This window comes from Octopus sinensis, linkage group LG16, assembly GCF_006345805.1.
Source record: "Octopus sinensis linkage group LG16, ASM634580v1, whole genome shotgun sequence".
Lineage (NCBI taxonomy): Eukaryota > Metazoa > Mollusca > Cephalopoda > Octopoda > Octopodidae > Octopus > Octopus sinensis.
In genome coordinates, this window is record NC_043012.1 from 55,474,821 (window position 1) to 55,618,999 (window position 144,179).

The 144,179-nt window shown below is 38.2% G+C and overlaps 2 protein-coding genes across 2 annotated transcripts; one reads left to right on the plus strand and one right to left on the minus strand.

Moving 5' to 3' along the window:
* Positions 1 to 18,501: 18,501 nt before the first annotated feature.
* On the minus strand, positions 18,502 to 71,820 carry LOC115220330. The gene is made up of 12 exons (XM_029790430.2): positions 71,367 to 71,820; positions 61,566 to 61,786; positions 55,964 to 57,807; positions 53,582 to 53,648; positions 51,330 to 51,498; positions 49,511 to 49,637; positions 41,781 to 41,974; positions 32,907 to 33,170; positions 31,457 to 31,534; positions 28,529 to 28,759; positions 25,086 to 25,302; positions 18,502 to 19,268 (listed from the first exon to the last, which is right to left on the minus strand). Exons 2-12 carry the CDS (start codon positions 61,768 to 61,770, stop codon positions 18,510 to 18,512), a joined length of 4,155 nt encoding a protein of 1,384 aa, XP_029646290.1. The 5' UTR covers positions 61,771 to 61,786; positions 71,367 to 71,820; the 3' UTR covers positions 18,502 to 18,509.
* A 16,032-nt stretch (positions 71,821 to 87,852) lies between these two features.
* Positions 87,853 to 127,684, plus strand: LOC115220332 (pseudouridylate synthase 7 homolog). Its single transcript, XM_029790431.2, is given in 19 exon segments — positions 87,853 to 88,009; positions 95,164 to 95,253; positions 97,440 to 97,630; positions 99,768 to 99,855; positions 101,663 to 101,761; positions 102,677 to 102,806; positions 104,509 to 104,623; positions 105,557 to 105,634; positions 107,100 to 107,165; positions 109,016 to 109,078; positions 110,891 to 111,016; positions 113,866 to 113,927; positions 117,245 to 117,402; positions 118,563 to 118,659; positions 118,662 to 118,700; positions 121,161 to 121,286; positions 121,564 to 121,633; positions 124,761 to 124,912; positions 127,423 to 127,684. Coding segments are annotated over 18 exon segments (1,917 nt in total). The 5' UTR covers positions 87,853 to 88,009; the 3' UTR covers positions 127,590 to 127,684.
* The last annotated feature ends 16,495 nt before the right edge of the window (positions 127,685 to 144,179 follow it).

The window sequence follows — 144,179 nt, forward strand, 5'->3', positions numbered from 1 at the left end:
TTATGTATCTATATGTATGTATGTGTGCGTATGTGTGTGCGTGCGTATATATATGTGTGTTATGTATGTCTATATATATAGGTATGTATTTGTGTGTGTGTGTGTGTGTAACCACATGTGAATCCCTGCTGACGTTCTGGGATTCAGAAGCAAACACGGTCAATTACGGATAGTGGTCAAAGGGAGACAATCCCTTATTGACAAATAGTAAGGATGTCTTTTCTTCCTCCATTTTCTAGAGAGGTGATTTGCTGGAGAGGCTATAGGCAAACGGGTTTTGGGTCTGAATAAACGCTGTAAACTTAAGCACTTTATGGACGCGAAACACTGAGTAACTCCATACACCGGACATATCTATCTTTATATATATATATACAGTCATATATATAATTCAACATGTGCAACTGTTAACCCGTAACTCTCTTTTTTTCTTTTTTCACCCCACCCCACCCCCACCGCCATTTGTTTTCTATCGTCATTCCTTTCTGTAGAAGAGCGTAAGCTCAAAATGTCAATGATTCTTCCACTTTTCCAGAGTGTCGAACTAATAGACTAAACCATGCGTAGGCTCGAAACGGCAACGTCGAGCGTTAAACTAATACACCTGCCTGTTGTTCCCTCACCTGCCTTCCATTTTCTTTTCTATAAATTTTAACTATACAATATACATACATACATACATACTATATACATACATACATACATACATACATATATATATATATATAATATATATATATATATATATATATATATATATAACGGGAAGCTTTATGAAAATAAACAAAAGACGAAGGCAGGTGGAATACAACAAAACAATTGTATTAGTATGGCGCTCAGGAAATATAAATAAAAGAAGTCTTTTACGTTTCGAGCCTACGCTCTTCAACAGAAAGATACACAGAGAAGAAACACAGAAAGAAGGAGAGAAAAAATGCGTGCAGAGGCTAGCGAATCAACATGGCGATCTGATTTCGGCCAGAAGTCAATACACACATGTGTGTGTATTGATTTCCTTTTTTTTTTTTTGAACCAATGAAATCATAAGGTGAAAGGAAAGGGTTAATATGGCGGCTACAAATGAGTTGTTTCCGTTGTTGTTAGTTACATTTTGCTAGTTGTAGCAATAATCCCGGTGGATGTTCCATTCTCGGCAGTGATGAATGCGTTCAATGAATGAGTGGGCGGCAAAACAAAGCTAACAGAAGTCGACAAGAGAATTAACATAAGGAAATATATATTACATGGTTTACAATAGAAAGCTTCTGTTAGTATTTCTCTCCCTCTCTCTCTCTCTCTTCTTGATATATATACATATGCATATATACAAACATACATTTGTATATATAGATAGATAGATAGATAGATAGATAGATAGATAGATAGATAGATAGATAGATAGATAGATACATATATGTATATGTATATATATGTGTGTGTATGTATATATATATATATATATACGCATGTATACATATGCATCTGTTTATATATGTGTATATATTATATATATATAAATATTATATATATATATATATATATATATATATATATACACGCATGTGTACACATGCATTTCTTTATATATGTGTGTGTGTGTATATATATATACACACACACGCATGTATACATATGCATTTGTTTATATGTGTGTGCATATATATTTATATATGTATGTATATATATATATATATATATACACGCATGTATACATATGCATTTGTTTATGTGTGTGTGTGTGTGTATATATATATATATATATATATATATATATATATGCAGACATATATATATGTATGTATATATGTTTGCATGGACATACATTTACGTATGTATCTATTCATCTATTTATCCGTATATGCGTGTGTATAGATATGTGTATCTATCTATCTATCTATTAATCTATATGTGTGTGTGTGTGTGTGTGTGTGTGTACACACATATAGAGATATACATGTAATTATGTATACACACACACATGCACACACACACACATGCACACACACACACACACACACACACAGTATGTGGGTGAGAGATTTTGTTCAGTCTGCAATTAAACTAAACGGTATATAAAGTCTCCGGTTAATATAAAGGACGCCATACAATGGACCTTGTTGAGTATTGAAAGATATTTGTTACAATTATACCAAACGTAGCAGAACGGTTGTTTTGTTTCGATGAACGTTATGCTCTTTTACCAGAGAACACGGACGGTTTCTAAGCAATGAGAGTAAATAGCAGAGATATAAATCAGCATAGAACCAGATTCGATACAGTCAAATCAAACATTATTTCATTTGGCTGTATCGAAGCTTGTTCAAAGCTAGTGACGTATGCTGCTGTTGTAGTTTTTTTATTATCTGCTCTCAGATACTAACCTTATTCACTCTTGAATATCCGTTGTTGAAAACGGTTGTTGATACAATAGTGATAACACAGACACACACATACTAGAATCATCTGGCGAGACGGACGAGACCAATGCGCCTACGGAAGTTTAAGTCGTATGGAGCTGAATTAAACTTATTAAAGATATATGTAACTCTTACCAAATTTGTTGAGTGCTATATATATATATATTTATATAATAGAAATATGTTACAAAAAGAAAATAGAAGCTACACGTGGAAATGTAAGGGGAAGTAAGAAGAAAAATAAGCGAAAATGCACATTGGAAATCAAAAATAGTAAAGGTTTTTTTATAAAAAGTAACGATAGATATATACAATTGGAGGAACTGAGGTAGGAATAAAAGTAATAAAAGTGATTAAGAGATTCAAAAGCATACCGGTTTCGTGAATTTTCTAATCATTGCTTTGAATGCACACTGATATATATATATATATATATATATATATATATACAAAGAGCAATAAAGATTCAAGTTAATTTAAAAAAATTTACTTGAATATGGTACCTAACTTAGATGCACCAAAAAAAACTATACTGATTTAACAATACAGTAATGTGGGGTGATTATAAGCGAGAAAGAAGCAACAAGAATGGATAGGTTTTTAGTACGATCGTTTCATACAAGGACAGGTTTTATTAAAAGTTGCAAAGATTACAGCATATAAACGAGCCCCGTACTCATCAGCTAAAATACATGTAAGTTCTCTAGACATCCTAGTGTTTGAGGCTATACTCATGAAGTAATGTAGATAATTAAACAGATTTCTAAAGTTCATTAAAGTTCTTTAAAGATGATGTATAGTCTTATCACAGAATTTTTAAAAAAGTTTTGATAGCATCACAGAGAAGGTGACCTAATCCATATGAATTTCCATAGATATGATGAGGGATTATATACTCACAGAAGACAAAAGACAAATTTATCCATTGTTATTGTTATATAATCCCTCATCATATCTATGGAAATTCATATGGATTAGGTCACCTTCTCTGTGATGCTATCAAAACTTTTTTAAAAATTCTGTGATAAGACTATACATCATCTTTAAAGAACTTTAATGAACTTTAGAAATCTGTTTAATTATCTACATTACTTCATGAGTATAGCCTCAAACACTAGGATGTCTAGAGAACTTACATGTATTTTAGCTGATGAGTACGGGGCTCGTTTATATGCTGTAATCTTTGCAACTTTTAATAAAACCTGTCCTTGTATGAAACGATCGTACTAAAAACCTATCCATTCTTGTTGCTTCTTTCTCGCGTATATATATATATATATATATATATATAAAGTTAATCCAAACAAGAAAACACAGAAAAAAAGAGAAAAAAAAACACAGCAACGCAGGACGTGGAACAATTAAAGTATTATTGACGCTCAGGAAAGAAGGGAAGGAGGGTTTAACGTTTCGAGCGGAGCTCTTCGTCGGAAACAAGGAGAAGGAAAGATCCCAAGAAGGGAAGACAGAGGAAAAAATATTTGAGCTGGTGGTGCTCAAGAGATCACATGTTGAAAGAACAGAAGTTGAGAGGTAGTCGATATATATAACTACACACGTGCTGTTGGCAATTTCTTTTACTTCTTTGAACTTTTCCCTTTCTCCTCTCCGACGAAGAAGTATGCTCGAAACGTCAAATTCTCTCCTTGTGCACGTCCGCTTGTCCGTAAATTTTATTATTCGTTTATTTGAATTGATTGTTTATTTAAATTGACTAGATAGATAGATAGATAGATAGATAGATAGATAGATAGATAGATAGACAGACAGACAGACAGACAGACAGACAGACAGACAGACAGATAGATAGATAGATAGATAGATAGATAGATAGATAGATAGATAGATAGATAGATAGATAGATAGATAGATATCGTCAGTAAAGCACACTAAGTTATAGAGTGTAAGGTAATTAGATAAAGATAGTTATGGTCGGTGTATTGCCACGAGGTCTTTTCTTTCTCCACTTTTAAGAGAAGTTATAAGCTGCCGGCCATTAGGTTCCGACGAGATGCTGTAAGGCTAGGCGCTTTATGGATGCGAAACCCGGGGTAACTCCATAGATATATATAACTAGCAGTATCGCCCGGCGTTGCTCGGATTTGTAAGGGAAATAACTATATAAGCATTTTTAGAGAGTTACTTCCCTTATAGATGCCAATTCGGGCTTTCTTAGCTATTTCTGTTTTGGTGTCTTCAAGCCATGAAGTCGTTGTTCTAAAAGAACGCTGGTCTCCTTGACAACGCTTTACGACGTTGATTTCCTTACACTCCCTTCCCCACAGCTTCACGAGGGAGGGAAGAAGGGGGAGAACACAGGTGCAGGTGTGACCATGGACGCCAACTCCTCTGCCATCGACACACGAAAAAATATGCATTAAAATGGAATAAAAAATTATGTTAAATTATTTTTAAAATCGTAGACTCATCGTAGACGCGCGCTAATACGCAGACGGGCTCGATATGAATCACGACTATAAGATACCCGAATTTGGTTAAACTGCACCGCAAAATGTGGGAGTAGTTAAGAATCTAAATCGAAGGGGACAGACAATCACACAACTACAGTTTTATATATATAGATAGCCCACATACTTAGACGTGATCTGTCGCCTCGGTTCTCAAGTCTTTATCAAATGTAAACATATCGACAAATTGCATTTGTTAAGCAGAAGAACACCACACTCTCAGGATTAAGCATGCAATCTCACAAACTTGGACCCTCTCCCTGTTGAATTAATTTACATCCAGTATAATAATTCTGATTCGAACAGGCCAAAGGGACGCAACTCTTAATTTTCTTTTTTCATATTCCAGTTTTTTTTTTGTTGTTTTTTTTTTACTTTCCTCTTGTCCTTTCTTCTGTTTCCTCAAAGGCCTACATCCTTTCTCCTTTTTTTCTCAGAAAAGACCGGCCATATTGTATATTTGAATTTAAAAGATTGTTTGGAAACACAAGCACGCTATACAAGCTTTACGGATTATCGTATTTTCACAACATGAAGCTTATAGTAGCGCGCGTGCGCGCACGAGTATGCGTGTGTATGTTTGCACGTGTGTATGCATACATGCGTGAAAGTAAGTGTGTGCTTGTGTCTTTGTTGCCTCTACTGTTTGACAACTGGTATTGGTTTGTTTATACACACACATATATATATACTTTATTTAAAAGTACATATATATATATATATATATAATATATATATATATATATATATAACGTAAAGTATACTAGCCATCTCAATATGGTTAACCACTAAGGGGGGGGGGGGGTTACTGTAGCTTTTAGCCCCAGGAGATCAAGTAACACCCACCTTTAATGGTTAGCCATATTGAGATGGCTAGTATACTTTACGTTGTCGAGCAGTTACTGTTTACATCTCGTTCAGAGATTTATTATTGCTATATATATATTTATTTAAAAGCAGCAGAAATATAACAAAACTGCCCGACGAACGGGAACGTGAAACTCTGAGTAACAGCTTTTGATATATTTCTGCTGCTTTTAAACAAAGCATATTAATCTACCTCTGGTATTTGAGTACTCTTTTTTCCACCTTGTTTCACATTTATGTGCTTACTCCGGTTTATATATATATATATATATATATATATATATCATAATATCATAGAGTGAACTGTTAGAGATGATATGTCATTATTCAGAGTTTCATACTCGGAACCGCTAAAAGTATCATGAAACGAATACGAACTCAACTTCTTACTTGAACATTAACATCATATATAACTTGTTATTTCCTCACTATGTCCAGTAATGCATTATGGGATCGGAAATATAATAAGGGTCATAATCATTACATGTATTGCTGGGATCTATTTTCCTTCGACTAGTTAAACATAAAACATATAAGACTTCTAGGATTTATATAATTTACCAAAGAAGAAGGCTGTTAAATGATATTATTGGTGTTTGTCAATATGGAAAGTTTATGAGTGGAAATAATTAAGGTGGCTATGACTGTATTGATATATGTTATTGTGAATTACAGATAGGAAATGACGTTATAAAACGCCAGACCCCATAGATATCAGGAGTATCCCATTGTGAGTTAAAACTGAGGAGGAAAATAGAAACAGTTGATTGCTCCTGCTAAATAGTTATGGGAAATGGTGTAATCTCCTTATGCTTCAGTAAGTATTTATTGAAGTGGTGACATTTAGTGAAGAGTTCTGATCTGACATTTAAGTAAGAGAGCTCGAAACTTTTTTGTAGCTTTTTGTATGGTCTGTATCTGATGAAAATCTTCCACTTCATATCACGTGTATTAATGTTCTTCTAAATACCAGATATTATCAGATAGTTTTGTTGCGATCTTCGTTTCTATATTTCTGAAGGAAGAAGTATCATTGTTTGGTTTTACTTTCCACCATACTTACATCTTTTCATACAAGTAGTGGTGATTTCTTCCGCATTCATTATCATTTCAGCATTGCATACCTAATTAAGTGGGAACGCATTTATTTCTACATTTGCCATTAGCTTCTATTAATTTAGCTAGTGTGTTTGTTAATCTTTAATTGACGGTACAGCTATAACACAGCTTAATGCTATTGCTGTTCAATAATTTTCTGTATCGATAGTTGATGCAATATTTATTAAGAGTAGGAAGATTTGAGCAATGTTAAACTTAACATTCAAAAAGGTAGGGAAGTGTGAACGAGATAATATTGCGGCACTGCCTCATACTGCTTGGCAGAGATTTAGGATCATACACGAGCTTATCATTAAATGTGCTAGCATCTAGTGCTTTATTGTAGTAGAGAACTGCATTGTGGAAATCATTTTCGACAGTTCGTAAAGTGGCTGTGTGGTAAGTAGCTTGCTTACCAACCACATGGTTCTGGGTTCAATCCCACTGCGTGACAACTTGGGCAAGTGTCTTTTACTATAGCCTCGGGCCGACCAAAGCCTTGTGAGTGGATTTGGTAGATGGAAACTGAAAGAAGCCCGTCGTATATATGTACATGTTTGTGTGTGTGTGTTTGTGTGTCTGTGTTTGCCCCCCCCCCAACATCGCTTGACAACTGATGCTGGTGTGTTTACGTCCCCGTAACTTAGCGGTTTGGCAAAGGAGACCGATAGAATAAGTACTAGGCTAACAAAGAATAAGTCCTGGGGTCGATTTGCTCGACTAAAGGCGGTGCTCCAGCATGGCCGCAGTCACATGACTGAAACTAGTAAAAGAGTAAAAGAGTAAAGAGTATATAATTAATTAGATTTTTTTTAATTATGAAAGAATGACAGGAATCTATATTAATAATATGTCATTAGGTTTGACACATAGTTTGTGAATAATTCGTTTTCTTTTTTTTTTTTTTTCAACGATTGAACTCTAAATATAAAAATTATAACAGCATGTATTGGACTAAACGTTGGATTAAAAGGCTGCTCGTGAGACAAATTTATAACTCATATACCATTATCGGACACAATGAGAAAATAACATTCCATATAAGTCGTTGATGTTCAAGTAAACGGTTAAGTTTTCGTTCGTCTGATATAGTTTGTATTTGTCTGTGGTTCGCTTGCTAGTAAAGTCTAGGAAATTTAAATATGTAAGTTACTGGTGATAGTTATATTTTGATGAGATTTTTGAAGCAGTTAATATGGTACTTTCTGGGTGTGTCTAATGTACGTCAAATGACACACATTAGATACAAAAGGTCAATAAATACTTGCCATTACATTTTTAATCAACCAAATATGAACCATTTTGTTGCACAATGCGTGTCCATCTTTCTTTTAACTTGAAAATACCCTCTTCCCAGAATCGAGGTGGTTTCATGGCAAAGAATTCATCAAGGTATCTTTTTAAGTCATCCAAGGAATTGAAATTTTTACCATTAAGACTATTCTGCAGAGACCTGAATGAGTGGAAATCCGACAGAGCAATATCTGGTGAATATGGAGGGTGAGGTAACACATCCCAGCCGAGCTGCAGCAATTTTTGCCTGGTTCCCAAAGCATCAAGTACCGAAAATGGACTTTCTTATCTTCCATTTTAAAGGGTTACAGAATTAACACAGGTTATAGAAACATAAACCTTCTTCCACGAAAAGATAGATTAAACTGTGCTCTAAATAGAGGTGTAGTCAAATCCTATTTTATCGACTCAACCATGTTCTAAAATAAGTCGAAAGATAAGCTACACGAACTTTACGGACAACCAATAGTATATTGAACACAGATTTGTCTGACTGAAGATACAATGAAAAGAAATGAAAGCATCTAGATCGGATAATACTTTTTGTTATCCGTGCAATAAACCTTTCATGTTTTCCTGTAATGGAAATTTAGTGAGTATGTACATTCACTCACTAAATTAATCAAATTCAGTCCAACTTCAAGACAGTTATCGTGAAAGTTTGTTAAGATATCTATTCCTCGCGTTCTACCTATAAGAGTACCCAAAGCCAGTAACTCTTCGTAGCAAATAAAATCTTCTGTTATGGTCCAAATGAAGTATAAAACCTGCGCTGAGTCAGTAGTATCAGTTGATTCATCGAAAGCGGTGGAATGATATATATTACCTTTTGAAGTATTGTGTGAAGTTGTTCTATTGTGTTGAGGGCTAATTCATGCTGCCGGTCAGTTATGGTTCTCCTAAAAAAAGGAAGTTGCTTGTACTTTGAAACTTTATCGGGGTTTAAGCATCCTACAACTTCGACAACGTATTCTTTTACGATTTCCACATCGCTGAATGGCTTCTTTTTCCCCGAGTATATAAACCACTCCATAAGTTGCTTCAGTGACATTGTTTCCGTGTCTTACCTCTGCTTGAAATAACTGTCTTTGCTTTCGCTTTTCATCTTTTAATTTCGCACCCCTCTTTCTAATTTGAAACATTTGTGGTTCTTATGAGTGGCATAATGCTGATGTACATTGCATTTCTTCAATGTTGATATTGCAATTGTAATGAATGGCTCCTTAGTACATCACACGGTCAATACAATAAATATAAAAAGGGTAATACAAAAATGTGCCAGAGGGGAAAGTGAGACACATAACCGAGTAGAATGTTTAAGAAAAGATTTATTGATATGTTAACAAGTGTGTCTGTGTCTGCATCATGTATACAGAATAATAGACAGGCCGTCATGAGAACAAAGTGTATGTTGTATAGGCATGGATGTATGTGTGTGCGTTACGTACTTGAGAAGTTAGACTAATGTCCATAGTCACAAGAATGAGAAATACCAGTTCGGTGATTGAAATACTGTATCAAGAGGTTGCGGCCATGATGCTGAGCCGGTTGCAGTACATGTCATACGGGAAGTTGTTGCTGTAATGCTGCTGCCTGGGTCACTTGGTACAGGAGTTCTCACAGGTTGTATATTTGCTGTTGATCCATGGTGAAGTAATTCTCGAACAGTGCAGTATTGAGACCTGTGCGAGCTGCTTGTTGAGCTGTGTACGTAGAGATGATGTTGACTACGTTAAGAAGATGAAGGTGGCGACGAAGACGGAGGTCGCCGTAATGCTGTTGGACGGGTGTCGTCGTCTGACGTTGTCGCTGGAACTGGCTGTGTTTTGTGTGGTCGATGGCTAGACCTTAAAAGGTCTGAAACCAAAGACTCGAGACGAAAAGAAACTGGGTTTTTATAAGGAGCTATAGATTCAAAACTGCGTTGAGAACGTGATTTATTTAGGGGCACCGATTAGTTATACGCAGCGAATTGGCGCGACAGAGTAAGAGACAAATTGCGCCAATACCAACCAATCAGAGTAATGGACGCAACGGGGTCCAAATAGAGGTCAAAGGCTAGCTGCACATATATATATATAATAAAAGGGAAAGAGGAATTTCACTCTAGTGTTCGCTAGACAATAATGCAAAGCAAACAAATAATCTTATCTTCAGCAGAGAAAAAACAATATTGCAGTCCCCAATCCTCATTAAAACCTGTTTTCTTCCTTCAGCGTTTTCTTGGTCTTCTTTCACACGATGGACTGTGAAGCTGACAAAATAAGAATAATAAAATATATATATATACACGAGTACGGTCAGGCTGTGTAACTACTCTCAAATTCCACTTCAAATGGAAAGTCACGTGCACCGTTGTCACAAGTCCATAATCATTAGCGTACTTGATCGCCACAGGCTCTCATTAACCAGTATCGGGAGCCAATCAGGTGAGAAAGTTAACGTACATTCTGGAGTTAGATTAGAACTGAATAATAATAATATAATAATGAAATTATTGTATACAGTGCTCAGGTGCACCACAACTTGTCAGAAAGTGCATATAAAGTACATGCAGTAATGTAGAAATGTCTGGAAAGCGAACAATGTATGAGTCAGATACACGCTTGTGTGTGTATGGAGGGGAGAAAATCAAGTGTAGTGTTGGCGAATCTCAGGAAGCATGGAAGTTTTGAAGGATGCAGTGCTCCGACAACTAACAACCGATGCCGGCAGTTTGTTCCATGCTTCAGCAACTCTCAGCGTGAAAAAATGAGTGTAGCAGATGTCGAAATAGCCCTTATGGCTTACAATATTTTTAAAGTGGTGGTCAGTTGGAAAGGATTATTTCATTGAATTTTCTTTTACTCTTTGGTATTTTAAATATATTCATTTTAAGATTGGAATAAAAATGATAAAGGACGAACAAAAACATGAATAAAAATGAGATTTATTCTGACAGATTTGGATTCATTCAAAAGGCCACGCGTAATGGCCTAGAAGGCCGTTGGTTCCCCACTCCAGCCATAAACCCATCTTTCATCGTCAGTGATGATGGTTTTCATGAAGTCTGGGTCATGGTTTACACAGTCTAGCATGTCCTGAGCGATTTCCATTTGGAATTGCTTCTGCAGCTTCGCCTTGGGGACGAATTTCGCTGACACCCTTCGCATACACAAATCTTCCGTTAAAATGGAATGCACCGATCTTGTGCTTATTCCCACTTTGTGAGCAATTTCCTGGATTGTTACACATTGGTCTTCCATGACTATTCGCCAAACCTTCTCAATTGGCTCTTCGTTGTGGATGGCCTGCGTCAGCGTGTCTTGTTCTCCACTGAGGTGCGGCCGTGTCTGAAACGGTTCTACCACTCATTGATTTGAATTTTGCCCATTGCATCATCGCCAAAGGCCTGGTGAATATTCTGTATGGTTTGAGCTTGAGTATCACCAAGCTTTAGGCAAGACGATACAATATCTCTGCTCAATGCGTTCGTAGAAACGAAAATCCGACGAACGCGCACTACACGTCCGTACTCTAGGTGTAACAACCCAGATCTGGGACGACTTACCAGCGTGAAATTTTTCATGCCTGCGCAGGAAAGGTGGCTTCATCTCCCACCCAAAGGATTTTGCCCACACAGCATTAGTTTTGGCGGTAAAAAAATAAAATCGGATACTTTTTTAATGCACTTTGTTTCAGATGTACTCTTTTCTAAAAAATTTTTTAAAGTCTCAAAAATTAACTCAGTTATGATATGCCCACATGGACGTATTAGATGCATCCCAATTTTGGCTGTGTATATTCATGAAAAAAATGTGGGGTGTCTAATACGTTCGTGCGATTTTTTTTTTTTAATGTAGTTAAATACGGTATTAATATTTTGTACAACGAAGGCGGTAGGATGGCAGAATCGTTAGCACGCCCGGCAAAGTTCTTAGCAGCATTTCGTCCGTCTTTACGTTCTGAGTTGAAATTTCGCCGAAGTAGGCTTAGCCTTTCATCCTTTCGAAATCGGTAGAATAAGTACCAGTTGTGCACTGGGGTCAAAGTAATCGACTTACTTCCTCATCCGAAATTGCTGGTGTTGTGCCAAAATTTGAAACCAATATTTCGAACAACTACGAAATAAAGTACAAAATAATGTACTTTATTTTATACAAAGGGAATGAAATGCAAGGCTGAGCGCAGTGTGAATTGAACTCATGTACTTTGTCCTTCGCTCTAACAACTCAGTTAATTTGCTACCATGTATATTGTACATGCAGTAACAGAGAGTGTGTAGGTTGGCGGTTTGCATGTCATTTTAGTTATTTCGATTCGGGTATTTTTGTTCTGCTGTAGGTGTGGTTTGTATAAGTGGTCAGCAGGAGGTTTGTGGTCTGGTCCGTGTGGATGTGCTCTATAGGCGTGGCTTGTGTAGGTGTCTTAGAGTGTGGTCTGTGTGTAATGTGTAGTGATATGAAGTGTACTTGATTGACTTTTGCTTTTCGTAGTTTGTATGAGCCACGTAGGCGTGGCATAACCCATAATGGAACTAGTAATATATTACTTGCTCACCTCTGTTATTTCTTGTTTTGGGCAAACGTAGAAACTGCGAATGGTTCTTTGACTGTTCGTGTGTCGTTTTGCGTTCTTCACTGTCACACACACACACACACACACAAGTGAAAATTAATGAGACACACCTGAGATTCTTCATCTGAGACCCTTAAATGAATGTATGTACCCACTTTGTTGTGGGCACCTACAAAACAGCATATGTAAAAAGTAATGACACACACACATACACCAGTGAAAACTTATGAGACATACCTGAGATTCTTTCATCAGAGACTCTTAAAATAAAAGTAGTCACACACACACACACCACACACACACACAGAGAAGTATAAGTGCAGATGCATAAACCTACATATATGTATGCACGAAGTCAACCACATACAAAACAACCCGGGAACTGTCTTAGCTCGCCGCCTTTAAATATATTCTTTTCTACTCTAGACACAAAGCCCGAAATTTTGCGGGAGGGGGCCAGTCGATAAGATCGACCCCAATACGCAACTGGTAATTAATTTATCGACCTCGAAAGGATGAAAGACGGAATTTGAACTTAGAATGTAAAGACAGATGAAATACCGCCAAGCATTACGCCCAGTGTGCTAACGTTTCTTATTTCTTTATTGCCCACAAGGGACTAAACACAGAGGGGACAAACAAGGACAGACAAAGGGATTAAGTCGATTACATCGACTCCAGTGCGTAAATGGTACTTAATTTATCGACCCCGGAAGGATGAAAGGCAAAGTCAACATCGGCGGAATTTGAACTCAGAACGTAGCGGCAGACGAAATACCTATTTCTTTACTACCCACAAGGGGCTAAACACAGAGGGGACAAACAAGGACGGACAAACGGATTAAGTCGATTATATCGACCCCAGTGCGTAACTGGTACTTATTTAATCGACCCCGAAAGGATGAAAGGCAAAGTCGACCTCGGCGGAATTTGAACTCAGAATGTAACAGCAGACGAAATACCTATTTCTTTACTACCGATAAGGGGTCTAAACACAGAGGGAACAAACAAGGACAGACAAACGGATTAAGTCGATTATATCGACCCCAGTGCTTAACTGGTACTTAATTTATCGACCCTGAAAGGGTGAAAAGCAAAGTCGACCTCGGCAGAATTTGAACTCAAAATATAACGGCAGAGGAAATACAGCTAAGCATAGCGCCCGGTGTGCTAACGTTTCTGCCAGCTCGCCGCCTTACAAATAATACAATATTACATAAGTATTTTATAAGCATTTTATAAACATTCTGTTTTTTTTCTTTTCTGGAAACTCACCGCGTACCGGTAGCTGATGGCTTGAGGACCGCACTGGTCTGCGGACCACCACTTTGAGTAGCTCTGTTCTACAGCATTCTTCATATCACTCCTTAACTTATTTATTCAAATTCGTACCATTGACTCATTTGAGTTATTCCCCATGGTTTATTTTAGATTTTGTCGTGTATCTTTTACTTGTTTCAGTCATTAGACTGTGACCATGCTACAGCACCGCTTTGGAGAATTTTTAATCGAATGAATCGACTTCGATACTTTTCTTTCTTTTTTTTAAGGCTGGTACTGATTCTATCGGCCTCTTTTGCTGAACTGCTAAGTTGTGGGGGACATAAACACACCAACACCGGTTGTCAAGCAGTGATGGGGAACAAAAGCAGACACAAAGATACACACATATAGTTATAAAAATATGCATACATACGACGGGCTTCTTTCAGTTTCCACCTACTAAATCCACTTACAAGGCTTTGGTTGGCATGAGGCTATAGTAGAAGATATTTGCCCAAGGTACCACACAGTGGGACTGAACTCGAAGCCATGTGGTTGGAAGGCAAGCTTCTAACCACACCGCTGTGCCTATTTTTCTTTCTTTTTTTATTTTTAATAATGCTTTCTTTCTTATATGTATTCTTTTATTTTTTGTTTTACTTGTTTGTCATTTGAAGTATCACCTTGAAGAATTCTTAGTCAAGTGTGTCGACCCCAAGACTTTTTTTTTTTGAAGCCTGGTACTCATTTTATTGGTCATTTTGCCGAACTGCTAAGTTACAGGAATATAAAGACACAAGCACCGGTTGTCAAGCAGTGGGGGGGGGATGAACAAACAGAGACACAAAAACACACACAAATGTATGCATATATATATATATATATATATATATATACAGCAGGTTTCTTTCAGTTTCCACCTACCAAATCCATTCACAAGGCTTTGGTCAGCCTGAGGCTATAGTAGAAGACACTTACCCAATGTGCCACGCAGTGGGACTGAACCCAAAACCATGTAGTTATGAAGCAAGCTTCTTACTATATTGTTGAGTATAAGCATTGAGTGTCTCTAATATTTTTGGGTCTTGCCAATGAAGTTGGAGTGATGCAGTACTCACGACTCCAAGACCAAATGACCATATCACCCTTACTATTCTTGTCGAAGGCACATGGCTGTGATCAGAGCGTTGGGTTTGCTCCAAGTTCCCCTCCGAGGTACAAGTATGGACAAGGGATTCTGCATGATTATTCACATCATGTAGAGCAAAGTAGTTTATTCGAGATAATTTAGTGGGCTCCATTCCAATCAGCCAAAACATGAGTACCAACAGTTAATCTAGGTTTAGCCTACAGAGTGGATTAGTCATTCAAATCGATCCCCAATACACATTTCAGTACAGTAACATTCTCCATCTGTCCAGTCGCTACTTTACGAAACATAAAGGAACACAAAGGCATCAAAATTCAGACCCATACAAACAGATTATTGTGATTGTCATCATGGTGGTTTCAACGTCCACTTTTTCCATGCTAGCATGGGTCAGATGGAATTTCTTGAGGCAATTATTTTATTTTTTACAGTCAGATGTCCCTCCTATCGCCAATCCTCACCTGTTTCCAAGCAAGGGAATATTTTCCTATAACTAGCCATTTCTTTTTTTTCATAGAAGTCAGGAAATGAACAACCCTGCTTGTATGACAATGATGCTCATTTACAACCATCACATGATGTCTAGAACATGGTTACACACAAACACATGCACACAACCCACCCCCCATGACATCCTTACTATTTTCACTGAAGACGCATAGCTCAGTGATTAGAGCATCAGGCTCACAATCATGAGTTAGTGAGTTCAATTCCCAGCCCAGACTGTGTGTTATGTTCTTGAGCAAAACACTTTATTTCATATTGCTCAAGTTCATTCAGCTGTAGAAATGAGTTGTGACACACTGGTGCCAAGTTGTACTGGTATTTACCTTTCCCTTGGACATCAGTGACATGAAAGGGGAGGCTGGTATGCATGAGCAACTGCTGGTCTTCCATAAGCAACCTTACCTGGACTTGTGCTTGGAAGGTAACTTTCTAGGTGCAATCCCATGGTCATTCATGACCGAAAGGGGTCTTTTACCTTTTTATCAAATATCAGAATGTTAAAGAACAAAAAGAGGATGAAATATTGCAAGATATTTCATTTGGTACTTGTCTACTTTCATCAGTTCATTGCTTGAAAAATGCCCCTTAACAACATAATAATCATCATCATTATCATCTTCAGTTCACGTCTATTTTCCATGCCGACATAGTCAAGATGGTGTGATAGGATAAGACGAGCTGCAGGGCTATTTTGATATCCAATATCAGTTTTGGCAAGGTTTCTATGGCTGGATGCCCTTCCTAATGCCAACCACTTTACAGTGTGTAGGCACCTGCTTTTCTTATGAATAAATAAATAAAATTAATAAAGAAAATGATGGAAGAACTAATAACTTCATAAAAGCAATTTTTAACTAAAATAGACATCAAGTACTTTGGGTACTTCATAAAATCAAGATAAACATCTGGTACCTTAGGTACTTTTAGAGCTTAGAGTCCATGCTATTGCAAGCATCCAGGCCAGATCCCAATTTGAGAGCTTGAGGATATCTTCTTCCTACAAATGTTAGAGACCCAGAATAAAAAATAACAAAAGGATACGGGCATGGCCCTACACAACCAGAGAGAGCACAGGAAAAAAAAACACATCTTATGGAATTGATATCTCTTTGAAACTTGAAAAACGAAGATGGAAAATACAGTTTTACTTTTAGAGGTATCAACCATGGTATACAAAAGAGAAGACTGCAACCCCAGTATGGATGGGTGATGTGTAAAAAAGAATGATGATAGCTGGGTGAAAAAGTATTATATGATCTAAATCCGCTATTCTCAACTGGGGTCTATTTGGCCCCTGAGGGGGTCCATGCAACAAAATAGTAAACTGGAGATCCATAATAGTATTTTAAGGGCCCCTGGAAAAATTTTGCTTTCAATTTATTGAAGAAACAACTAGCTTTCTTTCTCTAACATTTTACATTATTAATTGGGCATTCACCATATTATAAGTATTTTAAGGGCCTCTGAAAAAATTTTGCTTTCGATTTATTGAAGAAACAACTAGCTTTCTTTCTCTAACATTTTACATAGTTAATTGGGCATTCACCATATTATAAGTATTTTAAGGGCCTCTGAAAAAATTTTGCTTTCGATTTATTGAAGAAACAACTAGCTTTCTTTCTCTAACATTTTACATAGTTAATTGGGCATTCACAATATTATAAGTATTTTAAGGGCCCCTGAAAAAATTTTGCTTTCGATTTATTGAAGAAACAACTAGCTTTCTTTCTCTAACATTTTACATAGTTAATTGAGCATTCGCAATATTATAAGTATTTTAAGGGCCCCTGAAAAAATTTTGCTTTCAATTTATTGAAGAAACAACTAGCTTTCTTTTTCTAACATTTTACATAGTTAATTGGGCATTCGCAATATTATAAGTATTTTAAGGGCCGCAGAAAAAATTTTGCTTTCGATTTATTGAAGAAACAACTAGCTTTCTTTCTCTAACATTTTACATAGTTAATTGGGCAATCACCATATTATAAGTATTTTAAGGGCCGCAGAAAAAATTTTGCTTTAGATGTATGCACTGGTATTTATTGCAAGAAACAGCTAGGTTTCTTTCTCTAATATTTTACATAGATCAACCTAAACAAGTTAATGTGCGAAAAACAAAATAGGAATTTCGGAAGAAGTTTCTAGAAAACTAGTTTTTAAACATCAAATGGCTATGGGGGTCCACCTGAGTAAAAGAGTAATCAAAGGGATCCATAGTTAGAAAAATGCTTGTGAACACCTGATCTAAATGGTAGGATTCTGTAGAAAAGGAAAACTGAAAAAAAAATCATAGGAAAAAAGAAAGATTGTGATGCAATTTTATCTAAGGCTGCTGAGCTTCACAGAAGTCACAAGGGACTGTAACAAGAGGGAGACGATATGTTGAAGCGGACTAGATAAATCCATGCCAGCATGGAGATGCGGATGATGGAGATGATGGTGACGATGGTGGAAGAGAGTGGGCAGGGTGTGGGTTGACGATGATGATGATGATGAAGATGAGGAGGAGGAGGAGGAAGATAGTAGTGATTGCAATAATGATGATGATGATTACAATGGTGGTGGTGGTGAGGATAATGATGATGAGGAGGAGGAGGAGGGAGGGAAGGAGGGGGAAAAGGAGGAGGGGAAAAGAGGAGGGAGAAAAGGAGGAGGGGAAAAGAGGAGGGAGAAAAGGAAAAGGATTCTTGTGATTGCAATGGTGGTGGTGGTGGTCATCATGATGATGATGATTATGCTGATTGCAGTGATGGTAATGGTGATGGTAGAAACAATGCTGACAATTGCAGCAGTAGTGAGGTGGTAGTGGTGGTGGTGGTGGTGGTATTGACTTAAGTTGGCTCTGCTCAGTTATAACTTATTATACATCAAACAAAAACACTTTTACATTTATTCAGTTTTTATTTGTGTATGCGGTAAATCAAGAGGGAGCTGTTCCCCAGAGACTGTTGTCAAACTGACTGGAGAAAGAGTGGTGTTTGATTGAGTGTTTACGTTAGGACAGCTGTTGGACATTAGAGAATCAACTTCAACCTCAATCACAACTGACGTGCTGTAGTCTGGTTGATTGTGACTAATCATACCTGTTATCATTTGTGACAAATTACAGATGGTCTTCTGATATTGAAGTCCCGTTAAGGTCATTTTGTTGTCAACATGTTCGTAGTTCAGGAAAGAATCTGATTTGCTTAAATTATTCTGAGACTCTGCTATGGTATTTTGCGAAGAACAGGAAATCGGGTCTGTTTCTTGTTTCACCTTTATTCCTGGTTGGCTAGGTCCTCCATCACAGTCGTTGTCCATCTGAAATCTGTTTGTTATTTGGTAGTTGAAATATATATTCATCTGTTCTTCATTCGAAGATTTCAAAGATGTATTGGATTGGTTTTGCATTGTACATTGTTTATATCGATCCACAAGGCTCAAGATATTGTATACACCAAGGATCTTAGCAATGCACTCCATGTTGTATAGAATATCTGAATTTAAAACCAGGACTCCTTCATACATATAGGTACAAAAGGCCCAGAGAGCTTCCTCTTGAATGTCAGGAGTAAAAGTTAACTGTAGGTATTCACCTTTCAGCACATCAGTATTTGGAATTTCCAGAAGTTTGGTACAAGTGGCAATGAGAAGATCTCGATGAACCTGAAAGAGATATTATATGAGATATTAATTACTTTCAAAGAAAATAATGATTTTTAAAATCTTTTTTCATACAGGCATAAAGCCACAACTCTGTACAAGACAAACCAAAACAAGGATCCTCTACGTCAATGATTCTTAACCTTTTTTGTAGTGCCCTGGTGGCACATAAAAAGCACCATCCATACGTGACTGATGCCAGTGCCCTCTGATTGGCTCTTGTGCCGGTGGCATGTAAAAAGCATTATCTGAATGTGATCGATGTCAGGGCCACCTGACTGGTGGCACGTAAAAAGCAGCATACAAACATGGCCAATGCCAGTACCTACTGATTGGCTCTCATGCTGGTGGCACATAAAAAGCAGCATCCAAACATGGCCAATGCCAGTACCCACAGACTGGCTCCTATGCCAGTGGCATGTAAAAAGCACTATCTAAACATGATCGATGCCAGGGCCACCTGATTGGCTCTTGTGCTGGTGGTACTTAATAAGAACCATCTGAATGTGGCCAATGCCAGGGCCCCCTGAATGGCTCCTGTGCCAGTGACATGTAAAAAGCACTATCTAAATGTAATTGATGCCAGAGCCACCTGACTGGCTCTCGTGCCAGTGGTACATAATAAGAACCATCCGAATGTGGCCAATGCTAGAGCCTTCTGACTAGCTCCTGTGTCAGTGGCACGTAAAAAGCACTAACAAAATGTGATCGATGCCAGGCCCACCTGACTGGCTCCTGTGCTGGTGGCACATAAAGCACCCACTACACTCTCGGAGTGGTTGGCCTTAGAAGGGCATCCAGGTGTAGAAATATTGCCAGATCAGAATGGAGCCTGGTACAGCTGCTGGTTTTCCAGACCTCAGTCAAACTGTCCAACCCATGCCAGCATGGAAAACGGATGTTAAACGATGATGATGATGATTATGCCTGGTGCCTACCTAAGTTGTCAGTGAGATATCATAGATGATAATTTATAAATTTTATTCAAATGGAAATCATAATACAAGAAGAAAATACTTGAAGAAAACTATTCGAGACAAGAAATACAACATTAGAAATGAATTATCTCTCATTTTATTTTAATAACCATTACAAGTTTTATCATGTACTAGCAGTATAGCCCGGCGTTGCTCGGTTTTGTAAGGGAAATAACTATATAAGCATTTTTTTAGAGAGTATAGCAAAAAAAATAGCAAAAAATGCATTAAAAATGGAAAAAATATGATGGTAATTTTTTTTAAAAATCGTTGACTCATCGTAGACATTTTTAGAGAGTTACTTCCCTTATATAATAGCGAAAAAATGCATTAAAAATGGAAAAAAAAACGATGGTAAATTTTTTTTTAAATCGTAGACTCATGTAGACGCTTTCTTAGCCATTTCTGTTTTGGTGTCTTCAAGCCATGAAGTCGTGTTCTAAAAGAACACTGGTCTCCTTGACAACGCATTACGACGTTGATTTCCTTACACTCCCTTCCCCACAGGTGCAGGTGTGAGCATGGACGCCAACTCCGCCGCCATCGACACACGAAAAATTATGCATTAAAAATGGAATAAAAAATGATGTTAAATTTATTTTAAAATCGTAGACTCATCGTAGACGCGCGCTAATATTCAGACGGGCTCGATATGAATCACGACTATAAGCTACCCGAATTTGGTTAAACTGCACCGCAAAATGTGGGAGTAGTTAGGAATCTAAATCGAAGGGGACAGACACTCACACAACTACAGTTTTATATATAGATATACATAGCGCAGTAGTGGTGAGATGTGACAGCAAAGAAAAGCATACATTCACTCTCTGCATGCAATTAGACTCGGAAAGTTCGTGAGGAACCCATTGACCCAATTTGCTGACTTTTCCGATAGCACACAGGTCTCAATGAATGGTGAATGACCAAATCCAAGCTTCTGCTAGTTCCTCAACAGTTACGATGAGATTTTGTTCCACCAGGGTTTTCAGGATGTCCTTGTCAAGTTCTACAGATCTTTCAGGATGAGGCTCATCTTCTAGGCTGTAGTTTATGGCTCAGGATTTCTGGAACCACCATTGACACTGCCTTACGCTTATTGTCCAATCCCCATATACTGCATTAATATTTCTTGTACTTTGCACACATTTATATTCTGTTATTCTTTTATATGTTTCAGCCTTGAGGTTGTGGCCATGCTGGATCATGTGTGTGTGTGTGTCTATCTGTCTGTCTGTATGTATATATGTATATATATGTGTGTGAACAATAATATTTTCAACAGACGTGTTGCAAATGTATCTGATTGTTCTCAAGCTTCAATACTGTGTGTGTGTGTATGTGTGTGTGGGTATGTATGTATATGTATGTATGTATATGTATGTTGTATGTATGTGTTATGTATGTTGTGGTGTGTATGTATGTGTGTGTGTATGTGTGTGTGTGTTGTATGTATGTATGTATGTATGTATGTATGTGATGTATGTATGTATGTATGTATGAGTCTATGTTTACTTTATTACTAACACAAGCCACTACGGTTATTTAATGAAAGTCTTCCTCAAATCACTCTCTCTCTCGCTATTTACTCTCTTCAAGAACATTTTCACTCACTCTTAGCTCTTAGCTTCCCATACATTTTACTCATGTATCTATCAGTGTCATAGACAGAATACTTTCAGTTTAGTCTTCCTCAAATCACTCTGTCGCTATTTACTTTCATTTTATTCGTTGCCCACTGTGTGTGTGCGTTTGCGTGTGGTGTGTAAACCAGACTAAGAAAAGCATTTGACACACACACCAGAATGTGAGTTTTCTGTAAATTTTGCTTAATTGGAGTTTAAATTTTAAAAACTGGACCTGGCATGACGCGATGCATTGTACTCTTAAAAATGCTAGGTAAATTGTAATTGAAGAAATCCTATATTGTAGATTTGTATAACTCCCAAAGGGAGGCAGATAAAATCTGCCTTTTATAATAAGAGACTAGCACTATGACCTGGCAACGCCGGGTCATAGTGCTAGTACATGCATGTGCACATACACACAAGTACTGTCCAAATCTCCGACCAATCACATACAGCTAGCTGGCATTCAATTGGCGTATCAAGTTTCAGGCACTTTGATAGGGTTTTGGATAGAAAATTCACAAAAAAGTCACTTCTATTGATTTTTTAATGGCCTTGTGGAGTGACTGGGGAAATGTAAAGATGTGCATGACCACCCTTGGACGGTTTTGAATGGCCATAGAAAGTGCGAGTCCTCTAACTGAAAAATTGAGGATTTGTATAAAGGACACGCACACAGACATTTTGCCGTTTATATATAGAGAGATAATTACTATTATAGGTAAAATTCAATATGTTAATTATGTTACCTCACTGCCCCCTAAAGCCTAAAGCCCCCTTTCACATGCTCAGTGCTCCTTTTCACATGCCCAGTTCCCCCCATTCACAAGCCCAGCACCACCTCGAAGGGAATGTCTTCCATGTTGAGAAACTCTGCTCTACATAGTAACTCAGTTTGCTAGATACATCAACCAAATTTACTCAAATCATACCCAAGTGTTTTGAAAAGAAAGGATTCATTGGATAGTAAAGGTAATGGGTAAAGATATACTCCGGTCATGAATGACCATGGGATTGCACCTAGAAAGTTCCCCTCTAAGGCACAAGTCTGAGCAAGGTTGTATATGGAAGACCAGCAGTTACCCATGCATACCAGTCTCCCTTCTCCTTGTCACAGATATTATCCAAGGGAAAGGCAAAGGGGCCAATACAGCTTGGTACCAGTGACATCACAACTCATTTCTACAGTTGAGTGAACTGGAGCAATGTAGCATAAAGTGTCTTGCTCAAGAACACAACACACAACCCGGTCCAAGAATAAAACTCACTACCTCATGATTGCATGGAGGCACATGGCCTAGTGGTAGAGCAGCGGACTCGCGGTCAAGGGATTGCAGGTTCGAATCTCAGACTGGGCGATGTGTATATTTATGAGCGAAACACCTAAGCCCCACGCGACTCCGGCAGAAAGCAATGCTGAACTTCTGCTGACTCTTTCGCCACAACTTTCTCTCACCCTTTCTTCCTGCATCTTGCAACTCACCTGCGATGGACCAGCGTCCCATCCAGGTGGGGAACCTATATGCCAAGGAAACCGGGAAACCGGCCTTTATGAGCCAGGCATGGCTCGAGAAGGAACAGACAAAAAAAAAAACCCTCATGATTGTGACCCCCAACACTCTAACCACTGAGCCATTGGATAACATGGTGCTAAATATACAAAAACAAAGAAAGAGTGGGTATGCTCTTGATCATAAGTCTACTCACCCAAGGGTGACTGGGTTTAAACTATGACAACTTTGAGAATGCAAGCCAACAGAGAAACGTCTGAGTATTCATAGGCATAGGTGTGGCTATGTGGTAAGAAGTTTACTTCCCAATCACATGGTTTGGGGTTCAATACCACTGCATGGCACCCTGAGCAGGTGTCTTCTACGATAGTTTTGTGACTGGATTTGTTTGATGAAAAGTGAAAGTGTGCCTGTGAGTGTGTGTGTGTGTGTTATATTTTCCTTGCCCCAGCTTCACAAATGAGTGTCACCCTCATGACTGCTTTCCTTCACATCCAGTCATCCATGAAAAATATGTTTGGCCATGCTTGGAAACCGGTTGAAAGTTGGTGATAGGAAAGATATCCAACCACAGAAAATTCACATCAACAGATTCTATCTGACCCGTGCAAGCATGGAAAAATGGTCATTAAAAAGTGATAAAAAAAAAAAAGATCTGTTCTGCTCAGGGTTGCCTTGGCCTAAATAAAAACAACTCTTGTGTTATGTAGTCTGTAGCTTTTCAATAAATAAAAACTGTTTTTGTTGTTGTTGTTGTTGGTCAGTCCATAACTAAAAACATTCCGTCTGTTACTGCCTTATCTTTTTACTGGGCACAGAGAACTCAAGACAATGTTTCTTTTTGGGTCTTTTCTCTCTATGACGTTAGGGTGAGAATTAAGGGAGATTTCACAGCTATTTCTAGAAAGTCGAATGACCATGGAGAGGTCCTCATTATTTCATGAAATATATTGTTTATTTGAGAAGGCAGGGTGTGTCATCTGAAAGGTATCTCACCCCTATTTCTATTCAGCAAAATAAATGCATATGTATGCAAGTATGCACACACATGCACACATGTGTGTGAGGATATATATATATGGAAAAAGAAAGGTCAGGTAGAAAATGCTAAAATAATTTTATAAAAAACATTTCAGTACTGGTTTCTGTCATTGAGACTTTTTCAACTGTAAGTATGGAAAACAATTAAATTTTGGAAAAATTAAAAGAAAAGTTTTTTTTAAAGAATATTTTACAAGAATATGTTCAAATACAAGTGGCATTTTCCTTGTTTACTCTTGTGGGTTCGAGGTTATATATATATAACATATTGTTCGTGTGCTGCTAGATTCAGAAGATTAAATGTGTTACAGGAACATGACAGGAAAAAAAAACACACAATGAACATGAATATGCTCGACCCCTTATCATCTATTGGCCAAATATCACCACAATTTGTCACCACAGCAGTGTCAGTACCATAAGCTACTGCTGTATAACTGAGCAGACATGATAAACGACTGCAAATAACAAGAAATGATAAGGTCTCTAGACCAAACAGTAATTAACAATGAGTTATGAGGAAAATGAAGAAAAATACATACAACGGAAGAAACAAATAGATAAGCAAGGACAATGACAGAGAAAAAATAATAAATGATAGAGAAAGATATTTATATCACTCTATTTGGCTCATAAATAAGAATTAAAAACTAATTGATAACTTACTAAGATTGTATGAGTTCCATTACTAATAGCTGCATTGCAAAATAACCTTGATTTCCACATCTGATAAAGTTGGGTCATTACACAACTCTGATGATGCTGCATCTGGAATTTGTAGGTTGGTGGCTTTGGAACTGGAGATGGTGTTGGCACCACAGAAGTCTGTGGTTGAACCAAGGCTTGTGGTGAATGTAACTGAACATTTTTCTTGTTTGGTTGACTGTAAATGGAACATTCATCATTAATACCTTTGTTTTACCCTTTAGCATTCAGATTACTCTGTCAAATGTAATACTTATTTATTCACATTGTTTTTAATTAATTGTGCCTTATCTCATAGCTTCAAAATTTTGATGTGATTATTTATCGTTAGAATGACATCGTAGGGTAGGTGTGAGAGGCTGAATCTCATAAGTTTGAACATAAAACAAGGATAATATTCTGGCCTGGTATGGCCGGTTTAAACACTAAAGGGTTAAATTAATGGAGAACTAGATAGAATGCAAGCCAACAAAGAAACATTTAAATATTCATAGGTGTAGATGACACAACAATCATCATCATCGTTTAATGCTTGTTTCCCATGCTGGCATGGGTTGGATGGTTTGAAAGGAGCAGGCAAGCCACAGAGTTACACCAAGCTCCAAATATCTGTTTACGCTTGGTTTCTATGGCTGGATGCCCTTCCTAATGCCAACCACATTACAGAATGTGCTGGGTGTGTTTTTACATGGCACCAGCACCATTGGTTTTTTTATGTGACACCAGCACCAGTGCTTTTTACATGGTACCAGTACGGGTGCTTTTTATGTGGCACCAGCATGGTATGTATGAAGATATTTTAATCTTCTATATTGTGTGTGTGTGTTACAAGGTAAAGTCTGTCTGAAGCCACCAGGAATATTAGATCAGATAGGTTATACAAGTTTCTGAGATATTTAAGTAAGAGAGACTACAAAGCTCCCCTACCCACAAAACAGAATATCATTCCAGAATAATAAGGTCAATCCTCATCTGCTGCTATTGCTAGTATTCATATTTAGCTGAGATGCCTGGGGTAGCAGAAAATGAAGTGACTTGCCTGAGGAGATGTGTTGTCCAATCTGGTAATCAAACCTTACGATTCTGTGGTAACACACTAAACATTAGGTCATGTGCCTTCGTAAATGTGTTTGTGGCATGTATAGTGTATATATGTATACACACACACGCACACACACACACACACACAATAGACACAGGCATGGCTGTGTAGGTAATAAGATTGTTCTACATGCCACATTGGGCAAGTGATTTGTGAATGAACTTCGTAAGCAAAAAGTGTGTGGAGGCTCAATGTGTATATATAAGTGTGTCTGGGTGTGTAAATAGAAAGAAAGAAAGAAAGAAGGAAGGAAGGAAGGAAAAAAGAAAGATAGATAGACAGATATATATATATATATATATATATATATATATAGATAGATAGATAGATAGATAGATAGATAGATAGATAGATAGATAGATAAAGATAGTTATGGCTGGTCGATAGGGTTACCCAGGGTTTCACGTTCATAAAGCGCTTGGCTTTACAGCATTTCTTCAGGCCCTAATAGCTGGTGGCCTATAACCACTCTTCAAAGAGAGGTCATAGGATACTAGCCATTAGGGTAACCCTATGAACTGGCCATAACTGTCTTTATCAAAATACTCTATTGCTCTATAACTTAAAGTGTGCTTCTCTTTTGGATTTATGATGATGATGGGGTGTGTGTGTGTGTGTGCAGGGTTAGGCATAGCTATGTAGATAAGGGCTTCACTTCATAACCACATGGTTTCAGGTTTTATTTCATACTGTATGGCACCTTGGGAAAATGTCTAGGTCAACCAATACCTTGTGAGTTGAAATGACTGATGGAAACTGTACAGATTTCCATTATACAAATACACACACAAATATGCATGTGTGTGGGTGTATGAGAGAGAAAAAGGGAGAGTATGTGTATGTGTGCATGAGTGTTGACATTCTATATCTTTTGTAAGACACCATCTGAGCAAAATGGCAATGTCATGTTTACATTCTTTGAGGCTCGGCATTTTCAGTGACCAGTGGAAAAAATATCTCTTACTCAAGAAATAGGTAAGCGCTGGCAAAAAGCAAGGGTCAGTTTTATACTACATCTATACACTATACCTAGCCAGCAGCTATACACCCTATGTCCATTTAGTTAACATCTACACTTTGTAACACTACACAGGGTGGGCCAAAAGTCATGCGCAAAATAAGTTCAATATGTTCTGGAACAGTCAAACACATGCTCCAAGTTTCGTAAAATTGAGTAAAGTAAAACTATGGCGAATACTCACATACTTGTACATGATGAACAGAATGAGTAATAATAATAATAACCTTTTCTACTCTAGGCACAAGGCCTGAAATGTTGGGGGAGGGGGGCAGTCGATAAGATTGACCCCAGTACACAACTGGTACTTAATTTATCAACCCCGAAAAGATGAAAGACAAAGTCGACCTTAGTGGAATATGAACTCAGAATATGAACTCAGAAATACCGCTAAACATTTCACCTGGAATGCTAACGTTTCTGCCGCCTTAATAATACTAATATTATTATTAATAATAATAATAATAATAATAATAATAATAATAATCTTTTCTATTAAAGGCACAAGGCCTGAAATTTGGTGGGAAGTCAATTACATCAACCCCAGTCTTTCACTGGTGCTTAATTTATTAACCCTGAAAGGATGAAAAACAAGGTCAACTTTGGTGGAATTTGAACTCAGAATGTAACAGGCAAAATACCACTAAGCATTTTATCCAGTATTCTAACAATTCAGCCAGCTTGCTGCCTTAATAATAATATTAATAATAATAATCTTTTCTACTAAAGAGACAAGGCCTGAAATTTCTGTGGAAGGGGTCAAATCAATTACATTGACCCAGTGCTCAACTGGTGCTTATTCTATCAACCCCAAAAGGATGAAAGGAAAAGTCGACCTCGGTGGAATTTGAACTCAGAATGCAGCAACAAGTAAATTACTGCTAAGCATTTCACCCGATGTGCTAACAATTCTACCAACAATAACAATAACAAAGCGGCAAGCTGGCAGAAATGTTAGCACGCTGGGTAAAATGCTTAGCGGTATTTCGTCTGCTGTTACATTCTGAGTTCAAATTCCGCCGAGGTCAACTTTGCATTTCATCCTTTCGGGGGTCAATAAATTAAGTACCAATTACGCACTGGGGTTGATGTAATCAACTTAATCCCTTTATCTGTCCTTGTTTGTCCCCTCTATGTTTAGCCCCTTGTGGGCAATAAAAAAATAAAAATAACAACAATATAATATAAATGTATTGGCATTTGACTTTTGGCCCACACTGTACAATCACCCTGTACTGTATACTGCTACCTGACAAAAGGTGAAAAATAACTTATCTTACTTACCCATCATCACAAGGTATGTTTGTATTAATATCAAAAGCCTGATTACAAATGGGTTCTCCAGTTGGAACAGTGGTGCTCGCTTGTCCTGGAATCGACTCATGCAATACACGCTTTCTCCAATAGTCTTGACGAGCTCGAGATTCCCGCTTTTTAATGCGCCAATATTCTCTCATCCATTCTTTGGGCTTTTTGTTAGCGCCATGTCCCCGAACACTACGGCAATGCTTTAACCTTTGAAAATCAAATAAAAAATGATATATGTAAAATCGAATTCAGTTTTCACCCAGCTATGAATTTGTCAACGGAATGCCTGAAGATTCATTTGGATTTTGATTACAATGTTTTTAAAAATTTAAGAGCAGTTGGGGGGAAGCAGAGTGCAATACTAAATATAATTAACTGGCACTTTGTCAATTATGCTAACGAGTGTTCCAGTTGATCTGATCAATAGAACAGTTTGCTCATGAAATTAAAATGCAAGTGGCTGAGCACGCCACCAACATGTGTACCCTTAATGTAGTTCTCAAGGAGATTCAGTGTGACACAGAATGTGACAAGGCTGGCCCTTTGAAATACATGTACAACTCATTTTTGCCAACTGGGTGGAGTGGAGCAATGTGAAATAAAGTGTCTTGCTCAAGGACACAACATGTCGCCAGGAATTGAACTCATGCCCTTATGATTGTGATCCGAATGTGCCTAACCACTATGCCACATGCCTTCACTAAATATACTCTACGTAATTGATTATTAGCTACAGAAGCAGTATTAATAACAAAAGATAACGAAGTAACCACTGTTCTGACAAGGCAATCCATGTTACGTTAGATATGAAGATATTCTTTTACTCGTTCCAGTCATTTGGTTGTGGCCATGCTGGGGCACTGCCTTGGAGGGTTTTAGTTGAACAATCGTCCACAGGACTCATTTTTTTAAGCCTAGACCTTATTCTATCAGTCTCTTATGCTGAACCACTAAGTTACAGGGATGTAAAGACACCAGCACGAGTTGTCAAGCAATGATGGGGGGGGGCAACAAAGACACAAAGACACATATAGATATAGACACACATGCACGCATACATGCATGCACACACACGCACATACACACACATACACACACACACACATGACAGGCTTCTTTCAGTTTATGTCTACCCAATTCACTCACAAGGCTTTGGTCAGTCTGAGGTGATAGTAGGAGACACTTGCCCAAGGTGCCACACAGTGGGACTGAAACCTGAACTATATGGTTGCGAAGCAAGCTTCTTACCACACAGACATGACTGCACCTATATACTCTACATGATTTTAAGGTTTTTGTCTTTTCTAAGGGCAGTAGGAATAAGGAAGGCATATGGTGAAGGTGATACTCTCACAACTGGAAGAGGTACTTTTGTTTCACAGACTGAGTAATGCATTTTGTTCTTGAGTAAATCGTTTCACATTGCTCCAGCCCACTCAGTAATATGAATTCCAGCAATATATGGGAAGTTTACCCTTCAGGGGTGAATGCTGAAATCTCAGTTAATTATATGCCATGGAAACTGGGTCTGGTCTTATGAGTCCTGGGGTGCATAACAGATTTAGGAAAAAATAGGAGTAAAATTGAAATGAAATGGTAACAACCAGGAATTAAAGTCTGGTTACAAACTCAGTTCACCAGGACCTTATAAAGTCCTTATGAAGTTGCTCAATCTACTAGAAATAGTAACCAAATTCTCTCAAGTCACACTCTATCATCATCAAAAGAAAAGACATGCTGGATAATGAAGTTCTAGATAAAATATGAAAAAAAAAAGGGGAAAACAAAATGGTCATGACTGGAATGCCTTTGATCATAGGTCAGTTAAATCAAGCCTACTTGGGGCTAAATTAGAATAATAACAAACATTCTATGATCAACAATACGTGTGCAGATAAAGAGCTCTGATTAAGCCTACTTTTACTGTGGTAACAACCAATATATACAGATATATAGATATATAAACTGTGGAGGTGCATGGCTTAGTGGTTAGGGTGTTGAATTCATGACCATAAGATTGTGGTTTCAATTCCTGGACTGGGTGATACATTGTGTTCTTGAGCAAAACACTTCATTTCACATTGCTCCGGTCCACTCAGCTGGTGAAAATGAGTCATCCTGCTATGGAGCAGCATCCTATCCAGAAAGGAATATATATGCCAGGAAAACCAGGAAACCTGTTCTATGCTCCTTACAGAGTAATGTGGGCTAGCCATTGATATGAACTGAACAGTGGAGAGAACATAACATATCCAAACTGGAAAACAGGACTCTACATGATTCATATCTGAATGGTTGGGTGTGAAGTTGTGGCCCTCCATCTAGTAGAAGCATAGGATATCCTGTACAACAGATCTATGGGCCACACTTAGTCACTCAGACGACTACTTCATCATCATCATCATCATTTAGTGTCCGCTTTCCATGCTAGCATGGGTTGGATGGTTCAACTGGGGTCTGGGAAGCCAGAAGGCTGCACCAGGCCCAGTCTGATCTGGCAATGCTTCTATGGCTGGATGCCCTTCCTAACGCCAATACTTACATTCTGAAATTCTCTTAGGGTTGTCGAGGCATACAAGCCACCACACAACAAGGACTGGACCTTGTGGCAGAACAATGACTGTAGTCAACGATGTCGGCTTCATTTTTAAAACATCACCATCATCATCATCACCATCATTTAACATCCACTTTCCATGCTGGTATGGGTTGTTTAGTTTGACATGAAGCTGGCTAGCAGGGAGCTGTGTAGACACCAACTATCTGTTATGGCAGGGTTTCTACGGCTGGATGCCCTTCCTAATCCATAATAAATACTACTCAATGTTTTTTTTTGTTTTTTGTTTTTTTGACAGCAACAACAGAAAATGCAAAAATGAAAAAAAAGCAATGGCAGTTACTCACCTATTTTTGATTTTTGGAACAAACTTGGTTGGGTTTTCTTGTAGCTCATTTGTAGTATTCATGATATTGTACCTAAAACTAAGATAATTAATAATCAAAATAAGAGCAACAGAAATATATAATATCTACAGTAGTGGCCAAAAGTTTGGAACATATGTGTGAAAATTAGAATTGAGCCATTGGATCAGTTATTAGGTAAGTATATCTCTACATTGTATATATTTGGATTGAATTGTACTTGGGCATGACAATTTTAATTTTTAAAAAATGTTCCAAACTTTTGGCCATAACTGTATATATAATATAAGGTGGTGAGCTGGCAAAATCATTAGCATGCCAGGCAAAATGCTTAGTGACATTTCATCTATCTTTACATTCTGAGTTCAAATTCTGCCGGGGTTGACTTTGCCTTTCATCCTTTTGGGGTCGATAAAATAAGTACCAGTTGAGTACTGAGGTCGATGTGATTGACTGTCCCCCTCACCCCAAAATCCAAGCTGTGTGCCCATAGTAGAAAGGAAGTTTTGGTTGTATATGTACATGTGTAAGTGTTTGTACCTCCTAAGAGAAAACAGAGAGAAGGGAATATATAATATGTATATATTAACATAGGTGCAAGCATGGCTATGTGATTAAGAAACCTGCATTGCAAACATGTAGTTTTGGGTTCAGTCCCACTGCTCGGCACATTGGGCAAGTGTATTCTACAACAGCCCCTGGTGAGTGATTTTGGCAGATGAAACTGTGTGGAAGCCTATTGTATATATATGTATGTGTGCATGCATGTCTGGTTGTACTTGTGCTTGCCCCAACACCACTGCCACTTGACTATCAGAGTTGGTTTGTTTACATCCTTGTAACTTAGTATTTCATCAAACATATGATATAACACTCCACCCAATACCTTCTGCACACCAGAAATATTGGAGTCTGATGTCACACTCAACTCCATATCTTCAACATACCAGAGATATTGGTGTCTGATATCACACTCCACTCCACATCTTCAACACACCAGTGATACTGGAGTCTGCTATCTCACTCCACTTAATATCTTCAACACACCAGTGATACTAAAATCTGATATCACACTCCACTCCATATCTTCAACACACCAATTATACTGGAGTCTGATATCAAACTCCACTCCATATCTTCAACACACCAATGATACTGGAGTCTGCTATCACACTCCACTTAATATCTTCAACACACCAGAGATACTAAAATCTGATATCATACTCCACTCCATATCTTCAAAACACCAATAATACTGGAGATTGGACATAATGCTACACGACAAATCTTCAGATATCTTCAGAGATATTGGTGCCTGGTATCTGCAAATCTTCAAATACCAGAGATGGTGGTGAGATAAAGTCATCTGGACAGAGGGTTCTGGTTAAAACAAGAGCAACAGAAATTAAAATGGTTAGCAACAATACTTTACTTTTGATCTGGGAGTTCAAAATCCTGAACTTCTTCCACTGAAATTACCAGAGGTGCTTCACAGGATGCTGGCATATTGCTGATGTTGGCAGAGGTAAGTTGCTGCTGTTGGTGTTCTTGCTGTTGCTGTTGGTGTTCTTGCTGTTGCTGTTGTTGATGCTGTTGCTGTTGTTGTTGCTGCTGTTGGTCTTCTGATAAGCCTTGACTGGTTATCTCATTACATTCGATGCTAATTGAAGGATTTGTCACAAGTTCGTTTTCATCGCTTAAGGAAATAATGGAAATATAGAAACATATTCAGAAAGAAGCTTCTTTAAACAATTACAATTCCAACATGCATACACATATCATCATCATCATCGTATAACGTCCGTTTTCCATGCTAGCATGGGTTGGACGGTTTGACCAGGGTCTGGGAAGCCAGCTGGATGCCCTTCCTAATGCCAACCACTCTGTGAGTGTAGTGGATGCTTTTTACGTGCCACCTGCACAGGTGCCAGGGAAGGCTGGCAGCAGCCACGATCGGTTGGTGCTTTTTATGTGCCACCGGCACGGAAGCCAGTCAAGGCGGTGCTGGCATCAACCACGTTCAGATGGTGCTTTTTATGTGCCACCGGCACAGGTATCACAACTACAATTTCCATTTGATTTTTATTTTGATGTTGATGCAATTAACTCAATAAGTCTCCTCAAGCACAGCAGGTCGCCCTAGACACACACACACATGTACATATACATATCTATATTCATATACATGCATATACAAATACCCCAACATATATCTATGTTTGTGCGTGTATACATACATATATATTCATATACACATATGTACTTATGTACCTCATACACACATACATATGTAAAGACCCCACCACCATCACCACCAAATTAGACAGTTTTAATCTCGTTCTCATTGATGTCAACTTCAAATTCATCATTGTCAACATAGGATGGAGCAGATTCATTTTGATAAACAAACATTATTATCGGTGATTACTTGTCACAGAATTAATTGGGAAAAAGAAAAACATAAACATTAAAAAGTTTAGTGAAACACAAGTGTGACTATGTGGTTGAGAAGTTTGCTTCCCAACCACATGGTTCCATGTTCAGTCCCACTGTGTGGCACCTTGGGCAAGTGTCTTTTACCATAGCCTCGGGCTCACCAAAGCCTTGTGAGTGGATTTGGCAGATAGAAACTGAAAAGAAACCCATCATATATGTGTGTGTGTGTGTGTGTGTGGTGTGGTGTGTGTGTGGTGTGTGTGTGTGGTGTGTGTGTGGTGTGTGTGTGTGTGGTGTGTGTGTGGTGTGTGTGTGTGTGTGTCTTTGTATCTCAGTCAACCACTGCTTGACATACGGTGTTGGTCTGTTTATATTCCCTTGAAAAAAAGTTTGATAAAATATGTAGCAAGCTTAGGAACAGGAGTGGCTGTGTGGTAAGTGGCTATAGGCATAGGAGTGGCTGTGTGGTAAGTAGCTATAGGCATAGGAGTGGCTGTGTGGTAAGTAGCTTATAGGCACAGGAGTGGCTATAGGCATAGGAGTGGCTGTGTGGTAAGTAGCTTATAGGCACAGGAGTGGATGTGTGGTAAGTGGCTATAGGCATAGGAGTGGCTGTGTGGTAAGTAGCTTATAGGCACAGGAGTGGCTGTGTGGTAAGTAGCTATAGGCATAGGAGTGGTTGTGTGGTAAGTAGCTTGCTTACCAAACACATGGTCTTCTACAATAGCCTCGGGCCGACCAAAGCCTTGTGAGTGGATTTGGTAGACGGAAACTGAAAGAAGCCCGTCGTATATATGTGTGTGTATGTATGTGTGTGTGTGTGTGTGTGTGTGTGTGTGTGTTTGTGTGTGTGTGTTTGTGTGTATATGTTTGTGTGTCCTTGTTTGTCCCCCCAACATCGCTTGACAACCGATGCTGGTGTGTTTACATCTCCGTAACTTAGTGGTTCAGCAAAAATGACCGATAGAATAAGTACTAGGCTTCCAAAGAATAAGTCCTGAGGTCGATTTGCTTGACTAAAGGCAGTGCTCCAGCATGGTCGGAGTCAGATGACTTAAACAAGTAAAAGAGTAATAGAGTACTGGAGTTGATTCATTCAAGAAAAAGTTCTTCTCGGCAGTGCCTCAGCATGGCCGCAGCCTAATAACTGAAACAAGTAAAAAAGGTTAAAAAAAAAAAGTAAAGGATTACAGGTTTTGCAAAATAAAAATTGCCACACCTTACATTACTGTAACTACACATACATTTAGTTCATTAGATGAAAAACTATATACTCTAGAATTTATACAATTAGACAAAGATTAAAATTAATAGCATCAATGTAACCTTTTATTTATTTCTTGACTTTTGTTTGTGGTGCAACATACTCTTGTATTTCGGGTACGCAATTTATGCGCTTTCTGCACAGGAGACTGTCCAGTTTTTCGTCCACCGTTTTTAGATCTCGCACAAGTGTTGATGAACCCAACTTCATCAATAAGAACATTTTTACACCCAGACTTTTCTGTCAAACGATTTTGACGTTTTCTCTGTGTAAAGTTTTCTGAAGTTAAAGCTCTTTCAGAAATCCCATTAGACCTTTTGAATGAATAATGGAGTTTTTTAAGGCACTTATCAACGCTTGTTTTCGACAACCTCACATTAAAATATTCAAAAACCATATCGGACAGCATTTTTAAAGATATATGACGTTTTTTGTCTACTGAGGTTCGCATGAAGTTTTTCATTTCTTCCGAAATTTTACTGCTTCGACAACCTCCTCGATTTTTTTGCTCGATACGTCCTTCCTGTTTGTATATTTGAACAACAGTTTGAACACTGGTCCGAGGAATAGCTAATATGGAAGCGATTTCGGTTACAGTACGACCTTCATCATAATTTGATACGATTAATCTTCTAACATCATTTGAAATTTTCTTCTTCTTGTTGACCATAATGGGTGGTGAACAATGAGGCTAATAAACACTAAATTTAAGTTGACAATAGCAAAATTCAAGTCAACGGCGTAATCGAAGTTGACGGTGATGAAATTAAAGTTGACACTGACGTAATCGAGAGACCGTGATCGAGATTAACGGTAAGATTGAGAATAATCATGCAGTTGAAAATGACAAATTTAAAGGGATTACCCCACTAAGTAAATAAATAATAAACACACACATTTAATTCGCTATATAGGCTAAAAATTAAAACTATCCAAGAAAATATAAAAATGCTCTTGGATATCCCGAATAAGCGAAACGAAAATGTAAAAGTTTGTTACATTAAATGACATTATTACAGATCTCTCCGTAGATTGAAAGCAAAAACAATGAAGTCCTGTTTTCTTTTTTTTTTTACGATACCAGCGTAAATTGTAGAAAATTAAGCTGTTCCGTAATTAAGAAGATTATCTGTAATAATGATTTAATAAGAGACTTTTAAACATTTGCATATTCGTTTCGCTTACTTGGGATACCAAAGTATATTTTCGTATTTTCTCGGACTGTTTTCGTTTTATTATTGATCTTGCAAAAATTTGTATTTACATCCAAAGATTGCCAACACACGCACTCACGCACGCACGCACGCATGCACACACACACACACACACACACACACACGTAAATATTTGTTTTTTATGCTAGTTACAATAAAATTTGGCATTCCTACACATGAGTGCCCCTCAACTGATTCCTCATAACGTCCAGAAAAATGGATATTATTTTTAATGGAATTTCCTATAAATACGTGTCAGATGATGTAGATTCCGATTATATCGGAATATATGTGGGGAAAAAATTTTTCCCTGAGACAAGGGGTGAGGAGTTCCAAAAAATTCACATGAGACATCATTCTTTACTCTCGTTTACTCTTTTACTTGTTTCAGTCATTTGGCTGTGGCCACGCTGGAGCACCGCCTTTAGTCGAGCAAATCGACCCCAGGACTTATTCTTTGTAAGCCTAGTACTTATTTTATCGGTCTCTTTTGCCGAACCGTTAAGTGACGGAGACATAAACACAGCAGCATATATACGACGGGCTTCTTCCAGTTTCCGTCTACCAAATCCACTCACAAGGCTTTAGCAAAAGACACTTGCTCAAGATGCCACGCAGTGTGACTGAACCCGGAACCATGTGGTTGCTAAGCAAGCTACCTACCACACAGCCACTCCTCATAATTTTCAGAAAAATGGGTGATTATTGATGGAATTTTCGATAAAATATCTTTCAGCGTGTGTAGATTACGATTATATCAGAATTTAACATGGTAAAAAGCATTTGGTGGATTAATACACATACAAACTAACACACATCACATATTTCTACAAAATGAAACCTGAAATTTCGAAAAAAAAAATTGTGATGTATCTGTGTGTGTGTGAGTGTGTTCACTATTTTTCTTTTCTCATCAAATACCCATATAATCGTAAATTACACACTCTGAAAAATATTTGTAGAAAATTTCATGAAAAGAATACGTGGCTGTGTGGTAAGTAGCTTGCTAACCAACCACACGGTTCCGGGTTCAGTCCCACTGCACGGCATCTTAGGCAAGTGTCTTCTGCTATAGCCTCGGGCCAACCAAAGCCTTGTGAGTGGATTTGGTAGACGGAAACTGAAAGAAGCCTGTCGTATATATGTATGTGTGTGTGTATGTTTGTGTTTGTCCCTCTAGCATTGCTTGACAACCGATGCTGATGTGTTTACGTCCCCATCACATAGTGGTTCGGCAAAAGAGACCGATAGAATAAGTACTGGGCTTACAAGGAATAAGTCCCGGGGTCGATTTGCTCAACTAAAAGGTGGTGTTCCAGCATGGCCGCAGTCAAATGGCTGAAACAAGTAAAAGAGTAAAAGAGTATCATTCTCAAAGTTATGAGAGAACAAGTCCAACTCGTGTGACTTTCCTGAAACCCCTCTTTCCAACCCACAGAGCGGTTTTTTCTTAACAATCGGAAAACTACACCATCAGAGGTTCCGTTCAACCCTGCATTAATGTTTTTTTTCTTTTTTCCGGAGTGTACCAAGTGTTTTTATGTGGCACCAACAGCAGCAGCAATGGAGGCAGCGGACTCGCGGTCGGAGGATCGCGGTTTCAATTCCCAGACCAGGCGTTGCGTGTGTTTATTGAGCAAAAACACCTAAAGGTCTATGAGGTTTTGGCAGGGGTTGGTAGCGACTCCTGTTGTACTCTTTCGCTCCAACTTTCTCTCACTCTTTCTTCCTGTTTCTTGCCCCCAACTTCCTATGCAACCACTGAGCTTGGATGTGCATTCATCCATCCGTCGATGCTCTCGGTGTCGGGGGTTGACCTGCTTTCTCTTCTGCAGGTCTTACGAATAGCAAAGGACCACGTTTCGGACTTCTCCCAATCCTGAGGCACGATTTTGCGAGCTCTAGGACGAAGACCGCTGCACTCAACAGCAACAGCAAGGTCACCGAGTAATTTGCAGGATAGCTTTACCTTTCTTCCTTCAATAAAATAAAATAGCAGTCTTGTATTGGGGGTAAACTAAAACTCACTTCTCAAAATTGCTAGCTTTTATTTATGTCGTTCTCAGATGAGTCCTCCAGTGGCACCTCCAACCATCTTAGTCCTCCAGTAGGATTTTCAAAAGCTGTTTTCACAACTGTTAGACTTTAAAATGCTGTTTAAGGACTGTGAGATACAATCTTATAGCTCTACTCTAATTATTTTAGGCATAAGATTTGGTAGACAGAAACTGAAAAAAGCCTGGTCATATGTGTGTGTGTGCAGTACTATTTGTGTAGCAAGTTTTCTATGGTTGGATGCCCTTCCTGTCACCAACCCCCACCTATTTCCAAGTGATCATCATCATCATCGTTTAACATCCGTTTTCCATGCTAGCCAGGAGGCTGCACCAGGCTCCAGTCTGATCTGGCAGTGTTTCTACAGCTGGATGCCCTTCCTAACGCCAACCACTCCATGAGTGTAGTGGGTGCTTTTTACGTGCCACCGGCACAGGTGCCAGGGGAGGCTGGCAACGGCCACAATCGGTTGGTGGTTTTTATGTGCCACTGACACGGAAGCCAGTCAAGGTGACGCTGGCATTGGCCACATATGGATGGTGCTTTTTACATGCCACCGGCACAGGTCCCAGGGTAGGCTGGCAACGGCCACAATTGGTTGGTGGCTTTTATGTGCCACCAACACGGAAGCCAGTCAAGGCGACGCTGGCATCGGCCACATATGGATGGTGCTTTTTACGTGCCAGGGGAGGCTGGCAACGGCCACAATCGGTTGGTGCTTTTTACGTGCCACCAGCACGGAAGCCAGTCAAGGCTTCCGTGCTGGTGATATATATATATATATATATATGTGTGTGCGTGTCTTTGTATCTGTCTCCCACCACTGCTTGACAACCGGTGTTGGTGTGTTTATGTCGTTGTAGCTTAGCAGTTTGGCAAAAGAGAAATCAATAGAGTAAATACCAGTCTTAAAAAACAAATAGGTACTGGGGTCGATTCATTTGACTATGAATTCTTCAAGGCAGTGCCCCAGCATAGCCACAGTCCAACGACTGAAACAAATATATGATAAAGGTAACCTCTTAACAATCCATTACTTCAAAATTTTCAGGTAACATCCAATACAGAGCAGCCAGAAGCAGCACTTTGTTTTTTTTTCAGAACGACCCTTTTCTTAATAGGTTGCCATTCTAGTTGAGCCCTATCTGTCCTTGCTACTCTATATACATCAATAACTGGAACAGTGGCTGAGTGATACCGAGGTAGTGAACCTACACACCTCTCTTAGGCTCACTGCTGCTTCAAGATACTTCACAGTTTAACCTGGGACTGCAATGTACCCAGTTAATTTGTGTGGCCGTGAAGAGCAACTGCAGATGTTGTTATGTCTTGATAGTAGCGAGATTGCATATCAGCCAAATATTTATGCACTTGGTTCTTCTTTTACTCCAATAAATTGGACTAGATGGTAACAGTAGATGAAAGCAAAAGTGTAGCAAGCAGAACCAGCATGCACTAATTACAAGTACTACCACCCTAATAGTATAGAACAAATATTTCTTCCTTAAGCACTTTCCTCCCTCTAGATCATAGGTTAATGACAGCTTTTTTTCACTGTTCTTCACTTTGGGGCATCAATTGTGATGTGGATCTCCTCTCCCAGGTCTTGTTGGTTTTGAATTATCATCGATGCTTCTCTAACTTTGCTTTTTTCTAGGTAGATGTGATGGCCCTATGCAAACCTACTTTTACCTCTAGGAAGCGGTGATCTATATTAATCTGGCCTCTGTCTTTTGACTTGTCTAGCATGGGCTGACCAACAAGGAGCTTGCATTCCAATGACATAGCTCAGAGTCATTGAGACATAGAATCCACAACACAACAACAAGGGTTGGACCTCCAGGTGGACAAGATACTTCACACTCATAAATTTAGTACTTGCCCAAAGATGTAACTAGTTCATGTACCATTGACACAGACTCCAAAACTCAACGCACAAAATATTGTTTAGCTTGAGCCAAACAAGGAACTTCTACATTTGTGTTTCCTAACTTTTCGTTAACCCAACCTTTCTTTGATGCCTAATCAAATCAACTGGCACAAACCCTCTTAATATGCTCAGTAGTGACGGTAGTGAAAAACAATTGAAGTTTAATTTGAATTTCCAGCACCCAAATGAAATAAATTTTAGCACCTCAGATTGGGGGAAAACTGCTTTATATAGTCATTTGTGTTACAAGAAATTGTAGCTAAATATCCCTCAAATTACACCCTACATCATCATCATTATCAGCAATATCATCTTATTGCTTCCATGCAAGGAGAGGTTAAATGGTTTGACAATATTTGACAGGTCCAAGGATTACATCATGCTTTGTCATGACTTCTACATCTGGATGGCCTTCCTTGTGTCAGCCATTTGATGGAGTGTAATGGGTACTTTTTTACTGTGGCACAAGCACCAGTGAGGTTGCCATGAAGCTTGCAAGATGAAGATCCACTTTGACTGAGCAAGGTTTCAGTAGAGAGGGGATAGCTTTGGAGAACACAATAAATAATGTAGTATAAAATATGGAATATCCAAAAGAAAGACCAGATGGCCATTGCTGGATCATCCTTGACGACAGGTCTGCTGAGTCAGGTGATAACCTGAGGCCAGACAACTACAACAATGACCCTGTGTAACACGATTTTTGCCCTTGGGTAGCAATTGTTATTTTCTATTTGCTGACCCCAAGAAAGTATGAAGAATAGCTAATATTTCCTTCAAACTTTGCTTTTGTTACATTTATTCACACCCCAAAGAATTCCTTTCAATACATGGCTCCTCCACTACTCCTGCTCATGATCAGAGATGCTCAAGTGGTTAAGGTCAAGCAACTAACAAGCAAATCTGTGGTATTGAGTAGAATATTTGCTATAACAATATTTCTGCTTCAGCAACTCAGTCCGGAATTTATCTGAATTGTAATGGCAAAATAGGTCATTTTCAAAACATTGATGTCCAGGTCACAAAAGCAAAGTTTGAAGGGAATAGTAGGCGGCCAGCTGGCAGAAACGTTAGCATGCTGGGCAAAATGCTTAGCAGTATTTCGTCTGCCGTTATGTTCTGAGTTCAAATTCCACCGAGGTCAACTTTGCCTTTCATCCTTTTGGAATCGATAAATTAAGTACCAGTTACACACTGGGGTTGATGTAATCGACTTAATCCCTTTGTCTGTCCTTGTTTGTCCCCTCTATGTTTAGCCCCTTGTGGGCAATAAAGAAATAAGTAGTCTCTTCCTTTGATTTCTAGATAGAAGCAAATAGGAAATAATATTTACTGACCAAAGACAAAAAAAAAATTTTTGTTACACAGTGTAATGGAAAAATGTCTAAGAGTATAAATATGAAATACCTTGGTTTATTTGTTAAAGATGGGAAATTCTGAGAGTTGTCTGCTGCTGCTGTTGTTGGACAAAGAGAAGATAAAGCTGGAAGATCAGAATCATTGGAATTGTTTGTCGTTTCCAAAGACCATCTTGAGATATCAGAGGAATCAGGAGTTCTTGATTTCCTGTTCGATACACACCCATTGAGTTCTGGAGACACCTAAATTAAGAAATGTAAGTAAATTGCTTTATCAATGTGTGTGTGTGTGTTAAGTTTAAATAGCTATCTGTGTATCATTCTTAATGTAAAAACATCACGAAAGACAATTTACTGCAGTATTTGTCCAGAGATAATATCTCTTATAGACAGATTATGTTTAAAGGTACATTATAACACAAATCCATGAGATATATCTCCAGATGAATACCACAGTAAACTTGCCTTTCACAATGTATTTACATTAAGTATGATACATAGAGGGCTATCTTAATCTAATACTGTTTCTGTAGCATATAATGGATTTTTATTTTTAATCTTATTATATTCAATGTTAGGAGAATTAAAAAGTTAACTAGAAATAATTATAGAGTGTGGGGAGGGAGATTAGTTAAATACTTATTTTAATCATATTGAAGGTGGCGATCTGGCAGAGTTGTTAACATGCAAACAAAATGTTTAGCGGCATTTCATTTGTATTTTCATTCTGAGTTCAAACTCCACCAAGGTTGACTTTGACTTTCAACCTTTCAGGATCGATAAGATGAGTGGCAGTTAAGCAGTAGGGTCAAAGTAATCTAATAGTCCCCTCTCCCAAAACTTCAGTACTTGTGTCTATAATAGAACAGATTATTATGCAGCCTTGTTGTAAAAATAAAGTATCAACCAAGTACTGGAGTTCATATAATTAACAATGCCACTCTTCCAAATTTGAGGCCTTTTGCCTATGTTAATAATAATGTTGTATGAGAGAAAACTCTAGGACATGTTTCAATCTTATTATGACCTCATCAATGAAACAGACATCACCTAACTTACTGAAGTTGTCACAGAAGAATAAGTATATGTAAATATAGAAAAATGCACATGAAATCTCAAAGAATCCATTGGTATGGCAAACAACAGCTAGGATGGTGCTAACATATTTAACGTAGGGGCTAATAGAAAGCTAACGAGAAATAATTATGAGATGAGGAAAAACAATATCAGTCATTAGTCATATTATGCTTGTCAACATTGGTTTACTACTCAGCCGTGCATTTTACTTATCAAGAACTAGCAGAAGTACCAGCATTGCTTGGGCTATGAACGCTTTGTCATTCTAAGAACGACCAGCAATGCCAAAGCTTTTTTGAAAAACACAGAATATCATGCCAAAACATACCAAAATTCACAAAAACGTACAAAATGTTTTTGAAATATGTCACAATTGCAAAAATAAAGAAAAATACAGGTTTTTCTTTAAAAATTTGAAATATATGGGTGTATAATGACTTGAAATTTATAAAAATACATATAAAAAAGAAGGGATATTGAAATTTAGAATCTCTAACACATATATTCTGGTGAATGGTGTACTGTTCCTGGCACGGTGAATGGCACACTGTTCTTCATTCTCTGGAGCTCATGGAGCAGCAGTTGCTATAGCATTCCTGACGTGGCAAATGGCGCACTGTTCTTCATTCTCTGCAGCTCGTGCAGCAGTAGTTACTGTAGCATCCCGTATACGACGGATAATGACTCAGGTTAGCACATAGTGAAGCTGTTAATGAAGCATTTCTGATCTGGTAACTACTATGCTGCTCCTCACTTTCCATGGCTCTTGCAGTGACTGTGCAAGCAGCATTTTGTGAATGTCTTCTTGCAGTCTCATGTGAGGATTCATTTGCTCTCCTTCTCTTCAATGTCTCTGCTGCAACGGTTCTATGACCAATACATGCTCTTTTCTTAGGTGGCATTATCTCAGAGTTTAGAAGCTTCGATTACAAAATGCAGATGTGGCAAAAGTAAATTTAAATACACGGAGTGCAAAAAATTTAGAGAAAGAAAATGGAGAAAACTGGTTGAAAAGTGCAGAAGTCTTTATAGAAAAACCTGTGTAAAACACCGCTTGTCACGGTCTCTCACTTTAAGCAGGAGCTCTGGGCAAAATGTTATAGTGTATGACCATCCTTGGCACATAAGTAATGTGTGTACAAAGTTTGCTGAAAATCGGTTGAAAACTGTAGAAATGTATATGTACTACACAGACATACAGACAGGCATCATTTGTAAGGAGAATGTACAAATACTATAAGGACAAAAAACTTGGGTCATTTTAGGATAGCTTTTTCTAATGCATGACCACTCAGTGGTATGGTTGAAATCTCGATGGTTAGTAATAAAGGCTTATTGGATGTTTGTGGCCCATAGCAATCATGCGTACACATGCACGACTGCATGCACAACGTTTTCGATAGAAGGAGAAATGTAAATAGTGTATTTAAATAAACAGATGGCAAAAAAAAATTAATAAGTAAAGCAACGTTGTAGGGAGAACGAACAAGACGAAGATATTTACGCACGACAAAACTGAAATACACTGAAGTCAATTTTTTGCCAGATGTGGCAAAACTGAATTTAAACACACTGGGTATACAGAAATTAACACATAAAGTGTGACGGGCCACGATCGTGGCCGTCAGGCACAGGTCGACAGGCCACGATCGTGGCCCAGATAGATGCATTTAATTCTTGGGCGTTTGTTGGAGGTCTAATATCACTCAAACACTCCAATAACCCCACCACCACCGGAATGCAAGAGGAATAATTCTTCAACTAATGACTTTTCAGATGCTATAAAACTTGTCGTCATTATATACTAAGAAGATATTTTAACTGTTTTTTTGTTATTTATGTGAGCATAGTAATCTCATTTTCATAAAACGAGCTCAACTATCCATGGCTATTTGCAGCGTTTTATGGGTTAAAAATTATTTTCCAGGGAGGACGTACTAAAGGGGAGGTAATTATATTCAACCAATCTATTTGATTTACAGTAACCTAACTTGTTTCGTAAACCTAGAGAAAATATAACGTCCTGTAATATTTGAATTTGAAGATACAATCATAAATTTATTATATAGAATGGTTTCTATCCCATTGCATTCCAGTTAAGTATTTCTATATTTCAGTCAAGGCTTCATTTATATAAATCATTATTATATTCATCTGGCGGAGGAAATTAAAACGCACACCACCCGTTTTCGGCCAAACTGTAAAACTAACCTTAAGCCCTAACCCTAAACATCGGGTGTGCGTATTCTTTACCTTCGCCATTCAGCTTATATTTAAAGTTTTCATTTTTCATCCACCTCTCTCACATTCACCCGTAATATATCGTAACAAGTTTGTAACAAGATACGACATTTGATCTGTCCATATTCAATACCGGCCACCAACATCATTTATCATGACACATGATTAATGAAGGACGACATCAGATTCATCTGCATCACCATCATCATTAACATTTAACATCCATTTTCCATGCTGGCATGGGTTGGATGGTTTGACAGGAACTGAACTAGCAATGTCAGGGGCTGCATCAAGTTCCATACTCTGTATTGACTTGGCTTCTACAGCGGGATGCCCTTCCCAATGACAACCACTTTACAAAGTGTACTGGGTTTTTTTTTCATGGCACCAATATAGAAGAGAAACAAATCTTTAGTCTTGCAGATGACACAATGACTTCTCTAGTGCTGGTGCCAAAATATAATGTGCCCACTACACAAGGCAATATGATCTGGTGTTAGAAAATTTCCCACAACAAATTCCGTCTGACCCATCAAGCATGAAAAAGTGGACATTAAATGACAATGATGATATATATATATATATATATATATATATGGTTCCGAGTTCAGTTCCACAGTGGGGCACCTTGAGCAATTGCCTTCTACTATAGCCTCGGGCTGACCAAAGCCTTGTGAGTGGATTTGGTAGACGGAAACTGAAAGAAGCCCGTCGTATATATGTATATATATATATGCATCTGTGTTTGTCCCCCAAGCATTGCTTGACAACCGATGCTGGTGTGTTTATGTCCCCGTTACTTACCGGTTTGGCAAAAGAGACCGATAGAATAAGTACTGGGCTTAGAAAAGAATAAGTCTCGGGGTCGAGTTGCTCGATTAAAGGCGGTGCTCCAGCATGGCCGCAGTCAAATGACTGAAACAAGTAAAAGAGTAAAAGAGTATATATATATATTACCGTGATCACCGTGACCGACCAGGCTATCAGATGTTGCTACACATCGCTGGTCACAATGCGTTTCGCATTGTTTTAACCATTAAATGACGCCACCCCGCTGGCTAAGGGAGCAGGCCAACAGAAGAAAGAGTGAGAGAAAGTTGCAGCGAAAGAGTACAGCAGGGATTGCCACCACCCCCTGCCGGAGCCTCGTGGAGCTTTAGGTGTTTTCACTCAATAAACACTCACAATGCCTAGTCTAGGAATCGAAACCGTGATCCTATGACCGCGAGTCCACTGCCCTAACCACTGGGCCATTGCATCTCCACACACACACATATATATATTATTATTATAATAATAATAATAATAATAATAATAATAATAATAATAATAATAATAATGATAATAATAAAGGGTAAAATTTATTAATCAATTAATAATTAATAATTTTACCAAGTAGTTCGGTATGTTAAAAGAACCATTACCGTAAACTTATACAAAAATTCTATAATTATGAGCATAATTATAATTAGGGTTCAGCAAAATTTGCTTCACCCCATACCGAAATTTAGAAATAGCAGTCAAAATACTATTCTACTACTATAAGATATCTTATGGTAGTAGAATAGTATTTTAACTGCTATTTCTAAATTTCGGTATGGGGTGAAGCAAATTTTGCTGAACCCTAATTATAATTATGCACATAATTATAGAATTTATATATATATATATATTAGGGTGGGTAACGACGCTGGCGCGGGTGGGGCTTTGATCAACTTGGATCAGAGTAAAGCCTTCGATAGGGTCGACCATCGGTACCTGGCAGCTGTCCTCAAGGCAGCCGGCTTCGGTCCAGTCTTCCGCGGGTGGATCGCTGCTTTATACAGCAACATCTGCTCGGTGATACGGGTGAACGGTCACCTTTCGGAACCGTTCGACATCTCGCGTTCGGTCCGCCAAGGATGCCCTCTCTCTTCCCTCTTGTACATTTTGACTCTCGAGCCATTACTGCGCAAGTTGGAGGCTTTGAGGGGCATCCCGCGCGATCTAGGAGGCGGAAACAGCGTGTCTGCTTATGCCGACGACGTCACCGTGGTGGTGTCGAGCCACAGGCACATTGGCCTGATTGGCGAGACGCTAAACCAGTACGAAGCGGTGACAGGGGCAAAGATTAACGTGGAAAAGTCTGTGGGCTTGCAACTGGGCACCTGGAGAGGCAAGCCCATGCCGTCCAACAGCGTCGTAGGGCGCTGGACAGACGGACCCGTTAAACTGCTCGGGGTCTGGTTCGGTCCGGACCTCCAGGTGGATAAGAACTGGGAAGAGGTGACGAGCAGGGTGGCACGTCTCACCCAGAAATGGGCCGAGAGGAAGCTGTCCCTGAAAGGTCGAGCGGAGGTGGCGAATGCGTACATCGCATCCGTCATCTATTACCGCTTGACCGTCGTCCCTTGTCCCGACCGCTGGTTGGCCAAGCTGGTACGCCTGCTCTTCGACTTTTTGTGGAAGGGTCAGGTGCCACTGGTCAGGCGATCCATCTGCTGTCAACGACCGCTGAACGGAGGCCTTGGACATGCGCTCAGGCTGCGGCATCTCAAGCGCTTCCTAGACGGTGAACAGGTGTGGTCGTCTTTTGTCAGACGCGATTTTCCGCAGCTCGTCTCTTTGACGGAGCTGCAGACCTGGATCAAACGTAGACCGAGAAAGGGCGCTTGGCACCTCGAGTGCCGTCAAGCCCTCTCCGCCCTCCACCAGGCGGGCAATGCGGTCGGTTACAGCTCCACTCTAGCATTCTATAGAGGGTTAGTGGAGGAAAAATGCGACGACGTTCTCGGGGAAACTCTAGGCGTTGAAGATGACGAACTGTGCGGTCTGTTCGGAAGGACTTTCGGGCCGGGGCCGATGGATAATTTCCAGAGGTCTCTCGCTTGGCAGTGCTACCGAGGGGCTCTGCCTGTTCGAGATAAACTCTACCGGCACGGAAGTGCCGTCAGCCGGGCCTGCCCGAGGTGTTGCCAGGACGACGAAACCGTCCTGCACGCACTTGTCCAGTGCCCGAGTATTGCTGAAATATGGGTTTATGTCGAACAGCTACTGTCACGTGTAGGACGGATCCGACTATCGGCCGAATCCATAGTGAAGATTGCCCCACCGACCTCCTTTAACAAGGAGGGCGAGGCCGTGTTCTTGTGCCTAGTGGCTGTGGCGAAAGAGGTGGTGTGGTGGACTCGTTTGAAAGGGCTAAAGTCAGACACTTTCCTCTTTGGTCAAGGCCTCATCAACTTTTTCAAGTTTCACTTGAAAAGGAAAATGAGGTTAGAGAGGAAAGTGCTGTCCGATAGCAAGTTTTATGAAAGGTGGGTGAATTGTGCGAGACTGGCCTGTATAAATGGACCAGTTCTCAGGTTTCGCCTGTGATTTCAAAGAAAAAGGTAATGTAAAAGGAGAAGAAAGGGGACTCTCTACACCCCCTTTTTTTGACCAGGCTCCCGTTGGCTTTTGTAGGGTTTTTTCCACCAGGAACCTTTCGAGACGTCTCCCCCATTTGGGAGTTTTTCATTGTTGAATTTTATAAGTTGTTATAAAGATTTTTACTCGATGTTTTAAAAAAACGGCAAAACCCTTTGTAACCTTTCGTCCTGTCTTGTCCCTTTATGTAATCATGCGTGTCAGCCCTTGTGGCCAATAAAAAAGAATTGATTATTATTATTATTATAAGGAACACGCGTTGTGAGTTCCTGTTGAGCAGTCCAACCTGTGGCAGCATGGAAAACAGACACCTGTTTTCCATGCTGGCATGAGTTAGATGGCTCAACAGGAACAGGCAAGGCCAGGGTCTACACCAGGTTCCTTATATTGATATAAATCTCTCTCTATATAAACGGCAGTTTGTCTGTCTGTGTGTCTGTCAGGTTGTACCCTCACCCTGACCACAGCTTTCAACCGATTCTGATGAAACTTGACACACACATAGCCCAATGTCATAATTCAAAACTAACGCAGCAAAAATTTTGAAAAGTTCCCCCAGTTCTGAAAAAAATCGATAAATTCGACATGGGGTCGAGAATCTAAGCTTTTTATATGCAACACATTTTCTGGGGCTCTTACATACCCGGGCAATGCCGGGCTATGCTGCTAGTTATATATATATATATATATATATATATATATATATATATATATATATATGTCATTATTGTCATTTAATGTCCACTTTTTCATGTTTGATGGGTCAGACGGAATTTGTTGAGGGAGATTTTCTACAACCAGATGCCCTTCCTGTTACTAACCCTCACCTGCTTTCAAACAAGGTAATATTTTCCTGTGGGCAGACATGGTTTTCATGGAAGACCAGAAATGAATAACATTAGTTGTATGATGGGGATGTTCGTTTACAACCATCACATACGAGACAAGAATACACGCACACACTCATATATAGATAGTTACATACATTCATACACACACAGATACACTGAAAACAGAAATAAGAAAAGACAGGTGACAAACAAATAATCTTACCTGAAAGCCTAAATCAATCAAAGATTTCAAGAGCGTATTGATCTTAGGATGAACAACAAAATGTTTGTTACTGAATTTCTGGTGATCAAATTTGGAGCCTTTCATGGGATTAATATCAAACAAACACCTATCAAAGAAGAAAGAAAAATAGTAATTTAGTGATATTTTTTAGCCTGTTAGATCTAAAATGAATAATATGACCCCTTGAATTTAGAAAAAGTTCTTGCCCAGACTTGTGCTCCTCTGAGGCACAAGTCCAGGCAAGGTTGTTTATGGAAGTGCAGCAACAAAGATGTTTCCAACTGAGGACAGCAATTCCAAATGATAACTGACACACACTGTGATGACTCCTGGCTTCTGCATGGTGTTCTGCATAGGGGAGATCAAATCCAAAGCCATATGACTGCAAAGCATACCTCTTAATCACACGGCTTCTTTCAGTTTCCATCTACCAAATCCACTCACAAGGCTTTGGTCGGCCCGAGGCTATAGTAGAAGACACTGGCCCAAAGTGCCACGCAGTGGGGACTGAACCCAGAACCATGTAGTTCGTAAGCAAGCTACTTACCACACAGCCACTCCTACGCCTATATATATATATATATAATATATATATATATATATATATAATCATCTTCATCATCATCATCATATATATATATCCCTCAACAAATTCATAAATGTACTTTGTAGAATGATTATCAAACAAACAATCATCATCATCATCATTAACATTTAATGTCCATTTTCCATGCTGGCATGGGTTGGATAGCTTGACAGGAACTGAACTAGCAAGGCTAGGGGCTGCACCAACAAAGGTGTTTCCAAATGTGAACTATCCAAGACGAATTTATTTAAAGTGTTCTGTCTCTTCTAAGATAATATGGTTTTGATTTGAGGTTTTCAAGTTTAGCATTGCTTACTCTCTTGGCAATTCCTACACTTTATTGCCAAGAAATATTGGCCTTGCCTTTCCTCCAATCCAGGTAGAACCAAGTAAGAACCACCATTGTTGTTTCTTGTTGCTTTCACAGATTCCCATGACTTTCTGTCACCATCCAATTCCATTATCATGAATTTGAATTGGGAGCTTGAGTCACAGAGAATCTTTCAGTAGCTGATTACACAGCCATGGACACCACTTCTATGGTTGTGTTGCAACTACTCTCTTGATAGAGCTTAGTGTCCCTGACCATTGATCTTGGATTCTTCTGCTCAGCATCAATGTAAGAAGCACCATTGGCTCAATTGAGCTCTTCTGTTACCTCTTCACAATCTGCCATGCTTTCAGTCCCATGATTTAACCGTATCCTTGGCAGAGTGGCTGAATGAATATTATGCCTTGCTAAATGGCACCCTGTAACTATGCATGTCATGGTCATCACTCTGTGAAGTATTTTCTAATACCCAGAAGGACCACCTAATGTGGCTTAAATCAGTTTTGTTGGATCACATTGTCAGTAACAACAGATGCATGCCATCCATGTATTAATATATGATCCATTAAGGGCGGCGAGCTGGCAGAAACGTTAGCACGCCAGGCAAAATGCTTACGGTATTTCATCTGACTTTACTTTCTGAGTCTAAATTCCGCTGAGGTCGACTTTGCCTTTCATCCTTTCGGGGTCGATAAATTAAGTACCAGTTACATACTGGGGTCAATCTAATCGACTGGCCCCCCTCCCACAAAATTTCGGGCCTCATGCCTAAAGTGGAAATGAATATATGATCCACTAAATGTTTTGACACTTCACATACATGAGCAACAATGAAAAGCCGTTTCTTAGTATATCTTATTGTTAAGAATTCGGTAACAAACCTTTGAACAAATTCCAGTGTTGCAGGTGCCTCTTGATTGTAGCAGATGTTAAAGCAGTAGTAAGATGCGAACATCATACAGAGGCCAGTTACGAAACTGGTGATCTGTTCGTTGACAACAGTACCATCAACACAAAGCAGAAACTTACAGGAATTCAACAACGAATCACCTGAAATTGAAAAAGAAACAAATGATAAATAAATTAAAAAGTAAACAGAAAAAACACGTATGATAAACATGTTTAATAAGGGAAGGCAAGGTTTACGATATCGGAAGAATACGGTCTCCTTCCATGATCTTTTTGTTCTTTATGTAATTCAGGCTTCAAGCAGGCAAAGAGAGAAGACTTCAAGTACAAATGCTTTTCACAACTGGTTTATTTACAGGAAAGTTGAAGTGTGCTGCTCTCAGCTACCATCTTAAGCTCCGTCAGTGTGGGCGCATTGCCTCTGGAGATAGACAGCAGAAAGCCTCAGCCAGTGGTGGTGTTCAGCCAGTGCTGCTGTGAGGTGGTGCCAAAAGAGAGATTTTGAAGAGGGTTTCCCTTTATATAGTTTCCATCGTGAGCCTCGTTGTGATTTCGCGCATGGCAAATGGATACAGGTGAGGTCTCGCTCCAGTCTCAGGGATGGCAATAGCTGCCACGAGATCTCATCCAATATGGCGCTGGCTGCTTGTGCCGCTACACATGTAATAAAGTATAATATTCAACTCTAAAATCATTTATTGTTAATCAAAGTTGTCATTGTCATCATTGAGGCAGATTTTCCACAGTTAGATGCCCTTCCTGTCACCAACCCTCATCTGTTTCTAGGCAAGGCAATATTTCCCCATAACTAGACGTTTTTGTAGAATATTGGAAATGAATAACATTCTTTGTGTGACACTGACAATCAATTACAACTATCACATGATGTTTAAACAAAGAGATACAAAAAATACACCCCCACATTACATATATATATATATATATATATATATATATATATATATATATATATATATATATATATATAATATATATATATGAAATATATATATATATTACATCTACCAATTATATACGTTTTTTTTTATTATTTTTTTTGCAATTTACTTAATCATTGGTATTTTATTGTTATTTTAATTTTAATATTTCTATTATATGTAATTTTCTAGATGGTGTAATTTAATTGTTCATTTTGAATTGATAAAAGGTGGTTTTTCCAATTTTTATATATATATTATATTTTATGAAATTTGATTTAGTATTACTAAATTGAATTTTTCCCTGTAAGTTAGGAATAATATTCCCTCAAATAATTATTATATATATATATATAGAGAGAGAGAGAGAGACTGGCAAGGCTTTAGTTGGTCTGAGGCCGGAGTAAAGGACACTTGCTGAAGGTTTCATGCTATGGGATTGGACCTAAAACCTTGTGATTGAGAAGTAAACTTTTTGACTGAACATCCACACATGTGCATATATATATACCGTAAATCCTCAAGTGTAGTCCGCCCTTGAATATAATATGCAGCGGATTTTTAGGGGGCTGTACCTCTGAAAAACCTAAACCTTGTGTATAATACGCACCCCTCCTCTAACTTGAGTCAAGGAGGTCTATATAACATCCTTGGTTTGTAAAAATATATACGGTAACGTCCTTTATTATTATTGTATATATAACATAATGCAAACATGTAGCTTTTTTGTGCATTTTGTTTGCAGAAAATAAAGAAATAACTGTAATAACGTTGAATAAATGTTGCTTACTGCAAGTTATGGATGATTCTTTTATGACTTCATTGCCTTCAGGCTTAGCTTAAGGTATTTTCGCGCCCGGCATCACAAAATGCATCTGAATAAACATTGCTGGACAGCAAATAGAGACTCGGACATTGCTTAGAAAATATTTTTCCTTTTTAACCTCGTATATAATATGCATTAGGGATTTTGACCTTTAGATTTTGGGAAAAAAATGCGGATTATACTCAAGGATTTACGGTATATATATATATAATCATTCAAGCATACATGTGCAGACAGACACACAAGCCACACACATGTATAAGAATGTGCACATATATACACACACAGACCAAACATAAGTGTTTATATGAATGAACAGTAGATATATAACAAACTAATATAGTAAAAGTAAACCGTGGAATAATAACAAAAAAAATACTAATGGAATGTTAAAAGACATCATATAAAAAAATACATAATTAATATAATTTTGACTATAAATATGTAAGAACATACATACCGCAGGCAATAAGACATGGAGTTTCAGGAATGTTGGAGGATTCTAAGTCTGTTACAGTATAATTCACCTATGTAAGTGAACAAAGAAGGAAAAAATAAACAAACACAATATGAATAATATATATATATATATTGATATATATATGTGTGTGTGTGTGTGTGCAAAAATATGCACATATACACACACATACATATATACAAACATATATATACATACAAACATGTAAATATCATTCTCATCATCATTTAACATCCATTTTCCACACTGACATGGATTGGACAAATATATATATTATTAATATTCAAGGTCCAAGAGTTTCATGCGTTGGCACTCTAAGTGCCAGGGAACAAAACTCTCAGACCTTGAGTCACTCTGTGACTGCTGCTAAATTTTAATATATGCATATGCTTATATTTTGAGTTCTATTTTTCCTGCTTGCACCAATATATATATATATATATATATATCTGCATTTTATCCAAGCACCTGAAGGCCCCAATACTCACACAAATACAGGTGTACATCCTCATAAATGAAACATTTCCAGTACTAAATAGGAAATATATGTAGAAGGTAATCATACCCCAATATCCACAGTTTTTATATACACTGGTAGAGCTGTTATGTAGATGTGTGCATACATGTGTGTGTGTGTGTGTGTGTGTGTAGGCAAATGGATATGTAAGTAAACAGATAGATAAGTACATGGGTATATATATATATATATATATATACATGAATATATAAAAATTGTATACAAATATCCATATACAGAATGGGGCAAAAAGGATGGACATTTTTGAAAAATTCAGAAAATCATTAATTTTAGCTGCAAACAACTTTTATTGACATCAATGTGTTTGTATTGTATTAGCATTTGTCAAAATCAAGTGTGGAAAACAACATCCATCACGTAGTGTCCATTTTCATTGATGCATTTCTGAAGGCGTTTTTGGAACTTGGCCTCCACTCTCTCCAGCATTGCTCTGTCGATTCGAGTGACTTCCATGTGAATAGCTTCCTTCGAATCGTCCAATGTATGGGGCTCATGTGCATACACACATGCCTTGAGGTTTCCCCACAAGAAATAATCGCACATGGACAAATCAGGGGACTGAGAGGGCCAAGGAATGTCAGCAAACCTGAAAATGAGGTAGTCACTGAAGAGAGGGCGAAGAACGTCCATTGATGCTCTGGCTGTGTGGGCCATCGCTCCATCCTGCTGAAACCACACACGTAGAATAGGCATGCATTTTCATCATAATTCAGGCACAAAAAGTTGTTTATCATCTCGAATTTTCACTCGGAGTTCACAGTCACAGCATTTCCATTATTGTCTTCAAAAAGTAAGGACCAATGACAACAGCTCTTCCAACAGCGCACCAGATCATCGCTTTTGGTCTGTGCAGTGGTCTTTCATTCAGTTCTCTCAGATTTTCAGTAGCATAATAATGACAGTTCTGTTGATTCACCATGCCATTGAGATGAAAATGAGCTTCATCACTCATTAACAAAATGAGGTTGTCATTTGTCTCTAAATTTGCTTCCATCTGACGTGCGAAGTTAAGCCGCTGTGCATAGCCCCGTGGTTTCAACTGTTGCCCAATGACCAATTTGTACAGGTGGAAATGCAGGTCTTCATGCAAAATACGCCTTACTGATCATTTATCAATGTGAAGTTCAGTGGAATGCCTCCAAGCAGAGTGATTCGGACTCTGTATCAAAGCTTGTCTGACACATTCCCCATTTTCCGGGGTTCGTACCATTTGTGGCACCCCCACCAGTCTCCTATTCATTAGTGTACTTCATGTACGAAATGCATTCACCCAACATAAGATTGCGTTATGGGTGGGAACAGCCTGGCTTTGGTGAATATTGGAGTGGTGCTGAAACTCGTGCTGAACTGCTCTGATAGACTCATTATTCTTCATGTAACTATCATAAGCAAACACACAATGCTCTATCATCCACAGCACCATGGCCTCACCTGAAAAGAAAAAATATAAAGACACCATGGACCAAATGGTACCTGTCAGACATGTCTCTTTCCCTGGGGCTGAGTAATAGATATTTCAAAAAATGTCCATTCTCTCTGCCCCACCCTGTACATATAAACATTCATACATGGGTCTGCTCAATTAGGATTGCCTTATGGCCAAACATCACCAACAACACACTGTATTTTGAACCCTTAAACCAACTTTAAGTATTGTAACAGTACAGAACAATAAAATATATTACCAAACTGGTATTGGAAGGGGTGGTTGATACAATGAATTAAAAACCTTTGAAGATAATGCCCCGGTGTAGTCACAGTCCAATGACTGACACCAGTAAAAGAATAAAAGAACAACAGGAATAGAATAAAAATACGATACTAACTGGTACAAGAGGAAATAGATGTTGTATATCTTCACCGAGATATACCATTAGAAGTTGCATCATTAATGCAACATTGATATCATTCTCAGAGTTCTGTTTCTCACATTTCTTGTAGTTGGCAGCTGTTTGGAGAATCTGTTCTATATCTGTTATGTTAGTAATTAAAAAAAGGGATTTCATTACATTAATAATTGTTTCCACTTTACTATTGTTGAGAAAGTCATTTATAACGCTTTTCATGTCGATTGTGGTCAGTTCTTTGAAATGAACCATTAGCCCAATTTCTTCAAAGAGAAAAGGCCAGTCTTTGTGTAATGTGGTGATGGAAGCACCATTATTGATGTCTTTTCTTTGGAAAAAGAAAGTAGTTATCATGTCTTTTTCCACAAATTCAACATCCCACTTTGAACTGTAGATGCTCCGCAGTAAATCCTGTTTCATTCTCAGGCTCCATTTTGTTTCATTTGGGGGTAATTTTAGTGGCTGCCAGTTAATGCAGCCGTAGTTATTCAACAACTTACTTGATTTCTGATTGCCAGAATCAGATTTTTGCTGAGTCTTAGTCCAAGACATTAACTTCTTTTGGTAAAGGAACTGTCCACGGTCAAACCGATTGATATTTTCAACACGAGATTGCAACTGTTTCAAAATGGCCTCAAAACCAGTTTGTCTACCATTGGGACTTAGTGTATCATCCATCAAGGATTCAGGATATTCGGTCACCATTTTATGTGCAATGAAAAATAACTGTCTTCGGTTTGGTCTTGCACAGAATTTTATTGCTTCTGCAACAACAACACGAATCATCTCTCGACGAAGGTTTGATTCCGGACGTTGTTTGTTCTTCAAAGCATGAATAAGAGCCGGAGGCATTTTATCAATGGGGATCTGAAAATTTTGGACCCATTCTGAATTTTCATCAGCAAACATATTAGAATTGTTTTCAGGATATAATCCAATAGGTAAATTAACTGAAAATATATCCAAAGGTTGTTGTTGCTGCTGCTGTTTATCATTGTTTATATTTGCTAGAGGTAATAATTCAGATGTGTGGGTCATCAGACTGTTGTCTGACATCTTGTCAAAATTTTTAGAATTCAAAGTCTCTGATGTAGTCGAACAGTTGCTATCATCACTAACAATAATAGGATCAGCTGCAGACAATTTCGGTTCACTGTTCTCCGTATTCCATCCAGCATTATCGATTGCAGGCTGTGGTGATATCTCAACTACCTCTTTTCTGTCTCCGCCATAAACTGAGCACAGACGAGTGAGAGAAGACAAGCTAGGACTGATGCCTTTAGAACTATTATCATCTCTTTCAAGCGATGATGCCATCAGAGAAAGTTTGTCCCGTTTTGACTGATTCCTTACCCTTGCTCTGTTGACGCCAGAAGAAATATCTTTCACAGGATTATTACCTGCAGAGAGGTTTGGGGTCACTTCAACAACCTGAGTCGATGGCAGAATAACATTGTTCATATTACTGTACTGTGGTATGTTACGGTTCTGATATTGAGTTACATTAGACAGCTGAGGGCTGGACTGATTGGTTGGAGATGAGCCAGGCATACTGAGCGGGAGAAGAGGTGAAGTGTTGTTATGCGGATACATGATGGAGTTGTGTGAGTTTTCTACAATAGTTTGTTTTGATACATTTGACGTGGTCATTTTCGGTAGGGGAAGTTGAACACAAACTCCTGAAGTCGGCAATGAACTATGTAGGTTTCCTATCACAGGTTGCTGTAAGTTGTTATTCTGGAAAGGTGCTCCAATCTTTGATATCATATTCTGTATTTGACCAGGTAAAGAGTACAAAGTAGTTGGTGGTTGGTTCAAGTCAACTAAAAAAAATAAAAGGTCAGATATTATCAGCTGTACGACGAGGGATACAAAATATTAATTTACATTAATTCTTCTCATACAAACTCACCTGAGACTACCCCCACTCCTAAAATTGCTTCTAATTATATTGGGTTTAAATTTTGCCACATGGCCAGCAATTCTGGGTGGGGGTAAATCGATTACATCGAACCCAGTGCTCAACTTGTACCTTTTTTATCAACCCCAAAAGGATGAAAGGCAAAGTTGACCTGCACAAAATTTGAACTCAGAATGTAAAAACAGATGAAATACCACTAAGCATTTTGCCCGGTGTAGTAATGATTCTACCAGCTTGCCACCTTAAATGATGTCGCCCCTTTCAAGCCTAGCTAGGCTCATGGGCCCGGTTTCTATGGCGTATGTGTTCCTCAGCTGGATGGGATGCCAGTCCATCGCAGTGTTACTCATTTTTGCCAGCTGAGTGGACTGGAGCAACGTGAAATGAAGTGTTTTGCTCAAGAACACGTGTTGCCCGGTCCAGGAATCAAAACTGCAATCTTACGATCATGATGCTGACACCCTAACCACTAAGCCACACACCTCCACGCTTACCACCTCACTGCCTCTAATTATATTAATTCATTTGACACTCATCTGAGACCAGCCAGGAAGGCTTCTGTTTCTCTCATTTTAAAATGTTTATTTTTCAATTAAATCAAATTAAATCTTTTTATCTTAATACTATATATAAGGCAGTGAGCTGGCAGAATCATTAGCACACCAGACAAAATGCTGAGCAGCATTTTGTCTGTCTTCACATTCTGAGTTCAAACTCTACCAAGGTCGACTTTGCCTTTCATCTTTTCAGGGTCAATAAAATAAGTTGAGCACTGGGGATGTTGTAACTGACTTACCTGCTTCTCTGAATCCACTGGCCTTGTGCCAAAATGTGAAACTATTATTGCGTAAGTATAATTTTTTACGTCATGTTACATGAAACATCGCTTAATGAAAAAGATACTTTGACTAAATCCTTCCAAATTTCAAGATTATTTTCCAAATTAGGCTGTGAATTTCATTGCAAATATAGTCATGAAATGTTTAATGATAGAAAATATAAACTGACACACTTTTATAAAACACAAATATATATATATATATATATATATATCTTTTACTCTCTTTTTTACTCGTTTACTTGTTTCAGTCATTTGACTGTGGCCATGCTGGAGTACCACCTTTAGTCAAGCACATCAACCCCAGGACTTATACTTTGTAAGCCTAGTACTTATTCTATTGGCCTCTTTTGCTGAACCGCTAAGTTACAGGGACATAAACACACCAGCATCGGTTGTCAAGCGATGTTGGGGGACAAAAACAGACACACAAACATATACACACACATACATACATACATACATATATATATATATCATCATCATCATCATTTAACGTTCGCTTTCCATGCTAGCATGGGTTGGACGGTTCAACTGGGGTCTGGGGAGCCCGAAAGCTGCACCAGTCCAGTCAGATCTGGCAGTGTTTCTACAGCTGGATGCCCTTCCTAACGCCAACCACTCCGAGAGTGTAGTGGGTGATTTTATGTGCCACCGACACAGGTGCCAGACGAGGCTGGCAAACGGCCACGCTCGGATGGTGTTTTTTATGTGCCACCGACACAGGTGGTATATATATATATATATATATATATATATATATACACATACGACAGGCTTCTTTCAGTTTCCATTTACCAAATCCATTCACAAGGCTTTGGTTGACCCGAGGTTATAGTAGATGACACTTGCCCAAGATGCCATGCCATGGGACTGAACCCGGAACCATGTAGTTCGTAAGCAAGCTACTTACCACACAGCCACTCCAGCACCTATATATATATATATATATACAAATTGAGATAGGGGTTGTAAATGCAACTCTCCATGGGATAACATATATCCAGTATACTGCTAGTGAAGTACCCAACAGAGTTAATACATAAATGTTAAGGATTGCGATGCAATCAATTCATTTACTGTATTATATGGGCAAAGGTAAAATGATTTACCACAAATTACTAATACAAATAAGAAAATGGAGAAATACATCTAAATCAAATATCAATTACCAGATAATAATCAATCACATACTTTATTAAACCATTCCTTTATGTACAATGATTTGTTCTGCTTTTTTATGTTTAACCCTACAGTCTCTTATATGGTGGTTTAATAAAGTATGTGATTGAGTTTTATCTGGTAATTGATATTTGATTTAGATGTATTTCTCCATTTTCTTATCTTGTATATATATATATATATAATATATATATATATATATATATATATTTATATATATGGACATAACTGGATTCAATCCCACTGTAGCCCTGGACTATGTGAATAGATTTGGCAGATGAAACTAAAAGCAACTTGTAGTAAATATATGCGTGTGTGTGTGTGTGTGTGTGTGTACCCTTGTCTATATATCACATGATGGTTGTAAATGAATACCATCATGATTCAAGAGAGATTGTTTGCTTCCAGACTTCTGTGACAAACATGGCCAGGCAAAGGGAAATATTTATTTGCTTAGAAGCAAGTGATGCTTGATGACTGGAAGGGCATCTAATTAAAGAAAATTTACCTCAGCAAATTTCATCCTGACCCTTGCAAGCATAGAAAAGGGGACATTAAATTATGAGGACAGTGATTGAAATATTCAGAGTAGTATCTTCAATTTGGTTGTTATGGTTACAATGTTTCAGCCATTGTAAATTCCAGTCTTCTTCAGAAGCTTGCCCAGTTCAGTAATGTTTGCAGAATTTGGAATAAAATCTTTTATAAAATCCACTGACAGACTGTTCTCATTTCTTTGTCCATTCCAAGGACATTTTCATTCAAGTTGTTTTTCTACTTGTTTTGTCACTTATTTATTCCACTAGAATTAGAGTTTGTTTTGTTATGTATTGTTTGACAAATGCATGGATTGAACTCACACCTATTAGCTTTAGCATTAACCCTTTCACTGCCTATGGAGCATAGGCCATAAATGACATTTTCTACAACCCTAGGCTGTCTTTTCTGCTTCCCTCCAGTTGGATCCCTGCTTTATCCAAAGCATTGAATCCATTGATAACTAAAAGAAACAAGATTCTTCTCCCAGATCTTGCAGGGTTTGAACTGTCATTTGATATTTCTGTGACTTTGTGTTTTTTTAGGTAGGGGTGTTGGCCTTAAGCAAACCCATTTTTACCTCTGGGGAAAAGGTAGTCTATATTATTTTGGCCCCTATCCTTTGACATGTCCAGCATGCAAGGCTCAACCAAAAGCTTGTGTTCCTCTAACATAGCTCTCAAAGTCACTGAGGCACTTCACCCTTTAGCGTTTAAACTGGCCATATGAAGCCCAAATATTTTACCTGTTTTATGATCAAACTGACCAAATCGGGCCACTCACACCTACCTTACAATGTCATTTTAAAATTATACAATCACATAATTGAAATCTTAAAACTACAAGACAATGTATGCTAAATTCAAAACTGTATGAATAAATAAGGATTACATTTGACAAAGTAATCTGAATGTTAAATGGTTAAGCCACCACACAGCATCAAGGACCCAACTTATATACAATGCTTCAATACTAAAATAAGAGATAGGTTCGTCATGGTTGGAATACTTTTGATCATAGGTTTTCTAAACAAAAACAAAAACAGCAATAACATGATATGAATACAGAGCTTAATTCCTTAAAAACAATATAAACATATTTACGTTTGGTTTGTTGAAGAAGTTTGCGTATCTGGATTGGTTTCAGAACTGATGAAAGATCTGAAGCTTCAACATACTGCAGGTCCTCAAGAGTTTCCACGCCAATGTCCCTCAGGGTTTTTGCAAGAGTTTTTACACCTGAAATAGGCTGTGTTGGTAAGGCTTTTGAAATGCATTCTTCCAAGGGGTCTAGACAATCTGAAGCCATTATGCCAATGGAATTCCTGAAAAATTAAAGCAAATATTATTATAAATAATATTTTATATATTGTGGAGGCACATGGCCTAGTGGTTAGAGCAGCAGACTTGCAGTTGAAGGATCGTGGGTTCAAATCTCAGAGAGGGCGATCTGTGTGTTTATGAGCGAAACACCTAAGCTCCACGCAGCTCCGGTAGAAGGTAATGGCGAACTTCTGCTGACTCTTTCACCACAACTTTCTCTCACTTTTTCCTCCTGCATCTTGCAGCTCACCTGTGACGGACCAGCATCCCATCCAGGTGGGGAACCTATAGGCCAAGGAACGTTTGAGAAGGAACGAACAACAACATTTTATATGTTATAAATCTGTAAGGTGTCAGAATTGTTAGTATGTCTGACAAAATGCTTAGTAGCATTTTGTCTATTTTTAAGTCCTGAGTTCAAATTCTGCCAAGGGTGACTTTGCTTTTCTTCCTTTCAGGGTTGATGAAATAAGTACCAGTCAAGCACTGGGGTCAATATAATTGACTAAACCTCTCCCCATCAAATTTTTACAGCCTTGTTTCCAAAATTTGAAACAATTATTTTTAAAAAGGCAGTGAGCTGGCAGAATTGTTAGCATGCCAGACAAAATGCTTAGCAGCATTTCATCAATTTTTACATCCTGAGTTCAAATTCCACTGACATAGACTTTGCCTTTCATCCATTCAGGATTGATGAAATAAGTTCCACTTGTACACAGGGTTGATGTAATCATCTAGCCCTACTCTCCCAAAATTTCAGGCCTTGACCTATAATAGAAAGGATATATTATGAATTTGTAAAACAGGATTTTATTCATCCTGGCTGCTATTAATAATATCAGTGTGTGTATTGTTCCTATATATATATAAATTAGATATAATTATATCATTGTTAAATTGATAAAAGGTTGGTTCTTCTCTAATTTATATACATATATTATATATTGTGAAATTTGATTTAGTATTACTAAATTGAATTTTTCCCAGTAAGTTTGGAATAATATTCCCTAATATTATTATTATTATTAGTTATATATATATACAAGGTTGGACAAAATAGTAGAAACACCTAGCATCATAGTATCATAATTTTGAAATATCTATAAAACTGTCAAAAGCTTGTTTTTTTTATTTATTATTAGTGTTTTGTTAAAATTGCTGTTTCTTTTTTAGATATCATCAGAAAAAGGTAATTAAAATTCATTAAAATGACACATCTATCGGACTTTCAAAGAGGTCAAATTGTTGGTGTTCGTATGGCAGGCACTAGCATAACGAAAACAACCAAAATGGTTAGTGTATCAAGAAGCACTGTCTCGAAAGTAATGACAGCCTTTGAGAAAGAGGGAAAACCCTCCTCATCAAAACAAAACTCCAGAAGAAACCAAGACTTTCAGATAGGGACCATCAGACTCTTACGCAAATTGTTAGAAAGGATCACAGGAATCAGTCCAGGAATCGAAACCACAATCTTACGATCATAGTGCTGACACCCTAACCACTAAGCCATGTGCCTCCACACACACACACACATATATATATATATATATATATGTATGTGTATATATGTATGTATGTGTATATATATATATATGACTTTCATGGGAAACATGTATTTTTGTGGTTGAAACCTTTTGGATTAACTGGTGCTAGAGTGAGCCATATAGTGACCACTCTCTTATATTTATTTTGTAAAAATATTATAATATATTATAAAATATTATAATAATCCAGGTTTCTCGGAGCACTAGGCCACTTGGTGTTGAATAGATATACTATTAAATTAGTATCTAATTCTCTCACCCTTATTAATTAATTATATATATATATATATATATATGCGTATGTATGTATATGTGTGTATATATATATATATATGTATGTATATGTATGTATATGTGTGTATATATATATATATATGTATGTATATATATGTGTGTATATATATATATATGTATGTATATATATATATAATTATATATACATATATATATATATATAATTATATATATATATATATATATTATATATATATATATATATATTATATATATATATATATACATATATATATATATACATATTTACATATATATACATATATACACACACATAGATATATATTTACATATATACACACACACACACATATATATATATATATTTATATATATATATGATGATGATGATGGCCATCCAGTCTTGACCGAGGAAGACCATTGGTGACTTTCAAGAACATTGTGTGCTCTAGGACTAACTTATATTTTGCATTTGCGGCTCCATTGGTGGCTAATGAGCCCTGCTCTTGACAAGCACACACAACTGCAAACATTGCAAACCAAGCTTTTCCCATTCACCACACCAGCAGTGCACTTTCGAGCAGCACGCTTAAGTTTTTCATGCAGAATATGCCATTTCTCAAAGGTGTTGAGCCCCTGCTTCCTCCATCTGTGGTGTTGAGAAAACATTGCTCTCCCAGTCAGTTTCCTACATATCACAAGCCTTTAATGACAACTTGACTCAGTCCTTAAATCGCAGTCTTGGCTTCTGCCGGGGTCTCTTTCCATTAACAAGTTCCCTATATAGAATCTGCTTAGGGATCCTGCTATCCTTCATTCTAATAAGGTGTCCAGTCCAACATAACCGGTGCTTGTGCACCATCACCTCAGTACTCAAGATATCAGCTGTCCTCAGGACCTGTGTGTTTGGAGTTTTTAAGGTCCATCCAACATTCAGAATGTGTCTAAGACATCTCTGATGAAAGTGATCAAGGACCCTTGAAAGTTTGGATGACCCTAGTGCAGGCTCAACGGCTATATAGCAATAGCACGGATATGTAGAAATTCCGGGATGATGTCCAGCACGCTGAAAGACCAATGGAAGTGAGGTATCCCTCAGCTTCTGTTGAAGCATGTCTCTAGAAGAAAGTCACTGATATAAAACCAGATATGCAGGGAATGGTATTGGACATTTTAGGGGAATCTTTGGTTTGTGCAAGAGATCATGGCACTCCCACATCCCTGAGCCTGCGACTCATATTGGCACCAGACATCTTTCTCTGACTTGTCTCTGGATAATGTCAATAAAGTGGAGAGGGTCTGTGAGGTGTTGTGCAAGCCTTATTGGACCTAAAACACTGCACATGCATTTCTGACCTCTGCTCGATATGTGCTGCTTTTTTTCTTATATATATTTATTTTATTTTCAGTACACATGTATCTTTATTTTTAGTATAAATTTGTATATTTATTTATTTTTAGTATATATTTATTTTATTCTTATTCGGAAGTCCTATAACAATGGGAAGGTGGTGAAGCATGCAGACCTGACAGGTTGGTAGCATGTAGTCAGTGACCTGCACGTAGGCAGCCCATGCTAGATATAAAGTCATCTTCTTGTCGCCCAAGACAACGATAGGATTCGGTTGCTGCATGGGTGTCTGAGCAGCTCCGTTTGGAGAGGGCATTGCTCACTCGGAGGCTGGGGAGGTTCTAGAAAAGGTGAACCAAAAATTGCCTGTCTTTCTACATCTGGTCAGTTTAGCACAAAAGACAAAGCGACTTATTATTTATAAAATTTGGATGGAACTTGAACATTTCATGTTGGAATGTGTGCACACTTGTGGATAACAAGAGTGACTGTAGGCCTGAAAGACGTACTGCACTATAACATTGATATAGCTGCACTTTCGGAGGTTCATATAGAAGGTGATGGTCAGCTTGAGGAAGTAGGAGGTGGATACACCATTTTTTGGAAGGGGAGGCAGAAGGTAGAGTGCAGAGAGGCTGGAGTTGGCTCTGCAGTTCGATCTGATATCCTTAAGAAATTGGAGGAGCTTCCTGTTCCTATAAATCAACGTCTAATGACTCTACAATTGCACCTGAAAGGTGCACAGTTTGCTACTTTAATAAGTGCCTATCCACCTACTTCCTAGTTGTGATGAAGATAAAACTATTTTTTATACCCAGCTGAGAGCCATACTTAGGAAACTCCCTAATTCTGATAAAGTCATTCTACTGGAGGATTTCAATGCCAGGGTTGGAACAGATTGGCAAACAAGGAACTCTCTAGGATGTTTTGTTGTAGGGAAAATGAATAGCAATGGTCTCATGCTGCTGGAGCTTTGCAATAAACATGGACTTTACATTGCACGCACTCATTTTATGCACAAAGGTGATCACACAACAACGTGGATGCATCCAAGGTCTAAAATTTGGTACTTGCTGGATTATGTCATCATCCGCAAGCATGACATCTGTGATATTTGTAATGTCAAGTCCTTTCATGGATCGGAATGCTGGACAGACCACAGTCTGGTGTGAGCAAAGTTCCGGATGACGATTAGAGTGAAAGAGAGATGAGGTCCAGTTGGCACTCCTCGGCATCTGAATGTCCACAAGATATATGATGCTGTGTTGAGGAGAGAGCTTCAGACTCGCTTGTCCAGCATTGAAAATACTACAGGATGGGAAGATTTTCAAGACCAGGTTCTTCAATGTGCTGCTGAAACACTGGAATATGCTACTGCCAGACACAGAGACTGGTTTGATAAAAATGATGCTGAAGTTCTCATGCGGACGTCTTGTGTATAGTTCTGCAAATTATATTTGCAATGATGATCATACCAAAGAGCTACGGACAATTGTGTAAGTAAAATTGCGTAACTGTTGATAGCAAAACATGTCTATGATTAATCTATATTTTTGTTTCTTTTCATTTGTCTTGCTCGCTTATGTTCTGGCGTTTGCTAAATTTTCTTGAAAACATTCCTTTCCTAGTGGTAAGGCCATAGCGGATCTACTTCTATCATAAAGGTTGTCCACGTAGTGGTCATCCCTCTTATATGTATGTAATATAATTTTCTGAACCTTCAGATTTTAATATGCTAGACCACTGGTTTTAAATTGATATTCAGGCACTAGATGTAGGCCTCCATGTTGAGTCTGAGGCCATGTGGGAAGATGAATGGAGGCATAATGTTGCCATCACTAGTGATCACTCCAAACACCATGATGTTGATCGGATGTTTGATTTTTATCAATCTTGGTACATGCTTTGGGGATCATAGCAAGCCAATAATTGTTCTGTGTGCTCATCATCTGATCCTGGTAGACATTTTTCCTGTCTGAGAAACACCAAAGAATGTTTGGTCGGATGAGATGCTTGAGTTTGTTCAAAAGCTTTATAGTGTGGTCTTTCCACTTGTCCTTGATGGCTTGGGATAAAAATTGTCCCTTTCTCATCTTGTATGAGGAATACTGAATGTCTTCATGCACTACCTGCCTGACAAGAAACTCAGACACTCCTATGTCCCTGGCAATGGACCTGATTGACTTGGAGGGTCCATTGTCAATCATGGCTTGGATCTCACCAACAAATTCAGGAATTCTTTTCAATCAGAAGGATCAAAGTGAATTTTCCAAGCTGCTGTACTTTCATAAAGTAGAAAGTTGGAGTCTAGTCAGCTCCCTGCTAGCCAGCTCTGTGTCAAACCGTCTAACCCATGCCAGCATGGAAAGTAGATGTTAAATGATGATGATGATTACAACAATTTGAAAGAAACCATTCCCATCAGGTAGCAAGCTGGCAGAAACATCAGCACGCTGGGCGAAATGCTTAGCTGTATTTCGTCTGCTGCTACGTTCTGAGTTCAAATTCTGCCGAGGTCGACTTTGCCTTTCATCCTTCCGGGGTCGATTAAATAAGTACCAGTTACGCACTGGGGTCGATATAATTGACTTAATCCGTTTGTCTGTCCTTGCTTGTCCTCTCTGTGTTTAGCCCCTTATTGGTAGTAAAGAAATAAGTATTTTGTCTGCCGTCATGATCTGAGTTCAAATTCCTCCAAGATCGACTTTGCCTTTCATCCTTCCGGGGTCAATTAAATAAGTACCAGTTATGCACTGGGGTCGATATAATCGGCTTAATTCCTTTATCTGTCCTTGTTTGTCCCCTCTATGTTTAGCCCCTTGTACACAATAAAAAAATAAGAAACCGTTCCCATCAGATGAATGCATAGACTTCAAACATAAGGGATAAACCATTTTTTAACAAATTTACATCAATAATGGAAACCAAAATATTTACATTGTTTCTTTCTGACGATGCCCCAGCTAGGCCACAGTCAAATGATTGAAACAAGAGATAAAGATAAATAAAATCAAAGGATTTCACTATAATTTATTTTCACTTTTTTAGTTGATTAAATTGCATGTAAACCCAAATCTTTCCGAATGAAATCATCCCTCCAGCACCACCGGGAAAGGGAAATCAAAATTTGGGGCCAGGATATACCCAATTTACCCAAACTGAAATTTTGAAAAGCTGTTTTTTTCTTGGGTGTTGGGGGCACAAAATCGAAATACCTGTTGTTGAAAAACATAACATGACGAAGAAATTTTGAGGGAGAGGAAAAAAGGTGGGGTGTTGCGTGGTAGCAACACATCAACCCTTAAAACAGGCACAGGCAATTTGCGGTTTGTAGGACTTCTTGAATGGCATGCCTAACGAAAAATACCCTGAGTTTTTCTTTTTCTTTTTTTTTTAGTATTGCGGCCCGCCTAATGATAAGCCAGGTCTCATGCGGCCCGCTTCTCAAACAAGGTTGCTAATGCTTGCCTCAAGGTATGACTGAAGAATGTGGTTGCTACTTCTAGCAATTGGTGCAACAGCCGTGGTTTTCAACATCCCCGTTATATCACCCTATCTCCTGTGGCCATGCTGGAGCACCGCCTTTTTAGTCAAACAAATCGACCCCAGGACTTATTTTTTGTAAGCCTAGTACTTATTCTATCGGTCTCTTTTGCCGAAACGATTAGTTACGGGGACGTAAACACGCCAGCATCGGTTGTCAAGCGATGTTGGGGAAACAAACACAGACACACAAGCATACACACACACATACATATATATATATATACACGACGGGCTTCTTTCTGTTTCCGTCTACCAAATCCACTCAGAAGGCTTTGATCGGCCCGAGGCTATAGTAGAAGACACTTGCCCAAGGTGCCACGCAGGTGGACTGAACCCGGAACCATGTGGTTCGTAAGCAAGCTACTTACCACACATCCACTCCTACATATTGAGTTTTTTGGGGGGTTCTTTTGTCAATAGCGTCATTTAGATATAAAATTTTGTAAAATCTTGTGACATCCTTTACAAACTATACCTCACTTAAAAACCACAGGCTTAGGAGCTACCTGTTATGAGTTCGATATTTATATACGAGACATTGTAAGTTTAGTAGCGTGGATGATAAAGGCGATAACGGTCCAAGTAGAAATCCGTACATCATCCATACACTTGCTTGAAAAAGCTGCCAAATTCCTCTTCAAAAAAACATCTGTCTTAAAGAGAGCAAAGGCACAGGCAAAAAATGAGGGATGGTTACTGCTGGTGTGCCTTTAATTACAACAAGCCTGCTCAACAAGTCATGAGCCAGCATTAGGGGGCAAAAATGGCAGGGATGATTATTAAAATAGGGACATATATGAGTAGACACCGTTTATATGTTTATTGTCCGTAATTATAGTGAGAAAGGTGATGTCGAGATACACCTTTGTTATTGAAACAGTCAGCCTTCGAAGTCACTTGTTACTTTACTGTTATATTTCACTCTCTGTTATGGTAAATGCAGAGGAGTTGAGGAATGTAAAGAAAAACACATCAAAGCTTACATGAAATATCGAAACGGAAACCAAACATTGTGTACTTTCATTTAATTAGAAACAACATTTACTTTAGAATGTAATTCTGTAAAAGAATCATCAGAAACTTGCTTAATTTCGTCACGCCACAGAAATTCGAAAATGTTCAGCTGAAACTTTTCGTCCCATATACCACGTGGCATTCTTTTAAATATTCTTTCCGTGCGATTCCATAAACATTCAATATTGTGTTTATGTATCATATTGTTCTCGAGCTAATATATTTTCAGGTACTACTGCGCGCACCGGGTCCAGTCTTCGCTAGTAGTACCATATTTTCATTTATATTTCGAATCTCTGTGATGTGATTAAATGAAACGACGGCCAGGAAATTGAATTTGTTCCCAAATTTCTGCAACATCTTATAATTAATGTGGTAACTACCTTGTTTTTATTCCCTCGTAGTAAGCATGGCTTTAAAAACGACCTCGTAAGTATTACTTTTGTACATCAATACAACAATTAATTTTGTTCTCAAAGCTTTCAAAGTTCTCGTTTACTTCATTAAAATCAATATTTTCAATGTTGTTCCTAAATAAATACTTATAAGTCACCTAAATGTGTTTTTAGTTTGTTTTCTTTCTCTCTCTCTCTCTCTCAAATTGAATGTAAACATTTGGTTTTCGCCTCAATATTTCTCGTAATCCTTGTTTTAAATACACACCTCCTCGGAAACACCCCGTGCTTCTTACACATGTCCCCTCGGTTACTACTAAACCTCACTTCTTTTTCTTTTCGTATATCTATTTTTAGGATTATTAATAAAATAATTATGTCTTAGATACTTCGATATCCTAAACTCTCTTGACGAATACCGAAGGAATGCCTAGATATATTTAAAACAGTAATTGAAATTTAAACATATTAACATTTGTTATTCTTTCGTAATTTGGTCGGGTGGCTGATCTCCCAGAAAAATTTGAATGTAACCGTAAACAATTGTAAATATCCATGAAAAATAATATTTAAAAAAAACGTTCATCAGACATAATCCTTTTATTTATACAAGGGAAAAACAACTGCACGCCAAATAATTGTTCTTTTTTCCTGGTATATTTATAATATATTTTTATGAGAAAATTTAAGAATACACTTCTACGAAGATCTGTTATTACTATATGCTGCCGTATTATGGGGGAGAAAGATAGATGTTGTGATTTCCATGCCTGTTCCAAATGCATTTGAAAACAACATTGAAAACACCCGTTCCCCTCCTAGATATGGCTTTTTATTTCCAAAAGGAACAATATAGAACCTATACTGTTCCTTTTGGAAATAAAAAGCCATATTTATGAGAGGAACGGGTACAGCCAACTAGATAGATTTCAGCGTAGTCAAATTCTAAACGTTTGGCAAAAACGAAGGAAATTGTCAATATTTACAGTATTGAATATTTATTTATTCATTCATAATTTTCAGGTAATTTTTCGATATAAAAACGCGATTGTATTAAAAGTAATAAAACGAACCTACTACTGCTACAATAATATGGTTCCTTATAGTTTGCATGCGAAGTTGACAAAAATGACGGAATATTTTCTTCATATGAAATAAACTAAAATATACGAGATGCAAAAGGTAAGGTGGATACAAATAGAGAAGTGGAAGTGAATTACGACATTTTCCCGGTCATTTATTTGGATTATGTCAAACGAAGAAACAGGTTCGCCGACGTCAACTGGTCAAACGAGGTGAAAATGGGCGGCCTCGAAATAGTCAATGATCATATTGATACAATGCTCCACAATTGGAATAAATTTTCATCAATATTTTTTTTTTTTGTTTAGCAAATTAAGGAAACAAATTATTTCGTGTAAATTAACAAACAATTACGATAAGGTTTTAAAACTAAATGGCTTTCAAATAAACTTACCTGTGTCAAAAAATAGAACTCTTCAAATATAACTATAAGATTAATTTCATGAAATGTTTGATGGGTTATGTATTTAATCGTTACTGAGATATTAAAAACTTGTTGGAAAAAGAAAAGAACAAAAAAGCAATGAGAATGACTATTGTCAAGAAAACAGAGAGCGAGATATATCAGAACACCACTTTCAGTAGCTTATACTACTGTAGAGTATAACGACGGTGTTTGACCGTCAAAATGGCGCCTGTCCTGTAAGCTGTCAGTTGCTGAAGATATGACATTCGTTGTGCTGTCTGACTAACTGACAGTTTACAGTGTAATCTCTCTCTCTCTTTTCCTTTCTCTTGCTCTCTCTTGTCCTTTCTCTTGCTCTCTCTCTCATCGACATAGACAAATTGTTGGCAAAGCTGTAAGACGCAATACTATACGCTCACTTTGCATTGTTGCTTAAGGCGATTTTTCAACTGACGATATGGACAAAAGAACTAGCACACACATGAGTCATCATCGCAACGGCATATAAAAAAATAACTTGATATGCTTGTTAGCGTTGAAACAGTTTTTTTTTTCCGCGTTGCTTTCATAATTGCTATTGTGTGTATGCATATCTTTTATCTTTCACTTGTTGCAACCAGTTGGACTGCGGCCATGCTGGGGCATTCCTTGAATCGATCCCAGTACTTATTAGTTTGTTTTTTTTTAAACCTACTACTTATTATATCGGCCTTTTTAGCCGAACCGCTTAGTCACGAGGACAAACAAACCAATACAAATTATATGTGTGTGTGAAGTGGTTATGGTGTTGCACTCACGATTGCTAGATCGTGGGTTCGATTCCCGGCCAAGCAGCGCCTTGTATTCATGAACATAGCACTTTTTTTAACGTTGGTCCAGTCCATTCAGTTATAAATGGATAACCCTGCGGTGGACTATTCTTCTGAAATCAGGGTAACAGTTGGCCTGCTCACTTAGCTAAGCGGGGTGGCATCATTCGAAAGCTAAAACGATGCAAAGCGCATTGTGATCAGTGATGTATATCATTCGATAGTCTGGACAATCACGTGATATATATGTATGTGGGTATATATATATATATATATATATATATATATATATAAAATGAGATAGTGGGTATTATCTGATGGTTGATGATTGATTGATTTAAGTATGTTTCTCCATTTTCTCATTTTGTATATATATATATAGTTTCAGTCATTTGACTGCGGCCATGCTGGGACACCTCGAAGAATTTTTTGTCGAATTAATCAACCCCAGTACTTATTGTTTTGTAAGCCTGGTACTTATTCTATCGGTCTCTTTTGCCGAACTACAAGTTACGGGGTCGTAAACACACCAACACCGGTTGTCAGTCAGTAGTGGGAAACAGACACACACGCGCATAGATGTGTGTATATATATATAATATATATATATATATATATATATATAATATAAAATGAGATAGTGGGTATTATCTGATGGTTGATGATTGATTGATTTAAGTATGTTTCTCCATTTTCTCATTTTGTATATATATATATAGTTTCAGTCATTTGACTGCGGCCATGCTGGGACACCTCGAAGAATTTTTTGTCGAATTAATCAACCCCAGTACTTATTGTTTTGTAAGCCTGGTACTTATTCTATCGGTCTCTTTTGCCGAACTACAAGTTACGGGGTCGTAAACACACCAACACCGGTTGTCAGTCAGTAGTGGGAAACAGACACACACGCGCATAGATGTGTGTATATATATATATATTATATATATATATATATATATATATATATATATATATAAAATGAGATAGTGGGTATTATCTGATGGTTGATGATTGATTGATTTAAGTATGTTTCTCCATTTTCTCATTTTGTATATATATATATAGTTTCAGTCATTTGACTGCGGCCATGCTGGGACACCTCGAAGAATTTTTTGTCGAATTAATCAACCCCAGTACTTATTGTTTTGTAAGCCTGGTACTTATTCTATCGGTCTCTTTTGCCGAACTACAAGTTACGGGGTCGTAAACACACCAACACCGGTTGTCAGTCAGTAGTGGGAAACAGACACACACGCGCATAGATGTGTGTATATATATATATATATATATATATATATATATATACGGCGGGCTTCTTTCAGTTACCGTTTACCAAATCCACTCACAAGGCCTTTAGTCGGCCCTAGGCTTTAGTAGAAGACACTTGTCCAAACGCGACAGAGTGGGACTGAACCCGGAACCATGTGGTTGAGAAGCAAACTTCTTACCACGCAAGCAACATATAAGATAGAATAAAATATAAACAGCTTGAGGATATGGTGTCATGTAACATTATGACATAAACAAACGTGTTATTACATGAGTATAGATCAAAACGAAGAAGGAAGGGATTAGGTGTCCAGGGAGTCTCTTGCAGTTATTTCGTGAATAGATATCCTTGTAATAACTAAACTCTCGTGTTTAGATAAACAGTAATTACTCGTCATATCGCGGTTCACTTATCACGCCTTCAGTACATCGCGTATTTTCCTGGCTAATATATGTAAATTTATGTCTCGGATTCCTTAGTATACTGTGGGTTTCTACGGCCGATGGATCTTTTATCTTTTACTTGTTTTAATCATTTGACTGCGGCCATGCTGGAGCACCGCCTTTAGTCGAGCAAATCGACCCCGGGACTTATTCTTTGTAAGCCCAGTACTTATTCTATCGGTCTCTTTTGCCGAACCGCTAAGTGACGGGGACGTAAACAACCAGCATCGGTTGTCAAGCAATGCTAGGGGGACAAACACACACACACATATATATATATACATATATACGACAGGCTTCTTTCAGTTTCCGTCTACCAAATCCACTCACAAGGCATTGGTCGGCCCGGGGCTATAGCAGAAGTCACTTGCCCAAGATGCCACGCAGTGGGACTGAACCCGGAGCATGTGGTTGGTTAGCAAGCTACTTACCACACAACCACTCCTGCGCCTTTTTTAGATTCTAATTATTTCTGTGTTAAAATAAGCATTTTCACACCTAAGAATTAATAAATAAAAATACAGTACTGTACTGTATGACACATTAATCAAAAGAAAATACTTAGTGTACCGTAGATGAGTAAACAAAGAATCGCACATACTGTATGGAAAACGAAATTTGGGAGGCGAGTGTGTGGTATTGTTTTGCATTTGTGTGTAAAACTGAATTTATTTCAAGCTCTACGCTATCGTTCAAACATGCTACACCTAAACATATACAGTATAGTACTGTTTCTCCTTCGCGGATTTTCACCTATCGCGTGGGGTTTTAGAACGTAACACCCGCGATAGTCGAGGGATTGCTGTATACGTGTCATAATATATCATACCAGTTGTTTGCTTGTTCATACTTTGGTTCTATTTTACACATATAGGCGCAGGCGTGGTTGTTTGGTAAGAAGCTTGCGTTCCTACCACATGGTTCAGAGTTCAGTCCCACGGCATGGCACCTTGGGTAAGTGTCTTCTACTATAGCCTTAGACCGACCAAAGCCTTGTGAGTTGATTTGGTAGAAGGAAACTGAAAGAAGCCTGTCGTATTTATATATATATATATATGAGTGGCTGTGTGGTAAGTAGCTTGCTTACGAACTACATGGTTCCGAGTTCAGTCCCACTGCGTGGCACCTTAGGCAAGTGTCTTCTACTATAGCCTCAGGCTAACCAAAGCCTTGTGGGTGGATTTGGTTGACAGAAACTGAAAGAAGCCCGTTGTATATGTATATGTATATGTTTGTGTGTCTGTGTTTGCCCCTCCAACATCGCTTGACAATCGATGATGGTGTGTTTACGTCCCCGTAACTTATCGTTTCGGCAAAAGAGACCGATAGAATAAGTCCTGGGGTCGATGTGCTCGACTAAAGGCAGTGCTCCAGCATAGCCACAGTCAAATGACTGAAACAAGTAAAAGAAATAGAGAAATATATATATATATATATATATATATAAATTTATGTGTGTTTGTTCCCCCACCATCGCTTGACAACCGATGTTGGTGTGTTTACGACTCCGTAACTTACCAGTTCAGCCAATGAGCCTGATAGAATAAGTACTAAGCTTACAAAGAATAAGTTATGGGAGTCGATTTCTTCAACTAAAACCCCTTTAAGGCGATGCTCCAGCATGGCCGTAGTCAAATGACTGAAACAAGTAAAAGAATAAAAAAATATAAAATATCTGCTCCATTGAAATACTGCCTGCAGCCAATCGTCATTAGGTAGTTAAACATCCCTGCTTTTTTAGTTGCAGTCCAAACTGGAGTTTTAGGCAGCAGGTCAACCTGAGCACTAATTGCATACCTATTACCTTACGTCATCATACGTAATATTGGTTTCGAATTTTTGCACAAGGCCAGCAGGTTTGGTGGGGAGGAAGGGATAAGTTGATTACACTAACCCCAATGTTCATCTGGTCCTTATTTTATCGACCCCGAAAGGATAAAAAGCAAAGTCGACCTCGGTGGAATTTGAACTCAGAACATAAAGACAGACGAAATACTTCTAGTCATTTTACCCAGCGTGCTAACATTTCTTATTTCTTTATTGCCCACAAGGGGCTAAACAGAGGGGACAGACAAAAGGATTAAGTCGATTACATCGACCCCAGTGCGTAACTGGTACTTATTTAAGCGACCCCGAAAGGATGAAAGGCAAAGTCGACCTCGGCGGAATTTGAACTCAGAACGTATAGACAGACAAAATACCTATTTCTTTACTACCCACAAGGGGCTAAACACAGAGAGGACAAACAAAGACAGACAAACAGATTAAGTCGTTTATATCGACCCCAGTGCGTAACTGGTACATATTTAATCGACCCCGAAAGGATGAAAGGCAAAGTCGACCTCGGCGGAATTTGAACTAAGAACGTAACGGCAGACGAAACACCGCTAAACATTTCGCCCGGCGTGCTAACGTTTCTGCCAGCTCACAACCTCTTGGTAATATTCTTTTCTACTCTAGGCGCAAGGCAGAAAAATGAATATACACATACACACACATACCTACCCATATACATACATATAGATGTGTATGTATGCGTGTATGTATGTATGTATGTATGTATGAGATCGCTTTCCGGATTCGACCTTACAAATACTCGATTAGATCTGAATCTACGTTTCATCTTATTTTTACCATATTTGATCAATTTGGGCTCAACTAACCATAGCACACACACACACACACACACATACACACACACACACACACACACACACACACACCACACACACACACACACAGTTAACTAATACGCCAGTTAACAGATGCTACAACCAATCGCGTTCGATTGTGGACATGAGCGGTGTTCGCACGCACCAAAAGAACCGTTTCAGCTTCCGCACGAAAACAGAGAGAACCTCCTACAAGTCTTTTGTGAGATTATATAAACCCCAAACTTCATCTCTGATCAGAATTCATTTTAGTTACGACCGCAAACTATGTCCGTTCCGCCCGGCACACATTTGTAATGGCAGTATTGAAGCTGTGAGTATCATTTGTGTTATCAGGATGCTATCAGAGTGGGCCCAAGGAAGGACCTGAGGGGCACGTGCGCTACTCTAGAAAAGACGTGCGCCCTTCTAAATAATATTATTACGCCCTTTTACCCCTGGAATTGTATTCCTTTCTGACCTTGTGCCTTTCCTTCGAAAGATTCCGGGACAATGCCTGGTTGTGGTTGTGACGTATGAAGTTTGTTAAATTGAGAAAAGAGCATGTCAGTTAATTCACAGTCCATGGGATAAATAACAGAAGAAACCGACCAGTGTTAAATGGCTTTTATTTACCGTTATGAGATAAACAACTTCGAATTGTTGTTAATACATAGAGGCTGGTAGTAGTTGTTGTTCCTCGCGTCTTTGTGGTTTTATACAAAGTAGCCGAAGGAAAAGAGGAGAGAGAAAGTTTCCCGGATCTTTTCGGTTTGAACGGCAGTTTTTTCTAGCGGTGTCATATGAAATTGTCGCCCATAATTATGACCCGAGTATCGATCTATTGTATTTCAATCTGTTTTAAGGTTAGGGTTAGGGGTGGGGGGAAGGGTATCTTTGTTTCTTCACAAATGTAAATAAACCCAATCTGTTTCTTAAACGAGGGACATATTCACATGGCACAGAATGTTTCACCTCAATAGACGTCATTCATTGGTTGAAATTGCAGAAATTGAAGAAAAAAAAACAACAAATATCTTACAAACTCTAGAATTTTCTCAATAAAGCCAAGAAAAAAAGATGTTTTATAAACACATTCTACCAGTATACGAAGTTTAAAAGTGTTTAGTTACGTGGAAATTATGTTAAAAACTGCCGTTCAAACCGAAAAGATCCAGTTTCCGAGAGGGAAAGAAAGGAATGTTACTTCTATGATAGATACCGACTAAAAGAGAGGGAACCATGACTTTACGTCTCTAACATCGCTGTGACAAGGCATGTTGCTTCTACGACAGGTGTCGAATAAAAAAAAAAAGGAAGAATTCTATTTAGTGTTTCGTATTTATAACAACCCCATGACTAAACTTGGTCAAAGTAACAATGTATATTTCACGGGTTGCGCAAATTGACAGCTGACTCGTAAATTTTCGAGTGAAAATTAAGAAAATAATGGAAAAAGCTTAGAAACATGCCGACTAAGGTTTCAATTCACCGTTTAGAATCCAGGATCTAATCACTTCGCATTGTATACGATGATCTCTCAGCTCTAAGACTTCTTTCTCTCTCATTTATCTTCAAACACCCTATGGCACTGAACAGACAAAATTAACCAATATTCCTCTGAGAAAAGAATTTATCTCCCAATAGCTGTCGTTCTGATCAGATGGCTTTATAGTTTCATCGAACCGCTGGTAAGATACCATCTTCAAACTTTAAGAAAAACCCAAAAACTTATGTTTTCCTACGCTACCATCATTAACAGTTTCATCAACTTCACTAATACTATTGCATCTACCTCAACGTACAACGTACAATCAGTCATTGACCTATCACAATCTTTCGCGCGTTTAGAAGAAAAAATCAATCATTTGCCAGGTAAACCTGCTGAACTGTTGCGTTCGATAATTACTCTTTGTAAGAAACAACGGGAAGAATAGCTTGTTGAGTTGATTTCTATACTACAAAGATTTCTCTCCACACTTTTATTTCGTCTTCCTCGCAACTTTAGAAATCTTTACTTTTCATACATTCTCTGCGTGTGCGTGTGGTGTTCATGTATGTATGTATGTATGTATGTATGTATGTATGTATGTATGTATGTATGTATGTATGTATGTATGTATGTATGTATGTATGTACGTACGTACGTACGTACGTACGTACGTACGTACGTACGTACGTATGTATGTATGTATATACGTATGTATGTATATACGTATGTATGTATGTATGTATGAATGTACGTACGTATGTATGTAGGTATGTATGTATGTATGTATGTATGTATGTATGTATGTATGTACGTACGTACGTACGTACGTACGTATGTATGTATGTATGTATATACGTATGTATGTATGTACGTACGTATGTATGTATGTACGTATGTATGTACGTATGTATGTATGTATGTATGTATGTATGTATGTATGTATGTACGTATGTATGTATGTATGTATGTATGTATGTATGTATGTATGTATGTATGTATGTATGTATGCCATTATCCAGTTTTATTTCAAGATTTCTTGCCAATAGAGAAAGAGCCGGTTTCTAACCTAGATCCAATGTTCCTTTATTGGAATTTTAACATCAACAAGGTATGTAAGGCGGCGAGCTGGCAGAATCGTTAGCACGCCGGGCGAAATGCGTAGCCGTATTTCGTCTACCGTTACGTTCTGAGTTCAAATTCCGCCGAGGTCGACTTTGCCTTTCACCCTTTCGAGGGTCGATAAATTAAGTACCAGTTACGCACTGGGGTCGATATAATCGACTTAATACGTTTGTCTGTCCTGTTTGTCCATTCTGTGTTTAGACCCTTGTGGTTAGTAAAGAAATAGGTATTTTGTCTGTCTATACGTTCTGAGTTCAAATTCCGCCGAGGTCGATAAATTATGTACCAGTGCGTCCTGGAGTTGATAAATTAAGTACCAGTTGCGTCCTGGAGTCGATCTATTTGAGTGGCCCTAACCCTAACCCCAAATTTCGGGCCTTGTGCCTAGAGTAGAAAAGAACATCAACAATATATGTATGTATGTATGTATGTATGTATGTATGTATGTATGTATGTATGTATGTATACGTACGGATCTGCATGTTTTGTTTTATGTATGTATTCTCATGCATATAGTTGTATATCTAGACATGCTCATATATGCATAAATGATAAACTTCTGGAAAGTTTTGAAATTTTTTACTGTCCAGCTTTCTCCTTTCTGGTTTGGAGAAGCCTAATTTCTCAAGATTGGTATTTAAACAGTGTGCAACATATCCCAGGGCTCCAATAATTACAGGTATAAACCTGAACTTGTAATCTGGATAGAGTAACTGTAGATTTCTCCAGAGTTCAGCGAGGTATTCTCTTTCTCCCAGATCTTCAGCTCTGCGTTAACATTCGTTGGGCAGCTGATTTCCACAACTGTACACAGCTTGTTTGTTTGTTTTGTTTTCCATTTGTGTCTTTCGTTTTTCGAAAGAATAGTTCATGTTCCATGTACTCGTGCTTCGTATTTTTTGGTTTCGTACACATATATATATGCATATATGTGCATATATATATATATATATATATATATATATATATATATATATATATATAGCAAAGTAAAATTGGAAGGTACCTCACGAGTGAAAATATATAGTGAAGAGGATATGAAAATGTTAAGAGAGGCTTTGTATTTAAACAGTTTACAGAAAAGTGTTCAAAATAGGCAGCAAAATAAGTTCATAATTGTTTATAAGTTCATCAGAAATCATAATTGTTTATAAGCATTTCTACAGAAAGAATTTGTTGACAGCATTTGATAGGAGAAAGCGCGCATTGCTTTGTCAAAAGTTCGTCAGAAATCATAATTGTTTCAAGAGAAATGACCAATCGTAACAATACTCTTGCCTACATATATATATAAAAAATAGAAAAATGGGACAAGAACGCAATACATCCAGATAGATAATACAAAGAAAACAAGGACGGGTCATTCGGAATTTTCTTTCCTCAGTCAAGTTCCAGATTATCTTTGCAATTTCGGCTGGTTATACTCGAGATTGCTCCAATCTGGCCAGCCCCAAGGAAAAACTAAGCTAAGAGCATTAGATTCCTTGGAAGAAAGTAGCGAATGTATACGAAAACAAGGACGGGAAAAAAAAACGGGAAAATGTTACACAAATTATATATATATATATATATATATACATATATATACACACATATATATACATATATATAATAATATAAATAATATATAAATATATGCATATATACATACATATATGTACATACCTACAGATATATATACATACCTACATGCATACAGGAAATAAAAAAAACGTAGACAAAATGAGAAACGAGAACATAAAAACAAAAACATAGTAAACAAATGTTTTTTCGAACAACGAAAGAAACAAACAAACAGAGAAACGAGATAGGCAACATAAAAAACGTTCCCTTCATCAGTTGTCCCCTGTGTTATCTACTCCGCGGTCCGAAGGTAGGGACAAAACACGACTTTGTTAAAACAGTCCGTTCCGCAAAGCAAATTAAAGAAAATTTGGGATTTTTTGCGGAGGGTGAAAGTGGTAACAAAAACAGGACAGTGAGAAGAAAACAGTAAAAACAAACGGTGAGGGCTGTTAAGCCAAGACGGTGTGTGTGTGTGTGTGTGTGTGTGTGTGTGGTGTGTGTGTGTGTGAGCGCGTGTTCATACATATTATAAACATATTATAAACAAAAAATGTAAAATATTCAGAAGATGGACATTCATATATAAACAGAGAAATATTTATATATTTACAAAACAAATTTACATGGAGTACAAAGAATACAGATGACTAAGAAGAGAAGGTATGGAAATTGAAGTCCAATATTATGTGAATTGTTATTTTGCCGATCTTCCCACCCTAACGAAGGCGGCCGGTTTTACGGTAATGTTGATATGCATATCTTTGACTTTCTGCACACTCCAACTGCCAATTATGAACATGATAACTATTACGCAATTCAGAACCCCCAGAAACAGCTGTCGAGCTTAAATTGCCATGCTTTCTCTCCCTTAGTTTTCAATATTCTTTGTACTTCATATAAATTTGTTTCATAAATATTTATATACCTACATTTTTACATGATTGTTCATCATCTAAATATTTTCAGATTTTGTTTCTCCTGTATATATTTTCATGTATGTATGTATTATGTATGTATGTATGTATGTACGTATGTAAGTATGTATTTATGTATTTATGTATGTATGTTTTATATATCAAGTCCAAGTGTGTTTAACTGCATCTCTATCTCCACATCAGCTCACCTTATAGCCATTCTTTATCTCGCGGACTTAGTCCTCGATAAAAATTTTGGAGTGTAAGTTCAAATCATTTGAGCGCTTCTGCGTGTTTTCTATATTGCGTATCTCTGGATATTACCTGTTCACTAGATAGATAGATAGATTGATAGATTGATTGATAGATTGATTGATTGATAGATAGATAGATAGATAGATAGATAGATAGATAGATAGATAGATAGATAGATAGATAGATAGATACACACTCGCTGAGTATCCTGTCGTTGCCTGGTCATTTTCACAATAGAAGGCCTTGGCGGACTTCGGAAATAGCACAGCCACGTAAATTGGATTTTCTTCGTTTTGACGGGGATTTTTCATTTTTTTTTGTTTTTGTTTTTGTCTACACCCTTGCAAATGACGGGAAGTTCTTTATGAAAAAAAATGTTTGGAAATTTATTAATCCCCCTACTCCCACCCGGCTTCCGGACCGATTTTGTCCACTTTTTTTCACAACGCACTTAAAAACAATGGGAGACGCCTTTTCGGTAGAAAAAAACGGAAAATTAAATTTATGATTTTACTTAGTTTCCCTACTAAGTAATGATTTTGGCCAATGTTTTTTTACACAATAGATTTAAAACGATGGGAGAAGCCGTGAAAGTAAAAAAAAAATAATAATAACAAATTAGAAATTAGTGACACCATTATAATCCTCACCTCCCTAATTTTCAAACAAAAAATGAAACTTAATTTAAAAACAATAGTGATATTTTTTCTTAATTTTCATTAACCTCCTCACCCCTCAATTCTTAAATTTCGGCTTATTTTCCGAAATTTTTTAAGTCATAGTTTTAAGATACGGATAGTGTATGAGATTCATGGATCTTGTACTCTGTCGGTTACGAGCGTGCTGCTTCCACGGATCCTCGTGACTCGCTGTCGTTATAACCAAAGGAAAAACTTGAGCCAACTTTTCTAGAACGATGCCTCAAATTTCTTCCTTAAACAAAATTTGTCAACAGGATGAAGTTTAACAATTCAGTCTATAGGGTTAGGGTCAGCTAATTTAGGGATACATAGAGACTATGCGATTGCAATCATTAGTTTCTTCGCATGTGAAATACAGAATCTTTGAGCGTGCCGTTCAGCAGATCAAGAGGTCACAGGCTCATATTCTGTTCCCGACTGTGCAGTTTATTCCTGTTAAGACAGACATCAGTCTTTTTTTTTTTTTTTTTTTTTACATGTTCAGTACTTCTAGTCACATAAATGTGCAGTTATTGTTATTTAACTTTAAGGCAGCGAGCTGGCAGAATCGTTACCGCGCCGGATAAAAAGTTTAGCAGAATTTCTTCCGGCTTTTTACATTCTGAATTTCAATGCCGTCGAGGTCGATTTTGCCTTTCATCCCTTCGGGGTCAGGGTAGACGTAAGTGACTTCGTCCTCCTCCCAAAATTGCCGGCTTTGTGCCAGAATGAGAAAGAATGGTTGTTTATATCTAGATCAGCTCTGGTAGAGCAGATCTATGATCAAAATCGTTCCAGCAGTGACCATCTCATCTTTCATTTTGACAGTAAAACCTAGACATGCTAGACAGTAAAACGTAGACAGTAAAATCTAGATATGTAAAACCTAGTGATGCTACTGGTCAATAGTTGGATGTGTGGGCGCACAATAGAAAAACCACGGCCAAAAGACTATTGGCATGATCTGGGACAGGGAATCGTAAATGGTTGCGTACAAGTAACTCCATTTTCTTTGCCATCGAAATGTACTTCCTTTCAGCAGCTATCGAAGGAGAAATCCGCGAAGGGAAGAATGGCACCAGGCAACCAACAACACCCAATAAGAAGTACCATGGAGGCTGTCACTGAGATAACCACAACCCGTGTTGAGAGGCAGATGGAAATGATTTGGTGCAATTTGTTTGGAAGCAGACGATTTGACACGGCTGACTGGACATTCAGCCTGGTTCGGCGACGTTGCTTTTTGGCACATTTAAACAGAAAGAGTGAAAGAGAAAGAAAGGGAGAGAGGATTTATTTATTGGACATGATTGACACAAACACTTCCCTTTTCTTCATACACATGGAGAGAGAGGGGGGAAGGAGGGAGGGAGGGAGAGTGGTGGAGGAAGAGAACAAAAGAAACATCAGAACAAGAGAGACATTAAAACGTCTTATGTCAAATAAGTCTGCGCCGAATCAGCAACGCCAAACAGGCGGCGCTAAAACGGCTGTGCCTTCGAACGATTCATGTCCGTATCGAAATGAGGCGAGTGCTGACAACACTTGATCAAACGGCAACCTAAGCCATGATGAAGATCAAACTAAAGAAGTCCAGAAAAGTTAAAGTGATATACAGGCTGAAGTTTTTTTCTAGTGCAGTGAGAGGCTGTTCCATCGACAGAGGAAATCCAATTGAATCTATCGGAAAGTGTTTTGTTGGATTCACCCATCAACAGGAATGTCACCATTAGTGTAAAACAAACAGGAGAATGGTTTTAAAGGATTAAAAAATTAAGGTTTCAGGGAAATTTCTAAGGACAACACAACAAAAACGAACAGCTGCTGCAGTTCATGTGACGTTCAAATTCCACCGAGGTCGACTTTACCTTTCATCCGTTCGGGGTCGATAAATAGAGTACCAGTTTCGCACTGGAGTCGATGTAATCGACTTAATCCCTTTGTCCTTGTTTGTCCCCTCTATGTTTAGCCCCTTGTGGGCAATAAAGAAATATATATTGACAGTGCATGAGGTTCCTGGATCCGGCACTTCGTCGGTTACGACAACGAGGGTTCAAGTTGATCCGATCAACGTAAGTCTGCTCGTGAAATTAACGTGCAAGGGGCTGGCGCACCCACGCGCGCGTACCCTTAACGTAGATCTAAGAGAGATTCAATGTAGTACAGAATGTGACAAGGCTGATCCTCTGAATTTCAAGTACAACTCATTATCCCCGGCTGAGTGGACTGGAGCGACGTGAAATACAGTATCTTGCTCAAGAGTATTTTATGATGAGTCTAAAGTCTCCCTTGGTTTTACTACTGAATCATGTATACCATTGTTCTATATAAATTTTGCGTAAACTTTAAAATAACAGTGAGACTTTATTCCTTCGTAAAGAGGTGCAATGGATCAAGCAAGGAGCATTACAGCTTCTGGTGGTTGTAGTTAATCCATCGTTTGGATAATTCAGCCTGGACCGTCGTTGGTTACATGTGCTCCGTTACATTAATCTTTCTCTGGTGAAAAACGGCAGGGAATCAGCATAACTTGACTGGAGATAATTTGTCGCACCAATTTATGGAAAAAGGTAGGCTCCAGAGCCTAATGTGATATAGAAGTGACTAACTTGTTAGGAGGCATGTATCCAAAAGGCGCATTTCTTCACCTGTTACTTTATAAAACAGACAAATATAGAATTCTGTTCATCAGGTCCAACTTTTTTTTAGTACTTAAATATAAAACCGAAATATGGTAGATTAGGGGTTCTCAACTATTTTTAAAACTCTATGGACCCCTTTCATTGCTATTTTATTCTGGTAGACCCCCATAGCCGTTCGATGTTTAAAAACTAGTAAAATAGAAACTTCTTTCAAAATTCCTATTTTGTTTTTCGTGAAAGAAATCTGGCTGTTTTTTGCAATACATACCAATAGATACATCTAAAGCAAACTTTATTCACGAACCCTCAAAACAGCATTATGGATACCCCAAAATCTTAAATGGACCCTTCGGGACCCTATAGATCCTGACTGAGAACCACTGTGGTAGATTATGTATAGACAACAACAACTACAACAACAACAGCAGCAACAACAACAGCCGTCCAAGAATTTGGACCTGGAGATCTCCATTTCCTGCGACTTCAAGGGCCACCTCTCTGTGGTGTCGGGCGTCAACGAAGAGCCCTCGACTACAACAAGACGACCAAAGTTTTTTTTTTTCCAAGGGCTGGGGTCTCCCGCTCCTAAGCCCTAGACCACCACCTAATCACCCTTACCCGTCTTGTTGCTTAACAACCACAACAACAACAATAATTCTTCTTATTATAGGCACAAGGCCTGAAATTTTAGGGAAGGGGACAGTCAATTACACCGACCCCAGTACTCAAGTGATACCTATTTTATCGACTCCGAAAGGATGAAAGCCAAAGTCGACCTCGGCGGAATTTGAACTCAGAACGTAAAGACGGACGAAATACCTATTTCTTTATTACCCACAAGGGGCTAAACATAGAGGGGACAAACAAGGACAGACATAGGTATTAAGTCGATTACATCGACACTAGTGCGGAACTGGTACTTAATTTATCGACCCCGAAAGGATGAAAGGCAAAGTCAACCTCGGCGGAATTTGAACTCACAACGTAGCGACAGACGAAGTACCGCCAAGCAGTTCGCCCGACGTGCTAACGATTCTGCCAGTTCACCGCCTTCATAATAATAATAATAATAATAATAATAATAATAATAATAATGATGATGATGATGATGATAAATGCCCTGATGCAGTACCAAGCAGTGACTCTCATGGCTGCTGATCTTAACTGATTGGAAGTGTTATTCATATACATTGTTTTGTCTTGGTATAAAAGATAGGCTACAGCAAATATTCTGCTCAATGCTTGTCAGTTGCTTGACCTCAACCAGTTGAGCATGTCCCTTAGTGGCTGGCAATATGTGCATTTCTGATCATGAGCAGAAGTAGTGGGGGAACATCATAGCCATATGTTGAAAGGGATTCTTTGGGGTTTGTATAATTCACCTCTGGAAACATGGGTGTTTCGTTCAACAAGCCTTATTCCGGGACCTTTTGAGCGGGATGGGTTACTCGACCAGAAGAAAATTCTAACTGGACCCCACCTGCAAAGTCATGTGCTGTTTATCTTGATATGAGATCACCATGTCGCGCACATATGGTTGTGATGCATGTGCCTAGTGTACCCTTATCAGACGAGTAGTCATGATGGGTATACTGGGCTTCGTATATTTTACCCCAGTGTCACTTTGATGGCATGCACTGCTCTCTCACTCAATAATAATAATAATAATAACAATAATAATAATAATAAAGCACAAGGCTTGAAGTTTGTAGGGAGGGTAAATCTATCACATCGACACAGTACTTGACTGGTACAAAATTTAACGACCTCGAAAGGATGAAAGGCAAAGTCGACATCGGCGGAATTTGAATCCAGAACGTAAAGACGGACGAAATACTGCTAAGCGTTTCGAATAGCGTACTCACGATTCTGCCAGCTTGCCGCCTCCATAATAATAATAATAATAATAATAATAATAATAATAATAATAATAATAATAACGGTTTCAAATTTTGGCACAAGGCCAGCAATTGTGGGGTAGGGTGCAAGTCGATTACATCGATCTCAGTGCTCTACTTGTACTTATTTTATCGACCATGAAAGGTAAAGTTGGCCTCAGTGGAATTTGAACTCACATCATAATATTCGAAAGGAATACCTATTTCTTTACTACCCACAGGGGGCTAAACACAGAGGTGACAAACAAGGACAGACAAACGGATTAAGTCGATTATATCGATCCAGTGCATAACTGGTACTCATTTAATCGACCCCGAAAGGATGAAAGGCAAAGTCGACCTCGGCGGAATTTGAACTCAAACGAAATACGGCTACGCATTTCGCCCAGCGTGCTAACGTTTCTGCCAGCTCGAAAGGAATACTGTTAAGCATTTTGTCCGACATGCTAACGATTCTAGCAGCTAGCCTACTTAAATTTAAAAAAAAAAAAAAAAAAAAAAAAAAAATTTAAATAAAAATAATCTTTTCTGTTATAGGCACAAAGGTTGAAATTTTGCGGGTGGAGCTAAATTGATTACTTTCGACCCCATTGTTCAACTGATACTTATTTTATAAGCTCCGAAAGGAAAACTCGATCACGGTAGAATTTGAACTCCGATCGTAAAGGTAGACGAAATGGCGCCAAGCATTTTATCCAGAGCACTAACGATTCCAGCAGCCAGCCGACTTTAAAAAAATAAATACATAAATAAAAATGGAACCCGCGATCAACAAATGTGGAGGTGAAGTTTTATATAGGATTTGTCTCCCTTTGAGGTAAAATGGTTGTTTTAAGTTCCGTTTACTAAACCAGTAACGTGGTGGTTACACTAACGACACTCGTCCCAAGTAAGTTGACATTATTACCATTACAAACAACCCTATTTCATTCGTGCTTTAACCTATAAAAATACTCTTTCTGCTTTCTAAACGATTATATCGTCGTCAAAGGCTCACTAACGCTCTTTATTTTAAATTATTTAGAGAAAGTAGTAGTGGTAGTAGTAATTTAGTGTAGGAGTTAAACTCTCTAAGAACAAAGTCCTCGTCTCGGTTTCGATTCCAGATTGTTTGTTGTTTTTACAGTTTACATTACATACATCGTTAAATGCTTGTTGGAAGGTATGACTGTTAATCACATTTATTTCCTATCTTCTCGTAAGAAATTTGATTTTTAGAATATTTTTTTCCCGAGGAAATTTACAATTGTTTATATTTACCCAAAAGAACGGGTTTTACAACTTCCGTTTTATTATCCTTCTGAAGTTGCTAACTGACGGAATTCGTATTGCAGTCTCATCTCTCTCTTGCTTTATTTTTATTCAATTACCATTTATCGTAATATCGACATAGTTTTGAATTTCAACGACGTGAAAAACAAAAAGGAATCTATTAAATGAACAAAAATACTTCCTTCGCGTTGATGTATGGTAATTATCTCCCTTCGACTAAATCTTATGTTATAATTACTTCCCTTGGATGAGTTTTTTCTTTGCTTTTTGTGGTTAGCCACTGTAACACGTGCGACCGAAGTTAGTCGCAAAGAAATTGTCCTAAATATCTATACCAAGAGTATTGGTGGAATTCGATAGAATTTCTTTAGATGCAAGTGGAAGTAGTATCTTAGTCAATACAAAAATCATCACTGAAGGCAATTTTTAAAATTGCAACAAGTAATCTAGACTGTATATAGTATGTTGATATATAAACACTTGTGGTTCCGAAACGGCGATCTTTCGTTAACGAAAGATCGCCAATTTGTTTACACAAAGTAAATAATTGTTTTAAAACAAAGTAAAATAAAACACAAAGTAAGGATCGACTAGTAACGTGAGTGCGCGCACCGTGACCACTCTTCTTAAGTAGTACCCTACCTTTTGTTGATTAAAGTATGGGGGAGGGGGAAGTGGGCTGTTTTTACTGCATTTTTTACTTTGGGACAAAATATATTTTTTACAAATTCTTTTACTTGTTTCAGTCATTTGACAGCGGCCATACAGGACCATCGCCTTACAAAAACAATATCACCTAATCAAATGGTCTTTAAATGCATTAAAAGCATTGTAATATAACCTGATCGCTATTTCAGAAAATTATTTTCCATTCTCATTGAGAAATTTGGCTGGGGCAAAATGAGTAAGGCAAGATAAGGTAAATCTGCCACTCCAGTTCTCTAGAAAATAGACTCATGCACATCAGCATTCATCTCTAGACATCAGAAATGTAAAAAAAACAAGAAATAAGATTTAGGTCAAATGAATGAGGCTCCGGGAAAAATGGCATGATATGTAATTAATGAAACTCGACTAGATAAAAAAAAAAGACTCCACATAAAATAAATATTCTCTAACTTCACGATCAACTGGAGTAACCAATCTTTTCGGTTTGAACGGCAGTTTTTTATAGCGGTGTCATATGAAATAGTCACTCATAATTATGACCCTAGTATCGATCTATTGCATTTCAATCTATTTTGGGGTTGGTTAGGTTTAGAGGTGGGGGGAAGGGTATCTTTTTTTTCTTCACAACTGTAAATAAACCCAATCTGTTTCTTAAACGAGGGACATATTCATACGGCACAGAATGTTTTTTACCTCAATGGACGTCACTGATTGGTTGAAATTGCAGAAACTGAAGAAAAAAAACAACAAATATCTTACAAACTCTAGAATTTTCTCAATAGAGTCAAGAGAAAAAGATGTTTTATAAACACATTCTACCAGTATACGAAGTTTAAAAGTGTTTAGTTATGTGGAAATTATTTTTAAAAACTGCCATTCAAGCCAAAAAGACCCGAGTGACCTCTTCATGATATATTTACACCATGAGGTTAAAAAGAAGAAATTATTGAAATTAGTTATTACTTATTTTACCCTATTTTAGATATCGTGTTTTGAAACTTGAAAATTAATAAATTAAACATTAGTGTGGGGAAAAATTGATTTGGAATCCAGCGGAGAAAAGAATACTGATTGTTAAACACCAAAAATTATCCAGGTATATATTGTTAGCAACCTCAAATACATTTGGTTCAAAGTTCAGGGAAAATTTCTTGACAAAAGAGGACCTGTCACCTGACTATGTTTCTGATTCTCAGCTTCAGCAATAACAACTATGCTGACCAATTTTTACTCCTAAATATAATGTAGCAATTCAAAATGATGATGCAGTACTTGCAATGTAATAATTGGCAATCCTTCGGTTTGACTCGACATAACAATAACAAGACTTCGCTTGTTTCCGAGACAACTCGACAATTCACTTCGGATATCTTCGTGATCTCCGTAACAGCTACTAAAGTGTGTCTGAGTGTACGTGCGTGCTTGTTCTTGTGTGTGTGTGCATGCTTATTCTTGTCTGTGTGTCTGTGTGTGTGCGTGCGTGCTTCTTGTCTGTGTGTCAGAACAAACACACAGACAAGAACAAGCACACACATAAGAACGAGCACACACAGACACACTTTAGTAGCATGAAGACATCCGAAGTGAATTGTCGAGTTGTCATGGAAACAAGCAAGTCAAACTGAAGGATCACCTAATAATTTCAAACAAGATGAGAGAAAATAACAAGAAATCAGATCGAACTCATTTTGCCCCACCACCATCCATAGTAAGATATACAGACAGCTGAATATGAGAATATATAATCTCATAGCAGCTATTGTAATAATATGTTAGTACCTGTTTTTGAGGAGGCTTTTTTTCTGACTTACAAAAACGTATTGGTCAGTTTGTTTAGGTCCCCATAACACATCGATTCAGTAAACGTACTGGGGTTGATCTATTCTACTAAGACTTTCCAAGATGGTGCTCCAGCATGTCCCAAGTCCAAAAATCGAAATCAAATTTGATGACTGGCATCCATGCTTGCAGGGTGCAAAGAGCACCATACGAGTGTGATCCTTGACAGAGCGGCTAGCCGGCTTCCGTGCCAGTGGCACATAAAAGACACCATTCGAATGTGATCGTTACCAGTGTCGCCTTACTGGCACTCGAGCCCCGTGCTAGTAGGGTGTTAAAAGCACCATCCAAGCATGATCGTTACCAGCATCGCCTTACTGGCACCTGTGCCGGTTGCATGTGTAAAAGATTTGAGCGAGTTCGTTGCCAGTACTGCCTGACTGGCCCTGTGCCGGTGGCATGTAAAAGCACCCACTACACTCTTGGAGTGGTTGGCATTAGGAAGGGCATCCAGCTGTAGAAACTCTGCCAGATCAGATTGGAGTCTGGTGCAGCCATCTGGTTCACCAGCCCTCAGTTATTCATCCAACCCATGCTAGCATGGAAAGCGGACGTTAAACGATGATGATGATGATATATATATATAAACACTTGTAAATGTGAAAGTGTGTGGAGATATATTGGTATTCGTGTTGAAGAAAGAATATAATATAATAATATATAAAAAGCTGCTATGATAGTATACAGTAAGATATATAGACATCAGTAGTTAGGAAAATAAATAGTGAATTACGCATAGATGTAGTTAAAGAAGGTATATTTAACCCTTTAGCGTTCAGATTAATTTGTCAACAGTAACCCTTATTTATTCACATTTAAAAAAATTTATCTGATATTATTTTGTACCTTCAAGATAGGAAAGATGTAATTGCTTATTTTTAGAATGACATTGCAGGGTAGGTGTGAGATGCATGTTCTGGCCAGTTTGAGCATAAAATGTGTAGAATATTTGGGCCGGATACAGCCGGTTTAAACACTAAAGGGTTAAATATCTACCACTCTATCACACAGCACAAGCACTCCATTGATGAGCCCTTAGATGACTTTTAAGACCAGCTGCTGACTGACAGGGTTTAAAACACAAGTGACAGATATTATTTAGGTTTCTTCTACATCTTTGCCATTTGGAATCTGATTCTAAAGGAATGTCTTTTGTGAACTAGCATATGTCTTTAAGTCCAGATATTGTCTTACAATATATACATATCCAAACAAGGCTGTGAGCTGACAGAAACGTTAGCATGCCAGGTGAAATGCTTGGCGATATTTTGTCTGTCTTTACATCCTGAGTTCAGATTCCACCAAGGTCGATTTTGCCTTTCATCCTTTTGGGGTTAATAAATTCAGTACCAGTTGCGTATTTGGGTCGATCTATTCGACTGCCCCAACTCCCCCCAAAATTTCGGGCCTTGTGCCTAGAGTCAAAAAGAATATATCCAAACACACACATCCCATCATCATTATCATTAATGTTTCTCTTCTGTGCTGGCCTGAGTTGGGTGGTTTGATTGGATCCGGTGAACCAGAGGACTACTTCAAGCTTCAGTGTCTGCTTTGTTATGTTTTCTACAGTTGGATGCCCATCCTAATGTTTCCTGGGTACATGTTTTCATGGCACCAGCACAAGTGAGGTCACTAAGTAACTCACAAGACAAGACAGCTCAAATGAGTTGGAGTGTGATACTTAGCGAGGTGCCTGTATTCCAAGTGCTGAGAGGCTAAATTATAATAGATGGACAGAAATAGGTGGCTTACTGTAAACAAATGGCTAATTCAGCTGGAAAGGGAGAAATAATGGTGGTGATGAGATTTTAGGGTGTCGCCTCAAGGTACAAGAATATGATTATAAAAGAAAAAGGGGACAGATGACTGGGAAGGGTAAGCAAGGAGAATGACAGAGTTAGAAATGAGGATAGAAATGAATGCAGTGAAAAGTGAGCAAGGAGAGGTTGATGGTAAATATCAGGTGGGTTGCGATGAAGATAATAGGAGTGGGTCAGAGAAGAGGAGGTGCAGGTGCATGGCTTAGTGGTTAGGATGTTTAGCACTCATAATTGTAAGATTTTGGTTTCAATTCCTGGACTGGGCAATGCATTGTGTTCTTGAGCAAAGCACTTCATTTCAAGTTGCTCCAATGCACTCAGCTGGTAAACATAAGTAATCCTGCAACAGGCCAGCGTCCCATCCAGGGAGGAATATACACACCAAGAAACTGGCCCTATGCTCCTTGCGGAGTGATGAGGACTGACCATACCCTAACCAGAGAGGAGAAGGAGAAGTGACAGAGCAAAAGGTTGTGGTGGCAGTGTGATAAAACTGTAGATAAATGAGAAATAGGAAGCTGTGAAGTGCTGGAGGAAAGAGATAGATCAGAGGTATGTACACTAGCGTAGCTAGAGTGTGTCGCCCAGGGTGGCCCTTCAGTTTACTGCACCCAGACAACCCTTCAGTTTGCCACTCCCAGACCCCTACAAAAGATACTTATTGTCTACAGCAGACCCAAAAGTGGTGCCACATGCTCTATTCCCCTCTAGCTATGCTAGGGGTGGATACTCACTGAGTGACAAAGGTGAAGAGACCATAGGTGGCAGATCTGAAAGGGTGTTGAGAAGGATAGCAAATATGGAAGGATGAGATATGACCATCATAAAATGTAGCTTAGGGAAAAGGAGTATTCTCTATAAAATAAAATGGGAATAGATAATACTGAGAATGTGGGAAAGGTGACAAAAGAATGTAGTCCCAAAGGCTGGGAGTACAATAGAGGATGGAATATGTGCAGTTTTGTTATATAATTACAGCAGCTGAATGAGTAGTGCCATAGTCAGAAGAGTGACAGAGGGATGACAGTTAGGAAGAAGAGTTGTGGGAAATGCTTGACAGGAACAGATTTGGTATTGGAACATAGACATACAAGTGGGTGCTGAATTGTTCCTGGCTTTAGCTAAAAGAAAATACAGGAAGACCAGTTAATTACGATTTTATTCAACATATTCCCCTCCCAGATTCACACACTTATTACAGCAGTCCTTCAGTTTTTCTAAGCTCTGTGAAAGAACTTGCAAGGTTGGACTCCCAACCAGGCTTTTCATGATACCCTTAAAGCCAGGAACTTTTTTTCAGCACCCCTTTGTAAAGTGTGTTTTAGGACCTCATTTCCCCCAAGATTTAGATGAGTCTTCCTGAGCATGGTGAATCACCAGTCATCTTGTTCCTTTGTCATTTCCTCCATGGGCGTCCAAAATCCTGAAGTCAGTCTTTACTACGGAAACCACATGGTTGCAAAGTATGTTTCTTAATCACTCAGCCACACCTGCCCCTATAATATTCCCTTTTACTCTTTTACTTGTTTCAGTCATTTGACTGTGGCCATGCTGGAGCACCACTTTTAATCGAGCAAATCGACCCCAGGACTTATTCTTTGTAAGCCTAGTACTTATTCTATCGGTCTCTTTTGCCAAACCACTAAGTTACGGGGAGATAAACACACCAGCATCGGTTGTCAAGCGATGTTGCGGGAGACAAACACAGACACACCAACACATACACACACACATACATACATATATATGTGTATCTACCTATCTATCTCTCTCTATATATGTATATATATATATATGTATATATATATATATGTATATATATATATATATATATATATATATATAACACATACATATATATAATATATATATATATATATATATATACACATACATATATATATATATATATATATATATATTATATACACACATACATATATATATATTATATATATATATACACACATACATATATATATATATATTATATATATACACACATACATATATATATATTATATATATATATATATATATATATAATATATACACACATACATATATATATATATACATACATATATTCGACAGGATCCTTTCAGTTTCCGCCTCCCAAATCCACTCACAAAGCTTTGGTCAGCCCAAGGTTATAGTAGAAGATACTTGCCCAAGGTGCCATGCAGTGGGACTGAACCCAGAAGCATGTGATTCGTAAGCAACCTACTTACCACACAGTCACTCTTGCGCCTATTGAGATTTTTTCAAAAATTTCAGGCCTTGTGCCTAGAGTAGAAAAGAATATTGAGATTTTGTGCCAATATTATCAAAAAGATGTTATATTACCAAGTGATCCAAAACACCATTTATAACAGTTTTCTTTTCTTTTTGTTTTCGTATTTTCCTCTCTACACTTCTCTGTGAAATTTGCTACTACAAGATGGAACAGACCAATGCTAAAAGAGTAAATGAGGAAGAACATGAAGGAAATAGTGTGAAAAAACAGAAATTGGAAACCATATCAACAGAGGTGAGTATCTGAAAGATGCAATATGTTTGAAGTTTAATTTTACAGTCACATAGTTGTTACAGCATGTGGACTTTATCCTCTTGTCTGTACTTATTAAACTTGAATGAAAATTTTCAAATTTGGTTATTGATGTGATTTTTCACGTTAAATCTCAGGGCCTAATTTACTTGATGTACTTGTTTCAGAAAATTTTTTTTAATTATGAGGGTTTGATAATTTTTACCCAGTCAGACAACAGGATTTGGAAGCTGTCATTCTGTACGTGACAAAACAATAATGTCAACATTACAACGATAGCATGTGTTTTAAGCATTTAATAATAAAAAATGACCAAAAATAAATAAATGATACATATTTTGTAGTTTTAAGCATTCAGTATCCCTTTAACCCTTTCGTTACCAACACGGCTGAAACCGGCTCTGGCTCTGTGGTACAAATGTCTTGTTTTCATAAGTTTTGAATTAAAATTTTCCACCAAACCTTAGTCACAATTTATGTTCCTAACACTAGCTGAAAGATAACTAAGTTATTTTACTAAATTCTTTGTTATATTTAAAGTAATTGAAAGAAACACAGAGTATCTCAAAATAAATACAGTTGCGAAAGGGTTAATGTAAGGCGGCGAGCTGACAGAAACATTAGCATGCCAGATGAAATGCTTAGCGGTATTTCATGTCTTTACATTCTGAGTTCAAATTCCGCTGAGGTCAACTTTGCTTTTCACCCTTTCGGGCTCAATAAATTATGTACCAGTTGCATACTGGAGTCAATCTAATCAACTGGCCCCCTCCCCCAAAATTTCAGGCCTTGTGCCTAGAGTAGAAATATGCCTTTAATGTGAAAAAAATTAGTAAAACACATATCCGTTGGAGCAGAGAAAACAAACAGTAATTCCGGTTCGGAAAAAAAAAATGAGTAAACAGCACATTTTGTAGTCCAGTTAATGAAAAATGAAAGTTTTACAATGCACTCAAGTAATATTTCAGACAAATTACAATTTTCATATCTCCTGCGCCACATAAACTCTCAGAGATATGAGTCAACCATAGAACGGTGAGTACCACTGTACCATTTACTATCTCCCTTTACTTTCCATTGGTTGCATGTGGATGTCATCTTTCAATTTAATAAACCCAACGCTCTGATTGGCTGTATGCAAATGAGTTCATTACAGGGGTCCAGAACTCTCATGGGGGAAAAAATTTCACAGACAGGAAGCAACAGACTGCTAAGCAGGCTATACAACAGCTTGGCTTGTTACTATGGAAACAGTCACTAATATGTTTGTGGCTTTTAATTGGCTAAAATTACCCTAAATTTGCAAACTTAAAAAGCTATTTACTGTTTATTGATTGATTTATGGCAAAAATGAATTTCAAATCAGTAATGAGCAATACAAAACTGGCAGGGTCACCAAATAACTTGCAAGACAAAGATCCTTTGAGAAGGGAGGGAGTATTGGAGGAGGGGATCCTGTGCCAGATGGTGTAAGGTTAGAGTGTGACAGAGAGTGAAAAACATTTCTTGTAGAAATGATACTGGTCAGAAAAAGAGAGAGAGGGATCAAGAATGAAGACAGAAACAGGTGTGGTGCTGTGGAGGAGATACATGGTTAACCAGTCAGTGGGAGAGAGCAAGAGAATATACTCTTTTACTCTTTTACTTGTTTCAGTCATTTGACTGCGGCCATGCTGGAGCACCGCCTTTAGTCGAGCAAATTGACCCCAGGACTTATTCTATCGGTCTCTTTTGCCGAACCGCTAAGTGACGGGGACGTAAACACACCAGCATCGGTTGTCAAGCAATGCTAGGGGGACAAACACAGACACACAAACATATACACACACACTTATATATATATATATATATATATATATATATATACATATATACGACGGGCTTCTTTCAGTTTCCGTCTACCAAATCCACTCACAAGGCATTGGTCGGCCCGGGGCTATAGCAGAAGACACTTGCCCAAGATGCCATGCAGTGGGACTGAACCCGGAACCAGGTGGTTGGTTAGCAAGCTACTTACCACACAGCCACTCCTGCGTATATTTATAAACATACATGTATGTGTGTATATATATTTTCTATTTGTCCATATATGTTCTGTGTGCATGTGTGTATGTGTATAGTAGTTGTAAGATAAAATAATGTAACACTGACTTATTCTGTTTTTTCAGACTGACGTCACAGATGTAAGTCCAAAGACAGAGGAATCGGTGGCAGCGCTTGATGAAGAGTATGTTAACCCTGACGGTGATGTAGAGGCAGCTGAAAATACCATCCAGAGAAAATCACTGACAGAGAAAGATGTTGGCATCACAGAATATATTGGAAAACACGAAGGATTCCATGCCATTTTTAAACAGAGGTGAACTACTGGACTCCATTTGGAAAGACTTCTCAGCCCGTTCCCCCATTTTCTCCCAAATTTGTTCATTTAAAAAATTTTTTTTTGCCAAAAATCCCTGTTTTCGGATACGGAGGTTCCAGAAAATTGCCAAAAATTGGCATTGTGAAAAATTCCCTCCCATCCTTTCCACCCCCAACTTCTTCTGCAACACTAACCCTAAAACCCTCCTAGCCACTCAACGTCTAAAAACTCCCTATTCTAATTTTATGATTAAATATTATTAGGAATTGTATTTTTAAAAAAAAATGCTTTGTGTTTTGTAGAAGTAAAACCTTTGTTTATTGCAGATAAATTTTAACAACAAAATCTTACGTGGACCCCCAAGGGCCATTTGAACCCCAGTTGAGAACCACTGGCAAAGATTATGTGCAGTAGTAGTAGTAGTAATCATTGTAGTAGTGGTTGTGGTAGTAGTAGTGGTAGTAGTAGTGGTAGTAGTAGTAGTAGTAGTAGTAAGCCTTCCAACGTAATCAGTGTCCTAACTAAATGTTCCCTAAGCAAAATTATTGGCCCTTTCTCCCTTAAAATCGTGCCCTACTCTCCTAAAAACAGAAGGCTACATTTAATAATTTAATCCTGGATATGCATTTTTTTGATAAAAGGTACGACGGGATGGCTATGGCTTGAATGCTTTAGATTGTCAGTCCACTGGATCTGACTTGAGGTGACCTGGGGCTAAAGAACAACAGCTACAGTGGTTTTTATTTATTTATTATTTTTTGAGAAAGCGCAAAGGCCCTATAATTGAAGAGTGCTAGAAATGGGATGCTGTGATGTTCATGCACTTTTTTTTGTCATGAATGACATTGGAAAAGGAAATTACTTGCAACTTGAAATTCAAATCATATCACAGCATCTTATACCTTGTGGCCTATGCCAGGGGTGTAACCAGCCCACTTATGCGTGCCTTTCTTCATTGGACACTAAACCCTGCTTGTGAAGACCAGTTGAGGCAAGTGAAATCGAAATCGAAATCAAATTCAATGACTGGCATCCGTGCTAAGAATACCATATGAGTGAGATCGTTGCCAGAGCAACAAGCTGGCCTCCGTGCTGATGGCACGTTAAAAACACCATTTGAGTGTGATCGTTACCTGCATCACCATACTAGCACTTGTGCTGGTGGCACAGGAAAAAACATTCGAGTGAGGTCGTTGCCAGTGCAGGTGGCACATAAAAAGCACCATTTGAGCGTGGTCGTTGCCAGTACCGCCTGACTGGCCCTCGTACCGGTGGCATGTAAAAGTACCAACTGCACTCTTGCAGTGGTTGGTGTTAGGAAGGGCATCCAGCTGTAGAAACTCTGCCAGATCAAAATTGGAGTCTGGTGCAACCATCTGGTTTGCCAGTCCTCAGTCAAATCGTCCGACCCATGCTAGCATGGAAAACGGACGTTAAACGATGATGATGATGAACTGACCAAGAGCTTATACCTTGCTTAATTCAGAGTATTGACTGACCAGCAGCTTACCCATTGCTCTGTTCACATGTTCACAGCATCAGCTGACCAAGAACTCGTCCCTTGCTTTATTTGCAGTATTGACTGGGCTCTATTTTACCCATTAAGTCTCTCTTTACTCTTTACCTGTTTTAGTCATCCGACTGTAACCATGCTGGAGCACCACCTCCAGTCGAGCAAATCGACCCCAGGACTTATTCTTTGTAAGCCTAGTACTTATTCTATCGGTCACACCAGCATCGGTTGTCAAGCGATGTTGGGGAACAAACACAGACACACAAACACACGCACACACATATATACGACGGACTTCTTTCAGTTTCCGTCTACCAAATCCACTCACAAGGCTTTGGTCGGCCCGAGGCTATAGTAGAAGACACTTGCCCAAGGTGTCACGCAGTGGGACTGAACCCGGAACCATGTGGTTGGTAAGCAAGCTACTTACCACACAGCCACTCCAGCGTCTATTCACAATATTGACTGACCAGCAACTTGCCTCTTTTCATGGCTGGAATACCTGTGACCATGGGTTTGCTCAACTGGGGCTGATCTGAGAACTAAACAAGAACAACAACAATATCTAATTAAATCGAATGATTAAAATTTTAACTTCAAATTTCTATTTCTGGTCCACAGATTTTCTGATTTTATTGTAAATGAAATTGATATGAAAGGAGAGATTGTCAAGTTAACAGATATCTCAAAACCAAAAACCCCAACAAAAGTATGTATTTAATTTCTTTTCTATTTTATCATTCAATGAGGGAGGGGTGGGTTTTTTTTTCTTTTTTCCTTCATTTTTTTTCTTTTTTTGCTTTTTGATATGAAGTGGTTGTCTTGGTTTGGGTTTTGCTTTTATCTGCTAGCATTTTAGACACAGTTGTGGCCGTGTAGTTAAGAAGTTTGCTTCCCAACCACATAAGTTTAGGTTCAGTCCCCTGTGTGGCACCTTGAGCAAGTGTCTGCTAGTATAGCCTTGGACTAACAAAGCACTGTGGGTGGATTTAGTTGACAATTATTGAAAGAAGCCCCACCCTCCCCATCATGCATGTGTATATATATATATATATATATATACCAAATATATACGTTTTTTTTTTTATTATTTTGCAATTTACTTAATCATCGGTATATTATTATTTTAATTTTAATATTTCTATTATATGTAATTTTCTAGATGGTGTAATTTTATTGTTCATTTTGAATTGATAAAAGGTGGTTTTTTTCTAATTTATATATATATATATATTATATTTTGTGAAATTTGATTTAGTATTTCTAAACTGAATTTTTCCCTGTAAGTTAGGAATAATATTTCCTCAAATTATTATTATATATGTGTGTGTGTGTGTGTGTGTGTGGTGTGTGTGTGTGTGCGCGTGTGTGTGTATATTATCTTGTATCTTTTACTTCTTTCACTCGTTTGACTACAGCCATGCTGGAGCACTGACTTGAAGAATGTTAAATCAAATGAATCAACCCCAGTACTTTTTTTTAAGCCTGCTACTTATTTTGTCAGTCTCTTATGCTGAACTGTTAAGTTACAGGGACATAAACACACCAACACCAGTTGTCAAGCAGTGGGTGAGTGGACAAACTCTGATACAAAGATACAATGCGGATTGCAGGACTCACTGAACATCTCAAACACATATTGCAGGCTTGGGGATCCCATCATCTTAGGGACCCTCCGGTCAAGAGGCAGGAAATAAAAAAAGAGGTGCATAGCTTAGTAGTTAGGGTGTTGGACTCATGATCATAAGATTGTGGTTTCAATTCCTGGACTGGGCAATGCATTGTGTTCTTGAGCAAAACACTTCATTTCACGTTGCTTCAGCCCACTCAGCTGGTGAAAATGAGTGACCCTGCAACGGACAAGTGTCCTGTGCATAGGGGAAATATATGTGCCATGCAAACTGGGAAATCAGCCCTATGACTCAGAAAGATCTATCTGGAATGGTGCTGCTTTTGCTGCTCGTGAATGCATCCTGGATTTTATCCAAAGACAGGCCATTCGACTGATTGGCATAAAATCACAAGCAGACATACTCCAGCCTCTGATTCATAGACATGCTGTGTCCCCTCTCTCTGCCTTTTCTATCACAACTGTAATAGTCTCGGTTCCTTGAAGGTGGCTGGTCTTGAGTCACCTCTACTAAGGCACTTCTGGCTCATTCATCTCTCCTCTCCCTGCCACCAAACCTCGCATTATTCTCTATGCTCAGTCGTGCTTTCTCAAGAACATGAGCCTCTCAGGAACTCCTTCCCTGTTCATGTTTTTCTTGAAGATGCTGACTTGCAACAAGCTTAAGCAGAATGTTAACAACATTAATTTCACCAGCCTTGGCAGGATGTGAAGGCTGTAATTATTGCCCCATCCTCTAGATCCAGCAAGTAAAAAAGAAAAACAATCATGTTACTTCGATAAGCCAAATTTAAAAGGAAGAAAAATTTTTTATATATTTGATTGTATGATTATGACAATTCCATATTCTCTACAGCCCTTTTTTTTTTTTGTTTCCATTTGGAAGGTTCTTGTTGATGTTGGTGATTGTCTTTCTGCTGAAAATATTGAGAAGCTAAATGAGATCTCAACAAAACGGGATAAAAATTCTTCAGTTATTCTTGAGGTAAATATTTGTTTTGCACCTTCAGCTTCAAAGGCTGATCGTATGCTCTCTCTCTCTCTCACCTAAGAATTCTTTTTTTTCTTTTTGTATTTGCATTCTAATATTCCTGATATGAAATCATGTGTTGAAACAGAAATTGCTGTACTTAGTCATGCTGTAAATTAAAGCACATACACTGATTGAATTTCACTTCAGTTTTATTAGCCAATTAATTAATTGATTGATTAACTATTTGGTTAGCATTTTTCACTATAGCCTGTGTCCCTATCGACAATACTCCTTCTACACATTCTCTGCACTGTCACAACACAATCTTTGTTCTTTGCTTAAGACTTAGCATTTTTCCAGTTGAATTTTATTCTTTTTCTCTGCTTATTTTAGATATGCTATACAGAGAAAAAAAAGCTTTCAGTTAAGTCATTGTGATAGAACATTGATAAAGAACATTATTTAGTTCCATAAGCTCTTCACCTCCCTATGGAGCTTAGGCCATTGACAACTTTTCACCACTATTCTCAACTCTGCGCCCGGAGGGAAGGCCTTCCTCTCCCAGGTCTTGTTGGTTTCGAATCATCATCGATGCTTCTCTAACTTTGCTTTTTTTCTATGTAGGGATGTGTTGGTCTTATGCGAACCCATTTTTACTTCTGGGAAGACGTGGTCCATAATTAGTTTGGCCTTTATCCTTTGACCTGCCCAGTATGAGAGGCCCTGCCAGGAGTTTGTGCTCTGTTGACATAGTTCTCAGGGTCATTGAGGCATACAAGCCACCACATTACAATAAGGGCTGGAACTTGTGGTGGAATATATGGAACTTACCAGCACATTAATTAAAATGACTTCAACTGACTATAATTTATTATTATTATCATTATTATTATTTACTTTTAATTAGAAATCTATTTGTGATTGTAGGCTGGAGATGACAAAGCTGAGCGAACTAAGATGCATCAAGCTATCCGTGATGGTTTTATTGGCTTAGAAAGTACTACAGAAGTGATTAACAACAAAAAAGTCATCAAAGTGGTTCTGCAGGGCTCAAAAGGTAAACCCACATATCTTTACTAACATCATAATATACATAGGTACAGGTGTGACTGTGTGGTAAGAAGCTTGCTTCCCAGCCACATGGTTCCAGGTCTGGCGCCACTGTGTAGCACCTTGGGCAAGTGTCTTCTGCTATAGCCTCGGGCCGACCAAAGCCTTTTGAGCAGATTTGGTTGACAGAAATTAAAAGAAGCCATCATATATAGATAGCTGACAACTGATGAAGGGTCATTCTCTGTTTACTTGTCCTGTTTTCCTTTTTTTTTCTCTCATTCTTTGAGTATTTAACTTGTTTGTTTTCGTATTTCATGTTGTTTACACAGTTGGTGACGTCCAGTACCCATATATATATATATATATACATATATATATATATATATATAGGTGCAGGCATGGCTGTGTGGTAAGAAGCTTGCTTCCCAACCACATGGTTCCAGGTTCAGTCCGACTGTATGGTATCTTGGGAAAGTGTTGGACCAATCAAAGCCTTGTAAGTGGATTTGGTAGATGGAAACCGAAAGAAGCCATTGTATATATGTGTGTGTGTATAAATCTGTGTGTGTGTCTTTGTGTCTGTTTGCCCCACCACCACCACCTCCCACTGCTTGACAACCATGCTGGCATGTGTTGGATGGTTTGATTGGGCTTGCACGCTGGAAGGCTGCGCCAGGCTCCAGTCTGATTTGGCATGCTGTTCCTTATGCCAACCACTCCGAGAGTGTAATAGGTGCTTTTACAGGCTACCGGCACAGGTGCCATTTGCATGACACCGGTATCTGCCATGACTGTGATTTTGTTTGGCTTCATGGGTCTTCTTCTCAAGCACAACATAATGCCAAAGGTCTTGATCATTGACTCCATGAGGCCTAACACTTGAACGGAACTCACCCACCTCACCTCCATGACGCCCAACACTAAATATATATATATATATATATATATATATATATATAATATATATATATATATACATACATACATACATACATACATACATACATACGTACACATATATATATATATATTGGGAGGGACCCCCTTCGGTCACAACACTGACCATGGGATTGCACCTAGAAAGTTACCCTCCTAGTCACAAGTCTGGGCAAGGTGGTTTATGGAAGACCAGCAGTTGCCCATGCATACCGGCCTCCGCTCTCCACGCTACCAGTGTTATCCAAGGGAAAGGCAAAGGCCGATACAGCCTGGCACCCGTGATGTTTCTACAGCTGAGTGAACTGGAGCAACGTGAAATAAAATGTTTTGCTCAAGAACACAACATGCAGCCTGGTCCGGGATTCGAGCTCACAACCTCATGATCGTAAGCTCAACGCTCTAATCACTGAGCCGTTTGCCTTCACATATATATATACTCACATACATACATCATCATCATCGTCGTTTAGCATATATGACAGGCTTCTTTCAGTTTCTGTCTACCAAATCCACCCACAATGCCTTTGGTCGGATTGAGGCAATAGTAGAAGATACTTGCCCAAGGTGCCATGCAGTGAGATTGAACCTAGAACCAGGTAGTTGGAAAGCAAGCTTCTTACTACAAAGTCATTCCTGCACCTATATATATATTTACCGATTTTTACCAATTTGCTACCTGCCATTGACGACAGGTGAGGTTTTAGTATTTTCTTTTTCAACCAATTGATATTTTCTGTGTTTTTTTTTTTCTTACCTTTAATTTTCAGGTCGTAATGCCCGTGGTTCTTGGCCCCAGAAGAGAGGAAACTATTGTAAGTTTGTACTTTATAAGGAGAACAAAGACACTATGGATGCCATCAACTTTATTGCAAATAAACTCAGGTAAAGTACCCTGTTATTTAGTATTTCAAGGTGGCGGTGGCGGCAACAGTTGTCTCACTAGTTATAATAGTAGTAGTAATTTTGGTGGTGGTGATAGCAGTAACAGTTGTAACAGTAGTAGCAGTAGTAGTTGTTTTGGTAGTGAACATGTTATGGTAGTTTTGCTATAAGCATTTTTAGAGAGTTACTTCCCTTATATAATAGCAAAAAATGCATTAAAAATGGAAAAAAATGATGGTAAATTATTTTTTAAATCGTAGACTCATCGTAGACATTTTTTGAGAGTTACTTCCCTTATATAATAGCAAAAAAATGCATTAAAAATAGAAAAAAATGATGGTAAATGTTTTTTTAAAATCGTAGACTCATTGTAGATGCGCGCTAATACCCAGAAGGGCTCGATATGAATCACGACTATAAGATACCCGCTTTTGGTTAAACTGCACCGCAAAATGTGGGAGTAGTTAGGAATCTAAATCGTAGGAGACAGACGCCACACAACTTCAGTTTTATATATATAGATATGTGTGTGTGTGTGTGTGTTTGTGTGTCTGTGTTTGTCCCCCCCAACATCGCTTGACAACTGATGCTGGTGTGTTTACGTCCCCATAACTTAGCGGTTTGGCAAAAGAGACTGATTGAATAAGTACTAGGCTTACAAAGAATAAGTCCTGGGGTCGAGTTGCTCGACTAAAGGCGGTGCTCCAGCATGGCCGCAGTCAAATGACTGAAGCAAGTAAAAGCGAGTAAGAGAGAATAGCTATTTAGATTTTAGGTTCAAATCCAGGGCAAGCATTTAGCTGTGTTTTTGGAACAGTACCCATCATGCCACTTCTCATATTTTTAGTACATCAGGATGCCAAATGTTGGTCCGTTTGGCATCAAGATGTATCAATTCATATCAAGTATATTTCACATGTTTTACCATTTCAGAATAAAACCTGGGCAGTTCCAATATTCAGGTACAAAAGACAGACGAGCCAAAACCTCTCAGTTAATAACTGTATTCAGGTAACATATTTCTTCTTGACTTTCTCTCATCATCACTTATCATCATCATCATCATCATCATTTAGTATCCATTTTCCATGCTGCCATGGGTTGGATGGCTTGACAAGAGGTGGCACGGCCAGGGCCCGCCCATGATTCCATTGTCTGTTTTGGTTTGATTTCTACAGTTTGGTGCCCTTCTTGATGCCAACCGCTCTATAGAGTGTACGGGATACTTTGTACATGGCACGCCACCAGCACTGGTGCCTTTTACACGGCACGAGACTGGGTTTGATTATTTTCAACTGGAGTAAAAATCATCTACGTTGTCCAATTGTAGAAGACTTGTACCATTCTCATCGTCCTTTCCGTCAATCCTTGTGGATAATAAAGAAATTATTACTGAGCTGACAGAAACATTAGCACACAAGGTGAAACGCTTGGCAATATTTCGTCTGTCTTTACGTTCTAAGTTCAAATTTTGCTGAGGTCAATTTGCCTTTCATCCTTTCGGGGTCGATAAATTAATTACCAGTGAAACACTGGGGTCAATGTAATTGACTTATCCCCTCCCCCAAAATTGTTTCCCTTGTAGCAAAAATTTGAAACTGTTATTATTGTTAAGACGGTGAGCTGGTAGATTCATTAGCATACCAGGCCAAATGCTTAGCAGCGTTTCACTCATTGCTATGTTCTGAGTTCAAATTCCACCGAGGTCAACTTTGCCTTTCATCCTTTCGGGGTCGATAAATTAAGTACCAGTGAAACACTGGGGTTGATGTAATCGGCTAGTCCCCTCCCCACAAATTTCAGGCCTTGTGCCTTTAGTAGAAAAGATTATCATTATTATTATTATTATTATTATTATTATTATTATTATTATTATTATTCAAATGCTAATTTTATTAGCAGGGATCTTATTCTGAGATTTGATGACATGTCTCTTCAAATCTTTCTAAGATTTTTACAGAATACTGGATGGCACTTTTCTGCAGATTAACAATGCATATCATAATACCATATTCTTCAAAGGCAGTGAGCTGGCAGAAACGTTAACACGCCAGGTGAAATGCGTAGCCGTATTTCATCTGCCGTTACGTTCTGGGTTCAAATTCCACCAAAGTTGACTTTGCCTTTCATCCTTTCGGGGTCGATAAATTAAGTACCTGTTGTGTACTGGGGTCAATCTAATTGACTGGCCCTCTCCCCCTCCCCTCAAATTTTTGGGCTTTGTGCCTAGAGTAGAAAAGAATACCAATATTCTTCAACCTCTTTAGTAGTAGTTTATGTGTCTGTTTGTCTCACTCACTCTCACTCTCTCTCTCTCTCTCTCTCTCTCTCTCTCTCTCTCTCTATCTATCTATCTATCTATCTATCTATCTATCTATCAATGTACATGTCTGTCTACCTATTTATTTATGTGTTTTATTTTTATGTATTTATTCATTCTGCTCTATTTTCAACCTTTTTTTTTTTATAAAACTAGAACTACAGGAGAACGTCTGTTTGAATTAAATAAGGTTTTGAAAAATATATGCCTTGGTAACTTTAGGTGAGACATTATTATTACTATTATTATTATTATTATTATTATTATTATTATTATCATGATCATTGTTTTGTGACTGAGTTATGGTTATCAATTGTCATATCTAATTGGTATTGCTAATATATATATATATATATATATATATATATATATACAGGGTGCAGTGAATATATTATCGCCTAAATTACGCAAAAATGAAAATAACACTGACATCTCATTTTAACAGATATATTTACCAAGTTTACATGAAAATATCTTGAAATACTAAAGAGTAAATTTATTCAATAAAATTGCCATTGGCTTCAACCACGGCCTCTAGACAATTTCAGAATCTCCTGCAACTCTTTAGGACAGTCTCTTTGTTTAAGATGGTGAATGCTGCCATAATCCTTGCCTTCAGTTCATTTTCGATGTTACAAGGAGTTTTCTTGGTCTCCCTCTCAACTGCGCCCCACACATAATAATCAAGGAGGTTGCAGTCTGGGGAGTTAGGTGGCCAGATGTTAGGGGCGATGTGGTTGCAGAAATTGTCTGATAGCTATGACTGGGTTCTCTTTGTGCAGCACAGAGCAGAGTCCTGTTGCCAGACACAGGGTCTTCTAGCAGACAACCTCTTCACCCAGGACAGCACTACTTCCTCCAGGCACTTGATGTAGACCCCCGTGTTGAGTCTGAGGCCATGTGGGAAGATGAATGGAGGCATAACATCGCCATCACTAGTGATCACTCCAAACACCATGATGTTGACTGGATGTTTGATTTTTATCCCTCTCGGTACATGTTTTGAGGATACAGCAATCCAACGATTGTTCTTTTTGTATTGGAGTTTCCGGCATGAATACCAAGCAGTATAGCATGTCATTTCCAAATTTCTGGCAGAGTGAATTGCGTCATGGTGCTGTTTATCTCACAGACAGTGCTCAACTGCCCCTACTATACTGTGTAGTCAACAAAATCAAAAATAAACAATGCACAAAATTAAAAATATAAGATGGCGACGATTTACCCATCGCTGCCTGTATATATATATATATGTAGATCCCGGGTTGAGTCGGGGTAACCACAGTAAATAAGGTACTCAATACATAGCAGAGTAAATTAATTTATTTTATAGAAGGAGCTTCTACAGGACTAGAACTGTTTCATTCAAAAGAAATCATCAGGCTTCCTGATGATTTCTTTTGAATGAAACAGTTCTAGTCCTGTAGAAGCTCCTTCTATAAAATAAATATATATATATATGTATGTGTGTGTATAGATATATATATATATATTATATATATAGGAATAAGAAAATGGAGGGGATCAATAGGTGGTTCCTCAACTTTTAGACATTATATTATGTTAACTTATTCATTTATTTACTAAACTGATAATTACAATAATATGTATATTATTGTAATTATCAGTTAGTAAATAAATGAATAAGTTAACATAATATAATTTCTAAAAGTTGATGAACCACCTATTGATTCCCTCCATTTTCTTAATGCTCTATAAATTAATGGTAAAATATCTCTTTACCTTCACCCATTTAGTACACGAGGTAATGTAATTGCAATGCAATAAAAAACACTTATGTATTAATAATTGGGTATTCTACCAGCAGTATATTGGATAGATATTATCCCTTAGTTGGTTCGATTCACAACCTCTAACTTTCTTGGAATTATATATATACACATACACACACACATATATATGTATATATATGTGTATGTATATATATCACTATCGACGTGCTCCTATATACACGCAATGAATTACACACACCCACACAAACTGCATAGTAACAACCCTATATATTTGAAAAAGATTAAAGATCAATCTGATTACTATTTCTATTGTTTCAGCTATGTTGATGAATGTCTGAAGCTTGGCCAATTGTTGGGAAATAGGTTCATCATTGTCCTCAGGTAACCCTCCTTTTATTCGTTACCTCTGTTGTCCCATTGCCTTTATATTAGGGTACTTTATTTTTGTGATACCACTGGGTACCTATGTCTTATTTGTTGATGTCCTTCATTCAGTTAAGCCCTTTGCAGTGACAGCATTGTTATTATTATTATTATTATTATTCAATGTATGTTTTCCATACTGTTCACGAGTTGGATGATTTGACCAGAGCTTGCAAGCAGGAAAGCTGCACCAGGCTCATCTGATTCGGCTTGGTTTCTACAGCTGGATGCCCTCCCTAATGCCAACCACTTTACAGAGTGTACTGAGTGCTTTTAATGTGGCACTGGCACAAGCACAAGCACTCTTATGCAGTGCTGGCACAAGTGCCTTTCACATGGCACCAAAGCACCCAATACATCTGTACACACTGTATAGTGGTTGGCATTTGGAAGGACATCCAGATGTAGAAACCCTAATTCCAAAGTAGACATTCGAGCATGATGCACCCCTGTGACTCACCAGACGCCCCATCCATGCCCAACATAGAAAGCAGGCATTAGATGATGATAATGATTGTTATCTCCAACGATAAGCTTATTCTTAGTTTACACAACTTGTCAGAAGTGGGTCACTTCCGGTTTGTATCTGGGATCGAGGTTGCTTTGTTTCCGTACAGACTGGTGGTGTCTTTTATTTCCATCTATATCTCAGAAAACCTCCTGTCATCCCTGAATGTTCTCTATTTTGGTTATTTCATGTTACTGCAAATATTATTAACCATCTTACTAACAATAACTCTGAGCACCTTTTCAAACTCCACCTGTCTCACACAAATGGACATGTTTACAAAGTCAGAAAACAGCACAGCTCCCATGACTTTCGGAAACATTTTTTCACGCTAAGAGTTGCTGAAGTACGGAACAAACTGCCGGCATCAGTTGTTAGTTGTCGGAGCACTGCATCCTTCAAAACTTCCATGCTTCCTGAGATTCGCCAACACTACACCTGATTTTCTCCCCTCCATACACATGCAAGCATGTATCTGACTCATACACTGTTCATTTCCCAGACATTTGTACATTATTGCATATTCTTTATACGCACTTTTGACAAGTTGTGGTGCACCTAGGCACTGTATACCAGTGTGATCAATTTTCTGCTGCTTCTATAATGATGAACTGATAAAGTTTTTTTCTATTGTTGCTGCTTCATGTAGAAATCTAGGTGAGCAAAGACAAACAATGGTTTAAATTTTTGGAGCCATTTATTTTCTACTCATACATTACGTCGTGCAGGCATACACTTGCTGTACACTTGCATATACATGCAGTACATCTGCATGATGTAACATCACATCACGTGATCACATGACCAACCAGGCTATCAGATGTTGCTACACATAGCTGGTCACAATGCGCTTCACATTGTTTTAGCCTTCAAATGATGCCACCCCGCTGGCTAAGCGAGCAGGCCAACAGAAGAAAGAGCGAGAGAAAGTTGCGGCGAAAGAGTACTGCAGGGATCGCGACCACCCCCTGCCGGAGCCTTGTGGAGCTTTAGGTGTTTTCACTCAATAAACACTCACAACACCTGGTCTGGGAATCGAAACCGCGATCCTACAACCACGAGTCCGCTGCCCTAACCACTGGGCTATTGCGCCTCCACGCATGATGTAACTAAATGGCTTCAAAAATTTAAATCATTGTTCATCTTTGTCATCACCATGGTGACTGTGAACCCCGTTTGCCAAATTTCTACATGAAACAGCAACAGTGATGATGACGTTGCCAGAAGTCAACCCATTTTTTCCTGTTCATTATTTTCTGCAGGAATGTCACTGGAAGTGACCCCAATGTTGAACAAGCTTTGGAATCCCTGAAAGAAAGAGGATTTATAAATTATTACGGAATGCAAAGGTTTGGCACTACATCCATCCCAACATACCACATTGGTCGGTCAGTAACCAGTTATCTCTTTTAATCTTTTGTTTTTGTTTGTTTTGTTTGTAAACGTACTTTATTATGGTTTAGTATTATACATTAGTTATTTATTTGTATGTAAATAACTTTATTGCTAGTTAGTACAGATGTATTAAATGTCTAATTGTCTGAGAAAAGCTGTAATTAATGAGTTAATCAGTTTGAGGGACTATTAATTTCATCTATTAGTTATGCCTCTTTGTAACTGTGAAGTACTGCTACTTTATTTCATTCACAAAATTTTATCCCTCTTCTTCCAAATTTTGGGCCTTGTACCTAAGTAAGGAACTTGTTGATGTTGTTGTCAAGGTGGTAAGCTAGCAGAATTGTTAGCACACCAGGCAAAATACTTGGCGGCATTTTGTCTGACTTTATGCTTGTGCATTTATGTAATTAACTGTGTGTATATGAAAGTATGTCTATAGTGATATATATATCACCTTCGTGTTGGGGGGTCATCTTTACTTTGTTATCTCCCCTACTTTCCATCTCGTGTGTGACCCTTCTGTCTGAGTCAGAGGCCATGATAGATCGTTAGCCATTACACACATTTTTTTCTCTCCTTGTTTTCTGTGTACCTTTCTGTAGAAGAGCGTAGGCTCGAAACGTAAAAGACTTTTTCTATTCCTGAGCGTTATACTAATACATCTGTTTGTTTTGTACACCACCTGCCTTCGTCTTTTATTTTTTTTCGTAAACTCTCCCTATATATAAAGACCCCCTCAGGTCATGAATGATCATGGGATTGCACCAAGGTTGACTTTGCCTCCCATCCTTTCAGGATAGATATAATAGGTACCAGTTGAGCACTGGGTTTAATGTACTCTCCCTATAAAATTTCAGGCCTTGTGCCTATTATAGAAAGGATTATTGTTGTTGTTGTTGTTGTCGTCGTTGTCATTATTCTTCTTATTATTATTAAGGTAGCAGGCTGGCAGAATCATTAGCACACTGGGCAAAATGCTTAGTGGCATTTCATCCATCTTCACGTTCTGAGTTCAAATTCCACCGAGGTTGACTTTGCCTTTCATCCTTTCGAGATTGATAAATTAAGTACCAGTGAAACATTGGGGTCAATATAATTGACTAATCCCCTCCCACAAAATTTCAGGCCTTGTGCCTACAGTAGAAAGGATTATTATTATTATTATTATTATTATCATCATTATTATCATTATTATTATTATTATTATTATATTATTATTATTATTATTATTATTATTATTCACATTCTGTGTTCAAATTCCACCAAAGTTGACTTTTGACTTTCATCCTTTTGGGATCGATAAAATAAATATCAGTCGAGTACTGGAGTCAATGTAATCGTCTTCCCTGTCCCCCAAAATTGCTGGCCTTGTACCAACATCTGAAACCATTATCATTATTACTACTGTTGAGATGGTGAGCAGGCTGAGTCAGAAAAAATGTCCCTGCTCTATTTGTTCCAACTCTGTACATTCTGACTTCAGACCCTACCAAAGTGGCTCATATTAGTTTGGCCTCTATCTTTTATCTGTCCATCATAAAAAGCCCTACAAGGAGCTGGCACTTCATGGGCATAACTTTCAGAGTCATTGAGGGGCACAAGTCATCACACATCCATAAGGACTGAACTTGTATAAATTTGTTTCCTTGCATCAGTGTCAAAGATCAATATTTGTGGTTCAGTTAGATGCTTACATGTCTGAAAATACTTCTATGTTAGTTGGTATCTGTGACTCAACCTTTTAGCATTTAATCAGGCCATATCCAGTCCAAATATTCTAACCCCTTTAGGTTCAAATTGGTCAGATCCAGCCTTTCACATCTATGTGAAACCAATGTCATTCTTAAAATAAACAATTACATCATCAAAATCTCAAAGCTATGAGATAATACATGATCAACTCAAAAGAATGTGAATAAATATAGGCGTAGGAGTGGCTGTGTGGTAAGTAGCTTGCTTATGAACCACATGGTTCCGGGTTCAGTTCCACTGTGTGGCACCTTGGGCAACTGTCTTCTACTGTAGCCTCAGGTCAACCAAAGCCTTGTGAGTGGATTTGGTAGACGGAAACTGAAAGAAGCCTGTCATATATATGTGTGTATATATATATATGTATTTGTGTGTGTATATGTTTGTGTGTCCATGTTTGTCTCCTCATCATCGCTTGACAACCGATGCTGGTATGTTTACGTCCCTGTAACTTAGAGACCAATAGAATAAGTACTAGGCTTCCAAAGAATAAGTCCTGGGGTCGATTTGCTTGACTAAAGGTAGTGCTCCAGCATGACCACAGTCAAATGACTGAAACAAGTAAAAGAGTAAATACACATTACATTTGAGAGAATAATCTGAATGCTAAAGGATTAACGATATATTTTTTTCCTGTGAGAATCTACTATAATGTTTATTACTACCTATTAATTATGTTGCTTTAAATGTTTTGCATATATGTCATACATGGAGGTGCAATGGCCCAGTGGTTAGGGCACCGTACTCGTGGTCAGAGGATCGCGGTTTCGATTCCCAGACTGGGCGTTGTGTGTGTTTATTGAGTGAAAACACCTAAAAGCTCCACAAGGCTCCAGCAGGGGGGTGGGGGTGGTGACCCCTGTTGTACTCTTTCGTCCCAACTTTCTCTCTCTCTTTCTTCCTGTTTCTTGAGTAACGCTGCGATGGACTGGCATTCCGTTCAGCTGGGTGGGAACACATACGCCATAGAAACCCAGGAAACCGGGCCCAAGAGCCTGGCTAGGCTTGAAAAGGGCGCATAAATAATAAAATAAAAACATAAATAAAATAATATCTCATACAGTGAAGTATTTTTCGTGGTTGTTTTCAGAGCTTTGTTACACAGCAACTGGAAGGAAGCTGTTGAACTCATCCTAAAACCACGAGATGGAGGTATGTTTCATTGGTTCTTATTGTTTTTGTTGCTATTTAGCCCTGGGTCAATCCTGACCCAACAGATCTAAAGAAAAATGCATTTTTATTACAACTGATATCATCATAATCATTATTATTATTATTATTACTTATTATTATCATCATTTCAAGATGGTGAGCTGACAGAATTGTTACCACACCATGCGAAATGCTTAGCACCATTTCATCAATCCGCACATTCTGAGTTCAAATCCCGCTGAGGTCGACTTTGCCTTTCATCCTTTCAGGGTCGATAAATTAAGTACCAGTCACACACTGGGGTCGATGTTATCAACTAGACACCTCCCCCACAATTTCGGGCCTTGTGTCTATAGTAGAAAGGATTATTACCACCATTTAATCTCCACTATTCCATGCTTGCATGGGTTTGATGGAATTTGTTAAAGCAGATGTTTTGCAACAGGGTGCCCATCCTGTCACCAACCCTCACCTGTTTCCAAGTAAGATGATATTTTCCCACAGCTAGACCTGTTTTTCTTGGAAGACTACAAATGAACAACATTGATTATATCATGATAATGCTTGTTTACAATAAGCTTTCGTGGGATCTTTTCGGTTTGAATGGCAGTTTTTTCTAGCGGTGTCATATGAAATTGTCACCCATAATTATGACCCTAGTATCGATCTATTGCATTTCAATCTGTTTTAGGGTTAGGGTTAGGGGTGGGGGGAAGGGTATCTTTTTTTCTTCAGAAATGTAAATAAACCCAATCTGTTTCTTAAACGAGGGACATATTTATATACGGCACAGAATGGTTTTTTAACTCAATAGACATATTTGATTGGTTGAAATTGCAGAAATTGAAGCAAAAAAACAACAAATATCTTACAAACTATAGAATTTTCACAATAAAGCCAAGAGAAAAAGATGTTTTATAAACACATTCTACCAGTATATGAAGTTTAAAAGTGTTTAGTTACGTGGAAATTATTTTAAAAAACTCCCGTTCAAACTGAAAAGATCCCTTTCGTGTGATATCAAGACAAGGGTACACATACACACATTTACAATGGGCTGCAGATAATTTCAATATTTGATGGCAAATTGCACAAAACTATACAACCAGAACTCCATCAGTTATGACAACGAGGGTTCCAAGTGATCTGATTAACCAGAACAACCTGCTCGTGAAATTAACGTGCAACTGGCTGAGTATTTCACAGACATTCATACTCTTAATGCAGTTTTCAGGGAGATTCAGTGTGACACAGATTGTGACAAGGCTGGCCCTTTGAAGTACAGGCACTGCTCATTTTTGCCAGCTGAGTGGACTAGAGCAACATGAAATAAAGTGTCTTGCTCAGAGGCGTAGCTAGGGTGTGGAAAGCAGGGCACATGTGCTGGGTGCCACTTTGAGGGGACACAATTTTGGCCAAGATCATTTTCTAATGAAGCCATTTCTATGAAAGTTTCCACTTCTTGGTTGGGGAAGGGAATGCAATTTTGATGCCTGTCCTGGGCACCATATACCCTTGCTACAATTCTTGTCTTGCTCAAGGACACTACATGCTGCCAGAAATTGAACTCACGATCTTACAGTCATAAGCCAAATACCCTAACCACTAAGCCAGGTGCCTCCACAAAACTATATAAGTAGCTTCAATATCTCAACATCACTCATTCTAACACCAATATACATTTCCTAAGGGTTCTAGTACTATAAAAGTTCCTTCCTTTCATCATCTTTTACTTGTTTCAGTCATCAGGCTGTGGCCATGCTGGAGCTTTTTCTTCTTTTTTTTTTAACTAATTAATAGGCACAGGCGTGGCTGTGTGGTAAGTAGCTTGCTTACCAACCACATGGTTCCGGGTTCAGTCCCACTGCGTGGCACCTTGAGCAAGTGCCTTCTACTATAGCCTTGAGCTGACCAAAGCCTTGTGAGCGAATTTGGTTGACGGAAACTGAAAGAAGCCCATAATATGTATGTATGTATATATATATAGATATATGTATATATATGTGTGTGTATATGTTTGTGTGTCTGTGTTTGTACCCCCAACATCGCTTGACAACCAATGCTGGTGTGTTTATGTCCCCGTAACTTAGTGGTTCGGCATAAGAGACCGATAGAATAAGTCCTGGGGTCAATTTGCTCGACTAAAGGCGGTGCTCCAGCATGGCCACAGTCAAATGACTGAAGCAAGTAAAAGAGTAATCCCACAATGTAGAACCTTGGGCAAGTGTCTTCTGCTGTAACCTCAAATCAACGAAAGCCTTGTAAGTGAATTTGTTTGACGGAAACTGAAAGAAGCTCATTGTACGCATGCATGTGTATATGTAATTAGGTATGCATGCATTGTACTCTTCACTTGACATCATTTGATGGTTGTAAATGAGCATCACCATCATGCAAGCAGGGTTGTTTGTTTCCAGTTTTCCATGGAGAACATCTGTTAGAAAAACATTAACTTACTTGGAAATAAGTGGGGTTTGGTGATAGGAAGGGCATCTTGTGGTTGAAATCTGCCTCAACAAATTCCATCTGACCCATACAAGCATAGAAAAGTGAACGTTAAGTGATGATGGTGATGATGATGTTCAATGTAACATTTTTTGGATCTTTTCAGTTTGAACAGCAGTTTTTAATATAATTTCTAGGTAACTAAAAAATTTTAAACTTTGTATACTGGTAGAATGTGTTTATAAAACACCTTATTCTCTTGGCTTTATTGAAAAAATTCTATAGTTTTTAAGATATTTGTTGTTGTTTTTTCTTCAATTTCTGCAATTTCAACCAATCACCAATGTCTATTGAGGTAAAAAAACATTCTGTGCCATATGAATATGTCCTTCATTTAAGAAACAAATTGGATTTATTTACATTTGTGAAGAAAAAAAGATACCCTTCCTCCCACCCCTAACCCCAACCCTAACCCTAAAACAGATTGAAATATAATAGATCGATTCTAGGGTCATAATTATGGGTGACAATTTCATATGACACTGCTAGAAAAAACTGCCGTTCAAACCGAAAAGATCCCATTTTTTTAATGCAGCATTTGAAAAATATCCAAGTCATGGGGGCTTATCTCCCTTAGGTTTCACTCTCATTTTTGTGTTTGAAGCTCAGCTTTAAGGCACATTCATTACAGTACATTCATTACAACATATTCATTGTTTAAAGCTCAGCTTTGAACATCAAACATCTAGACTAACACATTGTAACATCTCTTGACTTTCAAGCCTAAAACAACATTGCATATGAATTTCTCTGAAAAGATTTTTGTGTATTTGACAATCGTATAGTTTCTTATTTCATTCAAATATTTACAGAAAATGATGACATAACAGAAGCAAGGAAGATTTGGTGGGAAACACGGAATGCAAAAGAAGCGCTTTCGAAAGCACCAAGATGCCACAGACTAGAGAGACTTCTACTGGAAGGATTATCAAGTCAAGGAGGGAACAACTATGCAAATGCTTTATTATTTGTAAGTAAACTTGATTATATTTTTGTTTCATTTTCTTCTACTTGTTTCAGATTGTTGCCATGCTGGAGCATAGTTTTAAAGGGTCTAGTTGAACAAATCACCCGCTCTGCCCGAACTTATTTTTAAAGTCTATAGGTGCCTTTTGCTGAACTGCTAAGGTACAGGGATATAAACAAACCAACACCAGTTACAGAACAAGTATTAAGGGGTATGGATGTAGTGACTTGTAGATAAAGAGTAGAAAGTGACCAATGATGCATGGGGGAGAAGAACAGCAGAATGATAATGATAATACAGTAGACAGGAGAAGGGTGAGAGAAAAAGAGAGAGAGATGATATGTAATTGGGTATGGTGTTGCAGGAGAGTAGAGGTGGGAGGAGAGGGAGATATAATTCGGTAGCTTGGTAGAGTGATCAATGTAAAAACTGGGTGGAGAGTATTGTGTATGGATGTAGAATTGATATCAAGTGAAATGGTTCCAGGCAGTGAGAAAGATGTTTTTGCAGAAGATTTCATATATCATCATCATCATCATCATCACCACCATCTTTTGCTGAACTGCTAAGTTACGGGGGACGGAAACACACCTGCATCGATTGTCAAGTGATGTTGGGCGTACAAACACAGACACTGAAACGTATACACACACACACACACACACACACATACATACATACATATATACAATGGGCTTCTTTCAGTTTCCGTCTACCAAATCCACTCACAAAGGCTTTGATTGGCCCAAGGCTATAGTAGAAGACACTTGCCCAAGGTGCCACACAGTGGGACTGAACCCAGAACCATGTGGTTGGTAAGCAAGCTACTTACCACACAACCATTCCTGCGCCTTTATGAATATATGTTTGTGTGTGTGTGTGGTGTGTGTGTGTGTGTGTTCGTATTTCATGGGCTTCTGTCAGTTTTTGTCTAACAAATCCACTTACAATGCTTTGATTGGAGAAGGCTGTAAACGAGGACACTTGCTCAAGGTGCCACTCAGTGGGACTGAACCTGAAACCCTGCAGTTGAAAGCAAACTTCTTAACCACATAGCTAAGCCTGCACCTATACCTCCCTCCCCAACAAAACAATTTGAATCCTTGTGCCTATCTCAGAAATCAACTAAACTCTTTTAATGATATCATTTCTCTGACTCTTAGATTCCTCGGAACACTCGGCTGATGTATGTCCACAGTTACCAAAGTTACGTCTGGAATACAATGGTCTCTCAAAGAATCAAACAGTTCGGTCTGGTGCCGTCATTGGAGATTTAGTTTACGACAAGACAGATGTGACTGGTAAGTTTATTTGGTGCTGTTCTTATTATTTGTCTTGATATTTTAATTCGTTATCATCGACAACGTTAAAATTGACCTTATTTGTACATCAGGGGCTACTTTACTGAATATGTCCTACTATAACAACAACAACACTGAACACCTTTTTGATCTCCATGTGTCCAACACACGTGGACATGCCTACAAAGTCAGAAAACAACACAGCTCCCATGACTTTCGGAAACATTTTTTCACGCTCAGAGTTGCTGAAGCATGGAATAAACTGCCTGCGTCAGTTGTTGACTGCCATGACACTGCATCCTTTAAGGCCCTCATGCTTTCCGAAATCCGCTGAAACTACACCTGATTATATATACACTTTAGATGAGTTGTAGTGCACCTGAGCACTGTACACAATTATTATTATTATTATTATTATTATTATTATAATTAAAATGGCAGGATTAACTTGAAGATTTGGCTTCTATTTCTAGCAGCTTCGTCAACCACAAAGAGGCTCAGTCATTGGCCCAATATTGTAGTAGTAGCAGCAGCAGCAGTAGTAGGTGTTGTATAATACAATACTCTACTGTACATTGTTTTTAATCAGAGTGATCCACTTATCTAACTGTATTATCTATATTTTCCACGATTTGGATTATCAGATCTTTTTGGTTTCAACGGCAGTTTTTAAAAAATAATTTCCACATAACTAAACACTTTTAAACTTCGTATACTGGTAGAATGTATTTATAAACCATCTTTTTCTCTTGGCTTTATTGAGAAAATTCTATAGTTTGTAAGATATTTGTTGTTTTTTTTCTGCAATTTCAACCAATCAATGACGTCTATTGAGGTGAAAACATTCTGTGCCGTATGAATATGTCCCTCGTTTAAGAAACAGATTGGGTTTATTTACATTTCTGAAGAAAAAAGATACCCTTCCCCCCACCCCTAACCCTAAAACAGATTGAAATGTAATAGATCGATACTAGGGTCATAATTATGGGTAACAATTTCATATGACACAGCTAGAAAAAACTGCCGTTCAAACCGAAAAGATCTGGATTATCTGATAGTGTTGGGGTTACCTCCCTTGCTTAATTTTTAGATTTCTTTTTACACAGCTTTGGTTGGAGCTTTGAAGGAACGTGGCTTAGTGGTTAGGGTATTCGGTTCACGATCGTAACATTGTGAGTTCGATTCCTGGCAGCACGCTGTGTTGTCCTTGAGCAAAGTACTTTATTTCACATTGCTCCAGTGAACTCAGCTGGCAAAAATGATTTGTCCCTGTAATTCAAAAGGACCAGCTTTGTTACATTCTATGCCTCTCTGAATCTTCCTGAGAACTACATTAAGGGTATGTCTGTCTGTACAGTGCTCAGCTACTAGCAAGTTAATTTCACATGTAGGTTGTTCCGTTGATCAGGTCAACTGGAACCCTCGTTGTAACTAACGGAATACCAGTTACTCATACTAGGAGTTAAAAAACAACCATAGGAAACCATTGTGTGGATGTGTTGCACTGATTGCACTGTTTATAGCAATGTATTAATCATACATTCTAGGCACAGCAGTGGCTGTGTGGTAAGAAGCTTGCTTCCCAACCACATGGTTCCAGGTTCAGTCCCACTGCATTGCACCTTGGCAAGTGTCTTCTACTATAGTCTTATTTCTTTATTGCCCACAAGGGGCTAAACATAGAGGGGACAAACAAGGACAGACAAAGGGATTAAGTCGATTATATCGACCCCAGTGTGCAACTGGTACTTATTTAATCGACCTCCAAAAGGATGGAAGGCAAAGTCGACCTTAGCGGAATTTGAACTCAGAACATAGCAGCAGACGAAATACCACTGAGCATTTCGCCTGGCGTGCTAACGTTTCTGCCAGCTCAACACCTTCTACTATAGTCTTGGGTCAACCAAAGCCTTGTGAGTGGTTTTAGTTGACAGAAACTGAAAGAAGCCTGTCATATATATATATGTATATATATCTGTGTGTGTGTGTGTCTCTCTCTGTTTGTCCCCACTCCTATCATCTTTTGACAACTGGTGTTGGTGTGTTTACATCCCTGTAACTTAGCAATTCAGCAAAAGAGACCAATAGATTAAGTAATAAGCTTAAAAAATAAGTACTGGGGTCGATTCATTCAACTAAAAATTCAAGGCGGTGCCCCAGCATGGCCACAGTCTAATGACTGAAACAGGTAAAAGATAAAAGACTCTAATTAAGACTGTGAGTTGGCAGATTCATTTCTGTGCTGGTTGAAATGCTTAGCAAGATTTTTTTCAGCTCCTTATGTTCTAGGTTCAAATGCCACTGAGGTCAACTTTTCCTCTCACCCTTTCAAGGGTCTGATAAAATAAGTACCAGTGATATACTGGGGGTTGATGTAATCAACTAGCCCTCTCCCACAAAATTTCAGAGCTTGTACCTATAACCGAAAGAATTATACATTCTAATTAATATTTATTACAGCTGTGAACACAGATGCTTGCAAGGAGGTGCCACACACCATCACTGCTGACAACATCTCAAAATATACAATACATGATATTGTGATGCCTCTACCTGGTTTTAGTATCTTGTACCCTGATAATGAAGGTCAGTATTAAATATATGGAGCTGTTTGTTTTGATTATCAAATTGTATATTACCTCTGAATCACCCCCAACATCGCTTGGCAACCGATGTGTTTACGTCCCCGTAACTTAGCAGTTCGGCAAAAATGTCCAATAGAATAAGTACTAGGCTTTCAAAGAATAAGTCCTGGTGTCTATTTGCTCGACTAAAGGCAGTGCTCCAGCATGGCCGCTGTCAAATGACTGAAACAAGTAAGAGTACAAGAGATATAGTTTACATCTTTTTTCTTATTTTTTAGCTAAAAATTGGTACAAAGAAATCTTAAGCAAAGATGGCCTAGATGTTGATAACCTACGGCATTCAAACAAGTAAGTTGGTGCTTTCGAATTATTGGTATTTTTCTTTTTATTTACCGTTTTGTCTTTTTGTTTTTGTTTTGTTTTGTTTTCGTTTTTGTTTCAGTTATTAGACTGCAGTCATACTGGAGCACCAGCTTGAAGACATTTCAGTTAAATGAAATGACCGCCCCCAGTGTTTTTTTATTTTAAGCTGGGTACCTATTCTAAGTACCAGACTTAAAAAAGAAATACTGGGGACCAAAAATGGTTGAGAAATGGTCAAGAAACACTGTTCTAAAGTATCCTCTCCCTTGTTTAAGACAGCAGGATGTAATTTGAAGGTGTTTTGGCTGCTATATCTGGCAAGAAGTGTGACTGCATAGCGGTATCCTCATTCACTCGTTTCACTCAAAGTATGATGAATTGACTCTAATGACAGAAGCTGATCAAACAAGAGATCAACCATGTTTTTATTTACATTATTTACATTTGACAGATATTTGTCCTCATCTTGTTTATTGTTAACACGCTTTGGCTGATATACCTTCCAGCCTTCATCAGGTGTCTTGGGGAAATTTTGAACCTGGGTTCTCATTCCTAAGGTATTTTTCAATGTTGTTGTTGTCGGCGGCGGCGCCGGCACTGCTTGGAATTGAACTCGGAATCATGGGGTTAGTAGCCCGTGCTCTTAACCACTACGCCATATGCAATAATAATAATAATATCGAAAAATACCTTAGGAATGAGAACCCAGGTTCGAAATTTCCCCAAGACACCTGATGAAGGCTGGAGGGTATATCAGCCAAAACGTTGTGTTAACAACAAGATGAGGACAAATATCTGTCAAATGTAAATAATGTACATAATTCCTCATCTCTTAAATATAGACCTGAACAACCATGTTTTGTCAGCATCTTGAAGAGTGTGTAGGTGCTGTTACCCAGCTCTCCTAAACCATTCCTGATCCAGCAGATATTGTCTAAAACACAGATTCTTTACCATTTTTTGTCTATGGACCCCTCTGATTACTATTTCATTCTGGTGGATCCCACTAACCATTCGTTGTTTAAAAAAATTTGTTGCGTTTATAGATACTTCTTTCAAAATTCTTATTTTGTCGAAATCAAATTCGATGACTGGCATCTGTGCTAGTGGAGCACTAAGAGCACCAACCGAGCGTGATTGTTGCCAGAGCAGCAAACTGGCTTCCATGCCGGTGGCACGTAAAAAGCACCATTCGAGCGTGATTGTTACCAGTGTCGCCTTACTGGCACTTGTGCTGGTGGCACGTGAAAAACATTTGAGCAAGGTCGTTGCCAGTGCCACTTGACTGGCCCCTGTGCAGGTGGCACATAAAAAACACCATTTGAGTATGGCCATTGCCAGTACTGTCTGACTGGCCCTCGTGCTGGTGTTACATAAAAGCACCCACTACATTCTCGGAGTGGTTGGCATTAGGAAGGGCATCCAGCTGTAGAAACTCTGCCAGATCAGATTGGAGCCTGGTGCAGCCTTCTGGTTTGCCAGTCCTCAGTCAAATCGTCCAACCCATGGTAGCATGGAAAGCGGACGTTAAACGATGATGATGATGATGATGCCTTCGCTTGCATAGGGTGAATTATGTAAAACATCAGAGAAAGAAACCTAACTGTTTTTTGCAATAAATATATCGAAATCAAAAATTATTTCATGGTCCCCAAGAATACTATTGCAGACCTAATTTACTATTTCGCTTGTGAAAGATCTCATATTGACCCTAAGGGGTCATATGGTTGAGAGCCACTGGCCTAAAACATTCAGGCTGTGACCATCCTGTCTTTTATTCAAACATAGCATATAAAGTAAGGGTTATTCATACCTTTTTTTTTTAAGACAATAGGGTTTGGTTTGTAGGAAATTTAATTGCTATTTCTAGAAGCCTGAGTAACCACATAAAAAATCCATCATTGGATCCTCTATGAGTACACTTTATGATCGAATATGTTCCAACCATGACCATCCTGTCACTCGTTTTTCCTTCATGATATATCTGGGACTATATTAGCTAATGTATCTTCGCTTTTTTTTCAAGACAGTCAGGTGTGATTTGAGGGAAATTCAGCTATTGTTTTTTATTGATTGATTGACCATATGGAGACTCTAGACATGTTGACATCATTAAAAAAAAATGGTTTATGTATTGTTGAAAAGCTGATATTTTCTATTTTTCTATGGGAAAATTGTTGCTTGAAAGTTTAAAAATCTGTTCTTCAGAATGGGGTCCAAAACATTGGGTAAAAACCCCTTTCAGTCATGAATGACCATGGAATTGCACCTAGTAAGTTCCCCTCCAGGGCACAGGTCTGGGCAAGGTTATATATATGGAAGATCAGCAGTTGCCCATGCATACCAGTCTCCTCGCTCCATGCCATCGATGTTATCAGAGGGAAAGGCCATGGCTGATACAGTTTGGCACCAGTGACATTGCAACTCATTTCTATAACTGGAGCAATGTGAAATGAAGTGTCTTGCTCAAGAACACAACAGTCCGGGAATCAAACTCACAACCTCATGATTCTAAGCCTGACACTGTAACCACTGAGCCATGCACCTTCATCGGTCCCACATATTACAGTTTAAATTAAATTTAAATAGCACAGGAGTGGCTGTGTGGTAAGTAGCTTGCCTATCAACCACATAGTTCCAGGTTCAGTCCCACCATGTGGCACCTTGGGCAAGTGCCTTCTACTATAGCCTTGGGCCGACCAAAGCCTTTTGAGTGGATTTGGTAGATGGAAACTGAAAGAAGCCTGTCATATACATGTCTTTGTGTCTGTGTTTGTCCTTCATCAGTGCTTGACAACCGGTGTGTGTGTGTTTACACCTCATAACTTAGTGGTTTGGCAAAAGAGACCAATAAAATAAATACCAGGCTTAAAAAACAATAAGTACTGGGGTTGATTCTTTTAACTAAAAACTTTTCCAAGGCAGTGCTCCAGCATAGCCACAGTCTAATGACTGAAACAAGTAAAAGATAAAAGACAAACCCATCAAGGTGGTCCCCCAGCATGGCGACAATCCAATGACTGAGATGAATAAAAGATTAAAAAATTGAAGATTAAGCTTACAGATTAATTGATTAAAGAAAAAACCCAAAAAACTATCCTTTCTTTTCCAGAGATTATTCTTTACCTGGTACCTACCGGAAAATGGTGATCAAGTCTACAGGTGTTTCTTGGAAAATCTATCGGTACAATGATGTGAAGATCCCCCTCTCTTACAGTGATTATGAATTGTTAAACGGCCCCAAGGAACCTGAGTCAATTGAAGGTAGCACTTTTAAATGTCTTAAGTTATTTTATTATTGCTTAACCCTTTAGCATTTAATCCAGCCATATCCAGCCCAAATAGTTTACCTGTTTGATGTTAAAACTGACCAGATCCAACCTCTCACACATATCCTACAATGTCATTCAAAAACTATACAAACACACCACTGAAACCTTGAAGCTACAAAATAATGCATGATTAATTCAAAACAATGTGAATAAGCATTAGACTTAACAAAGAAATCTGAATGCTTTAGGGTTAATCTGGCCATGTCAGGCCCAAATATTCTATTTTATGTTCAGAATGACTGGATTTAGCCTCCCACACCTATCCTACAATGTCATTCGAAAACTAAACCATCAAAATCTTGAAGTTACAAAATAATGCATGATTAATTCCAAACAATGGGATCTTTTCGGTTTAAACGACAGTTTTTAACATAAATTTTAGGTGACTAAAATATTTTAAACTTCGTATACTGGTAGAATGTATTTATAAAACATCTTTTTCTCTTGGTTTTATTGAGAAAATTCTATAGTTTGTAAGATTTTTGTTGTTTTATTTTCTTCAATTTCTGCAATTTCAACCAATCACTGACGTCTATTGAGGTAAAAAAAAAACATTCTGTGCCGTATGAATATGTCCCTCGTTTAAGAAACAGATTGGGTTTATTTACATTTGAAAAGAAAAAAAGATACCCTTCCCCCCACCCCTAACCCTAACCCTAAAACAGATTGAAATGCAATAGATCAATACTAGGGTCATAATTATGGGTGACAATTTCTTATGACACCGCTAGAAAAAACTGCCGTTCAAACCGAAAAGATCCAAACAATGTTAATAAATAAGGATTAGATTTAACGAAGAAATTTGAATGCTAAAGGATTAAGTGTAGGTATGGCTGTGTTACCCAACCATATGGTTTTGGTTCAGTACTTCTGCACGGCACCTAGGATCTTGTACTATAATCCTTAGCCAACCAAAGTTTTGTGAGTGGATTAGGTTGATGGAAACTGAAAGAAGTTCATCATCTACCTACCCATCCATATATGCATGTGTGTGTGTGTGTGTTACTGTCTCCTTTTTGCCTTGACAACATGTGGTAGTACTAAGCAGGTGTTACCATCATACAAGCAGGTGCCTTTGTTTCCAGTCTTCTGAGGCATGTCTGCTTATGGAGAAATATTACCTTATTTAGAAACAGGTGACTGGAAGGGCATTCATCATACAGAATCTGGCTCAGTAAATCCTGCCCATCTAACCCATGCCAGCATGGAAAAGTGCACCATAAATGGTGATGATGATGATATTGATGAGGTTAATCTTTGGTTTCTGTGATTTATGTCACACACAAGTTGGCTGCAGACACATCTGCCATCATCATCATCATCATCCTCGTTCAACGTCCTATTTCCATGCTGGCATGGGTTGGACGGTTTGACAGACGCTGGCCAGGCAGAAGATTGCGCCATACTTCTGAGTCTGTTTTGACATGTTTTTTTTATGCCTGGATGCCCTTCCTAACACCAACCACCCCGCAGAGTGGGCTGAGTGCTTTTTACGTGGCATCAACACATCAAGGTCAGTTCTGGCATATTTTTTTTTACAGCTGGATGCCCTTCCAAATGCCAACCACTTCAGACTGTGGACTGGATGCTTTGTAAGTGGCCAAGTCACCAACTAACTTGCAAGACAAGGAACCTTTGGGAGGGGAGGGGGCATTGGAGGAGGTGATCGTGTGACAGAAAGACAGAGACAGATTCCTTGCTGCAGAGGAGGAACATGGTTATCCAGCCAGAGAGAGTTAGAGGTGGTTAAGAAATGCATTATGCAATGATGTGGTTATGAAATCACATGTTTAGGAGTTCAAACTTTTAACTACTACTATCACCAACACTACTACATGTGATTAACCTAAGGAAAAAGGGTGGTTGCTTGACCAGCTTAAAAAATAGCTAGCAAGTGACCAAATGTCACTCAAATCAGAACCTGGCCCTCCTGAGTAAGTTGAAATGAACATTTCCCCCAAAAATGTACCTGTTTCTGGCAATTGAGTGAATTTTTACCTATTCTTGACAACTGGGTGAATTGGCAACCATTCTTGACAATTAGGTGAATCGGTGCTATCCTCGATATGTAGTAGTAGTAGTAGTAGTAGTAGTAGTAGTAGTAGCAGCAGCAGCGATTGTGGTGGTGGTGGTGGTGTTAGTAGTAGAGGTGGTGGTAATAGTGATGAGGCTAAGTAAATATTCACAGGGTATTGAGATCTTGTTTAGATAAATTGAAATTTAGATAATCTGATATTCAGATAACCAAGGTTTGCATCTGAGGCATCAAAGACAAAATGATTAGATTTTTTTTGTTTGTTTGTTTGTTTGTTTGCATTCCTTGTTCCCCACCACATCCTCCATCTGGGTTATCTGTTAAGAAAACCCCCCACCAAAAAACAAACCACTAACTCATTGTTATCTTATCTTTTCCTTCTATGTTCTTCAAACCACTTGAAACAGGAGGAAACCTGAAAGCCATTAGGCTGTGCATCACACTGCCACCTTCCTGCTATGCTACAATGGCCATTAGAGAGATTATGAAAACCGACACGTCTTCTGCTTACCAAGCAAAACTCACTGAAGAAATCGCAGATTCCGACGATAAACAGGCAACACTTGAGTCGTAATGCTTCAAGCGTTTGGTTTCAAATCTCTCATTCTCAGAACCATTAATAATAATCATATTAATAATGATAATAAACATCTTTTGTTTTATAATGTGTTTTTGTGTAATTGTTTTTTCTTTAATATTGATGTTTGTTGTGTGCATGTATGTGTGTATGTTTATGTATGTTTGTGTGAGTGGTGGTGATGGTGGTGTATTCCATTTAATCAACTGAGAAGAAGTTTACATTATCATCATCATCATCATCATCACCAGTTAACCTCTGCTTTCCATGCTGGCATGGGTTGGACGATTTGACTGAGGACTGGCGAACCAGATGGCTGCACCAGGCTCCAGTCTTGATCTGGCAGAGTTTCTACAGCTGGATGCCCTTCCTAACGCCAACCACTCCGAGAGTGTAGTGGGTGCTTTTACGTGCTACTGGCATGAGGGCCAGTCAGACGGTACTGGCAACGGCCACGCCCAAATGGTGTTTTTTTAATGTGCCAGTAAGGTGACGCTGGTAAGGATCACGCTCAAATGGTGCTTTTTATGTGCCACCGGCACAAAAAAACTTGCCTGGACTTGTGCCTCGGAGGGTAACTTTCTAGGTACAATCCCATGGTCATTCATGACCGAAGGGGGTCTCCTCCTCAAAAAAATATTAGCATGAATTTGGACAGGTAGTTATCTGAAGCAAAATTTTTTACAGCGAAGCACTACAGTCACCTCCAGCCCCATTTTCAGCCATCTGTTATTCTCTCCTCATACTCATATGAAACTACCTGTTCTGACCCTGATTGATTGTCTGTATCTTCCCCTACACTTACCTTTGTGTACTTTGAGAGTTTGCTCTGATACCCAACAACTACCATCTTTCCTTTCTCCCCTGTTACTTTCACCCGCCTTCACAATGCAAGGTAGCCTGATATCTTTTCTACAGTAAGACACCTATGCATTTCCCTCTAATTATACTTTAGCTGCTCAACATCTGGCACAAAGCAACCTCCCTCTCTCAAATACTCTCCTCCCCCAGCTAGTCAAAGAGGCAATTTTTTCTGGTCTTGCAAGTTACTTGGCAACCTCATTAGTGCTGGGGTCATGAAAAAAGCACCCAGTACACATTGTAAAGTAGTCGGTGTTAAGAAGTCATTCAGCCATAGAAATCATACCAATGCAGACATTGGAGCTCAATTCTATCAATCTCTTCTGCCGAACCACTAAGCTACGGGGATGTAAACACACCAACATCGGTTGTCAAGCAATGGTAGGGGGACTAACACAAACACAAAGACACACAATAGATATATGCATATATATACATATATATATATATATACTCTTTTTTACTCTTTTACTTGTTTCAGTCATTTGACTGCGGCCATGCTGGAGCACCGCCTTTAGTCGAGCAAATCGACCCCGGGACTTATTCTTTGTAAGCCCAGTACTTATTCTATCGGTCTCTTTTGCCAAACCGCTAAGTGACGGGGACGTAAACACACCAGCATCGGTTGTCAAGCAATGCTAGGGGGACAAACACAGACACACACACATACACATATATATATATATACATATATACGACAGGCTTCTTTCAGTTTCTGTCTACCAAATCCACTCACAAGGCATTGGTCGGCCTGGGGCTATAGCAGAAGACACTTGCCCAAGATGCCACGCAGTGGGACTGAACCCAGAACCATGTGTTTGGTTAGCAAGCTACTTACCAGACAGCCACTCCTGCACCTATATAATATATAAATACATGCATATGTACATGCCTACATATATATGTATATATACATGCATATATGGGTACAGGACATCAAAAGAAAACGTTGAACACAATGAGAAATGAAAACATAAAAACAAAAACATAGAAATGAACTTTGTTTTTTGTTTTTCAAACAACAAAACAACAGAGAAATGAGACATGCAACTTAAAGAATATTCTCCTTCTTCAGTTGTCCCTGTTTCATCTACTCCACGTTTTCAAAGGCAAGGACAAGACACGACTTCATTGAAACAGTCCTTCCTGCAAAGCAAATTAAGTAAAATTTGGGATTTTTTGTGGAAGGTGAAAGTGTAACAAGAACAGGACAGTGAGAACAAAACAGCAAAAACAAACGGTGAGGGATGTTGAGCCAAGACGATAGAAAAATCATTATGAATGCTAGGAAGACGAGCTGATGAGAGGAGACAGTATAAGCATGTGTTGTCTTTAGGAAGGTAATGGGCAGAAAGATAGATTCTCTTTTGTCATGTGTCAGCGACCAGAGAGTCAAGGAGGAGGAGTGAGAGAGAGAGAACGGTGAAGAGGAGAGGAGAAGAATAGGGAAGGATGGGACAGAAAACCAGAAAGGATGAAGAACAAGAGAGGGAGAGGGATAGACAGAGAAGAGATAGTAAAGAAGAAGAGTTTGCATCATAATTATTAAGATAAAACTTACTTGGAAAAGGGCATGACAGGCTTCTTTCAGTTTCCATCTACTAAAGCCACTCACACGGTTTTGATCAGCCTGAAGTTATAGTAGAAGACACTTGTCCAAGGTGCCATGCAGTGGGGCTGACCCCAGGACCATATAGTTGGGAAGCAAGCTTCTTACCACACAGCCATGCCTGATCAAGTTATCTATAATATAATTGGACATGGGCGATCAATGTATTCTTTCTTGTCCTGAGGTTCACAGCCAAACGGCTGGGTGGATCATGTGAAAAATGGCACACATGTGCAGACAGGTGCATAGATTGGAATGTGGTTTGTATTTTTTCCCTAGCCCAAGAAAATAGATTGAAACTTTTTCTAATGGAATTCCCCCTTTTGTTCTGCCATTAAAGCAATCAGTTGCTCACACTGCCGGCATATACCATTTCACTAGCAACAAGGGGAGTACAGAATGACAGTCAGCCAAAACTTTCGCTATGCTGTCTCTCTTCTTTCACCTCTTTATGGGGTTAATAATCTTAATCTTTATTTAGTTTCTCATTCAAACTACATAATAGGCAGAATTGTCAGATTAAGATAGTAGGGTGGTTTTGAGGGAGATTAGGCTGCTATTTCTACCAGGTCTAGCTACCATGTAGAGGTCTGAACTTAATTTTCATTCGCATATTTGCATTTTAAAAATTTAACATAATCTTTTCCATAAATCAACTATTGTAAACACATACACACGCGCAAGCACGCATGCACTCATGCACACATACACACACACTCACACATGTCCGTTTCATATATCTTTTCTCAATTTCTGCTCTCTGCAAATAAAATTTTTACGGATACAACTGCTTACAAAAATAGGGATTAATGTATAATATCTTTCTACGTTCATAATTAAATCAATGTTTTAATGATTAGACAGAGGTCCAATAGAATAGCTCTCAGAAACAGACTACGTACAAATTCGTTCTTCACAACTCCTAAAGCTGTTTTCTGACAAGGGTGGGGGAGTCGGGAAATTTTCATACAGCTGGAAGCTCCAATCAAAACAGGGGACCCGAAATGATAAGGTTGAGAAACGCTGTTATAGATTATGCCTAACCGAAAACGATCATACCCACATCATCCAAACAGACCGGGTGAAACTGGGCTTAGCTGCTAGTTTTATATAAAATGAAATATCAAAAACTAATATAGGCGCAGGAGTGGCTGTGTGGTAAGTAGCTTGTTTACCAACCACATGGTTCCGGGTTCAGTCCCACTGCGTGGCACCTTGGGCAAGTGTCTTCTACTATAGCCTCGGGCTGACCAAAGCCTGTGAGTGGATTTGGTAGATGGAGACTGAAAGAAGCCCGTCGTATATATGTATATATATATACACGTGTGTGTGTGTTTGTGTGTCTGTCCCCCTAGCATTGCTTGACAACCGATGCTGGTGTGTTTATGTCCCCATTACTTAGCGGTTCAGCAAAAGAGACCGATAGAATAAGTACTGGGCTTACAAAAGAATAAGTCCTGGTGTTGAGTTGCTCGATTAAAGGCGGTGCTCCAGCATGGCCGCAGTCAAATGACTGAAACAAGTAAAAGAGTAATAATATTAAATTATTGTTTTTTTTTTAACTTTTCTTTCTTTTTATTTGTTTCTGTCATTATACTACGACCATGCTGGGGCACCTCTTTGAAGAACTTTAGCTGAACAAACCGACCCCAGCACTTATTATTTTTTCTAAATTTTTAACTGGTACCTGGTTCTTATTCTATCAGTCTGCTTTGCAAGACTGCTAAGTTATGGGGTCATAAACACACCAACACCAGTTATAACAGGTTTTTTTCAGTTTCTGTCAACCAAATCCACACACAAGGTTTTGGTCAGCCTGAGGCTGTAGCAAAAGACACTTGCCCAAGGTGCCACACAGAGGGACTGTACCTGGAACCATTTTTATCCTTTATCATTTTAATGTCTACATGTTCATGCGTTTAGCAATTCATGTAGAAGCTCCTTTTTGGTTCAAAGAAATACCTTTTCACTGCAGGAATATTTCTAATAGAACCATCTGTAGATGAACAACAAATTCCTCAATCCCAGCAACACAGAAACTAAATTTTTTTTTTTCTACTCTAGACACAAGGGCCGAAATTTTGGGTGGAAGGGACTAGTTGATAAGATTGGCCCCAGTACGCAACTGATACTTTATTTATCAACCCCGAAAGGATGAAAGGCAAAGTCGACCTGGGCGGAATTTGAACTCAGAACATAAAGACAGACAAAATACTTATTTCTTTATTGTCCACAAGGGGCTAAACATAGAGGGGACAAACAAGGACAGACAAGCAGATTAAGTCGATTACATCAACCCCAGTGCATAACTGGTACTTAATTTATTAACGCCAAAAGGATGAAAGGCAAAGTTGACCTCGGCGGAATTTGAACTCAGAATGTAGCAGCAGATGAAATACCGCTAAGCATTTCATTCGGTGTGCTAACATTTCTACCAACTCACCATCTTACAGAGACTAAATACTGCTAGTGGTATATAATCATGAAGTCACTAACATAATTCACTCTCTGACCCTTGATATGCTGTTCTTTGTTTCTTTCTTTCCATTAATTGGTACATTAAGTTGTGGAGGCACATGGCCTAATGGTTAGAGTAGTGGACTCACGGTCGAGGGATCGCGGGTTTGAATCTCAGACTGGGCGATGTGTGTGTTTATGAGCGAAACACCTAAGCTCCACACAGCTCTGGCAGAAGGTAATGGCGAACTTCTGCTAACTCTTTCGCCATAACTTTCTCTCACTCTTTCCTCCTGCATCTTGCAGCTCACCTGTGATGGACTGGCGTCCCGTCCAGGTGGGGAACCTGTACGCCAAGGAAACCGGGAAACTGGCCCTTATGTTGGTTTTTGGAACATAGCTGAAAATTTTTTTACATAAAATTATAATGGCTGGTTATAATTTAGATAATGAATTCTTTAAGATAGGCAAATTTACCATATTAATTTGTTTATAAAATGAAATTATTTTCCTTTTCAAGAAAAAAAAACATGGTCATGTGATTTTTCCCACATTGAACTTACAGCAGGCATTCTGTTATGATGCATTCATTAAGTTCAAAGGTCACTTCCAAATTTGCTTAGTTTCATTTAGAATGCATGAACTTTGTATTTTATACAGCAATTATAATAAATCTGACTAAGCCCTCTTTTTCCATACAGCATTAAACCAAAGAAAAATCAGTGCATATTATACACGTGAGATTTTTTCTGAGATTTCAGCATCATATTTATAGGTATGCTTTATGTACAAATGGGTCTTACACACAAATGAATATGGTATGTGGAAGAATAGAAGGCAAAGTTAATCTATATTTAAATATAGTTTGCAATGCTATTCTCTTTTTATCTAAATCCCTTTACTGATTTTGGCATCTGCATATCACTGACTTTAGAATCTATATCCTTTCCTAATTCAAGCAATGTAATGAGGAAAAAATGTATTATTTTTATGTATTATTTTCTAATTAATTTTCTTCTCATCTAAATGCCAAATTCTTCCTTCCTTCCTCTTCTGACTTCATTTTTCTTTAGACTGCAGTAACCTTCCTGAATTAAAACCCTATTTTAATACAAGACATATGTACTGCATAATTTTAATTCAACACATCTGTGTGCGTTGCAGTCAAACCAACGAATGCTTTAATGCAGCATACGGTTTCAGTTAGGTAGTTTTATTAACTGACATCATCTTACACATTCCTCCTCCTCATCCTCATCATCATCATCGTCATCGTCATCGTCATCATCATCGTCATCACCATCATCATCATCATCATCATCATCATCATCGTCATCATCATCATCATCATCATCACCATCACCATCATCATCATCACCACCATCATCATCACCATCATCATCATCACCACCATCATCATCATCATCATCACCATCATCACCATCATCATCAACATCATCATCATCATCATCACCATCATCATCATCATCATCATCACCATCATCATCATCATCATCATCATCATCATCATCACCACCACCATCATTATCATCATCATCCTTTTCTTCTTCTAACACGATGACAACATTGATGCTGATAGTAATGATGATGCTGCTGCTGATGATGATGATGATGATGACTATGATGATTTAAACATCTGTTGGTCCCAGCTGCTGCTATATGGTAGATGTCTCTGTTTAACTACTCTCTCTTTCTCTTTCTCTTTCTCCGTCTCCCTCCCTCACTCACTCACTCAATCTCCTTCCCACACACACATACACACACACATACACACACACAAACACAAGCACAACTTCCCAGTTTAGAATCTATCTTGCATCAAAGTGTCCCTTGACCAACGCCTGTCTCCCATCCCACCTACAATCAATTCAAAGCTTGAGTCATCCAACTGGCAGGAAGCAGTAGTCAAATTTCCCTCAAATTCTTCTATATTCTCTTTAAAAACAAATGACCCCATTGGATAAGGTAGTCCTAAAAAAAAAATAAATCTGAATAAAAATCAAGATAGTCCTGCTGGAACACTTTTGACCACCAGTCCCCTAGATAAGGATTGACCTAGGGCTGGGAGAGCCCCTCAACCTGTCAAAACTTCTGTTCACTTAGCTCAGTTGTCTCCCTTGCATTGCATATTCCATCGCCTGAATAAATTCCTGTTAATTTTTTTGTTCAGTTCCAGCTAAGCTCTAAGCTAGACAATCCTATACTCAAAAACATTCCAACCATGAGTATCCTATCTGCTTTTTGTTTTTTTTTCTAGGTTCATTTTTTTTTAGGTTTTAAATGTGAGATTTTAAAAAAGGGCAAAAAAGAAGAACCAGTCTTTGGTGCTGCAACAGCATGGAGGCGCAATGGCCCAATGGTTAGGATCGCGGTTTCAATTCCCAGACCGGGCATTATGTGTGTTTATTGAGCGAAAACACCTAAAGCTCCACAAAGCTTCCTGTTTCATGTCCCCAACTTCCTACGCAACTGCTGAGCCTGGATGCATATTCATCCATCCGTCGATGCTCTCGGTGTCGGGGGTTGACCTGCTTTCTCTTCTGCGGGTCTTACGAATAGCAAAGGACCACGTTTCAGACTTCTCTCATCTTGCGAGCTCTGGGACGAAGACCATTCACTCAAAAGCAACAGCAGCAGCAACAACAGCTGCAACAGCTTAACCTGTCAAATGTAATGCTTATTTATTCACATTGTTTTTTAATTAACCATGCTTTATCTTGTAGTTTCAAGATTTCAACGATGTAATTGTTTGTTTTAAGAAAGATATTATCGGATGGAAGCAAGAATCCAGATCTGACTAGTTTGGACATAAAACAGGAAGAATATTTGTGCCAGATATGGCCAGTTTAAATGCTAAAGAATTGAGGGAGGTTTTAGAGCCAGACTGGCTGAGTAGAAGTTTTTACTGTTGTCAGATACAACAACGTTCAGGAAAAGCAATGTTGTTCTTTTCTTGAAGTTCTGAAGGGCAAGGAACCATTGATTCTTATTTTATATGGTGTTCCTCACATCTCAAAAAAAACCCAGCTCCCTGTCGGGAGCGTGTATGACATACAAGCAAGCTTGTATACCTTGTTTGTATGACAGGGATGCTCATTTACAATCATCACATGATGTCAAAACAAGAGTACAATTAAACACACTCACAAACGTACACACACTCACAAAAATACACAGACCCATACATATACGTCTCTCACACACATATACACACACACACATGTCAAGTTTCTTTCAGTTTCCATCTACCAAATCCACTTACAAGGTTTTGGTCAGCCCAAGGCTACAGGAGAAAACATATGCCCAAGGTAACTGCAACAATTTATTGCAGTAGCGTAAGGTGTGATAACCAATTATTTATTATAATAGCATAAAACATGATAAATAAAACATACAGTCTATTCAGCAGATAAGACTACTCAGTTTTGTCTGTTCTATCATTAGAAATTTCTTGAAAAACATAATTTAATGCCTTAAGAACTTTCTTTGTACGTTTACACCTGCCTAGCATCCAGTTATTCTACCTATACAGCTAGTCTAGCTAGCTACCTGTCAAACTTGATCTACTCAGGTGCTACATCAATTATCACTTTCCTCTCCTACCAACAAACGAGTCTCTCACCGTTTCTCTTGGGTAACATGACACCTTTTGCTTCATGACAGGTTTTTTTTTATCATTCGGCCTGCATCACAAGCAATGGTTGATACCTTTGATTTCTAATGCCAATTTACTCTTTCTCTCTTCACTTGTACCTCTGTCTTTCTTTTGTGTGATTTAATTTCATACATCAAACAGATCTTACTCAACTCCTGCTGTCACATGTTTTCTTATGACCATGAAGCATCACGTCACATTATATATATGACATTGTTGTTAACATCTTAAGAAACTCTCCTTCTATGTCTTTCCCTACCAATCATTCCAGCTATTATGCCTATACAGCTAGTCTAGCTTGCTTGCTGCCCATCAAACTTGATCTACCCAGATGCTACATCATTTGCCAGCTTCCTCATTCTTCCACTAACCAGCTACTGTCAGGAAACAGACTTGTGCGCATTTCTCATTTCTCATTTCTCTGATAACCTTCAGCTTCATGTTGACCTTCATCTTTGAAAATCATCCTGACATTTATTGCTTCTGGTAATTTCAAAGATCGAGAGACTACAGATCCACTCCAAATGCTCAACACCATTTTGCAGCATTAAAATTACCAAGATGACAGAGACGGAAGAAAGCAACCAGGAATCGCTTTGCGTTTACCAAAGGTAGTTCAACCATCTAAAATGTTATGTCATCATCATCATTGTTTAACAGCCATTTACTATGCTGGCATGGGTTGGACGGTTTGACAGGGCATGGCCAGGCTCCAGTTGTCTGTTTTGGCATTGAATCTCCATGAGAACTACATTAAGGGTACATGTGTCTGTGGCGTGCTCAGCCACTTGCACGTTCATTTCACGAGCAGGCTGTTCCGTTGATTGGATCAACTGGGACCCTCATTGTCATAACCGACAAAGTGCCGTAGTATATATACATATATATATATATATATAATAATAATATTAGGGAGTAAATCCAAACTTACAGGGAAAAATTAGATTTAGGATTAAATCTAATTTTATTGTATAAATATATATATTAAATTAGAGATAAAACCACTATTAGGCAAATCAAACAGTGAAAATCATAAACCAATACATAGGAAAAAAATTAATTAATAAAAAATATAAAATATAAAATTCAAAATTTAAATTATTTAAATTTAAAGTTAAAATTAAAAAATTATTTAAATTAATAATTTTATGGCAGCAGTACTGGATATTAATAGTTATCACCAAGCTAATATGGCAGTCCATAAATATAGGCTGAAGGCTGTCATTGATTAACTCCAAGAGGCCATTGCCTCTAGCTAGCTATGACACACAAACCTGTGTCCATTATAACCTTTGAACAGGGGAGGTCAGCCACTTCCTCTTGCTGGTCAGGCATCTGCAGACATGTTTCAGGGTATTTGCCCTTTATCAATGCAGAGTAGCCGAACCCAGCAGGTGTCACTACTGACCGTCTGTTTGAAGGAATATTTACCTAAATTCAGTGGAATACATCCACTGGTTTTCAAAAAATAGAAATATTATTATTTCTAAGTCTCTTTAAAGGAGATTACGGCAGTGTAGCATACACACACGCACACACACAATTTTAAATGGACCCCCAAAGGCCATATGGACCCTGATTAAGAACCATTGATCAGTGCCCTTCCTAATGCCACCCACTTTACAGAGTGTGCAGGGTGCTTTTTATGTGCCACTGGCACAGGTGCTTTTACATGGCACTGACACAAGTACATTTTATGTGACACCAACACAAGTGCATTTTTACCTGTGCCAGCACCACATAAAATTCATTTGTGCTGGTGCCACATAAAAGCACCTGTGCTGGTAGAATTAATTAATGCCATCTTCTTTTTATAATACATGTAATTAATTACAATACATTTGATTGAATTTTTAAACAGTTCTGTGCAAAAGATGGTTGTACTGTATATTGGATTGTCCATGTTGTAGTCATACAGGGTGGCTATATAAGCACACTACACATATCCTCTGGCTTCAATGAACCATTTTTTTATAAGCATGCTGAATGGTAGCATAATTCTCCACCTTTCTTAGAGGCAGAGGGCAGCATAGCTGATTTTGAGAGAGAGAGAGAGAGGAGAATCTCCCTCAATACATCACTGGTACTTTATTAATTGAGCATTGTTTATGTAAATCTAACTTTGTCCAAACTGGATTCAAACTTGATACCTTTATTTCTAAATTTGTTTGATCAAGAAATCTTATTTTGTAAACTCACTTCAAATTCAGTCTGGTATTTTAAGGTAAAAGACAGGTATATTCAGGTATAAGACAGAAACCTGATCATGATCAGAGGGAGATGATCAAACTGACTGAAATTTAGGGTAGAAGTATATATATATATATATATATATATATATATCATCATCGTTTAATGTCCGTTTTCCATGCTAGCATGGGTTGGACGATTTCGACTGAGGGCTGGTGAGCCAGATGGCCGCACCAGGCTCCAATCTTGATCTGGCAGAGTTTCTACAGCTGGATGCCCTTCCTAACACCACCCACTCCGAGAGTGTAGTGGGTGCTTTTTACGTGCTATGACCAAAGGGAGACTGCAAGTTGATTACCTCAATCCCTATGGTTAATTGGTGCTTATTTTATCAACTCCAAAAAACATGAAGGACAAAGTGAACCTCAGTGGAATTTGAACTCAGAACATACAGATGCACAAAATGCCACTGAACATTTTGCCTGGCATGCTAATGATTCTGCCAGTTCACTGCCTTCAGGTGTGTGGTGTTCTATTTTATCTCTTTTATTTGTTTCAGTCATTTGACTGCAGCCATGCACTGCCTTTAGTTGAGCAAATCGACCCCAGAACTTATTCTTTGGAAGCCTAGTACTTATTCTATTGGTCTCTTTTGCCGAACCACTAAGTTATGGGAATGTAAACACACGATGCTGGGGGGGACAAACACAGACACAAAAATATACACATAAATATATATATATATACATATATATGACAGGCTTCTTTCAGTTTCCGTCTACCAAATCCACTCACAAGGCTTTGGTCGGCCCAAGGCTATAGTAGAAGACACTTGCTCAAGGTGCCATGCAGTGGGAATGAACTTGGAACCATGTAATTGGTAAGCAAGCTATTAATTTTTGTATCATGCATAATCTATGAACTAGAGTGTAGTGTGTGGCATACAAACAAGAGCAGGGGTCAGTGAACCAGGGTAAATTACCCCCAGCGGGATAGCCATGATATTCTTGGGGTTAATGAGGACTTATTAAACATAAGTAAAATTATATAAAAAATATATTTCCTGTTGTCTGTGATTTTCTTCCTTTTGAATCATGTGAGGTAACATTGGAATAAATAAATATATTTTGAGGTAATTGGTTAAAAAGTTCCCCCGGACCCTGAACTAGAGCATCATAGTATGTAGCACATTAGCTGTAATATGATGTGAACTACGTTAACTATAGTGGTTTGCAGTAGTTGTGGAAGTAGTAGTAGTAGTAGTAGTAGTAGTAGTAGCGGTGGCTGTGGTGGTGATGGTGGTAGTAGTAGTAGTGGTGGTGGTGGTAGTGGAGGTGGTGGTGGTGGTGGTGGTGGTGGTGGTAGTAGTAGTGGTAGTAGTAGTAGTGGTAGTAGTAGTAGTAGTAGTAGTAGTAGTAGTAGTAGTCAGTCCTGATCAAGTAGACCAATGATGGAAGGTTTTCCAGCCATGACCATCTAAATTTCTCTTTTTTTTTTTACGTATGTGCAGAAAACTCAGGACCACAACACTATCTAATGTGTCCTTTGACTTTTTTAAGGCAGGAAAGAGCATCATTATTTGAGAGGTTTGGCTGTTATTTCTAGCATGTTGGTTAACCACATAGATGCTCCATTGCTGCCGCGTAAAGGTGGCACAATCTTTAAGAAGTTGGTGATTTTAGGCAAAACCCCTTCAGGAATGTTATGTATCATGGTATTTAGGGAAGAGATGGGTAATATACATCTGCTTCTGATAAATTAGAGGATTAGTTTCAGGTTTTAGGTCATGGTTTATTTTAAGCAATGAGAAAATAAAGTATTTTGTAATATATATACATATATATATATATATATACATATATATATACATATATATATATATATATATATATATATTATATATATATATATATATATATACATACATACATACATACTATATATATATATATATCTATATATATATACATGTATATAAATATATATATATTCATATATAGATATTCATATATATATTCATATATATACATATATATATATAATACATATATATATATAATATATATATATATATATATATATACATACATACATACATACATACATACATAGATACATATATATATGTAATATATATCTATATATATATATATATATATATATATATATATATATATATAATATATATAATATATATACATACACATATATTATATGTATAATATAATTTATTATACATATATAATATCATGTGTGTGTGTGTGTGTATGATAGTAAATAATAAATAAACGAGTACCTGCCCACAGGGATTCTAAAGTAGGTTTGTATGAGGTGCTGTTTCCATGGTAACTTAGAGACTAATTGCAAGAATTCTTGGAACTTTGCCAGTTTTGTACAAGAAATACATAAATACATGTTATTTGTCAAAGGCTGGAAGAAGTTTTTTTTCTCTTTTTTTTTTTTTCTGGATGTAAAAGAGGGAAGTGTTTGAGGAATTTATAGTATTTTGACGGCGGTGGCGGCGGCGGTGGTGGTGGTGGTGGTGGTGGTGGTGGTGGTGGTGGTGGTGGTGGTGGTTCTTGTTGTTGCAACAGTTGTATCGGTGGTAGCTGCGATGGTTGTGGCATTGGTAATAATGGCAGTGGTGTTGTTTGTGGTGATACTATTAATAGTGGTGGTGGTTGTGGTGGTGGTGGTGGAAGTGGTGGCGGTGGCGGCGGCGGCAGGTGGAGGTTGTGGTGGTGGTAGTGGTGGTGGTGGGGTGGGTGATAGTAGTGGTGGTGGCGGCGGCGGCGGTGGTGGTGGTGGTGGTTGTGGCGGTGGTGGTGGTGTTGGAGGCTAAGGCAGTGGCTGTTGTTGTTGAAGGTGGTGGTGGAGGAGGCTAAGGCAGTGGCTGTTGTTGTTGGTGGTTGTGGTGGTGGTGGTGGAGGAGGAGGAGGAGAAGGTGCCGGTGGCAGTGGTGGTCATGGTCATCACTGTTGTCATCATCGTGTTGGTGGGGTTGTTGATGGTGGCAGTGGTAGTGATGGTGGTGGTGGTGGTGGTGGTGATGGCAGTGGTAGTGGTTGGTAGGGGTTGGGGTGATGATCATAGTAGTGGCTGCTGCTCTTGGTGGAGATGGTCATGGTGATATTCGTAATTATAGTGGTGGTGGTGAGAAGTCTGGTTGAGGTGTAGGCTGTGGTAATGGCAGTTCTTTATCTGTTTGAACTATTCCTCAAGACTCCCACGGCGTTGAAAGAGAAATATAGATTAAAGTTTGTACTTCCAGGTGAGATACAGGTGAGGTTGTTAACTGGGGCTGAGCGAAGAACACAGCTTACTTAGCTTTAAATCAGTGGTTCTCAACCAGGGCCCACATGGCTCTTGCGGGTCCACATAAGATTTTGTTGTTAAAATTTATCTGCAATAAACAAAGGTTTTACTTCTGAAACTTACAAAGTATTTTAATTCTTTTTAATTAGCAATAGAATTTCAATTACAATTTAAGTATTTTAATTAGGAAGACAATCCCTAATAATGTTTTTCTTTTATTCTTTTATTTGCTTCAGTCATTTGACTGCAGCCATGCTGGAGCACTGCCTTAAAGGTTTTGTTTTAGTTGAACAAATCGACCCCAGGACTTATTCTTTGTAAGTGTAGTACTTATGCTATTAGTCTCTTTTGTCGAACGGCTAAGTTACAGGCACATAAACACATCCATCAGGTTATCAAGTGATGGTGTGGGCATAAACACAGGCACACACACATAAATACATGCATGCATACATACATACATACATAAATAAATGTATATAATTCTATATATATATATATATAATATATATAAGTATGTATATGTAATTATATTATATTATATATAATATATATATATATATATATATATATATATATATATATATATATACACATATATATATATACTGCTAGACTGGCTCCTGTGCAGGTGGCACATAAGAAGCACCATTTGAGCATCGCTGTTGCCAGTACCATCTGCCCAGCCCTCATGCTGGTGGCACATAAAAGCACCCACTACACTCTTGGAGTGGTTGGTGTTAGGAAGGGCATCCAGCTGTAGAAACTCTGCCAGATCAGATTGAAGTCTGGTGCAACCATCTGATTCACCAGACCTCAGACAAATGCCCATCCTATGCTATAATGTATGTTAAACGATGATGATGATGATGTTATATATATATATATATATATATATTAAAAATATAAATATATGAAACAATGGAGTTGAACGACGAATTAACAAAATTCCTTTATTTTCGACATATGTTTCGAAGGCTACATATTCCTAATTGCGAAGGAATAAGGAGTACATTATGCCGCTTTCTCATCAGGAAAAGCAAGGAACTTATGTCAACATCAAAATGCACAAAAAACATTTTGATGATTGCTCACACGGAGCCCATAGCGATAATGAGTGTCTCTTTAAAATATTCCTTTATAAGGAGTGACGTCAAAATGGTTGGATGTAGAAGATTCTAGAAAGTTCTAATGGTTCAAGGGTTCAAACGAAGTTGGAGGAGAGAGGCATAAGAATAGGAAGGTGAAAGGGTGCAGGTCATATCTATGACCTGCACCCTTTAACTTCATTTAACAAAACTAAAAATTTTATTGAAATAAAGGCATGCTTAATTATTTTTTAATGCAAAGAAAACACTGATTGCTTTTTATTCAGCAGATATAATTCAGCACCATCCATTGGACGGGGGGGGGGGCGTTTTGCTCGTATATATATATATATATATATATATATATAGGTGTTAGGAAGGGCATCCAGCCGTAGAAACATTGCCAAATCAGACTGGGCCTGGTGCAGCCTTCTGGCTTCCCAGACCCCAGTTGAACCGTCCAACCCATGCTAGCATGGAAAGTGGACGCTAAACGATGATAATGATATATATATATATATAGAGAGAGAGAGAGAGAGATTGGTAGATAGATGGATATATTGGTAGATATAGAAGTATATATATATATGTGTGTGTGTGTATATAAAACCATATACACACACAAATATACACATGCATACATAGTCATACACAAAGAACCCCCCCCCCACACACACACATACACACACACCACTCACATACCCACACGCACAAATCAAAAGGTCTATAATTTCCCTTAAGCCACAAAATATCTTTCCATCCTTTAACATCTGTTCAGCTTGATAGTTATTCATTCTGGTAAACATCTCCACAGCTTGGCGCTGATCCAAAAAAAGAACTGCTTGTAACCAAGCATGGAAATCTATCTACTTTCACATGTCTGAGATTCCATTACCATGAACAGTGATGTATATAGGTTTGCTATTTCATTTTCCAACGTTCCTTCGTGTCATACGAAATAGTTTAGAATGTAGTGACCAATAATATACGAAGAAGTTCGTTATTGAGTTCACTGAGTCACTGGTGTAGATAAATCAAACCCCTAGTGAATTATGCATATATATATATATTATATATATGTAAATATATATGTAAATATATATATATGTATATATATATATATATAAATTATATATATTATATACGTGTATATATATAATATATATATATATATATATATATATATATATATATATATATATATATATATATTATATATATATATATACATATATATATATATATATATAATATATATCTGTATATATATATATATGTGTGTATGTATATATATGTTCATATATATATATATAATTATGTATATGTACATGTGTATATATATATATATATATATATATATATGTACATGCACACAAACACACATACACATA

Excerpts from the sequence above, each read along its gene's own strand:
- LOC115220330 (XM_029790430.2), bottom strand. The coding sequence starts at position 61,770 with ATGGCTTCAGATTGTCTAGACCCCTTGGAAGAATGCATTTCAAAAGCC. Across the intron at positions 31,535-32,906 it reads TTTGAACTCCCAGATCAAAA|TTTTAGGTACAATATCATGA; the intron begins GTAAAGTATTGT and ends TAATTATCTTAG. Across the intron at positions 19,269-25,085 it reads ATGGAACTCATACAATCTTA|GTTCATCGAGATCTTCTCAT; the intron begins GTAAGTTATCAA and ends TATCTCTTTCAG.